The sequence below is a fragment of the Gallinula chloropus genome, assembly GCF_964237585.1.
Source record: "Gallinula chloropus genome assembly, chromosome: 13".
Lineage (NCBI taxonomy): Eukaryota > Metazoa > Chordata > Aves > Gruiformes > Rallidae > Gallinula > Gallinula chloropus.
In genome coordinates, this window is record NC_140098.1 from 20,125,841 (window position 1) to 20,269,073 (window position 143,233).

The window sequence follows — 143,233 nt, forward strand, 5'->3', positions numbered from 1 at the left end:
TAACATATCCTTTAGTTAGGACAACCAGGGGACTGGGACCAAAATGCCTCTGCTGGCAGCAGAGCTTCAGTCCACAGGAACGTGCCAGAACCAGGACTGCAGGCTGCTCCCTGGAGTGCCCTGGCTGGGCGTCTTTAGGCTTTGCCAGCGTGGCTGGGCAGTCAGAGGCACAAGGATGAACCTCTTTGCTTTGTAGTCTCTCTGGTCTATAAAATGAATGGACTCAGCAGAAAGCGAAAGCGGAGCTTTGTGAGCTGCAGAGTCTTTGGGACTCCACCTCCCACTGTGCTGTGCTTTACAGAGCCACAGTAAGCGCTGCAAAGGCTACACTTGCTTTAACAGCATCACCACCTCCTCTAGGAAATTGGGGTAAATCCCCACGATCCCATCATGCTTCTTAGAGTTTGCCATCGGCACTCACCCGGCATCAGGCCATTGTCCCTATGGTGTCTCAGCTCACCTCATCTCTGTGATTTCGTAGGGTGCTGAAGATGGCAGGCAGCTCGGCTCCTTGGATCGGCAGCGCTTATCTCTTCCTCCAGTCTACCTGCAAGACCATCGTTCTGCCGTCTCTCTATGAAAGCTCCCAGAAGAAACCCTGTGTGTTCAAGGCGCTGAAGCTGGCGTTAGAAGGTACCCATCCTCGCTGATGTCTTGACACACTGTCTCACCTCTTCATGCAGTGCCATGCCTGCTCTTAATCTCACACTCCGGCGTGAGGGAAGCTGGTCCTCACCGTGCTTAGGAAAGAGAAGTGGAGAAAGCTCAGCAGAGGTTCCACCAAGATGGCTGGGGGCTGAAGCTCTCATCCTGTGGGAAGAGGCTGTGGGGGTTGGACCCATTTGGCCTAGGGAGGAGAAGGCTTTGAGAGACCTGCCAACAGCCTGCCAGGACCTACGGGGAGGGAGCTCTTCACGGTGGTGTACAGGGAAATGCGAGGCAGCAGGCGGAAATGAGAGGTAGAGACCAGATTTAAGGGTGGGTATTTTCCCCATGAGGACAGTCAAGCAGTTGCCCAAAGTGATGGTGTATTCTCCATCCTTGGGGGTCTTCACAATGGGACTGGATAAAGCCCTGAGCAACTTAGTCTGACCTCAGAGCTGAGACTGCTTTGCATGGGAGGTTGGGCTAGAAACTTCCTGGGCTTCTTTCCAACTTCAACTATCCTACAAGTTATCCTACTTTATGGATGTTTGTTTAAACCCATTCATGTAGGAGGAGGAAAGATTGCCGTTGCTATGAAAGATGATTTAATTTCTGTCTTTACACCACCACGGAAACATCATTTCTGCCTGGAGAAGCCAGTTTTTAGAGGTTGTGATCACCAGCAGAAGTTCTTCTCTGATACAAACAGGCACAATTACATTTGCTCTGACTCTGTGTAATCCTACTTACATCAAAAAAAGGATGAGAGATGCAAATGGCCATAAAACAATCTCTCCCCACCAGTCACCAAGCTGACTGCAGAATAATAGTAATGTGAAGGGTTTATTGTACTTACCAAGGTGTTCCTGACCTGTTGTACAGCCGAGCCAATACTGTTTAATCAGGCTTGTTGTCATTTCTTAATGGGCAGTCGTGAGCCCGGCCACGACAGGTAGCTTATCCAGCACAGGCCTGCTCATCATGCAGCTCAATCCAAAGAGGTGGAGCAGCAGGAAACCCGACACAGTTGCCCAGTTAGGCTGGATTTATGACCGCTCCGTGTCGGTGGAATGTGAGTCCACGCACACATTTAAAGGCAAGCCCTCAGCACTGCTAAATCCTCCCGTGCTTATTCAGGCCTAAAAAGGACATGGAATCCAAAGCTGTCTGAAGTTTCGCAGAGAAATGAGGGCAAAGTCCTCTCTTTTGAGGCAGCTTTGCTGCTGCCTTGTCCACCATTGGTAAGGTTTCCATGTCTGCGCAGCGCTTCCCTCCCCAGCCCTCCTGTCCCATTACAAAAGCTGCTGTTTAATCAGCACCCACGAAAAAAAAAGCACAAAGGAAGCGAGAAAGAGACGTTTCTGGTCAGCACACCTCTCCTAGGTGCCCAGCCCCACATCCCAGTTACACATCTGGCCCAAACTGGAATGACACAACTGGGACTCGGCAGAGCCTGTGAGGCCACTGTTAGGTCATATACTTTTAAACGCTGAGTCACTTGTCCTGCCTAGCATGGAGGACACAAAGTTGGCTTTGCCTTGGGGTTGTCCATGGCTAAATAACGCCCCAGCACATGGTTTAGAAATGCCAGATGTAGTGGCAGTCTGAGCTGGTCCCTCTGTATGGCCCTGTGCAGCGAGGGGCCAGGAGGTTAATTTGGGTCTGGAAGCACCACAGGACTCTGTTGCGAGAGGAGAAACACCCACCTTAAACTCTTATCACCCATATAGAAACTCCCCAGGGAGACAAGGTCATGTGCATAGCTAACCAAACTCAAGTTTTGCTGGGAGAAAGATGAATGGAAACCTGGACAATTTCTGTTGTCCAGATCACTCCCATGCAACCCCTGCGCTAATGTCAGAGGGCACATCCCAGATTCTCTTAGCTTCAGTTTCACCATGGATTAACAAGAGAGCTTAACAAGTCAAGGCCTGATCTCAAGCAGCCCAATTCCTGTGGCTGGATCAATCATTTGCTGTTTGTGAGGTGTGTTGAAGGCTCAGAGCCAGCCAAAATTTACCTCTGGGCACAGGGTGGAGAGAAAAAGCTGGGTCTTTTTCCAGAACCTTCAGCACTTCATAAAACTCTGGTCACAGAGGACTGAAGACTGACCGAGCACCGAGCTGAACTTGGCTCTTTCTTCTATACAGCTTTCCCGTGCTACCAGTTCAGCACAACCATTTTTGTCCTGGAGATGGAACCTCAGGCTTAAAACCTCCCCTGAGGTGGTTACCTGGGCTGTAGTACAGTATGGCCTCAATTGAATACCATACTTCACGGGGGTTGCTGGCAGCAGGGTACCAAATACTTACTCTTTTCCTCTTGGTTTTGTGTACAGCTTTTTCATCCCAGAGAGAATTCAAAAGCTGCTCCATTGCAGGCTTGCTGAGGGGGTGAGAGAGGGACTGGGTGGTCTGTCTCATACCTGGAAGAGATAGTGACTCTGCTTGCTTCTCCCTGCCAGAATCCACCGGCAGCAGGAACAGCGTGGACATACTCAAAGTGCACTGCAGCCACCCACACCTCATCATCCAGCTCAAGTTCTGCAAGCAGGAGAGCTGCCGCCGGTTCCTGCAGAGCTACCGGGAAGGTGGGCTCCAGGAGTCCCTCCAGAAGCACCTCAAGTTCTCCTTGGCCGTGACCACGGTGCCTCTTGAAATGGAGCTGAAGGCTGGCAACGAGCACCTCGACAACATGCTGAAGGACGAGGATCGCTGCTTGGAGTGCATCTACAGAGAAAAGGTGAATGGGAGAGGGAGGGAGGCCAGGCAGCAGCGAGGAGTGCAGGACAGGGGAAGGTGGGTGCAAAACTTGCTCTGCTGCAGCCTGCTGGGCTGCTGACTTCTCCATCCTTCAGTTCTCAGCTCTGATATGGAGAAAGCGCTCTGCCCTTCCTTAGAAAAGAGCTGTGCATGAGTTACCTAAAACAGCCTGCGGAGGTTCTGCTGAATCACTGCGCTTTCTGCCTGTTACAATTAGTACGGCTGCTGTAACCCATTAAGGAATGGGGAATTAACAGTTGGGAGCACAAGTGTGCCTCGGTACGCCTGGGCAGAGGGGACAGAGAGGACTGCAGTCCTGTGCGCAGCCCTTGCCACTCAGCACTTTCCTCCCCATCTCACACAGCTCACTACTGACAGCAGCAGCAGCAGCTGCACCTAGAAGGCAGCGTGAGTGCGAACGCTCTGCACGTTGTACCAGCAGCTTGCGACAGAGCGCGGGGACAGCGCCTGCTGCCCTTCGGAAGGCAAAGCCTCCCTCTCAGGAGCGATATCTGACGTCCAGCTCATCACATGCTTTGGTGCTGACACTTCAGCCCTGCCAGCAAGAACAGGGAGATCTTGTCATCTTGCCCCTAAGCCAAGGCACTCTTAGATGATTACATTCCTTGACTTTCTCCTCTCCTTTTCTTCCACCTGGAACTTAGCGATACCACGTAGCTCTGGTCCTCTCGAGATGGTCCTGAGGAGCAAGTAGTGGTCACCATCCACTTGGGAAGGTTAGGGACAAGAGCACATTTTGCCAGGTTGCTTTTCTGCAGGCACAGAGAATGAAGTGCAGACCTTTCAGCCCTGGGCTGAACAACATGTGGCAGCCCACACCCTGTCAGCTTCTGCTTCCTGCTCTGCTGAACTTGCTGACTGGACAAAAGAGTTCCCCCAAACTGACCACAGTCTGATCTCTGTCTAACAGTGCAAGGAGTTGGAAAGATGGCACCATGGCCCAGCCGGTGCTGCTGAGGGCAGTGCTGGTACCAGCCTGCTGTACGTGAGCTTAACACTGTGCTGAGTCGGAGCACTCACAAGGTTTCACTCTTCCCATGTGCTTTGCCTTCTCCTCTTCTTTTCTCATTGCTTGCCTTTTGGAGGTCAGACTGGTTTTCTCTTGGTTAGCAAGAAGAACAGGCTCAGAGAGGATCCAGGAACAGGAAAACATGGGTAGTACAGTGGCAGAGGGAGAGAACGGGGGTAGCAGGCCTGCTTTGGTGGCCATGAGCTGTTGGATCAGGTCACCCTGTTCCGTAGGTCTGCCTCACACACAGAGTAAGTCAGGGAAGCCACGCTGCCTGTGGTGCACCCTGATTCTTGCAGGGGCTGCCAAAAATGAACACAGACTGGCAGCAGTTTTGTGCAGCTTGTAAGCACTCCCTGCCACGTGTGAGAAACCCAGGAGGGGGTGATTGCCTGTTTCATACTGCATTAAAGGTTCAGATTCACAGATCTACAGCCAGAGCTCCGTCAGACTGCCTCTTTGCTCAGTAGCCATCTCACTGCTCCTCTCTTGACACCGGCACCTTAAGCTGCCCCTTCCCAGCTAAGCACCCACAGCTTTCCAAGATGGCGAACGCTGATGCTGTTTGCCTTACAGCCTGACCGCCTTCGGGATGATGAGATCACAGAGCTGGAGGCATGCCTCGAGGGCCTGATCATTCACAAGAGCATCAGCAACAGCATGGCTGTAAAGGACTGCGCGTCTCTCAACTCCCCATCTCTGCCTTACCCTTCTCGAGGCAGCTCCCTCTCCCCACCAGTCGCCTTCATCTTTCAGGGACAACAGTTCGGTGAGTAGCTAGAGTGGACCAAGAGTGCCCTTGGTCTTCCTCACCTCAAAGCCTGCAAGGGAGGATTGCTGTGACTGCGTAGTGGGGTCTGCCTCCAGTAAAGGGGGGACTGCCCAGCCTCCTGCAAGAAAGGAGTTATGGTAGCCCTGAGGTATCACCTCAGGTTGGGCCCCAGCCTGTTTTCATTCTGGGGTGGCACAGAGTGCTTCCCAGTCTGCATCCCTTCCAGGTTCCTCACGTTTCAAAAGCTCCTTTAATACCGAAGAGTGCAGAACAGTTCTCTTCCTCCACGTCGTTTGGTGGAGATGAGTTAGTAGCATAGGTTGGATCAGACTGGGAAGGTGACTGTGGATGCCATCAGCCCTCACTTGTCCCCTGCAGCAGACAGGCTTTCTTCCCTGCAGAGAGCTTGCAGGTGGCCCCTGTAGTGACTTCAGCTTGTGATCAGCTAGATCGTTTCTGAGCGCATATAGAATCTCCATCACTAAGCAGCCAAGGCACTGCCAGGCTCACAGGGCAGGGGCAAGCCCTCCAGTGCTGTGGAAGGGTTTTGATGAGGGAGGAGTCCCAGCAAGGCAGGGAGCTCAGATGTGCCAGGGCACACTGCTGTGCGCAGGTAAGCGTGTCACCACATGCCACCCAAGGCACCAGCACTGCCCTGGGCAATGGCAGACCTAGGGGAGAGCAGACATGTCCAGCTTGTACACAGAGAGCAGGGACACCCTAAAGGGTCAGGCTTACCCCAGCCAATCTTCCCATCCTAGCAGAGAGGGAACAGGGGTTCCCATTGCTCTTGTGCTGCTGCAGCAAACCCTCAGTGTTAAAACACCAGAGGAGAGGACAAGCAGAGCAGCTCCATGGCACTGTAATAACACGCTGTGGACACCCAACAGATTTCCTGCTCCGCAGGATATTGAGCAAACCTCAGACTGGCCCAGGCTGCGCGACATCAGCCCCGAGCCCCCGCGATTTACCTGTCCTCTGTCCCTTTCAGCCAACAGGACACTCACACCAGATGACCACCAGAAATTTGCCAAGCTTGTCTCCAAGAAATGGAAGCAAGTGGGTCGCTCTTTGCAGAAGAACTGCCGGGCCCTGCGCGATCCTGTCATCGATAACCTGGCCCTCGAGTATGACCGAGAGGGACTGTACGAACAAGCCTATCAGCTGCTCCTCAGGTTTATCCAGTCAGAGGGAAAGAAGGCCACTATAGCACGGCTGATCGCAGCCCTGGAAGAAAACGGTCTCATCAGCTTGGCCGAGGAGCTCCTGGGCCTCCATTCCAACGAGGACTGCTCCTAGAGCCCGAAGGATAGTGGCACTGCTGAGGGCTTTCTTGCTTTAGCTATCGTATGAGACTGCTGCCAGTGTCTGGCAATGCAAAGGCCTGAAAATCACTGCAGGTTTCCTTCCACGTAGATGGGAATTCCCAGGGGAGAGGTCGTGTGCTTCACAGAAGCCAACATGGATCTCTGATGTTCCTAATTTCACTGTTTCCAGAAGTCAGCCTTACCTTCCTGTGAGCTGGTGAGAGAGGCTTTCAGCCTGCCTCCCTTCTGGGCTGACATGTCCAAGGAAAGCAGCCAGGCAGGTGGAGAGCCCTAGGGGAGGGTGGGGAGAGGCTCAAAACAAGGAAGGCACCTCAGATAATTTCCCTGGGAAGCCAAACAACACCACTGCTTTCAGGCTGTGGCCCAGGGCCATCACCTGGAGGGCTGTAGATACAAGACATTTATTTTGTTAGATATAAGACATTTATGCCCTCAGACATGGCACCAAGCAAAGCAGAGGGGAAGCCAGGGAAAAAATCAATTTTACATTCTTTTCCTTCTTTGTTCTTCAAACAAGGAACATCTGTGGCAAGCACATCTGTCCTGCCCTGCCCCAGTATAGCTCCTGCCCTGCCCCAGCATGGCTCCTTCCCACCTGAAGGTTTTCTTTCAATCTGGGACAGTCACCATCTTCCATAGCACACAAGCCTGCTGCCATAGAACAAGTTCAGGCAGTGAACAAGCAATCCTGGGGCAAACACAAATTCAGAGAATGATTCCCAACTCTTCCTGGAGCACGATGGGCAGAAACATTACTGACTGCATCACGCTTAGCTCTTTCCCACCCACACCTGCACAAAGCACAATGTGGTGCTGGAAGGAAAATAGTCCTTTGGCCAGCACATTACCTGCAGAGCAGGATTTGCACAGAGCCTCTCGCTGGCAGCATTGGCACTATGTGATGACTGGGGGTTAGCTGCTGTGTCCTGATTTACCTGCCCTGAGTCTGAGGGCTGAAAATGGCTTGGGGGACGAAGCACCCAAACCCCATGGGTGGTGTAGGCTGCCACAGAGCAGACTTTACACCTTTCCCATAACGAAGCACAGAGCCACAAGTATCTAGCATCACACGGGTCCCATGAAGCACAACTGCTGCTCAATTGCCTTGACATACTCCCCATGCTGATATGGTTTTACTTACCCTTTCCCATTAATTCCGTCCCCCTGCTTCATCCTTCCTTCCCCATGGGAACAGGCAGCAGAAGTTATTTTAGATCCGGAGGGCAGCTCTGCCAGCACACACAAAGCCCCTGTGCATAAGGGAATATCAGGCAGTCAGGGTAGGACCAGCTTTCAGACAGGCAAACCCTGATGGTCTTTGAAACCACAGCTCTCCTTTTAACCCTTCTCTGGCATCAGAGCTGTCACTCAGGAGAGAGAAGCACAGCTGTGGAATTAGGGGTGGGCTCCGGTCCAGGCTCCTGGGGCTGGTGCCACTCCCTTAGCTGAATTTTGAGGTGAAGACAACCTGGATGAGCAGTGTTTAGATGGCCAGCTTCTACCCAGGTGGGGTCCACATGCCTCAGATAAGCTGAGTGTCATGTTCCTCCCTGTAAGCCTGAGGAACCTGGCTTTTCTCTGGAGAGTTTGAACCCCAAAGCTACGTGCACAGTGAAGGAAGGAAACAGAGGGGGTTAAAGACAGGGAGAATGTTTTCAGGGTGCAAGTGACTCTGTTTCCATCTTACCCTTGGCCTCAAGGGAAGCACAACTTCATGCAGGCACCATCTCTACATGGGTGGAGGCATTTCATCAAGCCACTCTACACCGGTGCTGTTGCAGGCTCATCTTCCCCGTTCCTGCTCCGTGTTCAACCCTCTCCCTTCCCACTGCTCATCCCAAAAGGAAGCAATTACCTCTCTGACTGTTTTGCTTTTGTGACCAGCACAGCGATGCTGATGGAGTTTTAGGCTGCTGTAGAACTGTTACCTCAAAGCATTTCACTTTCCTGCCGGCTCCCAGCCGGGGAACTCTGCTTGGCAACAACCCACCCGGCAAACGGTGTTTAAAAGAGACAACGGAACCATCAGAAACTTGAAAGTGCCTTTAACAGCAAGAGGGTTTTCTCTTTGTTTTGCAAAACTGATTCTATTTTTTTTTTAAGAAAGCACTGTGCATGGCCTGCTGGCTCGTTTGCAGCGGACAGTTCTAAGCTCTTCATGTGCAGAACGTCCCTGTACGGTTCCGAGGCAGCCGCTCGGGAGACCTGCAAGCTCTTACAGCCTCTGTGAACGCTCCACATCACAAAGACTTACTATTCAGCATCTACTTCAAGTCCAAAAACCTCCTTTGCTGCTATTACTGTATTTCAGAGAACTAAGCATGGGGTTTTGGGTTTGTTTTCTTTTCCCTTAATGCAAGCCTTGTGCGTTTCATTCCTCTGCCAGCAGTTGGCATGTGTGTTTCCTCTTACTCACAGATTCCCTCTCCAAAGTGCTATTAAGTGCTGGAGTTCCTGGCAACCTTTCTGGAATATCATCATCCTTAACAGCATTCACAGGTGCCTTCACTGACTCAAAGGAAAAGGGTTTTCCAATGATATTCCACGGTGGGATTGTCTTGGGCACCTGGCATGGTCTGTGACCATAGCAGCAGCTGTTTTGTACCTTCTTTTCCATGTTCAGTCATCATCATCATCATCATCATCATCATCATCATCATCATCATCATCATCATCAGACACAACAGAAACTCAACGCTGGTCTCAAGCATCTACCTTCCTGCTAAGAGAGATGGGGGCTGGGTTACCTGGCCCAACCACGGGGACAGTTTGCATGGGAGCCTTAGAATGAAGTGAATCTGTTGGATTGTGAGCACGTGATGCCATTTGCATTGATTTCACGTTCATCTGGGGCTTGACTCTACAAACTTACTTCTGGTTTTCCCAGAGTTTATGGAGGCTTCTCACCAGAACACAAAGACACGGGAACTCATGTCACACAGGGAAGGAAGGAACCCTCGCAAAGGGGAAAAACACAGCCCCAAGCCATTAGCAGAGATTTGTTGTCCTTACCTCAGGTAGTAATGCAACGGGTAGAACTGAAGGCAGGATACTCACTGATGCACCAGGAACTCAGCACTGGATGCTCGACCAAGGGCTGTGAGCACCAGCCCCGTGGCTGTTGGGAGGGCTGGGCTTTCCAGCCCTGCTTCCTTCCTCCTCTGCAAAGGTGGTTGCACAAACCCTGCACCTGCTCAGACACCAGGAGTGTGGGCAACACTCCCTTACTGCTACTTACCCCGATTAGTTAGGGTCTAGCCTGTGAGATAAGGCTCAGGTGAGTTTGGCCTTACCCCGCAGCCGCTTTCCTCTGTGCAGTGAGGTACACCTGGGGGAAAAACCAAAATGTTTTCAGGGAGGGGGTGATAATTCGGAATCAAATACGCAGCAAACTGGCACACGGTATCCAAAGCAAAGAGGAGATGCTAATCAGATGCGTATAAGGAAACTGAATAGACCAAAGCATGAAGCAGGCAGCAGAAACCAGGCCAATATGCACTTACTGGAAGGGATCCAGAGGGCTTTTTGTGTGGGACAGATCGCTTTGCAGTTTTAGCAGCGGTCAGGATTTGAAGGAGGCTCCTTTCGGTCTGCCAGAAGGAAGAAGAGACTCATCCAAAGGAGAAGCAGAATGATTTGTTTTGGCAAAGCTGAGCCACGGTGTTCAAACAGATACTAACAAAGGGGAGAGCAAAAGACAGGAGGCATCTGAGGGACGTCAACCTGAGTGTGTACCCCAATAGAAAATCATAACGAAGGAAAACATGCAGCTGTCCCAGAGGGCAGAGTCAGCAACAGGCCCACATTAACCCTCTGGGATGCTTGTTAAAAAGACACCATAAGGTTAATTAATCTGCTGATAAAGGTGCTCTCTTCCAGCAGCTCTGGTTCTCAGGTGCCACGCAGCTGGTTATGGTGGACTGGTTTGTCAGCAAGGAAAGGGTTTGGAGCCCTGGCGATCGGAAGCGCTTAACGATCACGAGCCAGACCAGAAAGAAATCGCACATTTTTCTGCCAGATTTTCACAGCAAGTCCAATTACAGCCTAATGTCGAGCAACCGCTCACAGCAGCGCTTCCCAGGTCTCCATTTTCAGCCCCTACCATAGAAGAGATGGATATCTGGATTATTTTTAATGCAAGGCAGGGTACTAAGGTCACACAGCCCTGCAGGTTACAGCGTTCGGGGAAAAAACAGAGCCTCCAGGTAAAGTGGTTTGCTGGAGTTTTATAGCTGGCAGGCTTCAGGACTGCATCCATTTCAAAATCTGGGGGAAGCTGGGGCAGAAAACAGGATATAGACCACACCACTGACAAGACAGGAAAACATAAGGCCAAAAAATGTGTAGGTTTAGGGGAAAATCCTTGATCAGAGAAGGTGTGGGTGCTCGGTGCTGACACTGCTCTAGCAAGGGTCTTTTCCCAGTGTGAGGAAACCGTGGGGATTTTCCTTACCTGTTGATGTTGCCTTTTGTTTCAGAATTGGCTTTGGTGGTGTGTATGTGAAATTGGTGAGGTACACTGCTTCACACCGAGCAGGGGTCTGGCCTTCTGTCCTTTGTACAGAGACGGGCTCAAACAGTGAGGCAGTTTAAGACCTAGAGTCAAAAATCTTATATATATATATAAGATAATATATATAATCCATATATATGAATTTGGCCACACATCTCTAACTGAGATCCATAGGAGGTGTGTGGTTAAGTCCATTGGTCATCAGTGGAAAAAGCCCTTGCTGACCACCTAATTTCAAACTTGGGTGATACATCAGCCACCACCAGCTATGGACTGCAGCCATGGATACTCAGGTCTAGGACATTCAAGCTCCGAGGAATTATCTTTTACAGAAAAAACAACCCCACTTTGATCTATTTTTTCCTCCATTCTTTTTTATAAATAAACACATACTTTTGATGAAAAGCGCCTCAGAGACTTTGGTTAAGCCCATAACACAGTAGTAAGAATGGGGTTCACTGAAGCTCTGGCTGCATTGCCCATCACTGACGCGCAGAGGAGCATCCTGCCAAGGCCTCCAGATGTACAGGAGGGTGCTGCCCGAGGTCCTCTGTCTCTACTGACACATGCAAGGCAGTGACGGTGCTGATTTCAAGTCAAAGCTGAGCCCAACCACTGCCTTTGTTCAGTGGCCAGTTGCTGCTCAGGTGAGCTTTTCTGGGCAAAGATGGCTCGACAAGGAGGTTTGTCCCAAACATGGCACCTGGCAGAGCACTCCATGTTTCTTCCAGTGCCATTACATCACTGGGACTCCTCCGAGGCTGCAGCGTCGCTGCCATCCCAGAGCACCTCACCATTAGGGAGCTTTCCAACAAGGCTGCCTGCTCTGTAGGTGGGGAGCCAAGGAGCTTGGGCACGAACCCCCCTCTAGCAGCTTCACACAGGAAGCCACTGGCTGACCCAACAGCTGAACCCAGGGAAATTCCTTTTTGCTGTGAACTCGAGCGGAGCAGTGTTTCACCCTGAGTCACTGAAATCTCAGACAGTGCTTGAGGAAACTGCAAGATCAGCCCTTCTGTGCTTACCACAAAGCTGCATTCCCAACCACAGGGCTCGGGGCCTGCGGGAACGCGGTGACGGGGAGCAGGGCTCTGCCCTGCAGCAGGCAGAGGGGCACTGGGCACGTGGCTTGTGTAAAGCCGTGTGCCAGCACACTGACCCGCGGTCAGCAGGGTTGGCCTACTGAGGGGGGTCAAAAAGCTCACCAACCCACTCTCACAAGACAGAGTGACATGCCACGAGGCAGCCTCACAGAGCAAGAGCACCTTTGCTAGCAGTGAGAGGTACGAATTTGCCATGCGCTGGTTGCCTGGGAACGATGTACTAGTGAGACAACCACCAAGTGAAGTACCCATGGAGTAGACCCCTCCACTTTCCAAGCTCCCTGTGTGAGTCCCCAAGCCGTGGCAGCCCCAAAAGGCACCGTACCGCAGTGAAAGCCTCTCTGTTCTCTGTCACCCCATAGGAGCAAGCAAAAAAGGTAGCAGGGGCCAAGTCCTGGGTGGGGGGAACGCAGTGAAAATACCTGCTGTGAGTTCCCTGATTGTTTTGGGGGGGTGGTCCCCCCTAACTCCCCAGCCAGCCCCTCTCAGTAAAGGTGGACACCAGGCTGCTCGTCATCTCTCTGACCATCATCTGCTTCCTTAGGGAGGAGGGATGAAAACCAGCCTGGGGCTGCTGCTGTGGGGAAGGATAAAAGTACCTTAGGATGGCCCGGGGAAGGCGTGACGCTGAGTTACATCTGTGGTGGAGGTTTCTGACCGGCTGCACTACTGAGCGAGGAACCACTACGGTTCAGAGCTGCAGATCCTGAGGAAAGGGATTTCCCAGCCTGAAGCCCCTGGCTGCAGGGCCTGGGGGATGCTCGTCAGGAACCTGGCTGCAGATCGGCTTTTCACGGTGGTGTCGGCTCAACGAAGCAAAACCTTTGAGCTGAAATGAAAAGCACATCCAAAACCAGCACAGACAGTTATTAGAAAAGCCTTGTTATGGTCTGTTTAAAAACCCAACCCAGTCGGGTGTTTGTAAAACCAACATTGAGAGATCACAGCCTGGTGTCAGCCCAGTTTCACCATGAACCAAACACTCTGTGTGCTGAAGGGACAGTGGTCTGGGCACTCTCCAGACCCTCAGCCTCCGTGACAGGAATAAGTGGCTGTGTTTCCATCCCAGAGGGAAAGAAAAGGAGGCACAGAGATAGCAATGGCTGCAGTCAGCTGGCAGGTGGGTAGCGATGGCACTTCAGCTTTGGCTCCAAATAAAAAAATGCTTTGTTTTGAAATAATTAAATGGGGTGGGGAACAATAACAGGTGGGGTTTGGGGGGTTTTTGTTCATTGTTTTGTGAGGGACCTTGGCATCTGTCTTCAGCCCCCACGCTGCTCAGCTCCCTCCTCCCATCACCCCATCGCTTCCCTTCCAGAGAATTAACAAAACAAGAAGAAACCAACTCCCAAGTGGGTTTTCCTCCTGAGCCAAGCCCAATCTTGGTTTCTAATTCTGAACTTTAGCAGAGGCAAAGTGAAAAATCTTAAGGGAATTAAAAAAAAGCCAGTTGGGGGTGGGGTGTCAGAAAAGAGACAGAAAAATTTTCACATGACCTATTGAAATGAATTATATTTAAAAAAAAATCACAGCAGCCTTTTGTCAGCTGTTGCTCTTAACTGGTAAAGCCACGGAACTGATGGAAGTGCCCAATGTGCCCCATCCCCAAGTTCAGTCCCTCGATACCCCCACCGCTCTCTCTGGAGCGGCCTGGGGAGCGGCGGGGCTCTGGGGGCTGGAGGCCATCTGCGCGCCCCAGCCCGCCGATCACGTGTCAGGCGTTTGGAAGCGGCCTCAGATCCTTCCCCCAGCGCGATTGCTCCTTCCACCGCGCCACAGCAAGCGAGGGGGGGGTGTGTGTGGGGGGGTGGGGTGGGGAGGGGGGGGGCAGCATTTCATCTCAGCCCCATTGGCACATGCAACCCCCTAACTTTGCAGGCCAAAAAAGGGCCTGGAGTGCGGGGGAGGTGGGGGGGGGTGTGGGTTGGACACGACACGACACGGAACAGTGCTGTGCTGAGCGAGGATTTCCTCGGTTTCGCTGGGAGGCTGAGGAATGTCTGTGGCTAACTGCATCCAGATGTGCCTGCTTGGCAGCCCGCTGCCCGGACATCGCTGAGGGGATGCGGGACCGGCGCTGGCACATGGGGTGTAAGTACAGATTATGTATGTCTGATCAGCGCGGGTGGGGAGAGCCGCGCAGCGCGAACTGGGTGCTGTCCTCCCTGCTTCTTCTCCCTCCAGCCCGCGGCTTTCCTCTCTGCCTGGTCTCTCTCCCAGCAACGCGAACCGTGGTGGTGGTGAAGGCTCAGGGGGGGTCGGCTGCAGGCTCTGTAACAAGCAGCCTCCAGACCCACTCTGTCAGCTTCACACGCCCCAGAATTTCTTTGCGAGTTTTAGGTTGTTTTTAGGAGAGGAACGCTCAGGGTTTGACTTTGGGGAATGACTCCCACACGCCAGGCAGGGCTTCTTCCCAAATGCTACCTTTATGAGCCATTCCTTGTCAGTAAAAGGGCAGAAATCTCCCCCCTGAGCTATGCTTTCAGCAAAACCTGGGGATTGAAGCTCTCCAGGGTTGCAGAGAAAGGGAGGAAAAAAAGCTCAGTTCCAGCAAAAACGATGGTGTTTTTTCACAGCCCTGGGCGTCATCTTGAAATTAGGGGGCAAGACAGCACATACCTCCCCTCCTGCCTGCACCCGGGTACAACAGTAAGGCCCTGCTGGCTTTGGGGACACAGAAGACATGGTGGTCAGCGATCGGCACTGGGGAGGCTGGGAAAGGGCAGCAGTTGGTTTGGTGAGGCCGTTCTTTGCCCCGTCAGGAGCTGGCAAGTGTTGGCTCTCCTACCGGGGCTGGGGAAAAGCGTGTTGGCAGGAGGGGCCCGTCTCCCTGCAGCACTCAGGGAGGGAGCTGAGCTGCAGGGCTCTCTGCAGTTCCCAAAGTCGGGCCAGCTACACCCACCCTGCGTCCAGGTGTAGGAGAGCGTGGACAAGGCCATGACCCCGTGGGAGGTAACTGCACCTTACCTTCTCCTACCTTGTGGGCAGCAGTGCCGGTAGAGACCTTGTGTTGTTCTCAGGAGGAGCTGGAGTTGGCCCTGTTTGCCAGGGCCCATCCTGGCACAGGGCAATCCTACTCCAGCACTGTCCCTGTGGCACGTCCTGCCCCTGTGGCATACCCTGCCCTGACAGAGCCCAGAGAACATCCTGTGCCACCTAAAGGCAGTGGAGCTGCAGTCCCCAAATGGTGCCACGTGTACACAAGCGGCTCACCACCGCGTTAGCGGGAGCGGTGCAGGCAGCCAGCCTTTCCCAGAGCGGATGAGGACGGTCATGCAGGTGGCCAGCACTGCCCAGGGTCATTGGTGCATCCCACAAGCTCCTCTCTGGGACCCCTGTGAATCGGAGCGGACACCTTGACATCCACCACCAGCCACCACACACAGCAGCTCTGCACCGTCTCTGTGTTTCAGTTTGCTCACTTCACACAAGCTTCACCCACTGGGCTGGAAGCTCGGAGGAGGCAGCAGCCGTTTGCAAGCAGATGTCTGATGCGTGACCGGCATTGCAACGGAGAGGCTGGAGTAAAATGGGACCAGCCAGCTGGGACGCTGGTGAAGCCACATATTTCGGGACTGGAGCGAGCAGGGAGATAACTCCTGCTAATATTCGTTTACACTGGCCCGAAAAGCGGCTCTGCAGGGAAGCTGGAAAAGGTCTCTGCGTTTTTGTTACCTGCTTGTGCGAGCATTTCCACCGATGGCTCTTTTACCTCCGGGTGCTGCAACACAATTAACAGCAGCAGTGATGCTGCACTGGTAACGCCGTGCACGGGGCCCACATCACCAGCCAGCAGCATCCGAGCAGCCCCGTGGGGCTGCCCATTCATCCAGCTCCAGCTCATGATCCCAAGCCCAGGAAATCTCTGATTAAGACATTCAGCTAATAAAGTCCTAGAGCCTGCTCTCAGTTTGTTTAGAAACTTCTAAGTGGGTAAATGCGATGGGCTCTTTTCTTTCCCCTGGGAAGGCAGCGTAGCGATTGTTTTGGCTACTTCATCTTTCTAGGGCTTTGCTCTAAGCGACAGCCTGCCCTGTCTTCTACTCTGGAAGATCAAACGGTTCAGCATCCCTTTGTAATCCTAGAACCCCAAACGAGAGCTCCAAACAAACACCCTGTCATACAGAGGGAGGACTCATATGGCACCAAAGCCACTTGAAGCATCAACTTGGACATGGTTATTGACTTTCTCTAGGGAAAAACTAAACCAATCCAAAAAGAAACCACACAGGAATAAAACTTGCTCTGTGACACCCACACACAGAAACGAAAGAGGGCTTCTTCCCCCAGCCCAACCCACAGAGCTATTTTCCCCCTTTAAACACACCAAATCCAGCTCAAATGGTTAAAGCCAAGTTGTTTTGCACACAGGTTCATACATGGGGCAGGACTAACCCTGTGCTGGAAGCTGACTGACTTCCTGGTGAGACCAGAGACCCTGTTTGCCTGCACAAGATCCAAACTGAGATAACTTAGCTGAGAGCTTGAAACCTTTCCCTCAGTGCTTCACTCCAGGTTTCAGGAGAAGCATGGCAGAACAAGCCACCCCCACCCAAAACAGGGTGCTGCTCATGTCTGTGCATCCAGCTGGTGTGGGCACAGAGGTCCCAACACGCTCTCAACTCTCAGATGCTCAGGGGATGGGACCAACAACAGTTGGAAGGAAGGTGCAGGCTTCTTGCTGGGCTGGTGGGATAAAGCTGATTTTCCACAGCCCCAGGGAAAACCACTGGAGGCAGTGGGGGCATGGATGCAGACTTCCATGCCACAAGCCAGAGCCTGGGTCTCCACTTCCAGCGCTGGGTCTTGCAACACAACATCATTCTCATGAAACGTGTTCAACCAACACAGAGTGAAAACAAATGCCCACGACATCAAGTGCCGCTCCAAAGCGCCCTCAGCACCCAGAATTTTCCAAGGTCCCCTGAGGATTGCAAACGCCCCACCAAGCCCACCAGTGCTGGATCCCCAAGGCTTTCTTTTGCTCATTTTACAGGGAAACAGATACAGCATCTCCACAGCCCCACACGACATACGCAGCCCCTCCATTGCCCAACCCCAACCAACCAGTGGCAGCTTCAGCTCCAGGAGCAGGGAAGGGAGCTGGAAATGCTCCCCCTGTGCAGTGGTGGCGAGTTGCTCTGGGGACAAACCACAGCCACACTTGGTGGGGATGGATGCTGCCATGAGCCGGGCTGGGATGGGCGCACAGCAGAGCTCATCGCTGTGTTGTGTACCCCCGTGCTCAGCACACCATGTTTTCAGCTATCCCAGCTGCTTTTCCCGAGGCTGGGTGGGTTGAATAATGTCTCCTTCAGGGCACAAAGAAACATGCCAGAGGCACCAAGGCTTTTTGGCTGAATTTGCAGACAGGACCTGGAGGCTTTTCCCTACCTGAGCCCAAGTGATGGAGACGTGATGGCTGCTGTAAAAGGAGGAAGCTTCCAGGATGAGCCCACAGCATCACACCTCGTTCAATGGGGAACGAAGGACCAGCAACTTCAGAAAAGAAAGAAAACCAGCATTTAACTGCTTTGATTGCAGCACTCCTTGGCCTTGCTTCAGAATCCTCCTCTCAACCAGACGAAAGCCAGGCAAAGCACTGGGCTCTCTGCCCAAGCGTGCAACAGCGCAGGTCAGATTCCCTGCCTGGATGCTCCCCAGGGCATGGTGCCTGCTCCAACTGCTTCCAGCGTTTCACTGCCCCTCGGGCCATGCAGGCTGCGACCCCCGTGGTCCTTCCAGTGCGGACGGGTTCCCCACATCGATGCCTCGTGGATATGGGACCTCTCAGCCTCTTCTTAGAGCCCAGCTCAGCCCTCAGCATCGCTGCTGCTCGCAGCACAGCACCCAGCACCCCTGGCCTTCCCAGGACCTCCTTGTCCCCACCCCTGGGGCAAGCTGCACAGTCCCATTCTGACCTGCTCTGGTGGGATTCAAGCTCACTACTGCAGCCATCAGTACATCCCTGGCAGCCACCACAAGAAGAGGCCCAGCTGCCCCTTCCCTAAGCCCACATTCACCCAGCAACATGGCACTTCTATAACCCCAGCTCTGTCACACAGGTCAGATAGGGATCCCCCACAGCGGCATGCTAAGCCTTGGATGTGGCCGCGCGGCAAGATGCCGTGAGGAGAAACGCTCTGCTGCACTCACATCCCTTGCTTGGCATCCAGCACTTTCTGCTTGCTTTGATAGCCCTGTCATTATTGCAGCCTGGTGCCGAGGTGGATGAACAGCCTCTCTGGCTTTAGGACATACCTACACGTCATCCAGAGTCTCCATTCCCTCTGAATTCAAGAGCAGGACAGCTTTTCCCACACCGATGGCCGTGGATGGAGCTCACACCCACGCAACGATCGAGGGCATCCTCTGAAAGAAGGAAATGCCTGACAAAGCCTGGAAAATCCGTCTGAGCCGACGAAGGGCTTCAAGGGCTGGCAACTTCTTGTGAAAACGAGATGTCTGTATTCAGCACCGAGCTGGTTTATTTCAGCACAGAAATGGCTATTTGAGATCCTTTGCTTCCAATAAATGAAAACACAGAAGAAAATTTGGGCTATCAGCCCAGGCCTGCAACAGTCCAGCAGGTTTGGGGTGGGTTTTTTTGGCTTTTCCAAGAGTGCTCAGTGCCAGATCCCGAGATGCTGGCAGGATAAATCTGTAAGTCATGGAAATTACAAGTTTCACGACACACACGTTTTAATCCAAGCCCTTGCTGACGAAGTTAAACACAGGAGCGAGCCAGGACTCTATCCAGCTCCATAATTACCATCTGGAGCCTGGCAGCAGAAGTAAGATCAAGCTTTTGCATAGAAAAGGGTGGTGCTGGTGGGGGAGGAACCCCCAAAAAATTGCTATTACAGTGGGGAAAGAGATGAGAGTTGATGAAGAGCTTAAGCAGAGATGCCCAAACATCCCAGCACTGTTGGGGATCCACCCTATCAGGGACTCTGCATCTCCTGCTTGCTGAGTCACACTCAGCAGACATGAAATGCAACCTACCATCCTAAGGGGGCTAGGGAGAGGCTGTTTCAAGGAGGTTGAAGAGAATCGTGAGCAAAGATACGTGGCAGAAAACGCTGAAACAGAAACCAGCTTCCAATTATTACAACCGCAAGAGAGCACAGGAAATTCTACACTGCTGCTGTTAAGAGCAAAGCTACACCAGTTAAACCATCAGCCCCCACCTAGGAGACAAGGGAAAGGTGCAGTAAAATGAGCCAGCAGATGGAGCAGACCCCAGCAGTCTTTGCTAGAGGCCAGAAAAGGGTAGGAGAGGCAGGAAGTCGCTTTGAATCCACGGGGAAGGCGGAGAGCCTTCTCCAGGCGCTTGCTAAAATAAAGCCTTCAGTAACACCACGGACCAAGCAGATGAGGTCACGTAAATCTTTCCCAGCACTCAGGAAAGAGATAGCTGATAGTGCATGGCGATGAGATACTCTGTGTTTCCAGAGTCACTTGGAGAGGCAGCTAAACAGTAATGAAAAAGCAAAATATCCTGAAATTTTGAGGTCCAAGTAACACGTATCTAGGAGTTTTTTAAGAGGCTGGCCAAAAACTACAATAAAAAACAACTGTTTCTTTAATTTTGCTTTTTCATTGGTTTTGAAACATCCCCTCGCTCCCATATCTGGGGGGAACGCTCTGCCAGTATTTTAATACTTCATAACTGCAGAGCCATTGGTCTAATTTGGAGCTGTGAAAAGATGATGCTGTGGCTGATACGGAACCTGACAGTTAATGAACAATTAGCAGGGGGTAAAATCCATGAGAGCAAAAGAGGATTTGCTGGAAACTGAGCTAAAGGAGGTCCTGGATTAAGCCACACTCACAGTGAGCAACAACGTCCTTGCTAATCACGTAGCTGCCTGTTTGGTGTTTGGGTGGGTCAGTGGTGATGGGGCTCAACAGGAGACTGAGCATCCATCCCCACACTCCATAGGCTACATCCACAGGCAGCTTCTGCTGCTACGGCACAGGCAGGACAGAGCCCTGCACAGCCAACAAGCGTAAGGGATTACGTGAGTGATGAGAATACTTGTGTGCACTGGTGGGAAAGCGTTTGGGTAATGTGAAGTCTTGAGGTGCGTGTTCCCCAGAGGGATTGTGACAGGCACCTGCCTTCTCGGGGACCCGGGTCCCCTCACTTCCACTCAGTTGTCAGTCGCTGTAGGCGGACAGCGCGGCTGCACGTGGGGCAGTGATGCCTTCTTACTCCTTTTTTGTTGCTGTTTGCAGTTGAAGGACTGACTGGATGAGACAGGAGAGCACCAGGAAAAGCGTAAGTGAACCAAACCTTGCGTTTCGAAAGGCAGCTTCATCTCCCACACGCAAACAAACCGTTCCTAACGCCTGGCTCTGCTTTGCTTCTGTGGCTGGGGATTTGTTTGCTCACCTCCTGCTTACCAGCCAGGGCAATCTGGCAGAGGGAAAACACCCCACACCCCTTCTAACCTCATTGACAGAAGTTAGTCATAATAGTTCAATAATTTATAAAGATTACTGGCAGTGAAACAACCCTAAGTGCATTCAAGCGTGTGCCTGGCATCCATTCTGACAGCACAAATCAGAGCTGGGTTCTAAGAGCCAGCTCTGCCACTGAAATCTGCCCTCCACCAGTCAGCTCCGTGTCGTGTCCCTCCCCACCCCCCCTTTCGACTCAAAAAGGGTGAGAGCAGCGAGAAAGAGTCACCAAGTAAGGAAAAAAATAACTAAGCCTAATGCTTTATGGAAGAATAGCATCGCTCATCGTTTCCCACCTTGTTTGTCCCAGAGCAGCGAAATCTCTGCCATGGCAAAACATGCTTGGCAGGGGGGGATGTGGGAGGACGGGTTGATCCTCACCAGGCTGAGGCAGTGGTGCTTGGGATGACAGATGACACCTTGGTGACTTACCCAAGTCCCAGAGCCAGGCTTGCAACCCGCTTGCGTGGTCCTTAGCATCCGCCAGTGCTTGTAGGAGTTTGTGGCTACTTTAGCTTATCAGTGCTCTGGTGAGTGCCCCTGTGTGCTTCAGCGCTGCCGAGTCCTCCCTGCTGACGCACCCTACGCTTCCTTACAGATGGACATTGGTGCCGGGCAGCTCAAACATCGATTTTAGCTGCCCCAGAAAGACATTGGAGACCATGAGAGTTCGTCTCAAAGGGGACGCGATCTGCACCCTCTTCCTGCTGGTTACGCTTTGCTCTTTGCTCTACTCCCAACTGGGATATTTACTCCCAGTAGGAAACAAGGAGCCAGCACCAAAAAAGCCTTTGGTAACACCAAAAACACCCTCTGACCCCAGAACACCCTGGAGACCGATGCCAGCAGAGGCAACTGTACCCAGACCGCGAGGAACTCCTACTGTGAGGCGAACAGAGGTGGCCAACAAGAGGGTCCCAACTACAACGCCGGCTCCGTTGACTGACTCTGCCTTCAAGCACTATCTCCTCAACAAGGACAACAGGAACTTCAACCTCCTCATTAACCAGCCCAAGAAATGCAGAAAGACACCAGGAAGTCCCTTTCTGCTCATTGCCATCAAGTCAGTAGTCGAAGACTTCGACAGACGTGAAATTGTCCGGAAAACTTGGGGCAGGGAGGGTTTGGTGAACGGGGAGCAGGTCCAGCGAGTGTTCCTTCTGGGAACACCAAAGAATAGGACAGTGCTGGCGACATGGGAGACCCTGATCCACCAGGAGAGTCAGACCTACCGGGATATTTTACTCTGGGACTTCATGGACACTTTCTTCAACCTGACCCTGAAGGAGATCCACTTCCTGAACTGGGCTGCTGAATTCTGTCACGACGTGAAATTTATCTTTAAAGGTGACGCGGACGTTTTTGTCAACGTTGAGAACATCATTGACTTCCTTGAGAGACACGACCCCACTGAGGACCTCTTTGTTGGGGACATCATCTACAATGCCCGCCCTATCCGTGTCCGGAAGAGCAAATACTACATCCCAGAGACCATGTACGGGCTAAACATCTACCCAGCCTACGCCGGGGGAGGAGGGTTTTTGCTGTCGAGCCGCACCATGAGGAAGCTCTCCAGAGCTTGCAGAGAGGTGGAACTCTTCCCCATCGATGACGTCTTTTTGGGCATGTGCTTACAGAGAATCAACCTGAAACCCATTTTGCATGAAGGATTCAAGACCTTTGGCATTGTCAAGCCTTCTGCTGCCCCCCACCTACAGACATTTGACCCCTGTTTTTACAAAGATCTCATGGTAGTTCATAGCCTGAAAGTTGCTGAGATCTGGTTAATGTGGAATCTGCTCCACAGCCCACGTCTTTCCTGTACTCAGAAGAAGCAAGTGAAGAAGCCATTCCAATGGAAAAAGAAAGCTCAGATGACAACACAGTCATCACACCTCAGATAATGCAGACTGCAGCAGAAACATGTAGAAAACCAGCGGAGAAAGGGGACCTGGAACCGCCGCAACCAAACAAACTGACTTTAGAAGCAGAGCATCTTAGCCCACCTTATCTAAACAGTTAAGAGAAGATGACAAGACTATTGCAGGAATTTGCCCAAATTCCACATTAGCACACATACAGCATGTAGATCCTTGTCCATTAACTAATCCCAGTAATCCTAACGGGATCTTTAATTTATTATTATTTATTAGAACTATAGCAGTGCTTAGCAGGCCAGAGTGTAAAAGCACATTGCAAAATGCAATCTGTGGTGATTTTTCAGCCAGTTTCAAAACATGAGAAGTGAAAGAAGATGGAGGATGAGAGTTGACACCAAGGAGCCCAGGGATAACTGCCAACTTGTTACCTTGACTCAGGCCCTTTGGGAAATGACCGAACTACACAGCGACTACAGTAAAGGAAATCAAGTCACCTTGGCATCCAGTCAGATCAAATCACCACTGCTGGGTGGGCTTTCTGTGGGCCTTGTAAGAAGAGGAGAAGAACAGAGCAACTAAGAGCTATTGAAATGGGCTCCCATACATTGCAGATAGGCTGGTTGGGAAGAAAACAAACTGGAGTTGGCAGCTGGTGTGTAGACAGGCAAGAGGATAACTGGGAAGAAGCAGACTTCCAAAGGGCCTTTAAAGAAAGGATGAGAGGATCTTTGGCTTGACCCCTTGGAGTCTCGATTTTGTCACGATTTGTTCTCATTTTCACTATTATCAGCACCTCTGTTCAAGCTTCTGCTCCACTTCCACAAGCTCAGGCTCTGTGCTGACCGGCGCTCAGCAAACGCTCATCCCGCAGCATCCGATCCCTCTCACCATCCAACACAGACCTTCAGAAGATTCCTTCAGCCCTCACTTGTGAGGGTAAAGCCACGCAAAGCCGCTGCTTGCCTCACATTTGGGAGCTTCTTCAAACAGAAAGGAAGACTTGTGAGCGGACTGGGGTGGTTTCCATAGACCGCAGCGCTCTTGCCTGGCACGCAGTCAGCTGCAAAGAGCAGCCACGTCTCTTCATGTTGCTGCGGGGGTCACGTGAGGGGGGACAGCAGTTTTCAGGCAAAAGAGCTTCAGAATAAAAGCCTTTGTAAACCAACTGCAAAATCACACAGTGGTGTCTCTGTTGGGCTTTCCAAGTTTCAGTCAGTCTGTGACTTCACAAGTATTTTAAGCGTTGGACAGAGCACCAGGCTGCTTCATTTGTCAAAGAATAGTCGCTACGCTGGAGCATTTTGGGTTTTTCCAGCAGCCAATTACCTTAGAGGAACATCCTTTTCTTGGACATCAAAGAGGAAGTAAATTCCTCCACATCAGGGTTAAAAGAGCTCTGGAATTCACAGGGCAAAGAGCCAGAATTCACCTCTGGCGCTGTGTGTGTTAATTCTTTTGCAAATCTTTTCTCCCCCTTCAGCAAAACTCCTGCCCATCAGAGAACCCCAACATCACCCTCTCCAGAAGGGCAGAGCTTCAAAGGAAACTGCCCTCAGTCACTGATGCCCAGAAGCTGCCTTCCCTCAGACAGAGCCTGTGGGGCAGCTGCGCTTCACATCTGGAAATAGCCTTCCTCCCACCCAGCACCAGTATTAACCATGCATGACACAGAGGAAAGCAAGCTGGTGGTACCTATTGGTACATTAACAACAGTCCTACGTGTTACCACAAGAGTTTAAGCCTCACAGCACAGTGTTTCTGAGGGAAGGTCAGCCTGCTAACGCACGCGGTGCTGATGTAGCTATGAGCACACACCAAAATGTATTACCTGGGAGCAGCTTCCAGTTTGGGAAGCTAGCGATGCTGTAATTAAAAGCCAGCATGCAGACGTGGCTCTGGTTGTTGGAGTGAGTCTGTCAGGTACACCTGCACACATATTGTAAGGCTAATGCCCCAGGTGTTACCTGTGAGGGCAGCAACGTGAGGAACACACTATTCGTTGGTTTAGGTAACTCAGTGAGTCTTCCCTCCTGCTGGGCTCACGCTGATGGTAATGACAGGAAAAATAACCACAAGTTACCTTCTGACCTCCTACCAGGTGTTGGTCAGGTTCAGCAGTGCCTATGAAAGAGATGAGCAGCAGTAGGCTCTTCCCTCTCTGGTATCTTCAGAGCTTCAGCCTGCCCCCAGCACAGGCTCGTGAGCACGTTTTGGCACAGATCAAAGCTGTTGGTCAGCACCCACCATGATGCCCTCCAGAAACACACCTAGAACAAACTGCTTCCCCCTTATCTTCTTCCTTTCCTTTATCCAAGGAATACTCTATCCAATGTCTATTAATTAAAGGTACATCTGCTTTCATTCATCAGCCTCTCTGCTTCCCCTGGGTTTTAAAGTTCCCACCCATTTACTGCTGCAGTTGAACTGGAAGTTCAGAGAGCTGTGGGTGAGCTGGGGAAGTGCTGCAGGGCAGCACCACACCCCCAGCACTTCATTAGATTCCACTTACTGCTACAGCAGGCAGAAAGCCTTTGAATTCACCCAAGCTGAAGGCTGCTCCCAAGAAGACGAGCGTCTTCTCAGAAAATCCCAAACCCCAAGGTGTGTATGAGGTCGGCAGAGGCCCCTTCCTGCTGGTTCTTTCTGATGAGTCTCAAAACCCCCCAAAATACCAATTTCAGCATGAAATTCTTGGCTAATTCAAAGCCACCAGGCAGGGTTTTGCTGCAAACCTTGCCTGGCAGTTTCTCCCATGACTAACCCATGATGAAAACCAGGAAACATAAGCACATCCTAAGTGAGGTCCCCCAGTAGCAAGGAAAGCAAGCAGACATCCTCGAGACAGACATAAACATCTGAAGCTAATCCAGTGCAGTTGGTTTTATGGAGTCCCAGGGATCTACACACAGTCAGATTTTGTTCTTACTGTACATAAGTAGCCAGATTTGGTCACTCTTAACGAGCAGAGCTGGCTCAAACCTCACATTCAGCACCTCTGAAGGCATCTCTGAACACACACACACACACACACACTGGTAGCGAGTGCCAAGATGCATCATTCGGTCAGGCTGTGGCCGAGTCAGACACCAGAACAGAGCAAGCCAAGAGACAGCTCTGGAGAAATGAGCTTTAAAATATTGTGCTTCCTGGCTGCTCTTTAATTATTCATCTTCCTACAGCAGGTTCTCGGAAACAAACCCCAACTGCAAAATCAAGCAGCACAAAATAAATGCCAGCACTGAGAAGGTTCCCCAGAGAGGGCTGAAAGAGTATCCCATGGGGGAAAGGCCAGTCCCAAAGCCCAGTCTGAAGAACCACTGAGCCCCTGGGTTGGAAAAACTGAAATAGATGAGCTCACTGCATTGCCCTAACGATGCTACTCGCTCTACCAGCAATGGTCAAAAGGAGTACAACTCTAATATCCAACTTCTCCTGATGTTCTAGGGTTGTGGTCAGTAAGAATATTTTCCTTAAGTTCTAGGTTTGTGGCTGGTAAGGAAAAGCAAGCTGAGAAATGGGAGAGGAAACAGAAGCCCAGAGGACAAGTGCATTTGAGCCCACGCCGAACATGCAGCAAACTGCTCCCCAACCAGTTCCAGCCAGTCCAGTGCTCTCTTCCCAGTTCATCCAAACCCAGCTCAGGCATCTTTCTCTCTCTCCCTGTGTTTCCCAGCACTGCCCCTTGGGAAGCCCAGGGCTGAAACCAGGCTTAAAACAAACCAACACAGGTCAGCAGTGCCTGCCTTGTCCCGGGGGGGCTGACTGAGCCCGGTGGGAATAAAGGCATCATATTAACACAAACGTTCTCAACAACCATAGAACTGGGAGAAAAAGAGCAAAATTCTGTTTGCAGCCTCTGTTCTCAGGGATACAACAAAGCTGACCAGTGAGGAACACACCAAACCCAGGATTTCAGGGGTCACACCTTCAAGAGATACCAGTGGAGGGGGAATGCAGTGATTCAGGCTGGTTCGATTACTTAGTTGGCTGCATCACCAGAGAAGGTTTTTGTGGCTGGTATTTAAACTAAGCCTGTCTCTGGAGGATATTAAGGCTGGAATGAAGCTTATGCAGCAAGGGGAGCACGCAGCGTAGGTGGGAAGCATTAGGGCACTTAGAACCAGCTTCTGGAATGAAAAGGCACAGGACTCCAAAACAGCCTAAGGCCTCGTGTTTAAAGGAGAATTAATTAGGGTATGAAAGAAAAAAGGTTATGTTGAATCACCATAAGAACAAGAGCTCCTGTTATACCCATACTTTACACCATAGTAAGTGACCTACTCTGCAAACTCCAGCTTACCTTTCCCACTGCTGTGTCCCCAGATCATGAAAAGGAATGATTTTGCCTGCTGGAAAAATACACACACACGCTCACACAGACACCCCTCCCCAGACAAAAACCAAGCCTTGGATATAAGGTTTGGCAGATAAAAAAAAAGAACATTTAAACAGCAACTAGATTAGTTCCAGCTAAAGCTCACAGAGGTGGAGAATGAAGAGGGTTCTGGTGGACCCTAAAATCAAGTACCACACATCCTCCCTGCAACAACAAACCCCTTGGTAGTGGATTTACCCAGCAGAGCTGCTAAGTGCCAGCCCCACGTAACAAGTCAAGGGGAAGTGGGCACCAAGACCCCTCCATTTTCCTTTGGAAAATGCCAGCTGGAATGTGCCCTCCAGCCAGCCCCATAACCATCAGTCACCATCGTGCTGTAATGCGAAGCTGTAGGGAAGATTTTGATTTAAAAGGCTCCTGGCAACAGAGAACCAGGTTTTCTTTGGGGGAACAGAAGGTTCTGGCATTATGCAGCAGTGCTGCTCTCCACAGCACTGCCTGCAATACTCACAGAAACCCAAGGACTACTCATGGGCTAAAGGGATACAGGAAGGACCATCAGCTTCACCACCAAAAAGAGGGGCACACCACTTGGCTTTATTGGGGGCAAAGAAATGAAATACCATGGGAAATGCCACGATACTCCAGTTTAGCACACACACACACACACACACACACACAAAACCTCTTCATTTCTGCACAAGAGGCACACAAGAAAACAGGATCAAAGTGGGATCCTATACACAAGGGGTGTTTTTAATAACACAACTGCACGTAACAGCCTGTCAAATGTCTCTCACACACAAAACCAAACCCATGGACCAACACACAGGATCTGTATTGAACCAACAAAGGTACGTGCTGAGGTGGGATCTGTCTGGGCTCTTTCAGGAGGGAAGGTGACACACCCTGATCAGCTGGGCTGGCAGGGCACGGACTGGCACCGTGACACCCTGATGAAGGGACTGACCAAGAGAAGGATCCGGGCTGTTAAGAGCACCCATTTCATTACCTACATTGTTTTACTCCCTTGGACTCATCAGAGTTCTACAAGGGAACGTTGGAGTCACTGAAGTTGCACAGTACCTCTGGTTAGCTGCCAGCAGCCTGTCCTAAGTCTTGAGGTGCATGCTATATAGCAGCAGTCCTGACCTCACACTCCTGAAGGACTTCAGCTGAATATGCTCAGGAGCAGGAGAGCAGTAACCATTACTCAAATTGTCCCTTCAAGAATTCATCTCCTCCTGCAGCTCACACAGAGCCTTTACTAGGAAAGGATTAGAATTAATTGAGATTATTAGCAGGGCTGCTGTCATATTTTGGTAACAAGTGTAAGCACGCACACCCATCTCAGTCTGAGATTGGCAGCTCCTCCAGGAGCACATGGGGCTGAGCACCAAACACAAGGCCTTTTTCTATTCCCAAAACCAAAGGATGCTACAACAGGAGGGCGAGTTCAGAGCTCTGCCCTGCGTTGTGCAGCCAGCACAGGAGAAACGAGAACGGAGAGAGGAGTCCCACTCCCTACACCCAGTATGACCCTCTAAGCCAGGGAGAACTTCAGTGCTTTTCTACTGAAGCACCTGAGGGGACAAGAGTGGTAGGATTCACATTTGCTCCTCATTTGCAGACACTTCTTTTCTTCTGTCCTGCAATATTCAAACTCTTTGAAGCTTGATGGGTTTTAACGACCCCTGAAGGCTGATGCGAGTGTAACTGCCACGTTTTTGAGTGCAATACAGAAGCCACGGTCTTCTTCACTATCCTTTAAAGACCTTCCTTCACTTCAGGGCAGCAATTTATCATATGCTTTCATGTATCTACTAGGAAACAGACTGCAAATCACATTAGCTTTTGTACTGCTTCTCCAGAGACCACAATGTACCAGCTGTAAAGGAGGAACACCAGTCAGGTACTTCAAACACAACCTCTGAAGGACAGCAAAATAAAAGGACTAATCTCTAAGGAACAAAATAAAGCAAAAGCATCCATGATTTTATTACAAAAACACCCAGCAACTGTATTTTAACACAAAAACAGTAACTGAGAGTCTCATTTTATTTTTCTTTCAGTGTACATGCTCATTATTATTCCATTTAATTTACAGAAGGGCTATGGAAAATGAAATTAAAACTAGAGAGGAAACAAAAGGAAGTTTGAGGCATAGAATTTTCTTAGCAAGCAATGATCACAGGAGACAGCACAGATTGAACAGGGATTCAACAGGAGTGACACCTAGGGATAAAGGTAAACAGTAACTTTTTCCTTTCTCCGTGGGGCTTTTTTTGTTTGTTTTAGCAAAACAGTTTAGAGTATCACAGTATACAGGAAGACTAAATGGCAAAGAACGTCTCACACACGCACACACACACACACCCACGCACCCCCCACATTTATCCCTGCTACTGGTCCAGGATCCAAAACTTGAGTTAACATTTGATTTCCTACCTCTCATTCATTGATAAACTATACAGGGTTACACTGTACATGGAGTTAAAATTACAAAAATGTCGTATTTACAAAATCTGTACACACATAGTAAAACTCACAAAATCGTCATCTATGTATCACAAGTTGCTACACCAAAATATTAAAAATGGGATAAAATTATACATTTCTCTTGTCCGTTTTTTAAAAAGGGTTCAATATTTCAAAGACAGACCACCTATTTTCCCCCAAATAAGACTGGTAAGAGAACTAGAAACCTAAAGTATCCTCCTGGGATAAAAATGTCGCGAGCAGCATCTCCCAACTAGAAAGAAGCCTATAGCCTGTCTGCTGGGGTGGGGTGTGCAGTTAGCCGGGGTGTACAGGAACGGTGAACCTACGCTAAGGATGTCTTTGGCTAAACCTTTGGCATAAATTAAAATCATACATCAAAAAGTGACAGAAAAAGGTGTTCTCGGTGATGGCAGAGCTCGGGGGGGGGGTTTCTTTCTGAGATACCGTTATATACAGCTTGTCTTTCTCTGAGGAGAGGGGAGGAGGGATAAAGGGTTGTGGAACAGAGGCAAGTGAGGCAATGCTATTTTCTTCGTTAAGTTTTTTTCCATAGTATGAAAAATCGTATCAAACCTTTTCACTAAAACACAACTCGAGCATAGAAACAACCTCTTCCAGAATTAATTCTCTCTTTTTTTTTTTTGAAACTGCCTATGAAAAACAAAATCATTAGTAAACCAGCCACGGCAGAAAACAATTGTTCAGCGTATCAAGTACATATTAGTGCAGGAAGGTGGATAAATTTGATCCACTGTATAAATAAGCTTTATGCGCAGCGTACATTAAATAACCATCACACCCCACTCACACCCAGTACACAGATGCTCCTCAGTGAAGATAAAGGTTTATCAAGTAATTAAAGTGTATGTAGTGCAAATGTTACAACCAAGTTTTATGCACATGCTACTTGCTTGGTTTAAAGTTACACAAAGATGTGGTGCCTGAAATTATGGACATATATACATCCTTGTCACACTTGGTACAATGTCCTAAGCCACAGAAATACCGATGTGTTTATATCTATATATATACACACACACGTTTTTCTTAAAAATGTGACCACCACATCAATACAGTAACACAAACAGACAAATCAATACCTGCTTCCAGATGCTCCAAGGCTCAGAAAGTTTGTGCTTCTAACTCTTGCAGTCATTTCGTGCCCCTCTTCCATTTCCCCCCATTCTGCCAGCTGAGAAGTGGGGGGGGACAGTCTCTTCGGGTCTGTGCTGCATAGGATGAGGGCAACGGAGAGGAATAAACGACGGCACAGGCACCTAAGCTGCTTTCCTCCATCAACAGTTCCATGCTCCATGATGAAGGGTTGAGATAATATCCCCCTCCACACCGTTCCTGGGTGGAAAGGCTTATTGAAGAAAAAAAATAATAAATCATAACGTGCTTTCCGTATTATAAGTGGCAGCAAATCAAGGCACGCTGTACTAATTTTCGTAGCATTGAGATTAGCTGACTTTGCAGGGGATGCTCACTGGGGAAGGTCCGACGTTCTCAGCTGGCTGCTGGGCCGCGTTGGGCCATACAGAGTGACAGAAGCTATGTGATTATTCTGCATCACCTGCAAAAGGACAGCAGGGGAAAAGGAGGGTTAAAAGAACTGTACACCGAACAGGAACTCAGAAGAGCGAAAGTGGGGAGTATGGAACCAATCTGCCTGAAAAAGGGAAATCTCTACAACAAACACAAGCTGCAAGCTCTTGGCTAGTTCCTAAAAGCCATCCCAGGATTTCCAGGACACATTTAACCACCAGCATGCTCCAACACTACACAGAGCTCATTGCACACATAGGAGTTCTAGGGGACAAGCATAACGTCCCAGCTTTAATATGCAAAGGTACAGCCTCGGAGAGGAGTCAGAGAGTTGTCTGTTTCTGCCAGTGAGCTCTAGAAATACAGCCACTCCCAAGAGTTGGCTTCTTGTGAAATGGGAAGTAAGAAGCCAGGAGTAATAAGAGCAAACTCCTCATCTTCTCTCACTCAAACACAAAAGCTTTTCTCCTAACCTCAAAGATCATTCGTTGCAGTCCAAAGCAGAAGGTTGACCCAAACGGGTTAGTGTTGTTCGGAGATGACGACCTGAACAGGAGAAAGGGGAAGAACAAGAAAAAACCCAAAGATTACATGTGAGGATCTGGAACTTCTCCAGGAAGAATAAGCATTCAGTACACTGTGGCATCTTTATCACAGCTTTCATCACAAGAAAGTACAGCTAGGTTATGTGCCACCCCTGCTTCACGTCACAGAGCTGCTGCTAATGCTCAGGGAGAAAGTAATCAAAGAGTTGCTAACGACCTCTACAGGAAAACTGCCTCTCACTGCACATGAAGAGGAAGAGCCCTGAAAATTAGCAGATACACAGGAAGCGAGAAGCACCATGGAATTCACTGCAAATTGTTTGTGTGCAAGATCCTTTCCCACTCCTCAGTGTACTTCTCAGCCTTTACCAAACGTATTTGCAATATGCTGCCTGTTAATTTACTGGTTTTATCACGTTAAAAAGTTACCCTGCAAGATGCTGAGATAGAACAATCCAAATATGATTAAACATTTCTTTTCAGAATGATCGTATCCCTTGTCCTTTGGCTGTGTCTAGTATTTCTGCATCACATCTGTGAGACAACAGCAGGCTCCTGCTGGCTGCAATGGCTTTTACATTACAGCCACCCCCCCTGAAATCATTCACTTTTTGGCCTTTCTTGTCACTGGCCAGTGTCTCAAACTGCATGTCTGAGACATCCAAGATGGGCTCAGGAAAGCAAAGCATGCTTGAGCTACTCTCTACAACACAGATGAGAAATAAAAGGGCTCTAGGGAATCAGAGTTTCAGCCCAGCTTAACTTCACATGGCTTCTGCTCCATCGATCTCACCGGAACAAAGCAGGAATAAGGGGGAGCAGAGGGCACAACAATGTTGGGGCAGGGAACTTCAAAAATCCTACAAAAGCCTGCTGAAAACACCTTGTTAGGCATAGCTGACAGTGCTGCAGCATGCTTATGGTAGCCGTGACTTATGCTTGTTCCCGGATAAGCCACGGACTCGTGACAGCACGACAGCACCGTAAGCAGGCAATGCCTATTCAACCCAACACCCAGCAAGCATAAGCATGCTGTTCTGTCTTCAGCCAGCCTAAAGCAACCATGGAACAACGATGTGTGTTCATAAAAGCAAGGCTCCTCCAGACTGATTGCTATCATATGCTACACACTGTGCTACACGATGTCACACTGTTGAAATGCATGTGAGTAGCATTAATAAAACCTCTACACTATTTATTACACATGATGCTTCCTGCATTCACTGCTCTGCTCTTCTCTGGATTTTACAATCCAAGGAACTTTGGAAATTTCATTCCAATGTTTTCCAAGTTTCCATTCTGCATGTGAGCAGCTCTCTGGTCTTGTTAGTCACCAAGGAGTCTGATACTCTATCAGCCTAGAAGTAACTAGTGCAATAAACACTCTTCCTCTGCCTAAAGTCATCCTCTGCTCAACCCCTGCAAGGAAAACAGAGAAAGATCTTTACCTGTGAAGTACCACTGGCTTTTCTACAGGATGCCCCAGAAGATCCTGAATACTGTCCCACTGTAAATACAGCAAAGGCTTTGTGTTAAAATGAGGCACAGAAGAGTCACATACGTGTTTCTTGGTGACATAATCATTGCCAAATAGCACAGAGGTTGTGTTTACAGAGGTGTTTTGTGACCAAAGCCATACTCAGCAATGGAAACTATCCATTCAGGGTTTATTCTCATTTTTGTCTCAAAATAGCTTTGAATTAGGAGTTATTAATATAAATCAATTCTATGAGTCTTATGGGTAAAACATATCTGGGAAGTCTTGGAGAATTTCAGAGACATCTCAAAAAGCAGCTGCAGGAAACCTGAGCAAACTATCCCCTTATACCTTTGCCAAGGGAAAACCAGCATCGCTGCTACCTCCCCCAAAAGCCTTTCCTTGATTTAAGTAACTAGTTTGAAAAAGGAGAGGAAAGTTGTCCTGCTTAATGAGTGGGAACATCCTGCAGCTTTCATCACTCTAAGCAGACTTAGTAAGAAGCTGCAGATACACACACAAGACTGAAATAAGACAAAGCAGTGGAGCACGTAACTCATTCAAACCAAAACCCAAAGAATGGCAGGTTCCATTTGGCAACTCCAATTTTTGTCCCCAGCACAGTACCCAAGATTCACCAAGAAAAGTCTTTTGCTTGGCACCCCAGGAACAGCACCAACGCTGGCTGAACATTGCTGTAGAGACACTGCCAAATATAATTTGTAACACCTGTTTCAACTTAATGTGGCTCTTAAACACACAACAACTGCCTGGTTGGGAGTGTCATTTAGGTGGTAAAGCTGTACAGTCTCCAAGAAGCCCACTGCCATCAGAGGCTGTCACACTAGCAGGGACATTTTGGCAAGGCCTTCAGAACAAAGTGGAAGGGCACTGGACCCTCCTGGTTACGTGTCTTCAGCAGCCACATGAAGTGGAAAAGCTCTGGAAGTTTTGTTTAGAAGTATCTCTCCCAGCTCAGAGGCAGCCACCACTGCTACTGCTTTCCACATCACTTACTTGTCTGTCCCATTTCCACCTGCAGGTATCTTAAAATACAAAGCATGCAATAATGCAGTAATTTAGCTTACTCCAAGTGTGCTATTACAAATGCCTTTAACCCCTAACACAACCAAACCTTTGAACTACCAAACACACATGAGCTTTTGGCATCCAGCTTTTCTATTGTTTTAAAACAACACGATGGGACTGTTACTATTTCTTCACAGCATGCTGGGAGTTCCACATAGGTCACCAAGAGGGTTTAAGAACAGGAGGAGAGCATTCAGTTCTGCACAGACATACCTTGCTGTATGTTGTACATGTTTCAGTCTGTGAATCAGCACTGTCTGTGAAAGAAAAACAGGAAAGCCTTTGTAATTTATGTTTGAACAGTCTGCTATATAAGCCTTTATTTTGGGAGGCAAGCTCAGATAGCTGGAGATATATGAGCATTAGATCAGTTCATACACAAATCCAGCACTTACAAGAAACCAGAATCAGCAGCAACATTTATTACATACAAGTTAAAGGGGATTATGCAAATCTGCCTATTTACATAGAGTTCCAACTCCTAATGCTACATAGTTTAAGCCATAACCTTAGATAGAAGAACTCCATCACCTTAGATAGAACAACTCTGGTGTAAAACAATCCCTACAGCTCTTTGTGCCACATTAGGATGCCTGGCACAGCCACATGCTGAGATAACACCCTGTGCCACTCCGAGTCCAAAGGCTCTTGGAAAGGAAGCTGGCTAAAGGTGACAGCTTGAGCTTCAGGCAGCCTGAAGCCAACAACAACGCTACTCTTTCAAAGCCAAGGAGAGCACAGAGCTTGGGAACTGCAGGATGGCTGTAAAATAAAGCAGCTGCAGGCGAGGATGGTGTTGCATTAAAGAGAAGCCATTTGCCAGTGGTTGCCAGCACGGTTTCATGGATACATTTGGGGGCTCCTGAATACCAAAAGCACCTTCCCAAAGCAGTGGCAACAGCCCATGATGCTAAACAAGTCTAACATAGCAAAAGGTCTCTAACTGGATTGAGAAGTCCCTCTGTATTTTCCACCTGCTAAATAAACACGCTCTCTTTGTGTTCCAAGAGTTCACTTGAACTCCAGCTGTCAATCCATTGCCTGAGTTGAATTACAGAAGGGAGCTATAGCTGCACCAGGCACTGCCTGGCACTGATGGAGGAAGGTGGGCTCTTGATAAAGTGTGTCATGTTTGTTTGCAACTTGTGATGTGTCCTGATATAAGCTAGAGACCAGAAAAGTGGTTTTGAAAAAAAATAAAAAAAGAGTTAAAAAAAATACCTTTCAAGTATTGCACATTAACCTATGGAAACAGAATTGTACAAGTGAGAGCTTTCATGCTTCCTCTCTTGCCCAGAGTACAGATCAGCTTTCTTATGTGCTCGCAGGTACAGACATTGTTCTGCCAGGGTTTTACACCTCTTTGAGCACAAACTGCTGACACAGCCACCAGAGAACTGCACTTCACACAGAGAAGTGCTTTCAGCAAAAAGCAACCAAAAACCAGAAAGCCCCCATGGCCAGCACCTCTGCCAGCATCCAGCACTCCCTGGGGAATCTAAACATGCTTTCCCAGTACACCTGACAACTCTTATGTAAAACAAATCTACCTCAGCCACCAAGATCTTCAATCAATCAAGGTTCCCCATGCTTTGCTGAGATTACTTATGTGCACAGAGCTGGGCACATCTGACTCTCGCAGAATTCAGATGGTTATATTATTTCCCCCACCCTCCCCCCAAGTAGAGATTTTCAAATAAACACAACAGACACACTTTGCTTCTAGCCCACAGAACAACATAGCCTGGATGTTTATTCTCACAGCTAAGCCAGTTCATCTTAAGTGTCATGAATGAGCCTTTCAAGAGCAGGTTCAAGATTCAAAATTTCAACAGGGGGTCAGACAGACCAGCTCAGACTAACACTGTCTTACAGATCATGAGCCTCCAGGTACAAGGGAAGTGATCTTAGCAGAGCAGCAGCATTACAGAAAATGAGTGATGTTGCCACTAAATATTCACATGACCCAAGTACGTAAACAAGGTGGCAGTGTAATTAAAGACAACTGCTAATTTGTCCTGAAGTATCTCTTTCACTTAAAGAGAAACCTCACCCCAAAATTTCTCCTCCCAGTAAGTTTCACTGTTAGCATCCTCTGACAAGGAAGGACCCAAACTGACTGCACCTCCTCCCCTCCAAGCATTTTGTGGTACATGCCCCCTGAAGCAGGGAAAAGGATGAACTACTCACCTCGCTTAATAACTAGTGGAATCTTGAATTCACAGCGATGGTAACTACAAAGAGGAAATTGTAAAGCTATTATAAAACATAAGACTCAACATAAACCGTGCAGCACAAACTCAGGGCTCCTAATAACCAGTTTAATGTAAAGTCACATGAATAATAAAATGAGTCTTGATGCTAACAGATGAAAAGTTCTCTTTTTTTTATGTAGAAAATAGAACAGCAGCAGCCTGGCAACATCCTAACATAATTTTCTAAAGGACACAAAAGGTCTTTCAGCACGAATTACTCTGCTGTTACACAGAGTGGACAGAGAAACATTCAGCTCAGAAACAGTACCACTATAGATCTCTGTCACCACCACCCAGAAAACATGTTCACTTCAATCAGACATCCAATCCCTTAGCCCTTACCTCGTATTCCTCTCCTAAAGAGTTAACAGCTCAAATGTATTGAAAGTGTGTTTAGAAGCAGAGGTGGGTTTTTTTTAATCACTAACTGAAATAATGTCAGGAAAAAGCCAGCAGCCTGCCTCTCAGTAAATGGATGCTCTTGCTAATACAAAGTCTGCTTCTAGCAAGAGAGCTGGCCCATTATAGCTGGACTAAGAATTGCATCAACTCATTTACTGCTTTAAGACATACTTGACAATATACAGGCATTTAAAAGTAAAAAGAAACTATTTTTAGGTGCTAACAATGATAGCTGAAACCCCCTGGGGTTACCAGATACACCAAAGACACTCAAGAAAAACTGCTTGAATTTTATACGAGGGGAACATAAGATTTCCTTTTCAGCTGTTTTAAAATGCTCTTTAACAGATCAGTTCTTTAGACTCACATGTTAAAGTTGTAATGACCAGGATAATTCGTATGCAGGACAAATTTCTTCACCTTGTGTGTGTTTGCATCAAACAGAATATCCTATTGAAGGCAAAAAAAGAGACAGGCAGACATGAAGCAATGTGGACAGAGGCAGGTGGCTTTCCCCAAACTAACCCGAGATCAGTTACACTAGTACCTGTGCATACTGACATGTATCTATCCCACTGGAACCAAATGAAGCCATGAAAAGTAGCATGTGAAAACAAGACTATTGGCAAACTCAAGTAAATGCACGCTTTGCTCAGTGCTCAATCACATCTGCAGTCTCATTTGCTAATGATGGCAAGTTTTCTGAGGAGGCCCTTGCTTTTTCCATGTATTATTTACAGTAACGTAAACTAAAGCACCAGTGCTGTGAGGAGGGAGGTGGAGGTTGAACTACATCCCACAGCTCAGCACACACACACCTATCTTGGTTCTGCAGGACAGGAGCATGGATTTCAGGAACAGGAACTAGTGTACCTAGGCATCAGGCATGGCAGAGGGAGAAACCCCTCAATTCAAAAGCACAGAGAGCCCTCCACGCACTGGTGGAGCTGATAAAGCATTACCCACTGCACGTGCAAGCACTAGAGAAAAGTCAGTGCCGTTCTTCACATCCAGAGATCCCCACAGCAGCGACTGAGAGTTCTGCAGTCTCTCGTTTCCCACAGGCTTCAGCCTTCTGAAAGGAAGGACTCCAAAGGAGTTCTGTGCAACTCAATCAAAGCTTTACAGGTGTTTGTGATGGAATCTTGCCACTCACCACTCCAAGCGTGAAATAATTGAAGAAGTAGTCATTGCACTTTGATGGGACCTGCTTATGGGGCGAGGGCGAATGGATTTTCATCTGCAAGAAGCACATTTTTCAGATGTAATTAGTAAAGACGAGCACTGTTAACAACATCGCTACATTCAAAGGCACTTCCATCATCTCATTTGAAGTCCGTGTTCAAACACTGCGCTTCACAACAGGACTGGCAGCACAACGACCCATCAATGTCTTCGCTTTTTCAGTTGTCTTAAGTAAACGTTTTACCTATATGCTGCTGTGTGTACAAGCATCAAAGTTATTTCACATAAAATATAATTAAAAGCAGTAAGCAGACACTTGCTAAGGCTCATTTGGTTTCAAAAGCACTCCTGTTTTATCAATTTTTAATCCAGTGATTAATGATGCCTTTTTTTTTCCCAAAAAAATTTGAACAGATTTGCATCTGTTTAGCTTAAAAAAGCTTTTTCAAATCAAGTTATATAACAGTTCATCCTGCTGCATTAAATATCAAGCAAAGCATTCATTATCTATGCTACGCTACGTTTAAACTTCACTGGCCTTGCTGAACACAGGCCCTGTGATTAAACAGAGACAGCACCGAACAGGGACAAAAGCCCTGTGGCAAAATTGATTCTCTCACCTTATCCTCGGACTTGTAGAAGACTTTGTGCGGAGACCCCAGGGTGCTCAGCACATCCTGGCACGAATCACCGAAGTACACGCACCGCTCAAATACCCGCATCTTGGCATCGGCTAAAACACCCGGGCCACAACCTGAGGAACAGAAAACAACTCAAAATCCATCCTTCCCAAACACAGAATCCATCAGCAAACCAAGACCAGCAGCCTAGCATTCCTCTATCACAACCCAGCTGCGTTCTTTAGCTAATGCTGCCAAACTAAGTTTAACCCTTTATTGTGCACCAGTTTAAGTACTTCTTAGCGAAGTGATGTGAGTGCTGACTGCAGCACAGATCCCCACCTTAACCTCCAACTTCAGCAATGCTCTGTCCTCAGTGCCTTGCCATTCAAAGGAACAGGAGTCATTTTCCTAGCGAGTCTCAATTCAATCAGCTGGTTAGCAGCAGCAAGTACCAGGAATGATTTCTGTCCTTAACATATTCTACTTCAGCAGTTAGAGATCTACCTCTAAGGTAAGAAAAGTCTGTGAAATTAAACCCGTTGTCTGCATTAACTGTATCAGAAAACATACATTCTTTATTTGAGATTCTCATAGCTTACTAAATCCATGGAACGTAAGTTCCTATGCAAACAATACCAGACTGGGTCTTACCGAATGGCCAGCACGTAGATGAATGCCTGGCAAACGTTACTGGATGTTAAGACATGGAAAGATCTTGTAGTGTGTGACCCATCTGCCCTCAGGAACACAGCACCTTACATTTACGAGAATGCACATATACACATGCAGCAGTTACTGCAAGACAGGATGTGCTCTACATATGCACTTGGCTTTTCCTCACTCTGCATTATTTATGTAGCCAGTTGCCCAATAAAATAAATCTGATGGAATCGTCTTTGATTTCTTAAGCAAGAGTTACTTCAGGCTGACACACCTGCAGAGAAGCCTGTGCTAGGACGGTGTGCAATACACACCACAGAGCTTCTGCAATCTTTGGGAAGACTAGAAGAGCACACATCCAGGCTGCCTCTCTGCAAGTTTTAGCCTGAACATTAGTGATATATTTTAATAACTATTTTATTCATTGACAGCATGCTGTATATATATAGTTTTAACTAAACTTGGCACTCTACCTTAGAGGTGTCCCATTTTTCCAAATCATTTACATTATCACGATGCTATAGCTAACTCCTTCCCTAGCACACGAGGATACAAGCACCCTGTCCTAGGCAGCTCTCTGTTATCTTCCTCTGTAAAGAGAGAAGCAATGTAATTTGAAAACATCTGCCCTGTTTATATGAATAACTTTTTATTCTTCATCTTAAATTTTATTATTTTTTTAACTTATGCATATTAGGAATATATTCCAAGTGTTTCCCCAACATACACATAGCTTGTAACCAGAAGAGGTCACAAGCCAAGCCTGATAATGAAAATTGTTAAAGATCTCTATTTTTTCTTAAAAGCATGGTTAAGTCTCAAGTTACGGGGACTGAACAAGGCTCCTTTGCATTTATCACATCTTCCCTGATTTCTAAGCCTCTGAAAGCACACATAAGGAGCAGGTATTCACCAGCCCTGGCACTTTCACTGCTGCCTCCTACAGCAAATAAAAAAGGAACAGAATTCAATGTGGCTGCAGCACTGACAGAGTCTCTTGGTGGCAGTTTAAAAAGCTTTCCAGAATGAATCACAAAAAATATCAACCCTATACAACTCGCTGGACTCTCAGGAGAACCATGTGCACAGAAGGTTTCTTGAGGGCTCTATTTTTATTTCTTCTCTGAGGTACTTGCATTAGTTTATTCTACACACACACCCCTGCAATTCCATTTCTGTGAACAGACTCTAAGGACCTGGAACTACAGAGGACAGGGCTACAGTCCTCTGCGATGTCTCCAGGCCAGGGAAACGCAGCTGCAGGCAGATTCACCTTCACTGGGTTTTTATTGGGTTTTGTTTTCAGCAGTTCAAAATAACATTTATAAACCACTTTGAAATCAGCTGTAAAACCATCACAAACAACCTGTGCTTCATGTACAGAGGCTTATCCCTCACCTCCTGAGGGAAGCAACCAGTGCCATGCTCTGAGCGCCGCCAATACCTGCAGTGAGTAGGCGAAGCCGTAAACCTGAGGGTCCAGTTCCATCTCGCAGAACATCGACGTTCTCAGCGTACACGTTGCCAAGGAAACAGCTGAGGGGCATCAAGGGAGCCCTGAAACGGATCACACAACATGCAGGGGATTAACCTTCAAATGTTCCCTCAACAAGCTGGTACCAGTTCACTGGGACAGAGCACGTGGATTTTGGCCAAGCTGTGTTTTAACTAAAAGTTGTATGAAACACAAGGATCAGAAAGCCTGGGGAAAAGGGAAGTGGAACACCAAGGCAGCACTCAAACACAGGAGCTTTACTGTTAATGAAACAAACAGCAAGTTTCAAAGACTCCAGCAATAACAGAAACTGCATCTAGCCTCTGTGTACCTCCTATGAGGATGTATCACCTCAGCAATCACTCAGGGAAAGCTGAAGCTGTTTGGTTTTTAAAGATACCCCTACCCCCTGGACTAGGCATATCACCCAAATGCTGCAGAAAAGCTGGCTCTGCAATACCCTCTCTGTTTTTAGGATGGTACTCCTAGCCCAGAATGTGAATTCAGCCTGTGCAGGTGGACCACAAACACTTGTTCTGCTTTACTGGGACAGTTCTCATTTTAATTCCATTACAGTAACATTGGAGAAAATTACAGCAGCCCCAAGAAAAGTATTTTCAATGGCAGGGGGTGGGGTTGTTAGTTAGCTCTGTAAAATTAACTTCTCTTAGGTGAATTTCTCCTCTGTGTGATTTGAGCTGAGAGTCAGGTTTGGAGCTCCATGCAGCAATTAGTACTCTCATTAAGGACCCCCACGCCACTGATGGGCACAGGAAACACTACTTTCCTCAAGTGCACTTAATTCTAATTAGGAGACAATGTCTGCACAAACAAAGGTCTCCCCCCTTCTGAGCAGTAATCCACATGCCTTGATCTTCTCCTGGCACGAACACACAACTGCCTCTGTAAGAGCTACCACCTTATCAGGTTGGGTATTTATAAGATAAAAGGACAACTTTACAGAAGTCCTTTCAATTTTTCCTCGATTAAGGTACCCCAGGAACATCACTTTCAGAGAAAGCAAAACACCAGATGGTTTACAATAAATTACTGGTTAATAGAAGACAGAATGAGATACCACAGAAAACCCAAACCTTATCAAAATACACCTATTCCATTAGCAGTCAGGCATGAAGATTAGTTTCCTCAGAACAGTAAAATAGGTTTGGTGAGGCAGTTACAAATGTATTGAATGTGTGACAGATCACACACATGGCTTTAGCTTCAATACAAGTGTTGCTACTTTTGTATAGTGCCAGAGTTGAAGACCCTTGGTAGAACCCTGCCATGACATCTGCAATACCAATACACTACAAAACAACTCCCTATACCAAGCTGGAGCTGCCTAGGGAGAGGTCATTAGCACACAAACGAGAGAGGGACAATACCCTAACTGCATCTCTTACTAGATTCGCTGTGTTTCCACTTTACTTATTAATTCATTTTCAGGTCAACTGAATTAGCCTACTTCAGCTGAGCCAAGCTGATTTTATAGCAATATTAGGCAAGCCAAAGTTTGATTGCAAGGTCTGAGAATGATGGCAATGTGAGAGGTTGGTCTCCAAAGGTGAGCTGCACAATAACAAATTCACAAAAGAACCGAACTGAAGTTAAAAAAAAAGTATACAATTATATTCAGCATTCACAAAGCCCTAAATAAATGAGGAAGAAGTAGTGTATTCTAAAATGATCACAGAGCACAGGCAGCTGTACGTACTTGGTATCCTGCAGACTGTTCCCGTTGTAGATGTACATACGTTTCACAGTCGCACCATGTGGAATTTGCAGAGAGGCCAGACCATGGGCAAAGTTAGGCTGCAGATACACAAAGTTATCCTTGTTACATGACACAGCAGATACTTCAGGTCCAAGTTAAAGATTACATCAGAAATACAATACACAGTTACCAATTCAGGGAAGTCTCTAGCCAAAGACATGGCGGGGGGTGAGAGGGATGACACCACCACCAAGAACAAAACCCCCTTCTAGAAGGTGTTCCTTTACATCCCATCTCTCCCAGATTCCCTAGCTGGAGTGAAAAGCTCCGTGTGTTTATCCACCAAAAGGTAGCACTACTCTGACAATTAATCCTAGGCATGCTGAGAATTCCAGTTTTATTGGGTTGATCACTAGCAATTGGGAATATAAAGGTATTTGTATCGATACGCTGTACTTAAGCTTAACAAATGGGCTATCTTAAGTGTAGAAATTCTTTTTCTCCCCTCCCACTGCATTAATTTCCACTTGTTAATGTTTTTGCTGGCTGGTAAAACACTTTTATCTGATGGAAACTCATTCACTAAATTTTCTGCTCTCCTTATCGCTGCATTCTTACACATACTGTTTTGGTGAGGGTTTTGGGTGTTCTCATCAAACAGAATGTGTGCTAAGGAAGTCTGAGTCTTTCTTTCATTGTGGTAAGAGCACACCTCTTTCAACTTTGAAGATGACAAGACCTTTCTTCAGCACTGTCAATCCACTTCCCTGGCATTAAAAGAATCACAGAATGACTAGGCTGGAAAAGACCTTTAAGATCACTGAGTTCAACCGTTACTGGCCTCTACTAACCCACATCTCTAAGTACCTCATCTACCCATCTTTTAAACACCTCCAGGGATGGTGACTCAACCTCCTCCCTGGGCAGCCTGTTCCACATCCCAGCAACTCTTTCCATTAAGAAATTTTTCCTAATATCTAATCTGAACCTGTTCTGGTGCAGATTAAGGCCATTTCCCCTTGTCCTATGTCCTGTCACTTGGCTGAAGAGACCGTCACCCACTGCTCTACAACTTCCTTCCAGGCAATTACAGGCAGTGATAAGGTCTCCCCTCAGCCACCTCTTTTCAAGGCTAAACATCCCCAGCTCCCTCAGCTGGTCCTCATAAGATTTGCCCTCCAGCCCCTTCCCCACCTTCTCTGAACACGCTCAAGGACCTTTATGTCCTTCTTGTAGTGAGGGACCCAGAACTGGATACAGCACTTGAGGTGCAGCCAAAAATCAGGACCTCTGGCAAGGCCCTGATTTCCATCCTCCTTCTGGATTGTGCCTGGAACACAACTACCTCTAAACACAGCCTGAAGCAGTGAGGCTTCAGACTGCTTTCTAACATAGAAGCCTGCTCTAGCACTATGGAAGCACCTGTGCCATACACACCTCTCTCCTTCACAGAAACGGTGTTCATGGGGTTTCACACACCCCTCACCAACACTTTGTTACCAGTTTTATATTCTAACCTATCTATTTCTACCTATTTACAACCCTAGGGAGAATGTTGCCTTTCACCCCGTGCAAAGGCTTTACTAACATGATCTGAACAACTGGCCAAAACACTGGGAATGCAAAATCCTTTCCCCACTGTTCTGGGAGCTGTGAAGGACTGAGTCACCCTCAAGAACCACACGATGCCTCGCTCAAAGCACATCTGCACCACCCCATCTGTAACTATCCCTACTCATGTTTTTAGTTAACAAAAACACACCAAAACAAGATGCAGAGATGCAATGGCTAAAACTGATTCTAGACATTTTATTTTAACATCTTTTAACGTCCCTGGGGGGTGTTCAAGGCCAGGTTGGATGGGGCCCTGGGCAACCTTATGTAGCTCCAGGACTGGAGGTTGGTGGCCCTGCCTGTGGCAGGGGGTTGGAGCTCTCTGATCCTTGGGGTCCCTACCAACCCAGACCATTCTACGATTCTATGGTTTTTCAGATCTTCAGTGTAACAACTGACTCTTAGCAGCTTGGCTATCATTCATAAACACCCTGCAAACTCTCGCATGAGAAGCAACTCCTCTTTGTTGGGACATTCCTTCTGTTTGGCTTATTAGGTTTCTATTTACCTTCCAGTATTTCTGAAGCCCAACTGACCTCCACTACCCCCAAGCAGCAACTTCCTCAGCTACCCCTGTTGCCTCCAATGTCAAAACACAAGTACCAGGCTGTGGCATAAAGGAGGGTTGCCACGTTGGTTCATTTCTCCCCCTTTCTTTTGCCTCTTTATATGCTCCTTTTTATTTTAGTATCATATAGCATGCAGGCCTTTTAACTGATATGCCTCGATAATCCAACTGAGAGTGTTTCCATCCTGACACAAAGCAAGTTACATGTACATTTTTGTTAGCCTAAATGGAAATCCTGCTCTTGTTTCCAGTATAGACAGCGATCTCCAAAGATTTCAGAGAGCAGAGAGATACCTTCAATTATTCATCTCAATATCTGGTGAATATGCAAACAGGCATCACGCATAAAGCTCAATCAATTGGCTTCCTAAAAGCACTCATACTGAAGGACACTTAAGATGAAAACATATTTTATGAACTCTACCCTAGTTTAGTTGCATAATCGCTTTGATGAGATTCAAAAATATCTGATAAAAGATCAGCCTTCCAGCAGATTGCTTAATATTTACGTATTTGCATAGAGAGCGCTCATATTTTTAGAAGACTCCTTCCACAGGAGAATTGCTAGTCCCAGCTCATGATGCAAGTAAAACCTGTAAGCATACACCTTTTGCTAAAAGGAAGAACATTTTTGAACTTTGAAACGATTACATAGCAAGAGTCAGAGGACAACCAAGGAGTTAAATTCCTTCCAAATGACTGGTTTCTTTTGCTTGCAGGCAAGACATGCTGTAGGTGATATTTTGCAAGTACTGTGGAGGCAAAAAGCCTACCCATTAACTGAGAGGGATTTGCTGACCTCGTACTTCGGGGTTTCAGTCCAGGAGTCTAACTGAAAAGAAAACGACAGTCCTCGGAAATTGAGGTGAAAGAGTTGCTCAGCTGAATTATACACTAAAAGGGAAAAGAAAGTAAAAACAGAGTTACCAAAATAAACCAAGAATGCTCCGGTTCACATCGCACAGCACTTTTGTCAGCTCAGTGTATTTACTACATCTCAGGATGCAGGAGGAACTCACACAGGACTGTAATAGTTTTCCTTTTAATTCATTGCAGTTGAAGCACAGCAATAAGAGAAACCTTGGATTCATTAGAGTCAGAGTTGCCTGTGTAAGCCTGCAAGCACTAACCTATCCCTAATGATACAATTATACAATATGACACAATCAATTACACCTTAATATCCCTAAAGTAGTTTAAACAGCTACTATTAGCACAAAACAATTACATTTATTGTCCCTGTTACAAGTGCTTTGCGTATTAACCAGAAAGTCTTGGAGATAAAGGTGCCCTGAACGTGGATAAATTCTGTATTTCACACCAGCAGGAAGCACAATCCCGATGGGAGCTCACAGGTACGTCCCTGCCACTTCCACCTCTCCTTCCCGAGAGGAGTATCCACTTGCACACCCATTACAGCTACTGGTGTTCCTGAGTAATACTGCAGGAGAAGGAAATACTTCAGCCACACACAGGTCCTAGGTCATTTGCAACAGTAATTAAAAATATTATCACAAAGACCACTGAAAGTAGCTTCTACAGAGAGCAACGATAAATTACAGCACGCAGAGACTTCCAGCTGTCATCACATCGTGGGATGTCCCAATTTATTGCAATGAACTGCACAACATCAGCTATAAACAGCAATAAAAGCCACCCCAGTACTTAATCCTAGCAAGACAGACTGTTTTGTGAGGCTGTGGAAAGTTTAAAAGCAATCCCAGGAGGCTGGAAGCTTGGGATTGATGCTACCAAACTTCAACCTGCGCCTGGGAGCTGCTGCAGGGGGAACAGAGTGTTCTTCTGACACACAGAATCTGGTTCATTCGCAAAACAGCTTGAAAGCAGCAGAGGCAAAAACCAACAAAGAAACACTCCTAAGAGAGAAGCTGCTTTCTTCCACTTTACCAAAGAAAAGCAGTTCAATGTTCCCTTGTTTTCTTGCAGTTTTATACTTAAAATGACATAGCACCGAGAGAAAATGCATATAAATACATATTTTGTTTTTCTTTTCCTCCCCACAAAGTGCCTTTTCAAAGGTTCAACTTGAGAGACATGTCACAAGATACGTGGACAATGCCAGACCGCCCAGGATAGAAAAATAATAGTTGAGCAATAAGCATTAAGCTTTCAAAAGTCATCATTTGCCTTTTCTGCAGAACGTGCTGGTTAAGAGCATTTTCCCTGCTTGTCACTCAAAGGAATACGTGTGGGGAGAGGGAAATGTTTTGATCTGCAGGAAAATTACACAAATCTCTCTCATGTGATCAACTATGAAGCATCTTTTCCAAAGCCCACAGCCAGCTGGAGAAGCATTTTTCCCCTAGTCATGCCAAGTGTGGTATCTGATTATACAAATCGCATCAGTTCCCATCCCCTGCAATGTTTGTTGATGCTTAGGCTTAAAGGGCAAGGAATGTTTTTATCCATAGGAAGCTCCCTCCTGTCTCCTACAAGACTGTATGTCACAACCACATGACTGAACAAGGCAAACATTTATACCCTTTTTTAATTTACTACATGGGTACCCTGCAGAATAATGCTGTTCAAAGATCGCTGATGGAAGCAGAAAGACTGCTGAGCTCTGGGTGAGGGGAAGGGAGAGATTTTGCCTTCCAGGAAAGCAGAGTATGACCAGCTGGGAAATGCTTCTGTAGAGCAGGGTGGGACAGAGCCAGTGCCACCAGCAAGGCTGCAGAGACACCATCCTGAGGCAGATCCAAAAGTCAAGTCTTCCTGGTACCAAGCACAAGACTTTCCTGGCGCCTCTGGGGAGCTTAGGCAACCTCTGAAGTCCCTGGGAGTTACTGAGCTAGAAGATGGGATTCCCCTGTCCCTGCAAGGTCTCTGTTGCAGGAGAGAAGGAGTTTCAGTGTTCTGCACCTTCTGACTTCGGTTCAGTCCCCCAGCCCTTACCCACGCTGAACGCCTTCGGCAAACAGCCCCATCCAGGAGGACTCAGAACAGGATGTGATTTCAACAGAACCACTGGCAAGAACAAGGGCTTCCCAGCAGGAGGTCAGGTCAAAGAATCATGGAAATGTGGGCTAAAATCTTGGTTTGGATGAAGCCATTACCTCCACAGGGCTCATATTTCCATCAGCCCCATGACAAAGATGCTACGAGGTTTCAAACAAGCACTAGCCAAAAAGTAACGAAGCTGGTTGCAATTTTCCTGATGACTCTTCATTTTTAAAACCACAGCTCTGGCAAAACCAAAACTGCTCACTGCAGGTCGGTTTCGACACAAACCCATTGCTAACCTTTTGAAATGTGTTTTGAAACTATCACTGTGTCCTGCTGCAGGAAAATTCCTCTGCAATCACCTTGGTTTTAACTGATAGATGACATTTTCTTTGAACAGCTGGTGGAGGTAAGGCACAGAGATAAAAGCCTTCTGTTGTTTAAAGGGCTTGCAGTGGGGGGTTGGAGGAGCATTGGTACAGAGAAGGAAAGGGGTGGTTATGTCACACTTTCATTCATGAAAGCTGGCATTCGGTACTTCTGTCACATGAAGGAGGAGGACTCGCTTTCCACCCCAGCTAGCTCAAATTTCTGATGGCAGCGAAAACACCATCATCATCCCCTCCCACAGGCTGAAAACTAGTCTGGTTTTTTGCCTTTTCTGCTTCAGAAAACACAAAGAAGAGTTACCTAATGCTCGCATCGCATGGTGTTCAAAACGTTTATGACAGGCAGCTTAATATAGAGCCTTTCCTTCTGCTCAAGAGGCTGTTAATGGAAGATACTGAATTTCCAGCAAGGAAACCGAATAAAAGCAAATGCAGTAGTGAAATGGTAGTCACAGCCAACACTTCAATGCATTTCCTTATCTATGTGTCACTGGATGAAAGGACGTTATGAAAAACTATCATCAGATGAAGCAAGTGTGCAAGGCTGCTTAACTGAACAAGCTCGATGCATGAGATCTGGCAAACTCAGCACACAGATGTGCCGTGCCAAGCTATGTACTTTAGTGCCTGCAGACAGTTTTAGGTAGCAAAGCAGCACACTGTTCTTATCATAGCCCACAGCTGGGTGTACATTTTTGTGTTTCATAATACCCCAGTTTTGCAAGCACCTCACCTCTCAGAGTCTGCAAATAAACCACTGTCACAGAACAAGTAAAAATGATGAACTGCCAAGGATCTGGGACCCCTTTCACTCCTCCTGAATTCACCTAAGCTCTTGAACATACTATTTCCATAACAGGTCTAACCATAGATCTCTCAGAGTTTCTGCCTGGAGGAAATGTTAAGATCATGACCAAAGCGAAGTTTAAAAAAGCTGATTCTGGTCCCTGGGGCTAAAAATCCTCCGAGCTTCATTTATCTCAATCTGATATTCATCCACTACAAGAATCCACACAGCGGTACAGCTCCAGCCACACAACACTCCACAGTTAATAAATCCTGCTCTGTAATGCACAGGAGATTGTCTGCAGAGAACAGGGACAGAGACTGGATAAGCAATCACCATCAATCACCAAGAACACCAGCCTGCTTGGGATCAGCCTGACTCCTGCAAACAGACTGGGTTAAACTAAAAATAGAAAGTGATGCTCTAAAAAGGGTATCTTGCCTACATGGAGTTAATCCTCGTCCTTGTTACTCCAGTTTGTGGCTCCGTTTCTTGAAGGTTCCATTTCTTGAAGGTTCCTGAGCAGTTTAATTATAAAGATCCTCTTCAAAGTCTCGCCACTGGTTTATTTCCATCACCTAACAAACCCCTGAAATAACCTCTCCATTTTCATATGTAAACAAGGAGCTTAAGGGTAGTATTTTTCCTGCTAGAGAGGTGTTGAACAGACATGGAACTGTGCAAGAGTCAAAGTGGGCTCAGCCTGGTTAATTCAACTTACTCTGGCCACACCGCACATAGGCTGGCTTCACACCACCCCAGTCCTCCCAGCAACAGGAAGGAGATGCAGGGAGGTGCACGTCAGCTCAGACTCCATCCTGTCCTAGCAGGTGTGTAACCACGTTCTCTGAGCACAGAGCCTGAGCACACTGGCTGACTCTGCACAGAGATCTGAGCTGACCTCTGGATGCTCATGAGATACTTAATCCCTGAGGACACTCAAGAGCTGACCACACATAAGAACCGTGTAAAAACAACAGCATCAAAGCAGCAGCTCGTGATTTTCTGGTACTGGCAGCTCAAACCAGACCATTAATGCTGCCTGCACACACCATTCTGTGCCAATGAGACTCCTCCTCACTATTTCACTCAGAGAAAGTCACAACTGACCTTACAGTACATTTTATGGGATGTCCCAGCCATAAGAAACACAACCACCTGGAATACAGCTTCAGATCATTTGGCAACAGAAATGCCTACACATTTCACAGACAGATGTACAGGAGAGACTTCCTAGAATGAAGTCTGTCAATCTAGGGATGCGTCTGATTCTCAGAAATGCTTTGGCTTACCTCCTGGATGTGTTGCTCCAAAGGACTGATCAATTTGTTCTATGGTTGGAGCAATTGCCTGAGAGTTAAAATGGACACCACTGAAAAAGAAAACAGAATTACTCTGCCTTAGAAATACTGAACAGATGACAGGCACATTTAGTAATGGCAATACCACATTTAAATTGGAAGAAAACTCGAAGACTGAAGGAAAGAGTAAACTGGCAATTTAACCAGGTCCTATAGTCAAGAAAGGACAATTAGCTATGTTCTTTTTGGACAGTTAACTTGTGGCTTTTTTCCCAACAAATGAGAAACAAGTTGCTGTAAGCAAGAAATCATGAGAAGTCTGAAATCACTTACCAATATTTTAATTTCACCTTTGTCAAGTCATAAACTTCAATCACCTGAAACACAGGAAACACACATTACCACACTTAAAGCATTTGTGAATCATTACAGAGGCAGATTCTCATCAAAAGTCAAGACCAGCTAGTGCTGCTCACTACCCTCCCCAACGGGCCTCTGCCAGGACGTCACATCAACAGAACCGAAGCTCCAACAGCCGACCAAGCAACTGCATGTCTGAAACAAGCACTGAAGAACCACCATGGCTTTGGTCCCCTTTAAATCAGCACTGACCTGCAGAAAGTAATCTCTTCACTAATACATCAGCATCTTGACTTCTGCAAAGATTAAACTCTTAAACAAGTCCAAGAACAAGCAACAGCAAAGGCTAGTCTTGAGGCTAGACCTGGCTTCAAGCAGACCATTTTTTTTTTTGCAAGTAACTGTGGTCAAACACAACCTTCTTCCACCCTGCATAGGTGTTCCTGTGTCAGCAGGAAAAGGAAAATAGGTAGACCACATGGTAACCGGTGTAAAGAAAAGGTAAATCACTTTTTATTGCTTTCACTAATCCTCCAACAAGTCACTGGCAGGCTTAGAAAGGACTTACTATTCAGTTAGAGAATAAAGCAGAGTTCCCCTGGGAGCTTGCTGCCAAATGTGGCTTTAAAGCTTAAAAATGTCACCAGCTAAGAAGGAAGTCTTGGTTTTGGGAGATGCCCGGGCAAATAACCCTAAATAAAGCAAATGGCAATACTTAAACCACTTTATAAAAATAAAATTCAAAGAAAAAAAAAATCAAGACTAAATGGTACACTGCTGACTCCAAAGTTGGAGGAGTTCTCTGAAGCACTCTGCTTGCTCGGGAAGCCCACATATTCCAGGATACGAGTACTGCACAAAGCAAGTAACAAAGATCATCCTGGCTGAACCAACAGAGAGCAACAAACAAGTTTTTCTTTAAAAATATACTTCTCATTGCTGGGAAAAACCCAGTTATCCACTATTTTAATTGAAAGGCAGACTGACGGTCTCCTTGTTAAAAACAGAGGCTGTTGTTAGGAAAAGCTAGGAATGATTTCCCATTTTTTTTAGTGACACTACACATCATCTCTTCCATCCTTCCAGAACACGTTTCTGAAAAAGAGAAAGCTGCCCCATGCACAGATCTAGTTTTGAAGCAACTACCAGAGAGCATCGGGCCCTTTCCTGGAGTTTTGCTGAAGCACAAGACAAAAGGAAGAGTCAAACGAAAAACGAGCAGCAGGTAACAGCACCTTGCATGAACCTGGAAGACAGACACCCTGACAGCAGCCAAAAGGCCCCGATTTGCCATCAGCCCCCTCCCCAGGATTCACACAGATCTGTTCACATCACCATTTCTTTTCTAACAGCAGAGGAAGAAACAAGCGCAATTTACCAGAACTTGAAGGTAGACAAGAGATCTCAGAGAAGTCAGGAAGGACAACCTATCTCAGAAACCCTGCAGCAGCCCACAGCACTAGGAAAGGATGTCTTTTTCCAACTGCCAAAGCGATGCTGACAGGAGGGTGAGCGGGATTCTTTCCATGTGCAGAGGAACAAAACCAAGATGACCAAGGACTGTTCAGCAATGGGTTTACTATGCAGCCAGAAGGCAGTTGGCTCAAATGAGTAACACCTGATCTTCTGTCATACTCACTGTTTTGACAGTTACTACTGAGTTAACCTCATAGAAGCAGCCTGTTATCTGCCAGCCAGCAATAACAGACCAGCGCCGTGAAATCTCCTTCCCCACCTCAGGAGGAGCATGTGGCAGAGACCCTGTTGCTAAATTCAGGGCAGGGTTTTCAGAACCTGCTCAAATCTACCCTTTCACACTAGCAACGTCTCCTGAAGTGCTTCAGCTACTGAAAGAGAATAGAAACCACACACAGACCTTTCCCTCCCTGGAAAAAGAGAGGGAGGCTTTTTTTAGGAATATTGCTATAGCTTTATTCCTGCACCAGCTTCTTTGGGTGTGTCAAGACTTTCCACGTCAGTAGCCTGTGTTTCAATCTCTTTTCCACAACAAAATCTCGTAGTGAGTATGTATTAAAGACAAGCACACAAAGAGGGGAAAAAAAAAAAAGCATCCTGACTTTTCCAGGTTTGCTGCTGAGCAACACTGAAAACACAGTCACACCATCTTAAAAACAGGCGCTGCTTATCCTACACCTACACTGTTCTTGAAGAGATCCCGTTGCTCACTTCTGAGCTGGTCCCACAGAATTTCTTCTAGAAAGCTTTCTCAACAGTTAAAGAAGATTTCACAGCACTGTATGCATTTACACAACTTGACTCTTCATAGTCAAAACAAACTACAGCACTGAACCACAACATAGCAGAAGGGTTTGTTTCTTCTATTAAAAAAAAAAAACCCAAACAAACACAAAACACCCAAACTCTTCTGATAAGTGTTTTTAGGGTGGGGTTTTCTTTTTTTTATACAAACCTAAAAACACTTACTAGAAGAGTTTGGGTTTTCTATCCTTCCTTTAAAAAAAAATTTTAAAACACATTCTGGAAGAGGGTGAGAAGAAAAGCTCTTGTGTAGTTTTTTGTCACCTCAACACCTGTTGTTCTATGCCAGTTCCTCAAAAAACAGAGGCAAAGAGACATGGGAGACCCCAGTTACAGCACTTCAAAACACTAAGCAAGCAATGCACTTGACACAGTTTTGAGTTCAGTCTCCTCAAGAACTAAATATATTTAGGAAACATTCCATACAGCAGGGGCAGCTTACACTGGTAAAGATCCCTCTGAAAGACATTTTTCAAGACAGTCTCTTAAAAACTGTAAATACACGCATGCAAACTGAGTAATTAAGTTCTAAATCTTGACAAAAATAACAACCCCATAATTGCAGAATGACTTCACAAACAGAAACTACCATAATGCAATTACAAACTGAAGTCTGGCTAAAGCACGCTCACTTGCCCCTCATGTGAGCTCAATTTGAACTAAAAACTGCTCTTCAAAACGCGTATTTCTGTAGTTAATAGATGGTGGAAAAAGCCAAGAGATTTTAAGAGAGAAGAATACCAGTGTACATGCTGTTACACATTACTACTAGAGAAATAAGTACTTGCAAGGACTACTAACTTGGGTTGCTATTCAAAGCAAATTATAATTTATATACATATAAATTTAAAGTATATGAGGAGCTTGAGTTTCAGCTGCTGGCTCACTGCTACGCTCTGACAGTCACTTTTGGGATCAAGCATGAAGCTGACGTCTCTCAGAGCGCTGCTCTGCCACTGGCTTTATTGGAGACATGAGCGAGGGGAACTTCCCACTGTTCCAACCCTTGGAAGTGTGGATGGAGCTTCCCCAGACTTGCCTAAAGGGTCAGCAGTCCATTTTTTAGCATCACATTTAACTCCACTCATAGCAAGGCAGTTAGAGCTGTACGCTCTCACCCAGGTAGCCTAATCAACACTGAGGTCACAGAGGAATTTAAGTCCCCAGGTGAGAACCACAGTGACAAATTGTTCAGCCCAGCTGGTCCTGCCAAAAGAGCTCCCCTAAGTATCTCACATCACAGAATTGTCTTGGTTCTAAGGGACTCTTTAGATTATCAAGTCAGACCATCACCATAACCTGACATCCACTACTAAACCACATCCCTTGACACGACATCTAACTCTGTGCTAGATACCTCCAGGGATGGAGACTCCACCACCTCCCTGGGCAGCCCATTCCAATCCAACAGCCCAAACTTTGCAAATTTCAAACCTCTGTACTGATCCAGTCCCATCTCTACAGTCCCAGTGTCACCCATCTGTAGGGATCAAACACACCACTTCTCTAACAGGCTTTTTTACAATCGGAAATGCCACAGGAGGTGAGTGACCAGCCTGACCTTCGTTTTGCATCTTAACCACACTCATCATCCTAGCGACAGAGGCAGATCAACACTCGGTCACCCAACAGCACCAAAGTACAACCGCTGGGCTGGGAACTTTGATCACAACAATAAAATCTCATCCAGAACAAACTGAGGTCAGTGCAGGAGACAGCTGCTCCCAACAGGCCTGAATGTGGTTTTTGGAGAGAAAATCACACACTCACAGCCACACAAGTACTCGGTGAACCGAACTCTACCGAAAACTAAGAATAGGAGGAGGGAAGTTTACTCTCAAAAATATAATGACAGCACAAATAAGAGAACAACCTGGGCAGAAACCAACACTGTCTGGTTTGCATTAACTGATGAGCCGATTTCAAATCCAAGGCTTAGCTTCAGTAACAGCCTCTTGCAGCTTCTGCCACGACTTGAGACCAGAGGGGCACGTGAGCCCACACCGGGCCACCACACTCATGTGGCGCTCTGACAGTCCCCAGTACAATGTTCAAGTGTCTCAGTCCTATAAACAATGACTTAGGAAGACCTCTAAACCAAAGAAACGCAGTTCATTATCACAAAGGAGCACTACACAGACCAAGTTCAATGTCCAAAAGACCACCATGTACTTATGCACTGTTAATTGCTGATACATCACGAAGCTTTGTCTGTGGGAAGGGTGTTTGATTACCTTAAGTCTCTGATTGAAAGCATCAAACAGCAGTTTGATTCCATCCTGAGTCAGGTTAAGGATGAGGTCATGGCTAAGAGGTGACTGCAAAACAAAAACAAAACCAAGCTGTTAAGACTTTTAATTGCAAAGCTTCATTGTTCAGATATAGATCGTTGTATAAATCAGCTACTCTGGCAAAACAAAACTGTCTCAGAAAACAAGCAAATAAGCCTAACGAACCCACATCTGGACAGACCTCTTAACCCCTTCAGTTTCCTCATGGAAAGCAATGGAAGAGCCTGTGTGAGATCTGCACCCACAAGAACTCCCAAAGGGTTAGCTGTCCGTTACACTTGATAGTGGGGGGAGAAAAGAAAAAACCAACCCAACCCAACATCCCCTTGAAAATTAACATTCTGAGTTTATCAGCAGAGACATCACATGGGGACAGTCTGTCCCACCCATGGTGCACAAAAATAACAGCCCATTGCACCAAGTCTCCCACCAGAAACAAGTGTATGCTTGACGAGATGGCAAGAGGGCTTTCCACTTCAGGAATCAGAGTGTGTCACAGTCTTTTTCAGGCCTCAAAGGGAAGGCTTGAGGCTTGTACGTTGTGAGTTTAGGTTTCCTTAGTTACTGTGAATCATAACAACTAAAGGCTTAATTTGCAGTCTGCTGGAGTCAACAGGAGACATTCCACCGGCTTCACCGGTGTCGGTACAGGCTGCACGCCATGTCAGCCTGCCCTGGAAGCTGCTCGCTCCTGGATGGGAACAATCCACACACACACAGTCCACTGGCCTTTTGATCACATACCAACTAAAGCACACGTGCTTCAAAAAGCTCTACCCTCCCCAACTGCCTCCTCAGAGGAGAAGAAAAGGCTGAATGACACACAGACAGTGTTATTCATGCCCTAGGAGCACCCTAAGCAGGCATCTAGCAAAAGACAGAATGGGGATGGGACATCTGGGGCACATATAGGCTTCCAATGTGGGCAGCCACACCACATAGCCCTTTCTATGCCTTAAGCATATGCTGTCTTAAAAACTGTTACTCTCCCCTTTGCTCCAGCTGGAGGTGGTCTGTGTTTTGACTGACTAAAGTCTTAATTTTCATCCTAAATCTACTCACCTCTTCATTCTCCGGTCAGCACTGCCTTCCAGCCTGGATTCTTTCTGTGTATTCTCACCTGCATCTCCCACCCCTTCCCAAACCCCACATTTAAGTGATCAGATTGTAGAATTCATATTGTCAGGTCAAAAAAACCCATGTGGTGTTCAATCCCTGTTTCCCGGTTCCCCGTGACTACTCAGGCAGCTTTTCCAGAAGCAGGTTCAGTTTGAGTTCATCCTTCTTGAAGACCAGTGAAGATCTGGCACATGAGCTGTCCCCTAAATGAAACCTTCACAGCACCTGCACCACAGCATCAATACTTCACTGGCAAACTTGGGTCTTTTTACATCCCTTACAAAGGTAGCTTAGAAAGGCTACAGATAGCACAAAAAACCCCACGTGTCATCTTGTATTTCAATATGCCAGAGTTGGTCTGATATGGGATGTGCTCTGCAATTCCCTGGCTTCTAAGCAGAATTTTTTTTAAGGTTATTCCAAAATTAATGACAGCCTTCCAAGTACTTCTGAGTGGGTGGAAAATAAAAAACAACAAACACTTAAGGAGAAGCTTGATAATTAGCATAGCAGAGAGCTTCAGCTCTGATGGCATATCTTCCCATAGAAGAAGAGATTCAAGGGCACAGATTTAGTTCACATGACTTCTAATGCACAAAGTAGAACCTCAAGTAAGAAAGATGATGCCACGCAGCAACAGGAGAGTCCTTCCTGAAGGAAGTGACCCAGATGTGCAGTGACACTGCTAACCTACAGAAAGCTGCAGGATAAAAGTCACCAAACAATCCCACAGAAACAAATACAGAGGGAGAGGCGTAGGCAAACACACAAAGGCGATTAAGCACCCCACTTACACTGACCAAAAAGGAGTTGTGACTCTGTAGTCAGAGAGGAAGGCTCATCAAGCCTTCCTGGCACAGTTTGGGTGTCCTATTTATGTGCAGTTAAAAAGGGTGCCGTGGGCAGATCTAATCACATTTAATAGCCATATAAATTTTTGAAAGGAAATACTCACTGCTGGAGTTCCAGGCTCAGAAATTCAGTGGTTTAGATTCAACAACTTTAAATGATATTCGATCACTATGCTCAAAGGCATTCTTTTGGAAAGCCAAGAGGAAAGACACAAAGGCTGTTCAAATATAATCTAACTAGATAAAAAGTCGTGCGTGGCAAAGTTTATTTAAAGCTTTGCATCTTTCAAGAACTGCAGGAGCAGCTCTTTGTGCTCAGCTGCTGCTGAAGTGTGTGATGCTCCGTGCGAGGGTGAGGATACAGCCAGACAGTCACATGGAAACAAACATCCCACTGATATCAGGCACTGAATCAGAATAACATACAGGAAAAAAAAAAGTATCAGCACGACTATTCTAGAAAGTTGAGAACTACTAGTCTGTTGGACTATGCAAGTGTTAAAAGTGTATCTACATTTGTTACAGTTTGGGGAGAAAAACCCTAACCACTCCCATACACAGGTAGAATGAAAGTTCAGTGGGCATAGTTATCCCAACACAGCTTTCAAGAGGTGCAGAGAGGCAAGCAGCAGGGTACCTGCTTCCTAGCACTGGACACCTAATCCTTCTGTGATTCCACAGCCTGTGAGGAATGGGAATCTCAACAAACCTAGAAATAATTCTGGAATGCACCGTAGTAGAAAAAAAATCCCTAAAGCTCCAAAGCATCTAAAAGCCAGGAAACACACTCACTGCCCGATGGATGCTCCCATGCACCAAGTACAAGGAGCTAGATCTTAAATCTGCACCTCAGCCATCCTAAACCCCATAAACCTACATAACGTGAAGCAAAAATGATAATTCATTTAATTAGGTGAAGTAAATATCCCACAGTAAAGGCTAGAGCCAAGCTTGAGTCTCAGCCACTCAGCGTTCACTGCGAAGGCGCGAGGCCTCGATCAGCGTTCTGATACACACTGACACTCTAGCAGGCTTTTTCCTGATCTGTAATCTACAACACAGGAATATCATCTTCCTACTAACACGCACTTCACATTCAGAGAGTCACAGTCCTCCTCTGCCCTGTCTCCTCTTCCACTTCCTTCAAAGTACAGGTGGGCATATAATGCATTTTACTTGATCTGCAAGAAACATTTCACTTCTGCTCCCCTTTCTGTCTGTATCGGGAACTACAAGCTCAGTTAAGAAGAACTATTAAAACATCTATGGGTGGTTGAAATTGCTGCATCCCCTTTCCACATGACAAAACTGTGGCACCAGAGAGAGCGTGCAGGAGCCTTTTTGGGGGGTTCACCACCACTGAACCAAAACACGAAAGCAGAAAGTAATGAGCAACTGAGTACTTGATAAACACTGCAATGCTTGACAACAACCACAGAAAAAGACTAGAATTAAATTATGCAGCTGATTACAGAACATTTCACTGTCAAAGGAAAAACAATACTACCCCACCACTGCACACAAAGCTGCTACCTGTTAAATTGCTGCACTGAGGATTATTACACTTGAGGTGAAACTGTTAGATCAGCTAACACCTCTGATGCGGTGGCAGTAATTGGGCGTAACTCAGTTTCAAGCAGCTCTGTGATTCACACAACACATCCATCCTTCAGGACACAGTACTGTTAAAGCCCTTAACATCTCAATTTGGAGACACCACAAGGTGAATGGCCTGGCCAGACCAGGCACTACTCACCTGCTCACTGTAGAGAACCTGGACGTTTTTGATAATGCGACAGTGCTTCTGAAGAATCGCTACAGCCTGAGCCAACGGCATTCCTGTGAAGAGAAACAGGTATTCAGTTTGGAGACAGGCTAACAGAGGTTTGTAAGAGAAGAGCTGCAGGTGAGGCAACAGAGCCATCGTCAGCAAACAGTGCGTCCCAGCAGGTATGTGATCAGCAAACAAGCCTGCCCCACTCACAGTGTCAGCACGGCCCTGGCTGGTGGGGCTTTTATGAAATGGAAGAGCCCGTGTTTGCCTACCGGTTTGTTAGGCATGTAAGAAAGAAAAAGTGTCTCTAGCCACAAACTTAAACCACAAAGTTCAGGTAGAAAAAGCACAGCTCTGTCTACAACCAACGCACAAAGTTTTCTGCCTTTTGGGGCCAACAATCTGGTAACTGATGAAACAGTCCATACCAACTCTGCTAGAGCAGCCCAGAGCCCTTCTACCCACACACGATGGGTTCCTGGACCGCGTTTTATGGCACACCCTTCATCAAGCTTCACAAAGTACCCATTAGTTGGACAAGACAGACATGGATACCAAAACGGAGCACTGGATACCAAAACAGAGCACCAATTCTCCTTTGATCCAAGAGGCCACGTTTGTGTCAAGGAGGGACCTTTTATCTTCTCCGTTTACAGACAAGACAAACACACTGAACAATCTGGTACCACTAAGTAATACACTCAATAGTCACTCGCCCTCTAATGCAATTTCAAAGTGGGAGGGGTTATTTTATGTGCTAGGCTGTGGGTTTTCATTTTCTGTTCAGTGCATATCTTATCTTTGCAGCTATAAATTTTTCAGAGTGGAATGAAACAGCTGATCCCGCAGAAAGAGCGGCACCACACCATTTCATCCTTTATCACACTTCAAACCTTTGTTGCCTTTCCAAATGAAAGGCGATCGTGCTCCTGGATTCAAAGCAGGCATTTATGAAGGGAGGTTATGAGCTCATAATTATGAAGTTTTATTTCCTTACTAATTGCTGCAAGTCAATTTAGATTAGTTATCTGACACTTTACATCGCTTGCCCCGTTCATCTTCTAGTCCATAAACATCAAGAAAGTTGCCTTGATTAGGGAAAACTCACTGCAGGACTTTTATTTAGGGAACAGCTCAGGCATTCAGCTATGCCTCTCAAACTCAGAGCTTGCATCCCATTCCACAGCATGTACACCATCCCCCACCACAGGTACTGCCCTCACATAATGCTACTGTAACGCTAAAAATTACTATTTTCCCTTAATGACATGCTCATCACACCCTTACATTAAGACTCCTCCACATTGCAAGTCAAGTTTTGGCACAACAGGCTTATAGACCAGAACCACAGTGATTCCATTTGTAAACACCATGAACGGTGTCACAGAAACAGCCACTGCATTTGGAAGCAATTTCTGGTTTGGTGTTTTTTTTCAGCTAGACATTATACACCAGAAGATGATATGAGATCAAAAAGAACAGTTATTATTTTAATAACGGTAATAAAATTAAAACGCAGAGCCACACAATAAAGCAGCACCATTTCCTATTATCTAGGAAATAGCAGTTGCCTTGTAGCCTAAAGCAGCTGAGTTTTAGAGAGACAGTTATTATGTATTAGATAACATTTTCAAAATAGAACAGGATCACGAAGAGCAAGAAGCTAAGACCAAAGACACTGCTCTAAGAGTTTCACATTCATTAACCTAGTAAAAGCTGGAGTCAGAAAACCCAGTGTAAGTGTGATTAAAAAGTATAAAACCCATTTGCAAGGTCAGTATTTCTAGGAGGCTTGCAAGACCATGAAAAAAACCCCTCAAACAAGTGGCAAAGGCTCAGGCAAAGCCAGCAAACGGGCTGGCAGAATCTATACGCTGACACTCCGTGTCAGAAGCCGGCAAGGTCTCAGTAACAAAGCACGCAGTTAAAAAAAATGCCTGTAAACACCAAGTTCAGTTTGTAGTCCGATGTAAACTGATGCAATCTCGGGCCGGTAAGTGAGCAAACAGATGGTGCATGTGACTCTCTTACTCAGAGCTTTCTCAAGCTGCGAGCAAATGGACAGGGACTGACTCCGTTTGGTTTTCAGCTACCGAGAAGCAAGCTGATTTCACCACGCAACTGCCTGGCGAGACGGTGATGGGCAAGGGAAGTTCTCCTAGAGCAGCTTACAGAACGCATGGAGGAGCTGGGGTCCTGCCTTTGCCCCCCCATCAGCCGAGCACCACAGGAGAAGTAAAGGAGCTGGTTCGCCTTCTCAGGCACACACACACAAACCCACTCCCCTCCCCATCACCACTCATCAGCCTTCACAGTCAGTGCGGAAAACAACGAATTAACTTTTTATCCTGCTCACCAGTCAGGGGAATGGGAAGCAGACATGGTTCCCAACACAGCAGACTGTCAACTGAAAAGAGCCACAGCAAAGAAACGCCCGCAGAGATCAACGCTGGGACCCCCTACCACAGAATATTCCCCTCTGCTAAACGCTGGAGTGGAACAAGCGGCACAAGACACCCCTCTCACACAGGCTGGTCAAGAGCACCACGACTTGAAGAGCTCGCCTATGCTAAGGCTCTGTGTCTTAAAGGGGAGGGCGGGTAGAGAAACAAAGAAAGATTAAGAATACAAGAAAAACCCAAGAGAAGGCAAATCATAACACATTAACTAAAGAGAAGTGAAACTCAGTAGGCAAGGAAAGCATAAAAAGCAAGAGAAACGCAAGCATGCCTTAGAAGTGATCTCTCTCAAACACTAGTAATACAGCTACGGGCACTGCAGAATAAGCATCTAATCGTCCTCCTGGAAGACAGCAGGAATGCAGCCCAAGAAGAGCAGCGCCACAGGTATCTAATTGGAGACAAAACTCAGGCTCAGTGAAATTTTTTATGTTCTGGTCACACCGTGAGTCAACGCTGGAGCCAGAAACAGAATCCAAAAAAACTCATGTAAGAAATTTTCCTGGCATTTCCCCTCAGTCATCCCCACTGTGGGCACAAGACTGGAAGCCAGAGTCAGCAGCAGTTCAGGAATACTGCCATTAGTTCTGCGAAGAGAGGATCTAAACAAACCACGAGTAGAAGCTCGTTGGCAGCCAGAGCCCCATTTACACCACCACTTCCAACCTCGCTGCTGAACCAGCTTTTATCAGCAGGGACAATTTTCAGACAAGCCGTAGGTCAAAGTTAAGTATCTTAATACCTAGTCAGCCTCCTGCTCTACCCCAGCAGGTCGTGCTAATTATATATTAGACACATCACGTGGTGGCTATGTTTACTCCAAGAATTACAGCCCAGTTTCCTCCCTCTCACATCCACGCGCGTGTGTCTGTGTACACACAGACAGGGGCACGGCGCTATCGCTTTAACCATGAGATCGCATTAACGAGCTTCTGCAGGGGCTCTGGGGAAAGTTAAAACACTTTTCTCTCTTCTTCCCCTCCCTGCTTTTTTTTTTTTCTCTCCTCTTTTCATAAGGACAGGGGAAGCCAGTACTACTGATTTATGAAGGTTGTCAGGGCATATCGTTCAAGAGTGAATTTCTTTCCGTGACCCTCTAGCGCCTGTATCACCTGAAAGGTCACACAGAGCTGCCAGCACACAGTAACAAGTTAGCGGTACAAGATCACCCAGATTTCCAAGGGTGGGACCCGAGCTACTATAATTAGCCTCCAAAAGCCACCCTAACGCTCCCTTGTAACCATTGAACTGCACTCGACCGTGAAGTCGCAGCAGCATGAACAGCCCTTTGTGTTTGATGGGTTTCACATAAACAACTCCACGTCACGGCACCACTCCTTTGGCGCGACCCAAGTTCACGGCAGCTGCGTAACAATGTTTGTAAGGAACAGCCTGTCCCCTCGCCCTCACAGGTGACAACAGCAGCGTAACTCCAGTTCTGGCTGCCCCACAGAGCCCTGTTTACATTAGCCAAAATACTGCCCCCGCCCCCACTAACCGTGCTTCAGACAGAGCAACGGCAAAGGTAGAGAGCTCTGAGAGGAGGTGGCCAATGCTGGTATCTCAAACAATCACTAGGAAAACGCAACAGCTACAGGATTTTCTGAGTGTCTGAAGGGCTACCAACATCTGCCTGAGAAGACAGGTCATCTGAAGAATCCATACCATCTGAGTTTCAACCCTACGTTTAAGTGCCCTGGGCTGAGCACCAGCCAAATTCCCATCAGCTGGGGAAAGAGCTCTTTCTCCATCACAGCAAATGGAGCAGTGGTGGGTAAGGAAGGGCAGCTGAGAGAGATGGAAGACTAAGACTCACCACGGGCAGGGGGAAGGGAATATTTGTTACCTAACCCTTAGAAAAGCTTCTCAGAAAGTTTACTGCCTCCACCATAATGTCACAACCCAGCCACGACACAAAGAAATTGTGAAACTCGCCTCATGTTTACAAAGGGCTTGTACAGAGGAGCACAGTGTTTGTGGGAAGTAGCAGCACGCAGCTGGGGATGCTGCTATCACCTGACACACCTTCAGGTGACAATCAGTACATCCACAGCTCCTTTACAGCAGTTGCTTAAAGAGATCTCGTTAGCCTAAGACAGCAAAGGAAAGAAGTGGAAGCAAGCACGCAGGCTGGTAAACTGAGCGCACCCCTGAACACAAAAGCCGACGATGAGACTACGTGCTGCAAGGGAATCCTCAGGACCGGCCCATTAGCATTCACAGCAACAGAGAAAGAGGAGCTTCGACTCTCCCCCCTTCCCTCCCACAACTCCCCAAAAGCGCCGGGTAGAAGCCCTAAGGGCGCCGAGTCCCGAACCACCCCGGGGCGCCCGGGCGAGCTCCGTGGGGGGCCCCACGCACACTTACCCAAGGTGAACTCCCATTGCTCGTTCCCCAGAGACCGCTCGGGCACCACCTCCAGATCTAGCATTGGCTCAGGTAGCGCGGAGGCCGCGGGCTGGCACGGCAGGTCACCGGGTCGCTGCGCCGGACCTCTGAGGGAAGCGGGAGGGAAGCTCGCAGCCTGCGCCCCCGGCCCCCCCGCCCCCTACCCCCGCCCCGTCAGGGGACTCACCGCCCCCGGGGGACAGCTCCGGGCCTTAGTGGAGCCCCCCCCCCACCCCGAAACCGGACTGGGACGGGGCGGGGGGGACTCGGACGCCGCCGCCACAGCGACCGGCTCCCCCCTCACCGCCTCACGGCCCCGCTGTCCGCGCCCCCGCCCTGCCCGGGCCGGCCACCGAGCGCGGGCAGCCGCCCTGCCGGGAGGAAGGGGAGCGACCGCCCGCCTCGCCGCCCGGTCCGGCCGTACCGACAGCGGCCCCAGCCCGCCGAGAGAGGGGGAGCAGGGGAGGGGAGGAAGGGGGGGGGGGCTGCAACCCCCTCCCCCCGCGCTGCGGGGCTGCGACTCACCTCACTTGCGGCTGCTGAAAAAGTGCTTTGCAGCTGTCGTCAGGCGAGCCCGCGCGCGGGGGCGGGGCGGAGGGCAGGGGCGGGGCCAGGAGAGACTCGCCCCGCCCACAGACCGTGAGGGAGAGGGGAAGGCGTCGGGCTAGCGAGGAGGAGGTCGCGGGTTCGAGTCCCGCCTCGGGAGCCTGAGGGTTGCCCTGGCGATGGAGAAGGGGGTACAGCCCCATTCCCTTCCGCTACCCCCCCGTGTCTCCAGGCAGGGGGGAAGGGGTCAGAACTCCCACACGAGCTCTAATTACACGGTGCCACAGCTCGTACAGCAAGCTGAGGATTAAAAAACAAGACAACAAACCCAAACCAACCCAGTCGCATCCAGTTTTTCCAGTTGAAAGGCCAGGGTGGGGGACAAAGGCGTGAGGGAAGGAGTTAAGGAGACATGAGTCAGCAGCAGGAGCAAAATTACCAGAACAAGCTCCGGAATGACTCAGTGAGGAAGAAAATCGGTTGTAATGAGGTCACTGGTGTTAAAGTGTTACTTGAAGACACGGGGATTGCCACCCAAGGGCTCTGCTAGCCAAATCCTGGGCTAGGACATCCAACCTTTCCCCTGGGGTGGCGGCACCATGCATGATCATCCCTTGCTTGGACCCAGCAGACCCCATCTGCAAGTGGTTTCCATCCACAGCCCGAAGTAGAATAACAGAGCTCCCCTGAGGTGCCACCACTGCCACCACCTCTGGCACCCCACCTCAGACCACCACCCCTTGTTACAGCAGAAATCTGACCCAAGATGAACGGCACCAGGTCAAGTGTTACCCAACATAAGCCGGGAATGACAAATATGAGGAAACCCAAGAGCACCGACCCACACCGGTCTCTCATGTCCAGTGGCCTGTCTGCTGGAATAGGGCTGCACAAGCCATGGAAAAGGGTCCAGAGGGTCTGGAAGTGGCTGCAACTCCTTCTGCTGGCAGGTCAGAGCTCGGGAGGCAGTGGGAGATGCAATTTTCCATGCCTAGTTAAGGCTGGTAGCAGAAAAGCCTTTTCTTGGGCAAGTGATTTGCTATTTTGGGGGGGCTGGGGGGGTTATTTTTGCTTTTACACAGCAAAGCATCGCGCCTTGGCCCCTCAAACCTGAAGTGTGAGCGACTCTTGTCACAGCACCTGTATCTTAATACCGACTGGCGCTGACACACCTCCCCTTCCACGGGCAGACTGGGATGGTGCTGCCGGGGTGGGGTGCGGTGGTGAGGGGGGGGTTTGGGGAGGAATCAAAGCATTCACAACTGAAATCCCGCTCACATTTGGGAGCAAGACCTCGCCCGGGCTCCACTTGAAACACTGCTGCATCTCTCAGCATCTGCCTTCAGGTCCCAGAGTTGTCAAACGAGGCCTGGTTTCCGTGCATACAGCATGGAGCAGGCCCCAGGGAAATCAGTTTGCCCTGGCAGCCAGCTGCACGCAGCTCTGGTTGTTATTCCTGCCTTGCTTGCTTTGTTTTGACATCTCAACACGCTGAAAAGCACAGAGGTGCTGCCATTTCCCCCCCTTCCTTACTCACCAGTCTTTGTTGGATCCAAAAAAAAAGAGAGAGAAATTAGCTTTTCATCTCCCAGGAGCACGGGCTGACCCTTTATCACGAGCCACCTGCTGTGCCTCAACTCACCAGGTATATTTACAACATATATACACGGAATCACAGAACTGTAGGGGTTGGAAGGGACCTCCAGAGATCACTGAGTCCAACCCCCCTGCCAAAGCAGGGTCCCTAGGACAGGTCCCACAGGTCGGCATCCAGATGGGGCTGGAATATCTCCAGAGAAGAAGACTCCACATCCCCTGGGCAGCCTGTCCCAGGGCTTCCTCACCCTCACTGGGAAGAAGTTCTTCCCCATATTCATGCAGAACTCCCTGTGCTCCAACTTGAGGCCATTGCCTCTTGTCCTGTCCCCACAGACACTGAGAAGAGGCTGCCCATTTCCCCCTGTGTCCCACACTTCAGATATTGATAACCATTGATCAGATCCCCTCTCAGGCTTCTTTTCTCCAGGCTGAACAGCCCCAGGTCACTCAGCCTTTCCTAGCAGGGGAGATGCTCCAGGCCTTTAATCACCTTCATAGCCTCCACTGGACTCTCTCCAGGAGATCCCTGTCATTTTGTACCATGGAACCCAGAACTGGACACAATACTCCAGGTGGGGCCTGACCAGGGCAGAGCAGAGGGGGAGATGTATACACATATACATACATATAGATAGACATGGTACCATCCATACAGGATATACTTGTGAGAAGAAATACCTGTCTAGAAGCCTCACTGTACCCCACTTGTTTAAGGGGACATGAAGGAGACCCCAGTACCTGCATGGACGGGTCCCAGGGCACACAGGCTCCTTGGGCAGGGATGTGGGGTTGGAAAGCAGGAGGAAAACAGATCAGCCAGGCCTGGCAGAAGCTCATCTCCAACTCACCCCTGTGCTGGGCGATGAACTGCCCGGCACTGCAATTGGGGCAAGGCAACAGGCTGGGCTCCCTTTTAAACAAAGAAATTAATTAATTAAACCAGTACGCTGGGAAAATAATATTGAAAGGATGAGCTGAGCTCCTTGTGTCAGGGCAGAGATTAGAAAAAGGCAGAAAATGGGCAAATATAATGGGGGGTGTGTGGTGTAAATCCTGAGCTAACTGTTTTTCAGAGGGTCTCTGTTTAAAATACATCTCTTACATAACCAGGAGGGCAGAGCAAACTGCAGGGTGGGGGGGGCAGACACCCACCTGGGTGCTTCCCAGGCAGGCTGTGTGGCTGGCACAGAGCAGTGGTAAATCCCTGCAGCATCCCGAAGGAGAGCAGGCACAGCTGGAGACGGAGCACCTCCTCGTGTCCGCACCCACCAGCTGCAAGAAAACACCCCCATGCACCCAGGGCAGCCAGCCCCAATTCCCAGAGGGGCTGGGTTTCGGTCAGACCGCAGCTCTCCATCGACCAGCCAAGATGAGTCCAGAAAAAGAGAAATCCCAAGGCACTAGAAGGCAGAAAACCCAACCAAGGCTTCGCTTGCGTAGAGGGTGGGTGCACCGCCAAAGGCCAGCAGCTGAAGGGTGATTTCAAGCCACTGGCAGCAGGAGGGATGGATTTGCACATGGGACCAGCAGCTTGGAAACCTGCCAGGGTCACCTCCATCTCCCCTGCATACTCTGCACCCCATCACTGCCAGGGCAGCACAGATCCTGGCCCTCCCCAGGGGAGACCCCAGCTCCGGTTTTCCCTTGCTCCCCTCCTCTCCTGCGCTAAGAACACCTCGCTGGGAGGCTTTCCATCACCCAGAAACCCACTGGTGTGGTGGCACAGGCTCTGGGGTGCGAGGAGCTGCCCTGCTGCGCTGCCTGCAGATGCTGCGGCCCTGGGTGGGGGGGGAGAGGGGCAGAAAGTGCTTTTATTTAATGGGCAGGTTACTGAAACCACCTGGGGGGCTTTGCTCAGACTGGCTGTGGCCACATCACTGTCCCACCTGCAGCTTTCCATGGCTGCGGGACCAGCCAACTGCCCCGCAGCCCTTCAGGGAGCCGGGAGGAGCATGAGCATCCACAGGGACTTAGTCCTGCAGATCCTGCATTGCCGGCCCAGCGAGAAAGGGCCTCACACCCGAAGGATGGGTTCTGCACCCCGGCAAACTTCTGTGCTTGCTGCCGCTTCCTAGTGGTGCCCAGCCCACACAGCAGAAAGCTGCCAGACACAAGAAATCCCCTTTGCAGGGAGCTGAGCTGACCCCGGCTGCAGGAGCAGAGGGTCAGGTGCTGAGAGGGTCTGAAGGCACCTCCGTGGGGCTGGTGGTTTTGCAGAGTCACGCTCCCCGAGAGCCCACAGACACCAGGTCCCGGCCCTCATACACCAGACGTGCTCTGCAGAGTAGAACTGAAAGCAGAACCAAAAAGAGGATCTGTCCTCTCCTCTGTGTGGGAGCGTCCGTCCCATGGCTCCGGCCGGGGCTGGGGCTGCCAGGAGGGGGGTCAGGGGGCTTCTCAGCAGAAGGTGAGCGCTGGGCAGTTCAGGAGTGGTCTGTGCACGCAGCAGCAAGCCAGGCAGTGTCTTGGGTGGGCAGGGGCAAACTGCCCTCCAGCTCCCAAAGGTTTTCCTGATTCCAAACTAACCTGTACCCTGCTATGATGTGGGGGGGGGGGGAGTGGGGGAGGGGGGAGGGGTAGAGAGGATAGCAAGGTAGGACGTGTTTTTCCTGTGAAAGACAAGTGAACCACAGCTTGTGGAAGGAGAGAGGATGGAGCACTGGGAAATTCTCTGAGACACCATTGTGGAGTGTAACACGCTGTTGCTTTGGCCCAAGAGCTGCGAGGAGCAGCTAAGCCTTCACTCAGGCCCCCCCAGCTGTGGCTGGGAGCACACAGCCGGGCAAGAACATCCCTGCTCTGCACCCAGTCCCCTCCCACAGGCACTCCAGTGGCTGCACCCGGTTCTGCCACGGCTGCAGCTGTCCCCCTCCGCTTCACTCCCCAGCTTTAAGAAGCGAGCCCGAGGTGATGTTGGAAATTCACTTATCCCAGCCTGCAATGGAGAAAGCCAGTTAATTAAGGGATTTAAGCCCAGTGCGGCTCCAGTGGTGCAGCAGCTGATGAACACGTGTGTCCCAGGGTTTACGTTTTGGGGCGGCGAAGGCAGGACATCAGGCAAATGAGTTCTGAGAAGCGCTGCCCATGCAAATGTTCCCTCTGCCCTCACTTCTCGCTGCGCTTCTCCTCCTCGAAGCCGTTTGTGTCAGTCACTTATTTGCATTGGAAACCGAGTGACAAGGTAACGTGACTTCACACAGCCAGGCACATCTTCCATGCAGACAGGAGTGACCTGACCTCACCTGCTCCGGCCAGGCTCCGGGCACCCGTCTCCATCACTGAGTCACAGAATCATAGGGGTTGGAAGGGGCCTCCAGAGATCGAGTCCAACCCCTGTCCAATTCCAGTAAGCTCCAGTGTTCCCAGCGGTCTTTCACTCCCAAATCAAACAGGGCCAGTGCTAAGCTGAAGGAAAAGCATGGCTGTGTTTCCAAAAAAAACTTCCCAACTTCTTCTGCCACAGGTGCCCCACACAGGAAGGTTTTGGGATTCCCTCTGCTATTCCCACACCCCAGAGACACGCTCAGTGCAAGAGGAGTCAGGGGACACAGCATCTGTCTGCGAGGGAAGGATTTACAGGCAAGGTGCTTGTCCCCTGGGGCAGAAAACACGCATCATTCCAGGAACTGGTGGGAAAAGGGAGGAGTCGCTGCCAGGGGCTTGTGGGGGCAGCCTGTGCCATTGCTGTTCTCCCCAGCCCATGTCCCCATCCCCAGCATCTCACTGAGCGAGGTGCAACAGCTGCTGCCAGCCCCCATGCACCAACAACCCTTTTCTCCACACACACACACACCTCGCAACCCGAGCAGATATGGCTGCAGATAAGCTTCTCAGAACTTATTTGCCTGACATCCCATCTTCACCACCTTCAAATGTAAATCCTGGGACTTGGGTATTTTACTGCATCCAGCTTTGGAGCTCTCAGCACAAGGAGGACATGGACCTCTTGGAGTGGGTCTGGAAGAGGCTGGGGCACCTCTCCTGTGAAGCCAGGCTGAGAGTGTTGGTCTGGTGCAGCCTGGAGAAGAGAAGGCTCTGGGGGACCCTCTGTAGCAGCCTTCCAGTGCCTGAAAGGTGCCTATAGGAAAGCTGGGAAGAACTGTTCCTGACGGCACAGAGCAATAGGACAAGGGGTGATGGGTTTAAACTAGAAAAGGGGAGATTTAGATTGGATAACGGGAAAAAGCTCTACACACTGAGGGTGGTGGATCAGCGACCCAGCTTGCCCAGAGGTGGTGGAGGCCTGAACCTGGAGACATTCAACGTCAGGCTTGATGGGGCTCTGAGGGACCTGAGCTAGTGAAGATATCCCTGCTCACTGCAGGGAGTGGGACCAGATGGCCTCTAAAGGTCCCTTCCGACCTTACACATTCTGTGATCCTAAACCCTCTCTGGGTTACTGGCGCCAATGGATGGCATCAGAAGCAGCAGCGCACACGGGTTCAAGAGCAGCAAAATTGAAATTTCCCCCCCTTTCTCTTAAAGGTTTCGAAGGCAGCAGGACACCCCCAGGCTAGTCCCACAACCTGGGTGAGGTGACCACTGGATGTCACTAGTGCTTTAGCCAGGGACACCAAGGCAGTCGGTTAAAACATCAGCCCGTCAGCGAGCACCAGCGCGGCCAGCGGGACGCCAGAGACACACGCACAGCCGCTCGTGTTCACTACACAGAAGTTTATTATGAAAGTTTAAACATACAACACAAAAAGTAGCAAAAGCAATCCTGTAGCTTAAGGCAACTCTTACAGGAGATGAATTCCAGAAAGATGATGCAACTTCAGTTTAAATAGAAATTATGAAAAATATCAAATTGCATCAATAACTTAAAATGCACTTTAAAAAGTCTGCGCTAGCCAGGGGAGGGGAAGGGCTTGTGATCTTAATGCCAGCATTAAGATATGGAAAGCAGCAGGATGCTAAATGATGATAGGGAAAGTTCGGTATTTACACAAAGATAGCAACTTTAATATCTGATAGCATCATTTCCTGTGTACTCATGGTTTAAAACCGCTGTCTGAAACGTTAGGAAAAGCTTTTGAAATAAAAGTTCATGTTATTCCATCAAAAATACACAGAGGGCAGAGAAGATCCACAGCTAGGGATGTGTGTGGGTGTCCCTTGAACGACTCACTGCAGAAAGGCTTCTCGAGAAATGGTTTCTTTGGGGGAAGAAGAGCAAGCAGAGCAATGTGGCCAAAGAGTGGGAAAAGGTTCTTTCAGGTGAATCACACTGAAAATGAAGTATCAAAATATTCCTAGTGGGTGGCACTCTCACAGTTTACAGGTACCGATGTCTTAAGTGAATGTTTAGGTATTTATACCTCTAACACACAGAGATTCCCCTTCACATTGACACCTGCTCACGTTTTTGCAAGACCTCTTTTGCATCGATTGCTTTGCTGTTAACGAGGAATGTAACTGTCTCAAGCAGAGGGTTCAGAGATTTAACTGGGTTCAAGCTGTACAGAGTTTCTACCTTCAAAACCACTCTCAGAAACCTGAGGCCAGAGCCCCTGTTTTAAAGAGGCACTGAAAGGACAGTCCGATCCATCGTTGCAGACAGGAAGCCCCCCATGTTAACAAAGCCAAATGACATCACATCTCTAATCTGTTTTCTTCAACTATTGGGACCCAATGAAAAAATTCAGGTACAAGGCCACTCCCTACCACCCCAAAAAACACCCCCCAAGATAACCCACACCAATTAACTCATCCCAAATCGAACTCTGTTAGAAGACACCATGGTAACACCGCACTGTAGTTTTAATTTGCCCGGGAGATAGGGGAAGTGTCCCTGTGCACAGCATGAAGAATTTCTGTGCACCACCTTGCCTGGACTTCACAACACTCTGCATCACTTCACCAACAGCCCAAGATACACAACAGAGTGACAGTGGCTGTCTGGAACAGGGTTGATACGAGCGCCTCCGGTCCCAGTTTAACGCACTGTTGGATCTGATTGTAGAGTTGCAGTATCCCTTTTAAGAACCATTTAAAAAAATCCCTGAATAAAACAGAAGCCAGCCTGTGACTTCCTATGAGTTTCAGCAAAGTACCATATATACAGGGGGATAAGAACCGCCCAAAATCACTCAATGCAGAATAAAATCAGAGACAGATACCAGGGCACAATGCATGGATGCGTGAAAATACACATTTTATAAGGTTTTATCATTTAAAAAAGTGGAACCAATGAATTCTTGGCAGTGAAAAGAATACTGCAACTTCAACGTTTACAAACCCACAAAGTCTGAAAACCGATCCCAACAGCTCTGATTCACCGGGTTTTAGCTTGGAAATAACGCAAAATAACGTCAGCAGTTTGAAGAAGGTCTTGCAAATTTAGGGGGAAAAAAGCAAACTGAAGGGTGAGAATGCGTATCTAAAATAAAGCAGGAGCACAATAAGGACAATCAAAACTCCAAAAGCCCATATTAAAAAAAAATTAAAGCTTGGAATGCATTGGCTTCCAGCAGTTTACAAAAAAACCCAAAAAAAAAACCCCAAACCAAAACCAACCCCAAACAAGAAAACACCACCCCCAAAACAGAAGTTTTAAATCTGCAATATCTTGACCTATTTTTAAGTGACAAATTTTATTACAGTTGAGAAGGAAAAAAAAAAAAGGTTTTATAGCTGCAAAAGTTTCCATTTCACTAAAATAGTGCGAACAAAAATAAGTTTGCATAGAAAAACAAAATTTCCAATTGCCACTGGCTACATGCTGAAAATGGGAAATGCAGGTATCGTAACATAAACATAGTGCAAACCATGGCAGTGCGTGGCGATTTCGACTGCCGCAGGTCAGGAAACAGACCATAGTATACCCAGTTATCACAGTTTCTGGTCTTTTATTAAATCCTTTGCCAAGTAGAAGCAATGCACGTGTGCAGCCCCGTGGTATGCCTGCTGCTGTTGATTTAACGTAGTTTGAGATCGTCGCCACTTCCTAGGTTAGATCCAGGACTAGGGTCTTGCTGTCTTCTTGCCTGCAGTAATAAACAGGTGTTTAGGATCGAAGAGAAAGGTTTAGAAGTCATCAGCTTATCTTCAGTGCATTAACACGATTAAGACCATGACCAATTCTAAAGGTACAACTTTGCATTTCAAGCAGTAGACCATGCGCTCATTTTTAACATCACTCCTTCCCCCACCATTCAGTTATCCCCCAGAAGAGGGAATAGAATCTTGGAGGGTGGCAGCAGTCCCGGCAGCCGGGCATTGTCCCCCTAGCTGGAAGGACAGGGAACTCTGGCTCTGCCTCCCCATCCAGCCCCAGAGGGAGGCACAGCTGGCACTCTGGGGAGCAATTGTGCAAACACGTATGTCTGCGCTCAGAGGCACTTCCACAGCCAGCAAAAGACTCCCAGAACAGTTAAGCAACAACTTTGTCTCTCTTCCGAAAGACTTGCTCTTCCCCGTGAAATTCCCTTCTGTTGACCTGTTCAGGATCAAGATTTTGGGGATGCGAGGTGGCAGAACATGTTGCATCATTCCCAAAACCAGATTTCCCCTCAGTACACGCACGTGGCAAACACTTTCACTTTTTCTGGAATACAGAGACTTACCCCACAGTAACACACCAGCAGTTTAACCTGCAGACTGACCCCATTTTAACCCTTCTCAAGCTGGGGTTTTACCACACCATATGGGTTTTTTCCTTTGGTGCGCTCATACAGTGAACGGTAACACAAAGCTGAGAACTCTGGTTCTTGTGATTGTGCCCCTGTATTAAAAAAAGTAACCTAAATTCTTTTTAAAATGAACTGCTTCCCTCCCTCAAAGGGCTGTTGCTTTGTTGACAGGCAGACCCAGGCTGAAGGCAGGCAGTTGTACCCCTGAACTACACGGTTTACACCATCACACCAGGAGATAAGAGAACTTCAGTGCAGCATTAGGTGTTCCCTGGGCTCGTCTGAGTCACGTTTCCTGACAGAGAGGAAGCCTTCCCACCAGCGCATGGCAGTTACCAAACTCACAGTGCGCTGCCTCCTTGCTCCCATATCCACGGTACGTGGGGCACCTGGCTGCTCCCAAACCCTCTGGCACACACCACCCCACCACCATCCTTGTCTCTCATTAGGACTTTTTCTTGCTGTCATCAATTCTCCCTCCCATACCTGCCCGATTTTATGTTCCCAGGACAAGTGGGTAGCCTCACCCAAACAAAGGAGCCCTGTACTGAATGGGTATTTCACTACCCATTTGAAGTCCTGTTTTCCTTGTGCACCAGAACGGGATCACTGCACATGCACCCAGTTCATTCCATAAATCCCTCTGGGAATCAGCGCTTTGCCAGAGGAGACAATTCCCTCCTGTCCCTCCTGTAGCAGATGCGCCTCTGTGACTGTTTTAAATCCCACACCTGCTGCCTGCCACGCTGCTGTATCCAGCACCCCTTCCCTGGTACTCAGGGGTTCGTGAGATCTACCTAGGGGTCAGTGAGATCTTCCCTTCACTCGGGTCTGGCCACGCTGCCCATACCCTGACCAAAGGAAACAATCTGCTTCTCCTACACACAGAAGAGCTCTGACACGGCAACTGACAGTGCTGCTGGTGCATAAACCCACAGATTTCTCAGTAATCTTTCTGAGGAATCGCCTTCAGACAAGCGGCTGCAATCACACACAGCTTTAAGTGCTAAAGGGCGTATTCCTTCTCAACCCCTGAAGCAGTTGCTGCAAACCACCTTCTCTGTAGGGATGCATGATACCAGAAGACGGCTTTTAAATGGGATTTTCACATTTATTTCCCAAATCATTCAGCTTTAGTGGGGAAGTTCACAAGGGAAAGCCTGCACTGTTTTATTTCTTCAACAGAAGGTGGCAAAGATTTTCCTTCATACAAAACAGGTGGTTAACAAGTCCAAACAGCTACACCTACATGAATTTAAGAGGTGTGCTGAGATGGACGAAGGGTAACAGTTCCACCTTGCGTACTCTGCTGCTATTGAGCAGGCTGTAACAACACTTCTTCTGGTTTTAAGTGCTGCCTCTCTCTCCTGAAGGGGAACAGAGGCACGTGCTGTCTTGAAGAATTACCAGAATCTTACTTCTAACAGTCTGGCTACCAACTTTGTACTTAAAACATTTTTACACCGATGACATAGAAAAGCCCAGCACGTTAACTGCAGCTAAACTACTGCTCTGAAAGCAACAGTTTCTTCTTCAGAAAAGAAAGCAGACAGATGGCGATTTTATTGTCAAATTTCAGTGAGGACCCCAAGGTAGGGGCATGTGGTTGCATTTACACTCTGCCTAAAAGCGGCCTTTTCTTCCCCAACACATGAAAGAATTCACATGACTCATGACCTCATTGCTACTTGTAGAGTCTGCAGAAGCCGCTACTCAACAGCTACCAGATTTGCCCTTTCAAGTGACATGCAGAAGGCATGAGAAATTACCCTCCAGCATCCAGAAAGCCGTCATTACAGTATCTTGCACTCATACGTGTGGATAAAAGTGTAACTTTGCATTTCAGTAAGTGGGGATTTAGACAAGCAACTGCAAAGTGTTGGAATGACAGCTCGTCTCACCCAGCTGCTTTCCTTTACTTGTGCTTCACCACAATGCAAGAACACACACGTGTGAAACAAGCTTATTCTATCGGTCACCGTGCCGCCAAGGCACACATGTGTGTAACAACTGTGCTTTACATGCTGAAAAACCCACCTAAAAGCACCATACAGGTATTAAAAAAATCCAAAAGCACTTGTCAAAGGCAGACGTTGCCTTGTACATAGGCAGGAAGCACATCAAGATCCTTAACGCTCACTTGCAGGACCGTGACTACCAGCATGGTAGTATCTGGTAGTTCTCCCCAGGCTGTCACAGGAAGCTGAAAGTTCCTTTTTATAGATGTAAAATGGCAATTTCCAGAATTGTCTCAATACGGGGTCTCCACGTAGCTAACCCACCCTCTGAACCGCAGCGTCTGCTGTAACTTTTGGAACACGTGCCTTGCGATGCCACGCAGACGCATCAGAGGTACTCTGGGTGAATTAGGAGCTCAGCTTCTCCAAGATTAAGGAGACTCCTTCAATTAAGACAGACACATCTGTCTCTGGCACTGGGAAATGGAATACTCAGCTGCGAGTCACGCACGACGAGTCATGGGGGAACAGCGGTTACTCCTCTTATCTCAGCGCATTTCATTTCTCAGTCAAACGCCGATTTGAAGTTTGAAGGAGCACTGCTCCAACTGTCATTCATCTGTTGTTTAGGGACAGGGTAACAAATATTTACTGACGAGGGCAAAAACTTTGTAAATGTTACACAGATGCCACCAGAGTTTTAATTTTACCAAAAAACTAATGTATTTTAACCAACACTGCCAGTTTCCTTCCGAAGACCCCAAAATGGAGTAGTCAGTGCCATGGACGCACGGGGAGTTTCGATACCCAGAAATACTTCATGCTCAGCTTTCAGCACATGAAGCCATGCAAATCTTCTGCAATAGGGAAGGAATTAAAACTGGCCACGAGCCATTCAAAACCCACGAGCCATTCAAAACCCTGCAGGAACACGTCTGGCAGAAAAGCAGCATTTCAAAGCCTCCTGTAACATGCTACTTGAGACGTATTCGCGCAGAACTCATCACCTCAGTAACGCAGGGGTAATGACAGACTAACAGACAAGCAGAAAAGTTACTAACAAAATCAGAACAACAGTGACTTAGGAAGGCAGCACATGAGCAGCTCCTCCCACAGCTAGGACAGTGGGACACCATCCTCCTCATCCTCCTCTAGCTGCTCAATCCTGATGGGTCCTGCAGTTGATTGTGCTTTCAGAAGTGACAATAAAGCTCCTTAACCTGAGCTTGAGAAACATCTGCCACCACCCACTTCCTGCATACATTCAGGGGCCTCCAACACACCTAAGGAAACCAACTCCTTTCGCCACAAGTTCATCGGGGAAAGATAACGCCGTCCCACCGCATGGTTTACACGACAGCTCAGAGAAAGCAGAACTGGGAAAGCTAGAGGTAAATTTAGTACGGTTTAGGACAGGGTTGCCATGAAGACAGCCCTCTCTATTGATGAATCACAAACCCACAAAAGCAAGTATGGGACCTCTGAATATTAGGCAGGAAAGTCGCAAGTGCAATGGTACGCGCTGCATATATAACTTGGGCCACTGGTGATGAGGAGTGAGGGAGGAGGGAGATAATTTGAAGAAGGGCTGTCACAAGGAGTAGCCAAAATAAAGTCTCTCCATGGACAACTCCACTGCAATTCTTTAATTGCGTTCTGGCAGCTCCATCCTGCTGAAACAGACAGAGCAGATGCATTATGTGCCTTGGCATCTGTCATCTATAATTTACTAAATAAGTGAAAAATCAGGCTATGTTATGAAAAACTAAACAGTGAACATTTGGATTCTCTTAGAAGGACTGTCAGCCTCCTGAAAGGGATTAAAAACCCAAAACCCTGAGAACGCATTGCAGATGCTTTTCTAAAAAGCATACAACCGCAGGAGGGGAAAAAAGCAGCCCCCAACAACCTAAACAAAACCCAAAACCTGAAATAACCAGAGCAATACTCAGAAAAACGACCGGTTACAATCAAGCACACCTCTGCGTCAGTCCTGCTAACTGAGGCAGACCCACATCAAGAAAAGCACCGCTCAGAAAGCCCTTCCCTGTGCTGCTGGTGAGGAACAGCCTCTCCTGCAAAGATCAGAGCACGGTTAAAATGCTGGCCAGGCCTCTGCTTCAATTACTCTCACTCAAGGGAAGAGTAAGGGTGGGGAAACTGAGAACTCAAGTCAGCAATGCCAGGCCACTGCAACCCAGTAAGAATGACGGCTCCTATATAACAGAGTTTTTATTTGGTGACAGGAATAGCCTGATGAAGCACCCCGTATGCTTTCAGGTCTCTGTGGAGCTTGGAAAGACTCTCCCCACCCAACCATCACTTCTTGAGCAACTTCAGCCACAGCAGCAAAGGGACCATGCCATTGCTCCCTGCTGTGCCTACAAGCCACTGAGAGTCAGTCTGGGATACGATGCAAGAGATGTTGTAGCCTAGAGCCAGCCTCTGGAGCTGCTTTATTTGCTGGCTGTAACAGCCATTCTGCAACCACCTCTCTCATTTCACTTGAGCCTGGGAAGAAGTAGCCCCGACCTTTCTTAATGTCAAGCACCACTTAAGTTATGCAAATAATGGAAAACAGTCTCTGAAATTTGGTAACAGACCCAGGCAGCAGGCTAAAGCACTTGTAGAACGATTGGTGTTATGAACTCCACACCTGATGCTCCTTTTCATTCCTGCATCCATTTTCATTGCTTTTTAACCTCAAAGTCAAAATAAACCATTTTCTTGACAACAGCTCCAGCTAAAAATCATTCAGCACCTACCTCCATCCAGATTTCACTTCAAGCTTCCTTCCAACAGGCTACTACCTTGAAATAAGGCAATCTTCACTAAAAACATCCATCAGTTGAGATAGATGCCAGGTCTGCTCTCCCATCACCAGCCACTTGAGAGCTACAGAGCACGACCAGGCTAATCGGCATCATTTGCTTCCCAGTTCTGACACACTCTCTTGGTCCAAAATCTTTGCACCTTTGTTTAAAGAACTACAGTGAAGCTGCTGATTCTGGTAACCAGACTACAGTAACAGCAAGGTGAGGAAGGAACAAGGTAACAGAGCAAGGTCTGAAGAGCACCAAGTACAGACTAAAAAAACTTTACTTTTTTAATGAAAATTTCCTTTCTAAGGGGAAGCAGCTCGAAATGCTGCCTTTTAGAAAGTATTGTTTGAAGGCTGGTACAAAGGTTATAAATTTATAATTAATATTGATTGCCTCCAGACAGTATTCCTCTGTTGCTCAGCCCCTTTCTAACCTTCATTGACTGAAAGAAGACGCTTATATTACAGCATTCCCCGATTTGCAAGATTGATCTCCTCTGCACTGCCGTCAGCATTGATCCTGTGCAGCACAAATTGTTTTTCTGATATATGCATTCCATAGCACTTTCACACAAGTACCAGCTCAAGCTCTTGTCAAGCAGCTGAGTCGGGATGTTACGGGCTTACTTGCACTGTACTCGTGTTGTAGAACCAACCGTTCGAGGGGAGGTGTGTTCACACATGTACTTACTGCTTTTTTCTAAATGAAACTCTATTCATCCCAAACACAAACAAGTCATATCTATATATGTGCTCATATACACACACACAAGCATATACCAAGGCCATACTGCCCACTGCATATGAAGAATTAACAGTTTGGGTTACTCTCACATCCAAAAAGCTGTGTTAAAGGTTATACTAGTCCTCTGTAATTGCAAGTTAGGAAAGTATATACTACTAATAATAATTATATTAATTCCACATTAATTTTTGAGGGGAAAAACCACCTTAAAAGTCAGAGAAGTTGATGAGAAGTAACATTCCAATAAGTGGTTTCTCTTTTCTCCTGAAGTTAGTTATACTTAACAAAAAATTTCTTCCTAATACCCAATCTAAATCTACCCCCTTCCAATTTAAAACCATTCCTCCTTGTCCTATCACTCCATGTTTTAAATAGTCCCTCCACAGCTTCCTTGTAGGCCCCTTCAGGTACTGGAAGGCCTCTATAACATCTCCCCAGAGCCTCCTCTTCTCCAGGCTGAGGAAGCCCAGTTCTCCCAGTTTGTCTCTTGTCTAGAACCTCAGAAGAATAGGAAAGTCAGTCCTACTCCTTGATTTTGTTTCACTTCTGAAGTGTTTACATTTCTAAAACACCCCCAGGATTTTGCTACACAGTTCTCAACTTCAGCACCATGAAATGAGACAAATCTCTCCCATTTCAACTCAAAATTCCCAGCAGACAGTGAAAATGTGTAGAAACCTAGGCTAGGACCAAGTGTTTAAAATCTAGGTAAATTCTTATTCCAGCCAGTTTTCCAAGGGTGGGATTTTCTAGTCCTTTTGTATTGAGAGGGATTTCTCGTGGAAGGAACAAGAGTTGCAAAACATGGTCTTTGGTTTTCTTTTCAGAAGAAATGATGGTTTTTAAAACGAGAATTTCATGCAGTTTCCTAAAATGGCTCTGCTTAGCCATTAATGTAATTTATATTTAGCACAAGACCACAAACAGACAGATTGCTAGACTAGACTGTTTCAGGGAAGAGCAAACCACTCTGCCTCTTTACTCACGGTGCTGCTAAAACAATGAGCATGGCAGTATAATGTGGGGAATGAACACAAAAGAGAAGAACATGGTATTTAAAAAATGCCAGTTGAACCACTGAAAAACTTTGATGAGATCTGACCCACCCCCCCAAGGTAAAGCCACCCATAGAACATCTTTAGCTAAGTTCAAAGATAACATAGTTGGTCCAACTACGTACTTAAATAGATCACTTCAGTGCAGGATTTATGGTACCTGCTGTGGCTGAGCTCTAAAAGTTTATAGAAAAACCCAAAAGGATTTTGTATCCAAAACTGAAGCCATGTTAAAACATAACAGAGTGCAGCATTTCAATTCAGAAACGCTTAAAAACTTCAATGAAAATTCCCAAGTCCACTCACACCCTATTTACATTCAGGGAATGCTGCTGCTGCACAAAAATATGATGACTTCAGGAAATTCAAGTACACCCTAGCAAGCACTACTCATTCTGCCCACAGATGGAGAGAATATGCTCACTGAAATATAGGTGTGCCAGTGAGGTCATCAATGGAAGGGATACTATGTGAGGACAGAAAGGCAAAGCAGACCTGGCAGCACTCTGAGGGGTTTTTCCCCAATGTTATGTTTTTGGGGGCTTCTGGTTTTATTTTTTTTAAAGGATACTTTAAAATGAAAATTAATGTAAAGTATTAGTCCTAAACAGCTACTGCACTTGCTAATTGCTCCCCCCCCCCCTTCAAAGTATCACTGTTCTAATATTTAACTGTTTTTAACAACCTTTGCTGATCACTCCTAGGCAGGGACATTCCACTTTGTTTTAAAAGTCTACAGAGGGACTTGGAGTAAGGAATCTTTTCAACACAAAAAGCTGTGTAAATAAAGAACTGAATCTGATCATTTTCATATGCTGCCAGGCTTTTGGTGGATAAATGTTTCCAAAGAGTGGCGCCTCTGTTTTGGGTAGGATTGGGTGGAATAGCGCAGGATTCCCCTTCCCTCCCTCCCTGAAGCAGAATCTGGTCTCTATTACAGGCATTTCAGCTGCAGTTCTACTGTCTGAAATATCTCGATTTTATACAGTGTTGCAATTCCCCAAACAATCATTAGCACTGATGAGATCCTGTTCCAGGTCTGGCAATTCCAAGTTTTAGTCTCCATGCCAAGCTTAGCAGGAAAGCAAAAATTTTGAATAGTGATGAAAGGGGAGAGGCTCTTCATCTGCACGTAGGGCAACCTACAGAAAAACTCACATGGCATGCTCAGACCCCCACCTCTTCTGGCTGCCCCATTAAAAACCTTCGAGTACCATCTCTGCAGTGCAACCAAGATCCTGTCCAGCCTACAGACATCACCCTGACAGTACACAAGGCATATAGCTCGGAGTAATGTTTTTATAGCTGTCAGCATGTAATCATCTGAGGGGTACAAACTGCGTTTCCCAGCTGATCTGAGCGTGTGAGCACTGGGAAGTCTGGAACAGGCCATAAACTCCACAGACCTGGGAATGTGTGTTCATGCATTACTTTCCACTGAGAAATCGGACTGGTGATCAGGACCGCTTTACAGAAGTGCTTACTGACTAAAGTTAACTTGATTCTGCCCAAATGCTGTATTAGAATACAACTGGAGTGAGAGTCAGGGGAAACAATGAACAGGCAGAAACCCAACTGGCTCCTTAGCAAAGCACTGTAAGTCTGCCTCCGCTCCCTCCCCTGCCCCCAAAAATCCTGGGTTTTATGCAGTCCTAAGAACCAGAGCGCAAGAATTAATTTGTAAACATTCCAGATACACAGCCAGGACTTCTTCCCCCAAACACACAACTGAAAAAACTGAAGCATAAAAGCCAATGCTGGAACTGCAAGTAACAGAGGCAAAGCTCTCTGCATTATACATATTAAACATGAACAGTAGAACAACAAATAAAGCATGCATAACAAAACAGACTGCAATGATTTACAACGTGGATTTGATCACACATAAATTTCAAGTACCTTTTGACAATGTTTTTCATTCTGCTTAAATGCATTTCAAGTCAGTAATTTTTTCCCCTTTTCTTCCTTTCTGTAGGTGATCTGTATCTGTGCTTTCGAGCTGGGACAACGCCTATTGGTGTTTTAAGAGAAAAGGGGTACCAGCAGCTAATAAAGGACATTGTTCAGTAACAACTGCCTGCTGCCTTATTAAAAGCAAGAGTCTTTTCTGAAGGTCTTGAATCCAGCTCCTGCAGCTGGCCAGGGATGATGCTTTTTGTGTCTCAGTGTCACAAGTTTTGATGTCTGTCATGAAGCCCCAGATGCTCGATATCACTTCAATCTTGCTATTAATTGAAAGAGCTTTTGCACATGCTAGCTGCAAATAAGTGTTTCCTGCACTTGGAGGGTAAGTCTCACAGAGCTATGAGAAGTTATTTCAAGAAGCCTCGTTCTTTCTTAACCTTACACACTCAGTAAGCACACAGCTCCTCTGTAGTAATGGGAGTGGGGAAGAAGGGCACAGTAAAGGAAAATAAATCAAGAAAAGCTTGAAGTAAATTGAGGTCAAGGACACAAGGCTGGGCTTAGAAGTTCCTTCTGCATCGTTAAAATTAAGGTTGGCTGCCACCAAATTTAATCCTACCTTCTTTTTGGACTGAACTTCGAAGCAGGTTCCAACTATGCTGTGAGAGAGTCACTCAGGAAACAGAGCTGTTGCTCCAAGGACCCAGTGGCAGTAAGGCCTCCAAGGCAAGGATCTTGCCTTTGCCACAGCCGATGTCTGACCTGGCTTCAGTGTTTGCAGGGAGATGCACACCAGCCATCCCCCATGGTGAGAGATCCTATTCTCCACATCTGCCTTTTCCCTCTCATTCCTATGCTCAGCATGTCTTCCGTTTGTACTTGGAAGGGAAGAATGTCTGCCTAATCACCTCAATTATCAGTGAGGACACCAGGACAAATGCAGCTTAGCAGTAATAATAATAATAAAGTTCTCCAAAAACCTGGGAAGCAGCAGATTGATCACATTTGATTATAGGAGTCAGGCTGTACTGATGAAGCAGGAAACAGCAAGGGAAAGAAATTCATAGTGTTTCTGTTTTCTCCCTATTCTCTGGCTGACCTACACTGGGGCCTTAACTTGCCACCTCTCCTTATGCATTACTCGTCCTCTTACAGCTCTTGCTTTCCTGACATCTCACAACAGCTGGTTTCCATTCCCTTCCCCGGCTCCTCTTTTCTTGATCCCAGCAATTTCTGCTCTCATCAAGAATGAACAAGATTCAGGACTGTGGGGCCCTAAAGAAGCCAAGAACAAGGCAGGCTGGATTACACCAGGGAGTAAGACTCTCCACCAGTAAGAAAAAGGCGAGAAGAAAATAAGAGGAGCTCGTGCAAGAAAGCAGACTGTGGCATCTGATTCAATCCCCTGGTAACGTGTCCCACAACGTGGGATAGTGAGCTACAACATTCAGTGCCTGCAGCTCTCAAAGCCCTTCCTGGGTCAAAAGATCCCTCTCTCTGCTACTGAAGTATCTTTTGGGAGAGATGTCAGCTCTGTGAACAAGTGTTTCCTCACAGCTTAAGTACCCACAGAAAAGGCCATCTACAGAAAGGAAAAAAAAAAGGATAGATCCAGAGAATTCTTATCAGAACCTCAAAATATTAACATACATTTTACATGAGTTAAAAAAAAAATCAATATATTATGCAATTTTTACATGACAAGCAAACAAAAAAAACACACAACATTGTAAAAACAGACAAATAAATAGAAACAATCTAAAGTTTTGGGAAAGTACTAACCAGTTACTGACAGCAGCTGTGAAACCCTCACCTCCATTTCCTCCCGATGAGACCTGTCTCTATCCTCAAATTCACGAGTTCTTCGACGAGCTTCTTCAAAGGCTTGTTGTGCCAATGCATCCTCCTGCTACCAAACCAGAGGACACAGTGTGACACAAAGGACTACCCTCTTTCCACCAGATCACATTTCCTTTGAATACCAGGGATCACTTGGCAGCAAAGACAAGCATGTCCTAGAGAAACTGCTGGAACATGGATGACCTCCAGCAAACGCCAATAGAGGTTAATGAAACAATACTCACCTTCATCTCTGCAGTAGAGAGAACTGGAGCTCCTACTAAAATACATTTTCAAAGGAGAACTGCTTTTCAAAAGAAGTTTAAAATGCTGCTGCTTTTTTAGGAGCTAGGAATCCTGAAAAGTTATATGAAAGAGGCAATCCATTTTGTTCTCCTTAAAGTCACTTTGAAGTCAGCATTCACAGGCATATCTAAGTAAGAGTTCACTAGCATCACTGAAATAATCATCATTTAACCCTCTGTCATTTAAAGAAGGTTATTATCTAAACTACATGCTAAATAAAAATCCACCATTTTATCAAAAGCTGCTGAAGGGGCACCAGTATGAACACACCACTGAAATTATTTACATTTAGATGCATACTCAGAAGAATCCTGCAGGATTTCAACAGCCTTGTTGTTTATGTCCAACACAGTGGCTTATGCACAGGAGTAAATTTAATTAACGCTCAGAAAAAAAAAATAATCCTTTGAATCTTGTTTTCTGTTAGAAAAGGCTTTAAATTGAGTGTTATTAATACCTAAGCTGTTATTAATTGGGCTACAAATTATTTCTCTTAGAGAGACCTTTTAGCACACGCTTTGCTCAGAATGAAAACAGATAGCTCTGTTCCCCACCAGCCTCTGAGAGCATTCACAATGGAGGAGTCAAGTCTAGAGGTCCCACAAATCAGAAAGGGATAAACTGCATGGCTTCTCCCTCCTCCTAACTCCTCAGCTCTAATTACTACTAACTCTGATTCCCACACCCCCACAAACGTTATTTTCAAGTCGATAGATTTAAATTATGGAGAAAAAAAAAAATCATCCTAACCTTGACTGTTAAGAGGACAAAAGCATGTTGAGAACCCAACTAAATTTGAATCCACTGAGGGATTAAGCACATGCATTTTTTAATTGAAGATAAAGCATCTCTAGTCTGGGAGAATGTTAAATTGCTCTTTTTGCCGCCGGCGCAATCGCGTCCCCGAAGCTGCGGCGGGAGGTGATGTGGACGGGTGCCCCTCGTGGCCCAGCACAGTTAAATACAAACATCTGCCCATCATAACGCCGCGCAGGCAGCTCCCCAGGCAGCGCCGCTGAAGGGCAATGTTTAAAGCTGCCAATAAGATCATGTTTTAACACTACCTACTACTTTTAAAAGAAGAATTTGGGCCCTCATAGCTATCTTCATGTTCACGCAGTGCATAGCAACCAAGGTCAGACAGTGGAAAGTAAGTTTGCTCTTCATAATGCAGGAGGATAGAGATAAAATAGGTAAGCTTTTCTCCCAGATGACTACAGAAAAGCTGCCTTATTTCTCATTTTAATAACCCATACATGTCATTATTACCTTTTTTTCCAAAAAGGGTTTAACTGAAAGCAGGTTTTTTTATAAACTATTTCTGCATTTCAACGTATTTTAAAGTGGTCATGAAATAAATGGCCAACGTATTTACTCAGCCAGGGTATTTTAAAGAAATGGGCATAACTAAAAGAAACTGAATCCACAGGAAAAGAATCAGTATGCTGACATCCAGAAGGAACACATGCTGGCAGCTGAAACACAGGTTGACTAACATCAGAGAAAGGGGAGGGGGGAAGCATCAGAACACATTAAGTTTAAAAAAAATTCAGCTCCTGGTGATGTGTTATAATGGAAATTAACAAGTCTCAGGATCTCCTTACAACAGCAGTTTAACAAACTCTTTTCTAAATGTCATTCAAACCTTGTAATTACAGCTTAGCTAATTTGGCTGTATGAAGCCAAATCATTTCTCTATCTTAGTTTCAATCAATAAAAACCCTCCTGGTACAAACCTACTACACAAAAAAGAATAAGCAAAGCACGAGCCATATCAACATGAGAACAAAACTAAACAAAGCCCCCAACTCAGGAAAAACAAACAAAAAGAGACACAAGCATAACCAGCTTAATTAAACACACCCGCACTCATAGACATCCCCCCTCCCCACAGCAGCCTGGCAGGAAAAGACTCAGCAAGAACAACCATTTGGAACTGATGAATCTAGGGAGTGAGAAAGCTCTATTACAGGAGAGATGCCCCAGTGCTAAAGACAGTGTCTTTTAACAGCATTCCAAATAAACACCAAATCCAGAGAAACTGCAGCCTCAAGTGGGGAAGATATTCAAGCTCGCAGGCAGAGCAGCTGAACCTGGGCCTCTGATAACAATGTTAAGGCTGCTCAGCAGTGAACATTAAGATGCTCTGAAGGAAAGAGAACACTAGTTTACACATTGCAATTCAAGTACTTTAGTGGTGTGCATGTGATTTTTTCTCCTACCATGTGTTTTTTGACCCAGTGAAGGGTAGTATTACTTCCAGAGCACGGCAGAGAAAAGCTTTCTCTCATCCCAGCATTAGTTAGCAAGAAGCAGCAAGAGACAGGGCAACACAAAAACCTCACATCTGTAGGAGGCAAGCTTTCCAGAACCTGGGAGTAAGGCAGGGCTGTGAATCCCAGAGAGATGACTTCTTAAGGAAAGACAGTGGGTACCACAGGCGCTGCACCGCAGCACTTACACCCGCTCTGACATCAGCGCTGCTTGGGGATCAAAGTCGGCAGTTCGGTCAATTGCCACTGGCAACATCAGAACAGTTTTTAGAAAGGAAGCAGACAGAGACAGGAAAAAGGAAACTGAAGAAGACAGAAGACTGCCCAAAGGTTTACACCACTAACAAATACATACATAAAACCGCAATGCAACATCAAGGGCGCATCTACTGCTCTGTCTGCGTAGTACCTTACCACACCGGTAACTCGTAGGTACTACTAGTAGTGTAGGAAACAAGACTACCAATGACCTCCTGGAAACAAACTGCACACCTATAACAGTGCAAAGACACCTCTGTAGATCCACGCTGTGCAATGCTTCCAGCTCAGCACCCTGTACTCAAAAGTCAAGGAAGCACCAACACCTGGGAGCATGCATACAGCCCCTCACAGGTAAGAATAAATCACATGCTCAGTGCACAAACACTCCCTGAAGACAGCAGAAATGGATGCTTGTATGTAGGTAGGACAGCACGTACACACTGGGGAGCTAAAATAATCCAAGAGCATGCAGAAACATACATGGGGAAATTCAAAAGAGAAAAATTGAAGCCATGGGTCACCTGCCCACCCTCTTTGTGGAAGGGCGGCACTTTCTTCAGGAACTACCTGATTTTGGAAGAAGAGCGACACTGTCTCCTTCTGAGTGCATGTTCCAATAGTCTCAGTTCAAAGGGCATGGGTCTTAGCATTCAGTATCTAACTTAACTGTCATGGATCAAGAATCTTGGGATTTATCTGGCACAATCCTCAGGGATTTGACCTTGCTGCTTTGTAAGCCATAACAGCCCAAAGGCCTTCTCATCAACCCATCCTTCAGCAGTTACTGTCTTCCCAAAGAAATGACTGCTGCTACAGGAACTGAGCCAGCCCAAACCCTGACACCCAGCTTCAGAAGGAGCAAACACCACCATGAGTAGTGGCATTCAAGTAAAAACCTGGTTCTGTGGCTTTTCTGATGGATTAAACCCAAAGGTGTCAGGACAATTCTCAGAAGAGCCTACCCTCTCTTCCCAGGCATCCTGAACAAAGCACGCAGGGCTGGAACTTTCAAATGCACCATTTTGGCACAAAGAACTTCTATTTAACCCAGAACATAATAATCAAGTGCAAACTGGTTTCTTAAGTTAGGAAGAGACAAGGCACCACAAAGCTTGCAACTATACCCATCACCACATAAAATGTGATTTGAATATTCCCAGCTCTTGAACAAAAACAAATTAATCAATATTTGGGCCCCTCACTACCAGAAAAACATTGAGGGTCTGGAGTGTGTCCAGAGCAAGGCCACAAAGCTGGGGCTGGAACACAAGTCGTATGAGGGGCAGCTGAAGGGCCTGGGACTGTTTAGCCTGGAGAAGAGGTGGCTCGGAGGACATGTTACTGTACTCTCTCCAGCTCCCTGAAAGGAGGTTGTGGTGAGCTGGGCTCAGCCTCTTCTCACAGATAAGTAGTGACAGGACCAGAGGGAATGGCTGCAGGTTGTGCCAGGGGAGGTTCAGGTTAGAAATGAGGAGACGTTTCTTCTCCAAAAGAGTGTTTGGGCACTGGAACAGGCTGCCCAGGGACATGGTGGAATCACTGTCCCTCAGGGTGTTCAAGGAAAGGTTGGATGAGATACTTAAGGGACATGGGTTAGTGAGTAATAGAGGTGGTACGGGGATGGTTGGACTAGATGACCTTGGAGGTATTTTGCAACCTTAATGATTCCATGATGTGGCCTCCAGTTCTGCATGTCTAGAGTTGAGTGTTCTCCGTATTTCAGTGGAATCGAAGGGTTCCCACTTGTTTAGGGATGATCAACTGTGGCTACAGAACAACTGAAAGGCAAACTGCAAGGAAGGGAGGGCTTAGAACGAGCAGCACAGAGTGGAAACAGAAAACACATCCCAATTTAAGTCAGCTCCAGTGCACAACTGCCAGAGGCGATCCCCTGGGGGAGGCGAGCCACAGAGTGAAAGTAAAGGTAATATGGAAAACAAACAGTTTGTGTGAGTAGAAGTTTTTGCAAGGATCACCCACACACATAAAGTAGAGATGTTAATGGAGAGACACAAAGGAAATCACCAGTCTCCCACAGATCAGCTCATTTAAGATAAGTGAGCCGTTTTGGGACCCTGAGTTTAAGGGAACAAAAGAGGAAGGAGATAAAGAAAGCTCCATTTTTATTATGCTATCAAGGTGAAAAAGACAGTTTCTTTTTAAGAGATATTAAACAATGGTTCAAAGTGAATTATTTAAGTTTCCAGAAAACATTGAGGAAGTCATGATGGTCTTGGGTGAAAGGAGAAGTCTTCAGAGAGAAGTTAAAAGAAAATGGCTACGTACAGGTACAGAGTAAATCATTACGAATCATTCGCTGGAGCACCAATACAGAACTTGGAGAGGAAAAAAATAGAAGGCTGCAGGAAATTGCTCACCCTTCTTCTTTTCTCTGCATGCTTAATAAACCCTGTTTTCAGAACACTTCGAACCATACCTTCACACAGTTCTGTTTCTAAATTATCAGGCTACAGAAATGAACTGCTGAGCACACTGTAAAATAGAGATTGTTCGGATGCAACTCTGGTGATTTACTGTCTGCTGCAGAGACAGATCTGTGTGGAAACCCACACAAACAAAAACGCTTTGTTACCAAGCTACATCTCAAAAGCAAAGCATCTGACTAAATTAAGGAACCCTACAGCTGCGTAAGTGAAACTTATATACATGGTCTGCACTTAAAAAGTCATTTCCTCTGTGTTTATTCTGTTCTCGTGTGTGTCCAAAGATTCAGCTGCTAGACAGTCACTTTGGTGGAAGGAAGTAGGTAGGTAAGAAGTACATCTCTCAAAAAAAGTGGCCATACCTTAACAGAGCACTGTCTACCACTGTTGTGAAAACAAGCAGAAAAACCCTATCCATGACCCCTCCACTATGTAATAGAACAAAAAAATACTGACAAAATAACACCTTAAAATAAGCAGTAAGAACCGACTTGACAGTTAAATTGTTTCGAGTCACAGACAAAGCTTTTCAGTACTTTAAGTTTTACTACTCTGTAGCAGGGTAATTGTGCTAAGTCACCCACAAAGTTGTAAACTACAGATGATTCCTGCCCCTAATCTTTTGGTCTAATTCAAACACTAGCTTAGCTACAACCACATCATTTCTGAACTTCTATACACTGTAAGTTTCCCTTGTAATTTGTACTCAGAAAGCCAAGACAAAAAGCAAGCAAATTACAAGGTGTGATCGCTACCAGCATGTTTCCTTCCAGAAGAACAAATACATGTCCAAGGCACAGTAGCCATGGGCAGACCGTCTTACCTGGGCTCTCTCTTCATCAAATTCCAGACAGCCCATACCATCCAGCCTCTGTAGATCTATCCAGCCTTTCCAGATTACACAGACACCATTGAGAATCATAGGTGCCTTCAAGTACACCTGAAATAAAACAGAACACATGCTATGAATTTGAAAGCACTTCCACGCACGCCTGTACAATGAAAACGCTGATGTGGGAAGCTTCTCTATGTATTCTTAGAAGAACATCCAAACCAGCTGGTAACACGAGACTCCACATAACAGCTTCTCCTGCCTCCTTTCCAAGAACTCATTTCAATCAAGTGAGTGCTCTAGCTTGTGCCTACTGTACTGCATGGAATAAATTTAAACCGTGTTCTCGTTTTATAAAAGCCGTCACACACCAGGATTTAGTTAGAACCCTGTTACTGCTTCCAGTTAAAGCAACTGTTTTTCTTGTCAGCTTAACTTCCTTCATGCCACAAAGAGGGTGGCATGCTGCCAGAGAAGATGCTTTAACACACGTTTAAACGGTTACACACATGCATGATGTCTCAGTCCCCAGCAGCACATGAGCTCTTTCAACATAGAAGCACCACCAGCTTCAGCCCTCCTCAAAACTGGCTGGTTTGGTAAAACACACTACACACACCACGCTAAAAATAAGAAAGCCTTCCTGTGTCTGTTCTAGCATTTGAGAGTGGCTTTTCAAGAGATGCAAGACCAGACGGTCAAAACCCATCTGCAGCATCACTGTGCATAGTGCCTTGAGCTGCAGCAGAGAATAATGCATGAGCTTAAGGCCCCATACATCTAGATGATGGTGCTACAGTGATTTAAAGCAGAAGTGCTTCCCCTTCTAAAGATCAGAGATCAATCTCCACACAGGAAATTTAAAAAGAAGCAAATACAACACTAAATGAGTTTGACACCCTGTATTTAATGACAGCCTTAAAAAGGGGGAAAAAAAATGAAAGTGAACCAACCAAAACCAGCCAGCAAAATTACCTAAGTTGTGAAGAAAACCAACTTCCAGTGGTTATTTCAGCCTACTTGGCAAGTCAAGCCCCTGGTGGAACAGAAGTTTATCTCTGTTGAATTGCCAGAGAAACAAACCACGTACACAGGCCTGCACCCACTTCACATTTAATCAAAAATCCTGTTGAGCCTTTTAGGCCTTCGGGGTGGCCCAGCTAAGTAGGGGAATTCTCACACAGTGCCTCCTTTAATAGCTCTAACTGCATCCACCCCCTGGCAAATCCTCAAAGTATAATTGGTATTTAGCCCTGCAACACATTTCAAAGCACCCTGACCCTGCCTACCTGCCCAGTGCCACACTTACCAGCCAGGGCCACTCAAGCAGAAAAAGGAATGGCAAAGGGAAGGGGAGGGGGTGTGGGGAAGAACAGGAAACCTTCCTCAGGTAAAGGCTGTCAAATTAAGCACTGAACTACCTCAAAGGTAGGGAATTCCTGAATGCAAGGGAGGCAACAAATAACGTGACACCAACTGACAAACACCTGGTGTTATCTGCCAAAGGAAATGCACATTTGATCTCCCAGCTTGATTTTCACACCTCGGCACACTTCAGCATGAAGTGACATACTCCAAAAGTTTTACTTAGTGCGACACACCGCAGCTCAACAGCAAAGAAGTAAAAGTTTATCCAAGCAGATCTCCTATGCATCCACTTTCCTATAGCAGGGTCTCCTCTAAGAGCAGCAGAGACTGGTTTTCTGTCCTTGCATTCACAGGCCAGCTAAGCAAGTCATCACACCTATGCCTTCCGTGAGGACAGCCACGCAGGCTGCAGGTCTACTGGCCACCAGCCTCTGCGAGCCCAGGCATCAGAACCAGCGTGAGTAAGATGTGGACTACCAGGAAACCACCTCCCAGGGCCCCCATTTCAAGATTAATCATTTCGAACACACGAAATACAACACTACTCCCTTTCAGCAGTCTTCACTCATTCATCTCACAAGATACACACCAAGTACGTGCACTCAATTTAATAGATGAGTTTAGGTTAGAAGTGAAAGACAGTTAGAGAGGCTATTAGAATCAGAAGTCCTTGTCTTCAAAGAGGAATGCAGAATAATTTTAAAGGGGGAAAAAAACCCCCAGCATAACCCAACCACGGGCCTGTAAAGATGAAACAGTCTGTACTCTAGTGCTAGTTACTTTTTGCAGAAGCAAACAAGCATTTTGCTGATTTTCGCTTAGAGCTTACATTTCACCTTGCCTCCCCTTTTCCTTCTGGCCCACAGCAGCAGCCTGGGAAATGACAAGCTACACAGGACATCCCATAGAGAACAAAATCTGGCTTTCTAAGTTCAAAGAACGAGAGCACTTTTGTTTCTTCGTTTCTTTGAGTGGGAAGATTACAGTGCCACAAACTGCCCCATTTCACGGGCTGTTCAATCACCTTGGTCACCGCAGCTGCCAGCACATCCTGTCCAAGTTCCGTAGCTCAATGCCAAGGGTGAGGAGGTCTCTGGGATGCAGCTGCCAAGGGCTCGGTACTTCAAACACGATGCCTGACCTGTCACCTGGAAGCCTGAGCAGTGCTGGGAATTCCGTGAAAGTCTTCAGAAAGTAAGTCGACAGAGCTGATGTGATTACTGACTGCTCCTATCTGCCCCAAGCACACTGGCCATCAGCTGAGCTGCTGACAAAGCACGCAGCCGGACCTTGCCAGATAAAGTGCTCCTGAATCAGTGCCCTTAAAGCCTTACACCACTGGATTCAGGAGGTCTTCAAATCCACCAATGTCAAAACACGGATAATGAACATTTTTTTTCTTCACCTCTGAAAGGTTGAATCTTGTAGCAAGATATTTGAGTTTTGAAGTTACTGTATGATATTAAAATTTAATATCATTCATATTGAAACCACATGCGCTTATGCAAGACCTCTTCTCCCATTAAAACACACAACAAAGCATACTGGTGCTTCTTCCTTTATTTGAGAGACACAGGAATTTGGATTCCACACCCCCCACCCCCCCATCTCCTCTTTCTGGAGAATGGAAAACACCTAAGAGTGTAGCCAAAACCGTTTAACCACATATTTCCTTCTTTTCAGATAAAGCCACACTGCTTCCCTTTCAATTCCCGAGCGTAACAGAATCATTAATAAATTACCGCGCCTGTCTACAGGCACATCATCTGTTAGAGCATCCCAAAACGCAGGACAAAGCTGTCTTTTAATTTAAAACTTTCAGAATTGTCTATTCCCAAAGTTGCCTTCAGACAGTCACAGTAAAAAGCAAAGGCAAAAGCCACAGTATTTCTTTGAAGACCCCAACTTCCGCCCTTAATATTACAGAACTACACACTCTGATGGAAAGAGGCTGAAAGGATGCCTTTGTTAGAATAACTATTCTGAGGTTTTGTTGCTAACCCCAGATTAATGACATTTCTATAATTTCCTAAGTCCTGTGTGCATTCCTGGCTGCTTTTCATGTCAGTACCTGAGGTCAGTCTTATAAAACTCTGAGGTGAAAAGCACTGGACAGTGGTAGGAAGAAGGGGTTGAACATCAGGCAATGACCCATCGACACATTCAGGAACGTCCCAATGGAAAAGGTATGTTATGCAGCTGTCTCCTTTCAGAGTATGGCCCACGCTGTGAACCACACCAAGTAAGGTTTTTTTGACAGTAGATGGCTGTGTAGCACATGGGAGGTAGAGAATAAGTTCTCCCTCATTTATCACCCGTTTCCTGCACTCTGGCACAGTCAAAACCAGTTGTTTCTTTAGATTTTGAGACCCAGGTAAACTGTCACATGCTAAAAACTGCAATTTTTATTATCTTAAACCAGCTGGATTTTTGTTCAGGTTGATAATGCAAAAGTTCCATTTCAAACTCCTATTACAAGTCAAAGTAGCATTAGTAGTTTTTTAAACCAAGAAAAGTAAACACATTACTTTTCCATCGCAAACAGGCTTTTAGCATAGAACAAATATTCTGCTTAACAACCAGCAAGGGTAAACACTCTTATCTCCTAGCAGATTATCAGGACTGAGGATGAGCAGCACCATAAACACACATAAACTTGAGAAGGTGTTGCACAGATACTTTAGGCTCCAAGTTGCTGAGCTGCGTTCGTGCTTTCTCAGCCTGCAATGTACTGTGTCTCTCCCCTTCCTTCCCGTACTTTTAACTAACCTGTTACTTCTCTTCATCTGCATCTAAAGGAACAACCCCCTCCTCCAACTCCAACTGACTGGAAGTCCGATTAGTTGTTAAAAATAAGCAGGAACTTGGCTCCTGTGACACTGTTCAGGCGTATTTTTAAAAACTCAATTTGAATATAGTAAAGCAGACAGAGGGCAATTCTCAATGACTTTATAAAAAAGCAGCTTTACTTGAGCACAAGACACAAAACCTCAGTTTCACATCCTATTTTAGTCCTCTAGTAAATCCTTATCTGACAACACCAGGGTATTTAACTGATGTGCTGCAGATACGCTATCTGCACGCTCCATCCACACATCCTGCAGTTACAGAAAACACTCCTTCTCCCTAAAGCAACCCAGCCATTTCCTCCCCCAGAGACTGCACGGGGTTCTCACCACCCGCTAATGAATCAGCAGGCTCCCAACAGCCCCTGCCGCCACCCCCACCCGCCGGGACCAACGGCACCCCCCAGGAAACACCAGTCCCTAGCGCAGCAGCGGTGCAGTCCCCTCTGTCTGTCTGTTTTCATGTTCCCAGCACGCTGGAGCAGAGCGCATTCTTTCACAAGAGGCTCAGTTCTGACTCACCCGCTGCCTCATCGCGCACACATCTGCCCATTCATAACTGCTCGCAGGCCGCCGCGCTCTCAGTCCAGCCAAGTCCGTCCGTCCCTGTTTTGATCCCACCTTCCCCTGAATCATACCCCACTTCAAATATTTAAACAGCAGTCTCCCCAGTGACTTCACACGTGAAACACTGGCGACTAAGAAAGAAAGGGCTGTAAACATTTACTCCAAGTGAGAATGATGTTAGCCTCAGCAGATTTAACACCGTTTCAGCTTCTGTATACATAAAAGGAGACTACCTATTCAAAATGTTCCAACAGCAAATTACATATTCATCTATTTCCTTTAACGAAAGTCCTAACGGAGCACATGCAGGTTTTCATAAGTAAGATGCTGTGGTCTTGCCATTTGGCATGACTGTTATGAAGCACTCAGCTGAGTCAGTCCTCCATCCCAAACAGCAGAGCTCTCAGAGGCGTATCGTAATCAGAGAGGGGATCCTAGCCTGGGTTTCAAAAAGGAGGCAGGGCATAAGAGGAAGCAAACTACGAAAGGGAAAGAGAAGTTTTCTAAAACTTTGCAACAGAATTTACACGCAGAAATCTTCAACTATTCGGGGAGCAAAAGAGAACAGCATCTTCATCAGTGTAACTGAAGTTACTGCACAAGCTGACAGCCCTGTGCAAGGTTTCAGACTACACTTTCTTTTAAATCGTAAGAGGTGAGCATCTGAAAGCAATGAAAAATAACCAAGCCTGGGCCAGAATTACAGCTCTTGTCAGACTCCACCAGTTCTGAAACAAAACCTCTGTAACACAGTTCGAGCTGGGAATTAAACAGTGAACAGAAAGAGACAAAAAGACTCCTATTTAGAAAGTCCAGGATGAGCTAAATAGACTTTACAGTGTCTTCGCTCTTCAAACAATAGACACATCATTACAAAGCAAAAGAGCTCAAAAAATCCAACATTTCGATCAATCCTTCTGCCTCAAAGCGTTATTCTCCTCTTGAAAGCAAAAAAAACCCAAAAAAGTTTAAAGTTATTTTGAAAGCAACATCTTGAAACAGCTCCCACTACACAGAAACAAGGTTGCGTTAAGATTTCTTTCTGGCCCTACTTTGTAAGAACACAAAGGAAGCGATACCTCCTGACAAAACAAGCCTTTCCTAAGCAGCTGTACACGGATGACTGAACTGTGGCTTTCAGAATGAACACAGCTCTAAGATTCTCAGGGGTGGCACCTGTGTTGCGACAGCATCATGCTAGTCCAGGAGCTGCTGCCAGCACCTGTACCTTCAGACTACGTAAACAATTTGGTACAACTGGAAATAATCCTGGTAAGATCAGGATGTGAAATATTCTTTGGAAAAAAAGATCTTTGCAACTTTTTTAGTTTTCTGACACCCACTCAAAACACACATGCAAATAAACCAGAAAAAATAAAAATCCCAACAACCCAGGCATTAGGGTGGTGAGTTGTTTGGTTTTTTTTTTTAATAACCACAAGAAGAATTTCTGAAAAGAAAAAGTTTAACACGCAAAGTGAAATAAGGTTACTGTATTTCATCAGCTACGACAAAGGTCAATTCCTCAAGCAAACCCAGAAATATTAAAAAAAAAAGAAGCTTGCTATGAGTCTCAATCTAGACTCTTTTATGCCTTGGGAAAAAAAAACCCCAGAAAATAAAAGTTGTAAATGCAGTCTTTCAGACAGCAATGTTTTAGGATTGCAAAAAGCGGTGGAAATACAGACTCACCAACTGCAAGGAAAAAAATATCCTGAGGAATTTGCTGAAATACAAAATATCCCATGAATCGCTAACAGCCTGTGCTTGAATTTTATTAGCTGCAAGTAAAAATAGCTGAGCACAGGGCAAACAAATTTAACTATTATTTGCGGGGGGGCTGCTGTATTTAAGTGGTTAAAACTGTTGTTAAATTTTGACACCCCTGTATTTCCCCCCCGTTAGAACAGCATGTTCCTGGTTTCTTCTGCTTCTGCATACTGGTATGTATGAAGGCAAATCTAAAGCCTAAAGCATAGTAGGAAAGTTGCAGCTATGATTTAATTTCTCAAAGATTTTCAGTTTAGCCTGACCTTTATCAAAACACTGTACTTTCCAGATTCAAGAGTCAGGAATACAGGTTTTAGATGCTTAAATGCATTTCCCTACTGCTCTACAGAAGCCTATGAATTTCTACATGCCTATAATACACGTACACTTGACCGAAGACACCAGAAGACCCCTGAATACGAAAGCCAGAAATAGGTGGCTTCTTGTTTTGCAGTATCACTACATAAAGGTCTGATGCCTCCCAAGATGAAATACATCTCGTGCCCAGACTCACTCTGTTTGCCTTCAAAAAGACAAAACCAACCACACAGCTGGAACTGAGAATCGACAAAGGAGCAACGCGCAGTGTAGAAGGATAATCTGAAAGGCAAATACATGGCCGGGGTTTTCCCCTGTGAAACTTCACTGAGTCTTTTATCAGTTGATCTTTACCACGAGATTCTACATGAGAAAGATGCTGGATTTCTAATCTACCCTCCTGAAGCAGCACGCACTAAAGAGCCCCCATCGAACATTCCACAGCTGCTTTCTTCCCTGGATTTCTGACCTTAAAAATATCTGAAATATCCAATGCCTAACACACTGTCCTCGGTGACTGTATTTCAATAGAAAATAAAAGTGTAATCACCCTTACTGTAAAAATTATGCCAGGTTTAAGAACTCTTTCCGCCACCTTCCACTGGTTTCACCTTTGGTATTTATACTAAAATGAACAGATAAACCATACCCAAAGTCCCACAACCTGGAGCTGCCACTTGCAACTGTTTCAGCCATGTATCTTAAATACAGAAAGGCAGCAGAAGCTCAGCACCAATTCGGGGCTCACATACAAGTAACAGAAAACATACAGACTTTCTGCTTAGACAAAGGGTCTGCAGCATCAGCTATTCCCTAAAAAGCGATCCTTCCATTAGCGCTCATGTTCTTGGAATAGCAGTCTTGTGCAAGAGTCCTCATTCTTTTTTCCATATTATTGTCACAGTAGGTATTTCACCAGGCCAACTTGTTAAGCATCAAATAGGCAATTACGCAAGCTAATTAGTTTATTTGTACTTTGGACAATAAACATTGAAGAAACATTTCAGTAGCTTTCAGAAAAATGACAGTTTCTTGCAGCAAGTGTTTCATCATCTAATGCATTTTTTTTTAAATATGAAGTATTAAGTGATTTTTCACATCCTCCAACAGCAATGCTCTTGCTTTTCTCATTCATTTGTATGAAGAGCAAAGCAGTATAATGTTAGCAACTTTCCTTAGAAAGTGGAGGCCGATATGCAAGCAAGAGGATTCAACAATGCAAATCTCTGGATTTCTTCCAGTGTCTATGCTGCAAGGATCCCAAGTACTGCTTTTATCCACAGAGCACTTGTGTGTCCTCATATATAGCTGGCTCCCAAATGTAAAATTTAGCTCACTATGACTCTGTTCCTCTTCTGGGAAACTTTAGGACGATGGTCTCAGTAGCGTTGTATAGGCAAGACGGCAAATTTAATGGGTGCAGTTAGACCGCTGGAAAAGGTTCAAGGTAACATAAACAATGTGACCAAGTAACAGCTTCTACAACACATAATAAAAGGTAATCAAAAGCAGGTTTACTGATGGCAGATATTAAGCGCGAAATGGGTTGACAGGCAGGCACCACCACAGCACAACCGTGCTCCAGACATCGATCCGAAGCGGCACCGTCACTGCCTGCACCGTAACACCCGGCCAAGGCTGCGTGCAGAGACAAAAGTATCTGGAAGATGGGGGGAGTGAAACTACCTCTGGGAAACAGCCAGCGGGTACTTGTCACATGAGATGCCTGGGGGTGACTCACGCTGCAGTGGCGGAGGGCACCCTTTGATAAATCACTCTTCAGGAACAACTGTCCAAATCTCAGCCAGCGGCTGCATGCCAGCGCGGGACAACTTGTGCCTCAAGCTACGAGCTCTACAGACTTCTCTTCCCAAAGCCCAAGTGCCTAACTGCTAATGGCTGCACATAAAGGCATTGCCCAACGCAGAGGGAAAGCAAGTAAGCAGAGGTACAGTGTGACTGCTTGGCTTCAAATGAAGTCTCAATCAAACAGCTCTCCTCTAGGCAAGAGGAGGTCGTAACAAGAAACACCTCCAAGTATCCAGGCAAAACAAGGAAAAGCCTCGAAAGACATAAGTTACTGGGGAGGGGCACTGAGCAGTCTCTTCCAAATTAAAAACTCTTAAGCACAAATGTAGCAATAAAACATAGAGTCACAAGATTTTATAGAAAATTAGTATGTGACCCCAGCCATACAGGTGATCCTCGATGAAAACTGATCAAGAGGACTATCTGGGAAAGTGGATTCTTCTCATCCCCTAAGCCTTTGCAGGGCTCCCACCATGCAAGACCAGGTAAAAAAAAAATGGTGCTGTTTAGCTGGGGTGGGCACAAACCAGAGACCTGATCAACTCCACTTATCTGCTGTCAGAATAACCACACATCAGTATTCTTGTTCCAAGCTTACAGACATAGCCTGAGGAAGCTGAAAAGGAATGACAGTGCTGCAGGCTTCATCAGGGCAACACCACTTCCCTTGGCTGAGGCACCTCAGAGGGTCGGAGCAGACACAGGTCAGCAGCTGCCGTGCTATCACTGACCACCAGCTGCTCTTCACAGGGGAATCTTGCCCAGTTATCACATCCTGGGGCTGTGGGGACTAGTCTAGAAACCAGTCAAGGACTGTACAAAGCTATGCAATGAACCACAGCTCAGACCTGGAAGCAACAAGACTGTTCTGCAAGAGAAAGTGTTTAGGAGCAGGACAGGTCCTGGTAGACAATATGCCCTCACATATTAAGAGATGATCCACATGGAACACACATGGTACCACCTGAAGGCTGACATTCGCCCCAGTTACATCTTACATGCCCATATGCCTCTGTCACACAGAAACAGTTCTGAGAAATTTTGTCAGGCGGTGCCCAACTCCTCAGGTCACAGCACTGTCTCTTGACATGCTTTCAACAGAGATCTTCACAATAATTTGAAGGAGTGCTAAATTACTACAGACAAATACAAGGGTGAAATCTTGATAACTTAAGACCACATGCATCTCATGGCTGAGATACTATGCCCTGTATGGCAGCACACCACAGTATGATGCTTGATTAACATTATGGCTCCAGCATCCCTTCCCCCCAACCCCCCAACATCAGATATCCTTTACCACTGATCTGGAAAAAATTAAATACTTGTTGTGTAGAGACTCTGTGGATTGCAGGGGACATGGAGCTGCAAACTGTGGGAACATTTTAGATGGTAAGAATACAAAAACCCCAAATATCGCTGAATTGAAAATACGGAAGCTTAAGGAACATGGCTTGTTAGCACTACAGTGAGGATAAAAGAGGTGAAACTCCAGTTGCCCAGACACCCTTAATTTTTTAAAAGGATGCATACCTGAATGTAACCATGACACTAAAGCAAAGGAGAGAGAAAGCTGCTACTCGATTTTTATCCCAGTGACTTAAATGCTTCATCTCAGTTCTTCAGAAAGCGGTGGGGACTGAAGAAAGTAAAGCTCCTGATTCAATTAGCACCAATATTCAGATGTTTCTCCTAAATTAAGCCTTCACCTTCCAAGCAAATTCCAATGGGTAGATTGTGATGTGATGCTTGACTGGAAATTACATTTGCTCAGCAAACAGAGCAGCCAATACACCACCCCAATAACCTACAGAATTTTACCGCTCAAGACAGAAAAGGAGAAGTTGATATGGGGATGAGTCCCACCCATGGAGCCTCTAGCAAGAGCACAGGACACAAGTGGAAGTCTGGTGCTGTTGGCTGCCATTTACATGTAGTTTTTATTCAAGCATGGAAATGTAATGACAAAGAAAGGTGCTGTAATGTCTGCAGCACAACAGAGACTCCCAAGGTTTTCAGATTCTGCCAAGCACCTGACATCAACTTGCAGACAAGTAAAATTTCCCAGTTAGAACACAAAAACCCACAGGTGACTAGAAACTCAGCATCTTCAGGGAGAAAACACAAGTCCAGCAATATTTATGCATGGCTATAACAAAGTTCTGGCAAGTCTAGCAAGCAGAAATCCTAGCTACATCACATGTGTGGCATACCAGGGGCTTGGAAGCAATTTAAATTGCATCTGATGCGCTTTCCTCCAGAGCTGTGGAGTTGGTAGCACATTGCACTGAAATGAGCCTGTGTTGAAGGTTCTGGTTTATGAGTAGCTGCTGCCGAACAGCAGACAGGAAGTTAAACTGCACTAGAAAGGAGATGGAGAATAGTATTATAAAGGGGAGGGGAAATAACACAACCTCACACACTTCATCACTGTAGGGACAGGTATTTATACAATAAAAAAAAAAAAGAGTATCTGAGAACTGATGTTCTTGTAGGTAAATGAGAGAGACCAGAGCTATATAAACATCTCTAACAACAAATAAAAGCTGAGAGCTTTTTATCCTACTGGAAGGATACAAATGCAAAATAAACGATGCAAAGAAAGTTAATAGCACAGTTCTTAAAACAAGGGGACTCTCAAGAAAACTGTATTTTAAGTAGCACTGTAGTCCACACACACAGTTCAGCCTCAAGTTCAGATGATATTAATATAAAACTGAAGGAACAATTACAGAACTTAATGAAGTTCTTTAAACTAGCCTGAGTAGTTAACGATAACTAGAGCATCAACGTGAAAGTAAAGCTCTCTGTTTCATTCCTGGATTCCATTACATAAGGCAATACTTTACTGCACCATCTGCCTCTGGATACCTTAAAACAGTATCTATTCATTCATTCTTAAAACAACACCCAAAACCTGGACGTTAGCTGCCAACACATGGGATCAGAAAGCCTTGGTATGGTTTGGACACCCAGAAACAAGGCATACACTGAGCCTGATGCACCAGCAGCCCCACCACTGCAGTCACAGCAAAATACAATGTTCTCTGATTTTTACAATCTAGGGATCTATTTTTAGAGCTACTTTTTCTTTGGCTATGACAAACCTGAAAAATTGCTCGAATACACAATTAAATTTGCTACAGGTCAAAGACAGCACAGAATGTTAAAAAACTCTCTCTCAAAAAATGTTAAGCTTAATGTTTCTCCTCATTTTAAACTCGAGTGAATAGTTAGCTAACCAATTCTTGAATTAGCAGAGACAGGGCATCAACTAGAGGCCTACCCACCCATTGTGAGCATCAGATGCATCAAATTAAGAAGCAAATTAAGCTTAGGAAAAACCCCTCGGTTAAGAAGTAACAGAATGAAAAACCTCAAGCCTACAAAGTCAGTATTCACAGAATCCCAACTTCCACATGACCTCACAGGGACGTTGCTCTTTTGAAAATTAAATCATTTACAAAGCAATTCCAGCAGACACTGCATCAGTAGCTTTGTCAGCCTGGGCACACAACTGCTTAGGCACCATAGTGAAATACTTCAACTCTGGATAAACTATTCAGGGCCATCATTTGCTTAGTCAAACACTGAAGCAGAATTCCAGAATAAAAATATTCTAGCACTGGTAAGTTTATCTACATTCTAGATCTCGACCTAATGCCTAAAATAATAATTAGCTGACAGCTTCCCCCATAGCCTTTTTTTATTCATATAATTAAAAACATGCCTTGCTGGCTTAAACCCAGCGATGAACAAACACACACTATGCACTGCCTCAAGAATCAAAGCTCATAAAACAATGTTGCACAGAGCTACCAACAAAAAAAATAATACATATATATATATATAAAAGAAAATCACGTCACATGGTGTTAAGAGACTGCTGAAGCCTGCGAGAGAAATTCTTAATAAAAACCAAGTGGCAGAGAATCTACAGAGGATGAAATCGCAGATGATTCATGTGAAAGGCTTGACTGCTGCTGTTGGTAACGTAAGGAACTCCCCCACTCTGCTTATTCCTCTCCTGAAGTTACAGGAGCCGCCTGCTGCCGGGCAAGTTTCCCTCCGCGCAGCGCCAGCCCGCGTGCGGGATTTACGCCGGCGAAGTCCGACGGCAAGGCTGAGTCTGCGATCTGTTTGTACCACAGCACAACACTATTCCCATTTATTAGCTTGTCCGCCTCCCGCCCCATCCAGATGGGTTCTTCTGAACTCTTCACAGCGCAGCACTCTCCAATTTACCGTAAACACACATAAAACAGGGAGTGGCATTCATTAGCCAGGCTCACGTTCCATTTTAATACACAGAGCATCTACCGCGCTCTTACATGATTAAGACAACCCAAGAAAATGGATGAAGTAGTTCAGTACTTTAAGAACTCATTCAGAGAAAACAAAGTTAAAAAAATCATAGGAGTAAATAAAATTAGTTTTGAACTGGCAAGAAGAGAGACTTCAGTCTTCTTACACATTACAAGAAAAATTCCTCATTCAATTGTGAGCCAGAATCAATATTTTTCAATAAGAGCCAGATTCAATTCAGTTTCCTTAGCAAAGCAGTCAGTACCCAGCAAAGCCAACTTCACTCCTTCTTCCCCAATCCATCAGACTTCTGCAAGCCTCACAGGACTAAATGGAAAACATTTTTTTCCAAAAAAACTCATTAACTTGAATTCCAAATACCGTATCTGCCCTCAGGAATTTTTGTTTTCTTCCAATCAAGTTTTACCACTATAGGAAATATTTACCTTCCACCTAGCAGCATTTAAAAGACCCAATATGCCACTAAACCTGAATACACTTCAAGTATTTCCTCCAGCCTGGTAGGTTCAGTAGCATTAGCTGTTACTGGTTACAAGAGTGACTAAAAACTTTAAGGAAAAAGCAAGGATTTTCTAGGGTATAAAAAAAAAAGCATTACACAAAAATTAGCCTGACAGAAAGGCTGTGGGGGCTTAAGTGCTGGTTCAAACCTACCAAGGTCTGCACAAAGTCTCCTATTGCACTCAGTGATCTTTGGATCAGTCCCAAAGCATCTACAGTAGCACAGATAAGAGACAGCATCTACAGTTTAAAGGTATGTTTTTCCTGTAAAACAAAACCAGCTGTAAATGATTTCAGTAACTTTATTCCAGTGAGACTGAGCAAGGTTTCTGACTTTAAAATCTAATACAGCTTCGCAGTAGCCATGGCTGCTCTTTGGGAATTCTAGCTTTCTGTGTCAGTCTATGGGACAACCACCTCAGGAAAAAGAGAATTAGAAATCAATTTTGAAAGTGATGCATATTCCGTGTTAGTGCTCACAGTGAAAGTGAGAGAAAAGCTCCATCCCACTAAGCAGCACACTGAACACTCCGCTCCATCAACCAGCAACCTGAGACCCGATCCAGGAGCCTGTTCCAAGCACAATTTTCACTACTGTCTCCCACAAGCTGCTTTGGCCAAGGTCTAGTTTCCAAATCATTTTACAGGCACCTACTCAAGACTACATTTAGATTGCTCCCCAAAAACCTTATCATAGGATAACAGCAAAACTGAAGTTCTGCTCTTCAAAATAACTAAAAGCCACCAGTAGCACCCACGTGTTTCCCTCCAAAAAGTATTACCAGGCTCTAAAACAAAGCAACGCCAGCTTTCACCCCACCAGCGCTCAGCAGGACTTGTGCGACTACTGAGTTGCACTGAGATGTGGAATATCACTGATTTCCCACTCGTACACACAGCCTCTGCTAATAACTTGACAAGCACAACATAAAAATTCCTTTCAGTCCCAACAATTTCCTTCTTACCTTGCCTCCTTCTCTCTCAAAGTCGACATATTCCCGGGTCGGTGTCTGTCGCTGCTCCCCCTGCCAGCTGGCCGGAAAAAACTGGAGAGACAGATTGGTTCCTGTGGCCACAAAAGCCTTTTAGAAAAATCAATACAAACAGGATCAGGGAGCAAGACATTACATAAATTATGCAGGCAGTCATTTATTTTTACATCAGTTTATGTCTTAAGCCAGGCAGCACCGAGAATACTTAAAGTCAAAAACATGCACTCATCATTTTTCTTAAGTATTAAGTTACAAACATCTGATTCCATTTTGACAACATTTGCCATTGGCTGCTTGGGATATAAAATACAACATGGAATCAATACTTCTTTCAAATCAGTTTTGCTGACATTAGGATCTGTCCTTTCGGTTCTGTCTGGATACCCTGCACCAACTCGGTACCCGCAACATTAAAATCTGCCCATGCTTTTTGAGAGCTTGCATCTCTCTCCAAGAAGTACTGCTGAAGGAAAATCAACTCCCAAGACCTGTTCCTAGGGACAACTTTTTTGGGGAGAGAAAATGACTCATTTCCTTTCACAAGCTGCTCGCACCTAGGTAAACACTTATCTGAACTGAAATGTAAATATTCCTATTTTATCTTCTACAGGCAAACAGCATCAATACACAGCTCAGACTTCACGGGACAGAGACCCCTGGCCATATTAAAGCACCAGTGAAATCCCAATCAGCAGATTCTGTGTCAGTAAGAAGAGCAGACCATAGGAATTCTGCTCAGCTACTGCCCTTTGTATAATGGTTACAGGGAGCGACTTAACCACGTTAGAAAAAGTATACATTGCTTTCAAGTAAATAATTTTCCGTGGCTTCAAGTGAAAATAAGATTCAGTCTTCTTTATAAACTCTCTGTATTTATTTGAATATCTTACCAGCTCCAAGCCATGAAGATTATGTAAATTTTGAGATGTGAAATTTTAAAAAAATAAGATCTCTGCAAGTAGCAGTCAGATTCCCTGTATTTATACCCTTCTCCAATACACTTGAGTATGTCCTGTGAGCACGCAAATACCCAAACCTACTCCCAGAATATAACTCTATTCAAAATCCCAATGTCAAACAAAATTTGTTGCAATCCAATAACTGTATTGATTACCATGATCACTTAGATCTAAACGGTCATGAATCCGTTTTTCTTAATAGCTATACAAATACTAGTCTAATAGGTGGAATTCCTTCCAAGCAACCCAGAATTCAGCAACTTCATGGCATGACTGTACTGCTACCTATGACAACAGCTCTACATGTTGTTTAAGATGGATCCAGTCATGTACTGCAATGCTGCCTGTCACAGGATTAATACCTGCCATTCTGAAAGTAGAATTGCTTTGTCTTGACTTTTTCCCCTCTGCCAAGGGAGGCTAATACTCTGCAATAAAGTTCCATTCCACAATAGCCTTAAAAGCAGATTTTTCAGTTTTTCTTTTTTTAAATCTGTTAAGGATGCTGAGAAACGTGCTTAAAATCAACAGATCGGACCTGCTATAAGGGTGGGGGGATACTGTGCTGGTATAGTGATTTTTTGTTTGCCCTACAATATGCAAAGACAAACATTTCAACTAATATAATGGAAGCTTCATCAAGGATACACTTGCACAAATAGGAAGCATCAAAGCCACGAGGACTGCAGACCATCAGTATCAGGCTGACTGGCTTCTGCTAGCCCTTGGCTTTTCTAAGGGATTCTATTCACACATCAACAAGAGAAAAAAAAAATAAAAATCAACAAACCATCTCCAAATATTTTTGACCCCTAAGTCTGTTGAAGAACTACCTTCCTATCTCCAAGCATCATTTGCCAAGTCTGTGTTTTATACTCCTTAATTTATACAGTTCAAGCAGAATGCCAAGGAGGGCTTTGAGCATAAGCCAGCTGAGCGCTGCAGCCCTCCAGACCACTCCGAGTTCTGAAGGCCCCACAGACAGATACCAGGTGAGGAGTATTATACCTGCTCTGGGGGAAACCCCAGTGAGATGGTGAAGTGGCTGGTGAAGCGGCCGTGCCTCCCTGCTTCCACTCCCCAACCTGAGCTAGGGGGCCACGGGGAAAAAAAAAAAAAAAGCCCCATGGGAAAAATAGCAGAGAAAAAAAGAAAATGAAAGTACACGAATTCCCACATCCTCACGGAGTCGCGCAGGCAGCGCTGACACCACGGGCTGGTTCAGAAAGCTACACAGACATTTATTCTCGGGATTTTTGAAGCCTGTTCTCTCCATCTGACCAGAGAAACCAACCCAATGGAAACACACGCGTGCTTCTCAAAGCAAAATCAGAGAAAAATTCGAGAACAGTCTGGCTAGTGACCACACACAACTACGTCAAACCCCAACAATTTTCTTCTAGCAAGAAGCAATATTTAAAAAAAAAATAATAAAAGTCACACCACTAGCTTGGTCTTACACTTGCAATTAAAAAAATTGTAGTTTTCTATGCATAGTCTTTTAAAGCTCAGTCTGAAATGCTATCACGCCCATATGCCTCCAATTTTGCAAAAAGGCTTATCAGGCAGCACAAGGGTGAGCTGACCTAAGTGTAGACAATGCAAATCCAAGTACCTTCCAAACAAACGCATAGTTAGGAAGTCTCCCAAAACAAACTGAACTACTGAAGTCTTTTTCAAGTTATCAAAGCAACATCAGCAAATCTTATTTAATATTCCACAGTTACTATCTCAGCAATACCGATAATTATTTTCTTTATTTAACTGAGGGTATTTAACTGAGGGTACTTGACTGAGGTAACTAACCAACAAGCTGCCAGTCCTGCATTAAATCCCTAAGCTGTTCTCTGGGTTGGGTTGTTTTTTATTTTTGCCTGCTTAAAAATATGTAAGGTCACTTGCAAAGGATGCCTCTGGAGATAAAAGAATAAATCCCTAACGTCTGGAAAATCATTCAAGAGGGGGAAAAAAAAAAAAGCCTAGAAAAATTGCTAGCTCTTTTTAACATCAGTCATTACACACACTACATTTCTAAATAAACCTGACTACTTGTACCCCGTTTGCAAAACAAAACCAGATGTCTGAGATCAAGAAATTTAGAGGCTGTTTTATAATTAAGTAGAAATAAAAAACACGTAGAACAGGCATCACTGGTTGCTTCCAAGGGATGAAGTTCTGGCAGAGAAAGATAGTGGCAGGCCTAGAAGTACAAAGGTGAAACTACAGTGATTTCCCATTTGTATGAATAACCGCATCGGCCGCATTAGAAAGCCAGTTTAAGCACTATGCGTTGGTTGGGGGTTTTTTAGGGAAGGACTCAGGTATACTACACTCCTTCACCTGTTCTGGAACTCCAAACGCTAGCCAAGTATGTATTCCTTACCTGCCCACTGTTTCCCTGGTGACTATTTAAAGGAAGCAAACATGTGCCATGAAGGCCAGGGTTAAAATGAAGCAGTAAAATTAGGAGACTCACTCCAGGGGGCCACTCGCAAAAGCTATTACAGGTTCTAAGACCACAGACAAGCAGGGGCAAGATTCAGCTAAAGGAAAGTTACTCAGTGAAAGGTAACCGTGTCTGTGTGAGAGCTCACATCTTTTCACTCGCAAATGCAAGCGAATCTGAGCTGCAGTGACTGCTATTCAATTATACCTCTCCGGATGCCTGCAAGAACATGGTGTAAAGGAACAATTTCATTGTGAACCGACTAGTAATATCTATACCAGTGAAATTAAAGAATCGTGATCAAGCAAAGCTGGTGAAAGTACGGGTTATTTTCTACAGGAAGGGAATTTTTACCTCGCCTCTCATTATACATTGTAAATGAAGAAGATGTTACTTCTGCATTTTAAGAACGGCCAAGAGTTAAGAACTTAACAACAACGCCGTGAGACACCGATGCAGTGGAAGGAACACATAGCAGAAATCAAGCTAGGAAATAACCAGCCGGTTCTTGACTACTCCAAGCCATACTCATCTGGCTTCTCCGCTCAGAAGAGAGCAGCCGGCGACTAACCCTGATGAGTAAGGAAAAAAAAAAAAACCCGGGGCTGAAGTTCTGAGTTCCAAAGCCGAATTTTAAAAAGCACTCGGTTTGGCTCACAAACACAGCCAACAGCTCACTCAGACTTACTAGCTAGCATCTTCTGAAGGATTTTACTTCTCAAAGCTACTATTTCCGGGGAGGGGAGAAGAAAGAGAGAAAAAGAAAAAAAAAAAAGAACAAAAAATAGAAACCCCAACCCGAACTAAGCAGCTCACACACGTAACACGTGCCCAGCGATTTTCTGCCTCCATCCATCACCTCCCCTCAGCCCGCCGCTCCATCACCCGGGCCCGCACGGCTCCGGCCGAGGCAGGGCCGGCTCGCTGCTCTCAGCGAAGAAGCGCTCTGCTTCTCCAAGGGAAAGAAACGCTGCCGCCCGACGAGAACCCTCCTTACCCGGGAGCCTGAAAGGCGGCCTGATATATTTTGGGGCTTCCCCCGCCGGGAAACTTTCCAACACGGGCACCCGGACCCGACTCGCACCTCGCACCGCCCGGACACCGCCACACCCCGCGCTAAGCGTTTTAACCGGGGGCCTACGGAGCGCTGGTGTCCTCCCCCTCCTCTTCCCCTAAACTTTTTATTGAGAACAAGGGGGAAAAAGGGAGGCAAGGCGGCGAGAGGCCCGGCAGAGGCTGGCCGGCCCCGGGGGCGGCCGTTACCCCGCCCGCGGCTGACAGGCGCCGGCGGCCGCCCCGGCCCGGTCCCGGCGGGCCCCGAGGGGGACGCGGCGCCACTTACGATCTCGGAGCGGCCGTCGCGGCAGGCGTTCTGGAAGCGGGCCTGCCTCTCCTCGTGGGGCCGGTCCCTGAAGCCGGTGTATTTAATCTGCGGAGAACAGGGCGCGCAATCAGGAGGGGCCAATCCCGGCGATAAGGGGACAGCGGAGCGCACAGACTGCGCCTCCGGGCTCGGCTCCCCCGCCGCGGCTGAAGGGAGGCGAGGCGAGGCGCGGGGCTGCCCCCAGCCCCTCCGCGGCCCGCGGAAACTTTCCCCGCGGCGGGCGGGCGGGCGGAGGGGGAGAGAGAGAAGGGGCGGGAGGGGGGGGGGGTAGGTGGGGGGGAAGAACCTCAACGCCGCCGCCTCACCTCACACTCGCGGCTCAGCTTCCTGAAGAACTCCTCGTTCTCGAACTTGCTCCGCTGGTCGGGGACAACCCGCGGCATGGTGGTGGGGCCGCCGCCGGCTGCCCTCCTCCCTCCCTCCCGCCCGCCCGCCCCGCGCTGTCCCAGCCCCAGCGCTCGCCTCGCCCTTTGTTAGCCCCCGCCGGCGGCGGCGCCCCCCTCCCGCCTTCCCTCCCGCCTCCTCCTTCTCCCTCCTCCCCCCGGAGCTCGCGCTGCCACCGCTCCCGCCCCCCCCTCCGCCCCTCCGACTTCCTCCCCGGCTCGTAAACTCCGGCCGAACAGCCGCACCATTCACAACTCCGCCGCCGCCGCCAGCGCGCATGCGCCGCGGGGGCTCGCGCACCTCCCCCGGAGGCGGGAAGCGGGTTGAGGGGGGGGGGGGGGGGGGGGGAGTGAGGCAGAGCCCCCCCACCGCGGCCGGGCGGTGACTCACCCCGCGGGACCGAGGGGAGCGGGCTCGCTTCTTACCCCCTCCCTCCTTCCACCTCCCCTTTCGTTAACGCGGTTCGTCTCGATGGTTTCCGGCTTCCTGCTTCGAGGGGACCAGCCTGAGCCCCGCCGCGGGCGGGCAGCCTCAGCCCCAGCGGCTGTGGGGAGCTGTCCCCTCGGAGCGGGGACTCGGAGGGGTCTTACCGGGCCGCCTCCCTACACCTGCGCCGGCCGTCCCGCTGGGGCTGGGAGAAGGGGACGCATCGTGTGTGTTCCCGCCAGCCTCGGCTGGCAGAAGGGACGGTCGCGTCGCCGCCGCCTCCCCTCGCGGGCAGCGGGCCCCGACCCCGGCTCCGGGGTCGACGTAGGGGCCTGGCTTGGCCGCGAGGGACGGTGCCAGAGCCGTGCCCCACCGCCGCCCAATTGCTGCCAGCCCTCCTTGTCCGGCTGCCGTCCCAAACGGGGCTGTGGCGGGGAGCAGGCGCTGCCGGCGGCAGTGGCACACAGGCCGGGGGCCTGCTCCGAGGGGAGCAGAAGCACCCATCCCGCTTCAAAACCTCCAAAAGCGGGGCAGCTCCATGGCGTGGAAACCTCCTGTCAGCCTACAGTAAAAAAAAAGCCAACAGCCCACCCCCCAAACCCAAACCCCAGTGCTCGGGGAAGTTCACTTATCTGCTAAAAACCCAGTGCCAGGGCTGCAGCCTCAACCCTCAATTCTTCATCTTTGCAGACCGGCAGCTTAAAGGAGCTAATTCAATCACAAAGCACAGCCGGGTATACATCACCTGCCCCTAAATCCATTTTTTCATCTGTATCCTGACTATTTTTTTTCCCATTCCCCCCCACCACCAGGTTTGTAGCAGCTCTGGAGCGTTGCAAGGATAGCTGCAGATGCCAAACACACAGTTGGGTATTACGATACCTATTGCCAACATAAAAAATATTAGAGCGTATTAGATCTTTCGATAAAGAAATGAGGTTTTCTAATCTCTGGGTATTACAATCTTCACTTTACACGTACTCATGCAAATTGGAAGAGGGTAATGCTTAGATTAGCCAGAAGGCATGATTTGAATCAAGGACGAGCAAATTAATAAAAAAGATGAGGGAAGTGTCTGTATCCCTTAACTAATTGTGCATTGACTTATTTTTTTATAAAATAGGCTTTTTTTCCTAATGTAGAGAACCTAAGAGAAGTTTAAAACGTTTGTGAACTGCAGATTTAGGTGGTAACTCTCTACAGGTTTCAGCTGTATCTTCCCCGTTTTGGCACGTTGTGGTAATGCAGATTGGTGTGTAAATTCAGCAGTTAAAAGCACTGAGAGAACTCTTTTAAAAGCTTTCTTCATAGTAACCAAATCTGGGGGAGGAAAATCCCAACCCCAATATGGAGATTGAAAATGTGAAAGTGTCATATGTTATGTTGATTAATTTAAATTAATACCGACTCTTAAGCGAAATGCTCATGAATGTCAGGAGCATTTAAAGGTCCCAAAATAAGACATTTAAGAAAAAAAAATTAAAAATAAAAATCCATATGGCTATTCATCTTAGAAAGAGATCAATACCAGGAGCATAGACTTGCAGGAGACCTGCCAAGTTCATAAGGTAGAAATGTTCTCTCTTAACCTCCAATAATCTTCACTACTTGCTAGTACATCTCCGAGCTCCCACCATCTCACCCCTCCCCCCAAAAAAACCCCAGCTGTGCCTTCTTCCTAACAACAACTTAAAAAATAATGAAAAAAATTACCAAGGTCAAAAGCCAGATGAGTGGGTGTAAGGCCCTAAAATAAGAACCAGGAGACATAATCACCTAGCAAGTGTGGGTTTTTGACCTTGGCACGTATTTTTCAAGACTTGGGATAGAAACAACATCAAATTGGACTGCTTTCCTCCCGGCAGCACTTTGTTTGAGGTTTGCCATCCTGCAAGTTTTCATCTCCCCACTGCAAAAAGTTTTTGTTTTAAATACAGTGAGTCAGGGTTATCGGAAAGTCTGGGAGAGATCAGACGCTCTGTTTGTTGCCTCGGTTGGACTGGTGCAGGAGAGGAGGGATGGAAAACAGTGGTGTGGTATCCTGTTATTCGGAATTGATCCGGTTTCCCCACACTAAACTGAAATTAAAAGAAGGGGGTTAAAAAAAAGAGGTTTCCTCTGAAGAACACCTCCTTAGTGAAGGGAACTGATTCCTTTATATTGTGACAGATATAACTGGGGGAAAACAATCATTTTCATCCCGTGTTCTCATCGAGTGAAGCTTATAAACTTGTAAAACGTACAAAACTGGCCCGGCTCTTGCTCTCTCCACCCAACATTTACCAAGGCAGTTCAGGTCTTTGAGAAGCTCCTCTGTTTTTTGTCCCTAGCAGGGCAGAGGCAAGGCACATATATGTCTTTGCTGCAAGAAAGGCTGGAGCGTAATTTCCACAGTTACCTGCCCTGTCTGGCCAGAGTCGCTGGCCACTGGCCAGGCAGACAACACGGATGAGAAGGAGCCTCGCAGGTGGTAACTAGGGGGCACGAGGGGCAAAGCTGAGGTTATCGTGTTGGAGATGGGATCCAAACTCAGGAGAGTTCTGCAGCTCACCAAATGATTTATTTATATTTTTTTTTCCTTTTAGCACTGTATCATCAACACACCCAAACAAGCTAGAACCTTCTTCTGTCTGGCTCAGGCTGCTGAAATGTTAGCAGGCTCACCTTGGCCTGCTGATCTGCCAGTGCTTCGGCTGTTTGTGGGGTCGTTGTGTGAGTCACCATCAGAAAATGGAAATGGTCAGGCTCGTCGGCATGCTGCTTCCCGAGAGACTTCTCGGAACAGACCCCTGCCTGAAACAAGAGCTAATGTATTTACAGGGCATGGATACCACTGAAAGACACAGCACCATGGAAAGATTTACAGACAGCCTGCTTTTGAGAAAAGGCTCTTTCTTCAAGTGCCACGTCCTGCCCGTAATGTTCTTCCTATCACCCTTCCCTCCCACGCCTTTCAAACCTCTGCCTTCCCCTGGGCAGCAGTATTTGATGGCACTGACTGTTCTCTAGACTTCATGCATGTGAGACACTGATAAGCAAGGCTCCTGCCTGTGTATCCATTGATCTACAGCAGCTGCACCATAATCAGACACCAGCGTTATGTACATAGAAGCTACTCTATCATTATAGGCCCATTAATAAACTGTTTGCAAGATATAATTATGCACATTAGATGTGAAATGCAATCCACTTACGCAAGGTCTCTGCTTATGGGCTCCACAAAACTCAGGGAGAAGGGGAAGAAATGAAATTGAGTGGATGAATTGACTTCTTTTCCCCAAGACTAATTTTTATCCCCTTGCTACCGACGCTCCCAACCAGCATATCCTCACTGAAGTCATTCCACCAGTGACACAGGATACTGCTGATGGGCTCGCAGACCCACAACCGAATGCAGAAGCCATCCTGAAATGCTCTACCTCTTCTCCAGAGCAGCCTTTCATGCCTAGCCTGCATACATCAGCATAGAGAGCAGCCCTGACGAGGGGTACAGGCAATGCAGAGGGCAGTGAGCAGACAAAGTCGGTTCATGGCTGTGGAAGCTCTTTATGCAGAGGTGGATGTAGGAGCTTCAGACACAACAACCCACAGCTTTCAGGAGTTGGCTAAGTCCAAAGTTGATACCTAAACATCTTACATAGCACTCGGAGAGAGATAAGAGCTATACCACAACAAAATGGTCTGATTTTGCATTCCGAGTGGGAAGCTGCCTACAGGTTAAAAAATGCTAAGCACGGCAGGTATGAGGGAGGAAGCAGCACCTGATGTCTCTCTTCTCTAAACCAGGTTGCAAGACAGATGCATCTGTTCAGTCCAGATACCAGAGCTGGAACCTTTTTCCTAAGATGCCTGCAGCTGCTACTTGCAGGAACTGAGCAGCACTCTTCCTTACTAGAACGTGACTCCAGCCTGCCGCTGCTGTTCCAAGCGTTCGTAGTACTTGGCCAGGCCATGGGAGACCCTTCATAGAATCATAGATTCATAGAATGGCCAGGGCTGGAAGGGACCTTAAAGATCATCAAGTCCCAACCCCCTGCCATGGGCTGGGACACCTCTCACTAGACCAGGCTGCTCAAGGGCCCATCCAACCCAGCCTTCATCCTTCCCGCCCTGAAGCTCTTGAAGCCCAAATCCACAGCCTCCCTGGCAAGCACACTAGCCACGACAACTCTGTCACTGGAGTAGCTGCATTTGCACCTCTGCTCCAACCCAGGTTACTGCCACAGCACAACAAAAGCCCTAAGTCTCCATGGGCAGGCCTAAAGGACAAGCCACCATCCTTTCCCAGCCAGGGAATTTGGACTCCTTGGGCTTTTTCAGGTTCTGAGCACTGGCAGCTTAACAGCGTGCTCCACAAAGAAACAGCCTTTGCTTCAGTAATGTGTGTTACAAAAGCATGGCCTGTACAGCCTGGGGCATCCATCCAAATATGCTCAATATGAATGTCAATAACTAGTCATAAAAAGATCAGGGACGTGCAACTATGGAAGTCCAGGGGTGATACCAGGTACAGGAGTCTGATGTAGGGAAGATGACCTCAGATTATTGGGGTTGGCACCACCTCAGGATAACACATCATAACGAATTGAAAAATCTGCATCCATTCTTTCAATTCACCAGGGGGATACAAACGTTTTTCTGGAAGCCAACATGAAACCAAACTCGAGAATGTCAGAACCAATTATTCCTCTGCTGGTACAGCACAAGCTGAACTACACAATTAGAGAACTAAACCAGATTATCCCAGAAAGCCACTTGACTCTCATTCTGGTTATTTGGAACAGTGACCAAAGCAGGTACACGGGTCTGTGGCTCTGTGCCACCTGAACATGTTTTGGCAATGGAGCTATGCAGCTTTTATATTAAAAACCTCTTTTTTTCATTGTAGCACGAACTGCAGAATGAAATATTATCTGGACTGAGAGTCTCCATTCTCTGGCGAGCAGAGGGCAGGACTGGTGCCTCTTCCTGCCTTGCCTGTGGCCTGCTAAATGATTCTGGGCATATCGCTTCACCTCTCGTGCCTCAGTTCCCCCACCTACCAAATGACTTGAGATCTCCAGATGGAGATCTCAAGGTCTCCAGATGAAGATCTCAGGATCTCCAGGTAAGGAGCCAGGCACTGTCATTATCCCTGATGTTGAGCAATCAGGAGAAAGTTGAACTGAGCACAAGGCATGACTCGCCCCTGCCTGTGTACGCCAAGGAAAACGTTTTAAAACTGCCTTTGTGAAATTAGTTCTGAAGATGCCGTTATCAGCGTGTGGACAGTGCCCATGGCACTCAGCTGGGTGTTGTTCAGGCACAGCTTTTTTTGGCGTATTATCCACTGTGCTGCTATCAGCCACACCATCGTATTACATTGCATTTCTTAATCCATAAAAAACTTCCTCAAAAGTACGTGCATGGTTTTTTGGGGGTGGCACCCTACGGTAGAGAGCTGTTTATGCATTTTATAAACCATGAAGCACAAGGAGACATAAAAAGGGCTGGGCAAGATCTGTAATCTTGCAGCCGTTCTGGAAGTCCCTGAAGATTTTTAGATCTGAAAGGCTTCCAGGAAGCAACGTGAGAACGGACGATGCAGACAGTTTCAGTTCCTCAGACCCGGCACAAGCCAGCTGTAGTACTCTGGCAGGACATCTGAGGCTTTCTTCCACGTGGAGGAACCGGGGTGATTCCAGCTCACAAGCAGAGAGCCCATCTAAGAAATGGCCAAAACATGCATGCGCTCTAGTAGCCTCCACCAGCCAAATCTCTGCCTGATAAGCTAAATGCAGCAGCATCTCTCTGCATTCATTGTATTTGCTCCTCCTCTGTTTTCCAGTCTTCAGAGGTTTTTGGTTTGGGTCCCCCCTCTCACCTCCTTTACACAGTATGATAAGAAATTGGCACAAACTAAGTCAGCAGCTGATGGGAGAGAGGAGCTCACATGCAGGACAGCACAGGCACCTGGTCCTGCAGCCATCCCTTCTTCTTCCTGCACGAGCAGGACAGGCTAGGTCCAAATCCAAAGTGTGGAAGCCAAATGCTTGTTCGTGGGTTGATTTTGAGATGATGGGGGGAGAAAGCTAAACCAAGGGTAAGAAAGCCCTGTTCTGCTTCGCACATGAACGTTTCTCACTGTTGGCATTTTGATTACACTCAGCATGGCTGTGAGAGGCGATTCAGTCTTGGTATAGATAATGTCCAAGTGAGTCTTCAGATTCAAAAGATATTATTCTTGTAAGCATTGAGCTATAATTCTTTCTTCTGCTACATCCAGTGGTGGAAGGCAACAGCATTTATGAAGCTTTTTTACCTTCTCTGCGTTCAAAGCAGAAATGAGCTTACAGCTGTAATCGAGGATTTTAAGACTTTTCCCAACCAAAATACAAATATCAATAAACTTCACAGGAGGGGAGATGTGCCACGGGTGCATCTCAGCTGAAAGTGTTTTGCTGGAAAGAAGTTTATGCATGGAGAGTTCTCTCCTTCCAAAGTTCCCTATTTGTTTTGAAGAGTCAGACAACTCCCAAGGATTTATCAGCACAACTTGCATTAACCTCAGTGAGAATTTTATTGAAATCCCCTTCTCTGTTTCTGAGAAGTCTTCCTGAAGGTACAATAAGTTAAAGTTTTTTCCTGCCATTCAGTCCTCTTAGTTGCTCACACTCCGCCTTCACAACACACGCCCAGCTTTAAACTTGCCTCATAAAAGGCAGGAGAATGTTGACTTTCAAACCACCAGATTATTCTAAAAATCTTACTTAAAGCAGCAATTTTATTTCCAAGGGGAATGCTGTTATTTCAGAAGGGAGCAGAGTTCTGCACTCTTGCTCCACGCCAAGAACCTTACGTTTTCCATCCACCTAACACACCGGGCTGCCATGTCGTACCGCAGCGAACGGATTGTCAGCTGGTTTATTGTGACTTTAGACAAATCAGCACCCTACAGAGACTGGGGAGACAGGGACGTGAAGCAGGTTGTCTGAGCAGGCATTCCAGGCTAAGAAGAGCTGCCAACATTTACAGATGGATCATGAAGGTGAAATCTTTTGCTGAGGCCGATACTGGAAATTAGCAATATTTAAATTTGTGTCTCAAACCAAGTCCACAAGGAAATATTCCTCTTTATCAGCACATTCCATCGTGGGCGGGTTTGCAGCTCTCTGGCACAGGGGGTGCTGACCACTGCTTTCATTATGGAGCTTTAAAAAAAATAAATAAAATAAAATAAATACCTGGCTGCTGCTTTGGGACACTACCAAACTCCTCCTGCCTCATGTCAGCTCTGAGAAAGCAAAGGTGAGCCCACTGCTTGGGTGTGCCTTTTCACCTTCTTTTGGTACAGGGCTGTGACTGGGTTTGTTCGCATTGATCTTATCCTTTGAGAATTTGGAAGGGATTTCAAAGAGGCAGGGTGTTGATGGTAACTTTGTTTTCATGCTTCTCCTCTGTTGCTAGAGCTGTTTGTTTTTACTGACGAGGAATTGGGATGGCCCTGATCCTCCACCTCCATCCAAACCGGCACACCCTGGGTCAGAATGAAGTCTCACAGACTTGCCCTTGACTTCAGAAGAGCACAAGAATTTCTGACTGCACGTTCCAGGTTGAAGGGTGTATTTACAGCAGCCCCTTTTCCCTTCTTTATGTCCCGAGACAGATTCCTCAGCACACCCCACCACAGGGTCTTCCAGTTAGATGTGGATCTCCCTCTCCTTGACTCTTCAGTGTTGTAATTTGCTGTGGTTTTGTGCTTTGCTCCCCCTGCCCAGATCTGTGCTTGCCAACAGCAAGGAGGCCAGCAGGACATCTACAAGCCAACGCCACAGCAGCAGCAACAGGAGCAGCAGTGATTGCTCTTCACCTCTCGGTCACCTCTGTGGTCTCCGTTAGCAGCTGCAGCCTCTGTAGATGTCCAGTTAAGCTGGGCACTGACCCACAGAACAAGGAGAAACAAAGGTCACTTCCAGTTTCACCAGAAAGAAATTCCAGTGGCTACTCCAACCCCATAATCCAGCCATGATTGATGTGTATCGAAGGCAGATCTGGTTTCATCAGAGACCCTACACTCTGAACAGTCTGAAGTGTTAGGGGACGTTGGGGGTACAGCTCTGTCACAGGGATTTAACAAACCACCATGTTCCACACAAACACAGGCTGCTCCAGGGAGCACTGAAACAAAGGCTGGCTGGTTTCCTCAGGATTTGCACCTCCAAGCTCCCCTTTCACCCATCCTTCCCAATTTAAAGGCATTTCTGAAACCCGCTTTCCCTCCCACTCGCAAATTTGCTTGAATTTGACCTGCGGACTCAGCAATTTGTGGTGTAGGAGAACAGAAAGGAAGAAAAGGGCACACAGGTGTAGCAAGCTCCCACCCCTTGCTTTACTGGGAGCCAAGTGTCAAACCAAGTTTGTGTGGGGACAAAAAGTCCTTTCAGGACAAGGAGGGGGAGTCCTGAGCCTCTCTCAGGAAACATCTCGGCATCAACTGAGATTCCCAGGCTGGAGCCAGACCCACCAGCCTTTGTCCATTCATGGAGAGCTATCATTTTGGGAGAGGGTTAAGCCCCTAGAAGATCTTCAACTCACAGCCCTGCTCCCAGATTTCAGATCGGAGCGCTCAAGGCTTCCAAAAATAGTCCCATCACTGAAGTTCTCCCATTCAGTGGTATCATCCCCTCATTCTCAGAAACAGCTGAGATTTTTGGCTGCATTTTAAAACAAAAACGCAAAGAGAAGGGTGGCGGGGGGGAAAGAAGGGGATGGAAAACAGCTTGAGGGAAACGCCTGGCATGGAAAAGCTGTAGCCTAGATAGCTGAGCTTTGGCAGAGCTGTAAGCAGTCAGACCTCTTCCCACAATGAAAACCAGCCGGCACACTTGATCGTGCAAACCCACTCACAAAAACGCAGATACACCTCTTGTAGCTACAAAGCCCTGTGCTCCGCAGCAGTTAGGGTGAGTGGTAATGAATGGGTTCAAGTGGCAGCAGCAAGATCAAGATTAGGTAATAGGAGAGCATTTAACTGTGAAGATAACTCGAGCCCTGGGATAGATTTCCCAGGAGAAGGGAGTTTCCATCCCGGGAGGCTGTGAGAAGCAGATGGAGTGCAACCATCCCTGCCGTGGCAAAGAACAGCTAAGTGAACCAGGTGACACATGGAGACTCCTCAGTATTTACACACTCATGTATGGATGTTAACAATGAGCAGTAGTGCTCATCCCCTAGGAAATGGATTTTATAGCTGTTGAAGCGACATCTTGCTCACATCCCTGCTTTGATCAGGGCGGTATCTCTGCCCCCATCCATGAGAAGTGATGAAGCAGAGACACGTGGGGGTTGTTTGACTCGACCGTGCTCACAGAAACTAGTTTGAGTAGGGGTGACGACACGGGTGTTTAGGGTTCTGCATTCATCACTTCTCAGCCCAAACCACTCTTCTCCCTGGGAATTTCAGAGAGGTTCACACACACATTTTCATGGCCACTGCTTGATGGAGTTCCTTTTTTTTTGGCTGCTGCTTCTTCTGCTCTAGGGTTTACTTCAGCCCAGTACCCTAGGATCTCCTTACAGCTACCTCATCCTCTCTTTCTTCTTTTCTCCAGCCAGGGGATTTCCTCTGTTGTCAGATCCAAGGTTGAATACATCCCTTTTATCTAGCAGTGGGGCTTTGTCTTTCTGCGGAAAGATCCTGGATGGGAGCTTTTCCTCCCTGTTTTCATCATCCTCTTTTCAACTCCTTCCCTTTTCTTCCAACCTGTCAGGTCTTTACTGTACGTCTAACTGCTTCATGGAATGTGGATTCCTGCTTATTTGCTTATTTTGCTGTTCCATTTTAACTGTATAAACCCAAAGAGGAATCCTTTAGGAATGAGAGGAAACCGCTTGAGAGTGTCAGAAGATTAAACAGAGAGCATCCTACTGCTGCCTGGCCAAGGATGTCTGCTGGGCAGCTCGTGACCCTGGGAACAGCTTGTTTCCTCACCACTTCTCCTTTGCTCTTACCAGCAGCTTCCTCGATGTTATCATGTACTGACAAATCTACGAGTATTGGCTTTGAGCTTCATGGATTTTGGAGACCCAGAGGTTTTTGGTTCTTTCCACCCCATTGTCTTCTAGACTTGATTTTCACGTCCTTCATATTTACAGTCATTTATTCAGTAGCACCAAATTGTTCACCTGTTTTTCTTTGGTTTGCCTCTAGATGGGAAACAGCTACAATTAACTAGGGATCTGCTCTTGTTTTGCACGCTGCAGAGTGCATTGGATCCTGGCCTCTATCACACCTGCTCTCACTCAGTTCAGCAGTGCACTCGTTTTCCAGCATGGAATCTTAATGGCTCTTTCCTGCTCTCCTACGGAGTCTCCTGTGATTTCAGAGTTCTGTCCCTTAGTACATCTTTGTCTTTGGCAGGGACCTGTAGCAACATTTGCTTCCGAACAGGAAAGCCAGGTACATGCCTCATGCTACTGGGTTAGGGCATCTTTGGCCACCCAGTTTAGGTTCCTGCCTCCAGTAAAAGCCAAGTACAGATTCAGGGGGTTCCCACTTTTGCCAGTAGCCCAGCTGGATGACAGCGTGCCCAGAACAACCTGCAATGGCACTCAAGGATTACCTTCCCGACAGATCTGCCTGCAAGCAGCACAGTCCTTCATCCCCTCACAGGTAAAGCTCGCAGACTATTATGAAGGGGAAAACAAGCCTAACGAAACGTTGCCTTGCAGCTCCTTCCCAGTTAGTAAGTCCTCAGGGCAGACCTGTTTCTTTCTGCCATGGGGAGCCACAGCCTGGACACCGCTTGCTTGGTGGAGAGGGGATGAGACAACAGCCTGAGACATTGCTCTTAGCAGGACAGATTTATCCAGCCACTTTTAACTTTTCATGCAGGAGCTGCCCCAAAAACAGTTCAGAGCGAAGCTCTCCATGTGCCACCCACCGCGTTGTACGTCTTGGCTGCAGAAGGCTGAATTTCAGTGCTTTTTCCCCCCTGGCTGGAGTTTTATCTCCTGTAGAAGGGGCCATAGATTCCTGAAAATGTCGCCAGGAAGCAAATTCCCCCTGAGAACCATGTAGCTGGGAAAAGCCTCCACTTTCTGTCCGCCAAAGAAAAGAACAAGAAAAAAATCCCTTGTCATTTTAAACTCAATTAGTCACAGTCCCTGAATTACCTTTCAGCATGATGAAATTAAAGCTGGTTGAATCAGTCTGGTCTTTAGGTAACCAGAGCTCGATGTCAAAGCCACACACCACGACCATCCCCACCCAGGCACGGGAGTACAGAAAGTCCTGCTGTGCTCTCCCGTGGGTCCCTTTCCCAGCATTTATCACCAAGGCTACATTTAGAAATAATGCCATTGTCAGCAAACATCTAACAAAAGCCCAGGAGCACCCAGCAGCGATTGAATTTACTCTGGCGGCTCCTGCCCGCACGCCAACTTTCGCACGGCTTCGTGGGAAGAGCACACAGAGTGCTTTGAACCTCAGGTCTGCACGTTTTGCTCTGAAGCTGCCTGTAATCCACCTTTTTTTTTTTTTTTTTTTTTTTTTTTTTCCACAGAATAACAGAGGTCAGGGCTTGGGAGGGACCTCAAAAGACCATTGGGTCCAACCCCCTGCCAAAACAGGGTCCCTAGGACAGGTTGCACAGATCAGCATCCAGACAGGTCTGGAATATCACCAGAGAAGGAGACTCCACACACACACACACACCCCGAGCAGGCTGTCCAAGGGCTCTGTCAACCTTACAGTGAAAAAGTTTTTCCACATATTGGTGCAGAACTCCCTGTGCTCCAGCTCGAGGCCATCGCCCCTTGTCCTCTCCCCACAGACCACTGAGAAGAGACTGGCCATTTCCCCCTGTGTCCCACACTTCAGATATTTATAAACATTGATAAGATCCCCCCTTAGCTTTCTTTTCCCAAGGCTGAACAGCCCCGGTTCACTCAGCCTTTCCTCGTAGGGGAGATGCTCCAGTCCTTTAATCATCTTCATAGCCCTCCACTGGACTCTCTCCAGGAAATCCCTGTCTTTTTTACACCAGGGAGCCTTTTTTTTTCTGCTTATGTAGGCAAACCTGAGTACCTCGGCTGACTAGCTGCAGTCCCAAGCACGGAGGCAAGCTGCTAAACACACTGCAGCCTTTGGTTTTGAAAAGAGCCATCCTCCTCCTCCTCCTCCACTTTGTTTCTCAAAGCCTGGTGTTTAACACCATCAAAATGCAGCAGTGAGAGAACCAGCTGGTGAGCCCCAAGTTACGCAGGGCAAGAAGCTGCATTTGGAGTAGAGTCAAAGCAGAGGTGTGCATGAATATGGACATAAAGCTGGGTCTCCCCGTCTCCATTCCTCTGCACAGCCTTTGAACTGAAGAGGAAGTGCTCGTGGCAATGCAGGATGCAAAGCTGATTCTGCTTTGCTCTGTAAGAAAACATATGTAGCCAGGGAACACATGACTGCCGAAAGATTAAAAGGAGATGAAAATGCAGCACTTGGTCTCCGTTAGGAGTTCTGTAAAGCGCTCGCTGTTTTTCATCTTGCTTTCTCTTCAAAGACTTCAGCAAACATGTTAGAGACGGCTAGAAAGTACCCAAACCCTGAGAGCAGAGGTAGGGAAACTGAGGTGGAGTTTGTGTTCCTGCTTAGCTGCATGAAGTGGGCTAGAGAGGAGCAGCTGCAAGTCAGAGACCTCCCCTCACAGCCCCCATCGCCTGCACCCACAAGTTTACTTCCTACTAAGGATGTGCTTATGGGTCTGTGAAAGCTGCTCAGCAGGGAGCCCTCCTAAGGCATCCTTGCCCTGCCCTCTCCTTGCTTCACCGAGCTCCTCAGAAATTCAGCCCCTTTCAGAGATACAGTCCCTCTCTTGCTTTCCTGCATTTGCCATTCATCTACTCAGCAACTGCTTAAATACCTTCATCATCTTCTTTTTCTATTCCCCAGTTTTCATTTGAAGGGCATGAGCCCTTTGCTGCGAGGAGTGGTCCCTGTGGTACACCCGTTTCTTGCCGGTGAGCCTCTACCTTAAATACAGAGGCGAGTGCTTGTGTGAGGTGCATATTCAGAGGGGGGGACTCTAGTTTCTTGGTGTTTGGGGCCAGCAGCAGCTATTAAACTAGTCCTCTGGGGCTGAAGACAGGACCACTTCTCCATTTCTGGCACTCCTGGTGCAAGCAAGGCGCACATACCTAGCACATAGCTCAGAGGCACTGTAACAGCAGCAAAATGTAAGCTCCAGCCTAATTTCTCTTCCAAAGCATCACAACTCTCCTGGGAGTAACTGACAAAACGCGCTGTCCCAGCCCCGAAGGGTTGGCTTGTCAAGTACAGCTTCATCCCGGCTCGCAAAGGCAGGAAGACAGGATGAAGAGCAGCTGCTTCCTCTACACGGCCAGGGTGTTCCCAGGATGATGGCTCGTGCTGTGCGCAGGGCTCCGGCCCCGGCTCAGGAAGACGCTTATTCCGCACATGCCTGAAAGCTCCAAAAGAAGGAGACTCCAGCTTCTGCTTGTTCTGAACCAAGGCCTGGAAGTCAGGATATTTTTCTCCCTGCTCGTTTAAACACTGAAACCTAAGACTTGACCAGAGCGTACCCAAACGTCCCTTCCACCAGCTCATGAACCCTTGGGAGAGGCCATCAGTTACAGGTTGCCACAACTGCAGTAACAACCGAACCTTACATTTCTCTTTCCCCAGCACACGTCAGTGGATAAGATGTGTGAGGTTTTCTTGCCATCGGATTTAGAAAAGTTCTGGAAGCTTGTGGCATATGATGGACTCTTTCAAATGTTTTCTTTGGACTGCATATCAGGTTGCATTTTGATTAGGAGAAATACGTACCGGAGGAAGGCAGGCAGTGATGGATTAACAATTTCCTATCGCTTTCTTAGGCTTACTGTTCATTTTTAGGTGGAACAAATTTGTGTCAATTGAATAATTCCATAGAGGAATTGATTTCTTTGGAATGTAAAGGTAAAGAAAACACTCGGAGTCTTAATCACAGAGAATATAGTTTCGATTAACTCCAGGATGTTTAAAAAAGGACCAATTACTTTCCAAGCAGTGGCAGTTTCCACAAAGCTTTCTCTTTGCATCAACAGCTTGGGTTGAGGCACGTTGTTTCTAAACAAACCAGAACGGCACTTTTTGGGGTTTCTGCCATGTGGCGCTAGCACCAAACGTGGCTCATGTTCTGCTGCCATTTGCCTGTGGGTGTTTCCGATTCAAATAATCAAATAGGGACAACACTGAACCTGCACACCCCCTCCCAAAGCGTGGGAGCTTGAGACAGGCGCAGAGTTCCCCCCTGGAACAAGCGCTCGCTTCCCTGATAGCTGTTACCCTCTTGAGAAGGTTTTGGAAGAATGCAGCTTGCAATAAAATTCTCCATCATTCTGAGGGAGAAACACTTGGTCTGTATTTAGGACAAAATACAATTAAGCAGTAGTAAGACCGGTGAATTATAAGCAAGCCGACAGCTGTGCTCAGAGGAACACGGCCAGCTCATGAGGATGTCCCCAAGCCATCCTCAAGTCATTTGGGCCAAGGCTATAGTTGGACTAATGTATGTATCCCTGTGTGCTGGAAACTAGATATGCAAGAACACATGCATTTAAATGAGGAGAAGGGCTGTGAATCTTTAAGATTTAAAGAAGAATTGGCTCGTGTGCAATAATTACAGCCCTTGCAGGCAGCAAAAGCTTCAGTCCAGTTCACTCTCCTCTAATTAAAAGGGCTACATCTCCTTCCGTGTTAAATATCCTCATCTAAATAATAAACTTTCAATACCTGCCACCCAATAAATACTGCCTCTGGGTTGCATATTTAGTACCTCCAGTAAATAAGGCTGGAATTTCGGCGACAGACTCGTTATGAACAGCGGTTCAGAGTAACAGAGCAACCCTTCGAATGCAAAGCTAACATGGCATTTCCAGTTCTAAAATCATTTGAAATTATTACTAACAGGAGCCATTCTCCCCAGGCCAGCAGCCTGTAGTCACAGGGCTGGATACCCCAGGGACTCCTACCTTTGTCAAGCCAGGCTCAACTTGGCCTTTGGGCTCAAGCTAATCGGGGAAGGCGAGGACCAGCGGAGCACGACCTTCTGGGCTTTGTTTACAGAGGAAGATCTGCTCATTAGATAGCTGGACAGGGCTGCGCATTGCTGGGAGACAAATGTATGGACTTTCACATGCAGGTCAGCGGTTCAGATCTGATGGGGATGAGTAATGAGAAGCTAATTGATCTCAGATGGCCGTTTGGTGGTCTCTGCGAAACGAATTTGGTGGTCTGGGTTCACATCTCAGGGGGCAAGCATCCATATCATCGAAAAAACCCAGCACTGCGGAGCTCCTCTGCCGGGGGCTGAGGAAGCAGAGGTGGGAAACACCCTCTTTCCCTATTCCCAGAGGGGAGCCCAAAAGTTGGCTCTTGCTGAGAAACTTCTCCATGGCTCTGAAGAGATGGGCTGCGTCGTCTCAGCCCACCCCTCTGCTCCCAGCTGAGACGAAAAGCTTCACTAACAGCCCCTCTGCGTGCCGGGGAACGCGATGCCCACGCCTAATTGGAGAAACGCTGACGATGTTCTCTTCTAATCAGAAACTACTGTTTGCATTATGGCTCTCTAATAATATATCCCCTGTCCTTCCAGCGGATGAGGAAGAACCATGACCCTTTGCAACTCATCTGCCGGCTAAAATTAGTGATTTTTAGCGGTAATGCATTTCTTAAATTATGTCCAGCGGGGCAGAAAAGCCTCAAAAACTCCTTCTCTCAGGAGGGTCATTTATTCTGACAGAAATGCTAAAGCATATATCTTCCTGTCACGGCTCTGGCCCTCAGAAGATCTTCTAGATACAGTATTGCTTTTTTTTTTTTCTTTATTTCTTTCGTTTAAACATTATTAATTGCCTCCCCAGCGCTCTTTCGCTGAAAACAATTGTCTGGGGTCAGGCTCGAGGGCTGCTGCTTCCATCCCTGCTATGCACAAAGCGCTGCTTCATTACAGAGCCGCTCTGCAGACGGAGCGATCCCGCTCCCCCACCGCTGGAACCTGGACTCGCTCGCTGAATACCGAAGCTGCTCAGCAGGTTTGCTCCCCATTTGCAAGGATGGGCAAACCTCAGCCTCTCTGACAGGCTCCTTCTCAAGCCGGAGGTACCAAGGTTGAGGTGTGCCTCCTAAAAAGACGCCAGAGCCAGCGGTTGGGGGGGGTTGGTGCATCCACCGTTTTGTAGCTGGGCTCCTGAAAGGCACCAGGTAAAGGAGGAGGACACCTCTTCCCCAGCGCCCACGGCTGTTTCTGCTTGTTATCCCTGGGAAGCCGCCTTGGATAAATGCTAAATGCTCCAAGGAGGAAGTCTGCTCGGGTCGGCAGGGAGGCGAAGCGCCGACTTTGTTCTCGGTCCCAGACGCGGTGCGTTGGCCTCGGGCGAGCCCCAGGGTTCCCGGGTGGCCGCACGGGCAGGTGTGGGCAGCGGCTCTGCCCGCACCCGGCCCTGGCTGCCTGGCCGGGCAGACATGGGAACAGAGACTTGGGATGGAGTGAGCTGCCCTGCACCCCGCCGAGACCCTCTGCACCCCAAAACGTACGGAGTAGCGACCGGTTTGTTAGCGGTGGGGAGATAAACGGGAGAGCTCGGAGAGAAGCGCCGGAGAAGGTGCTGTATTTGCATGTATAATGGCCGCGCTTGCTGCTCCCTCCCCTGCTCCCCCTCACCTTCCCTTCCCCACTCCTGCTGCCGTAAATTAGGGAGCAGGCGGGAGGTGGTGCGCTCGGTGCTCATCTCCTGATGATTTGGTTGGGGCAGGGTGTAGCCTCAGCATGCAAATACGGCCCTGCTTCCTCTTCTGCCTCACACCCGCCGCCAGCGAGGCTGGGAGGGGGGTGCCCGGTGATGGACGCCGTCATCCCTCATGGCCAGACCCCCGGGTGGGGCAAAACCAGCTGAGGATGGTCCTCTGGTGACATCAGGCTAAGGAACCAGGTCCTTGCACCGCTGCCCTCCCAACAGCTCCTGCCCCTCCAGGAGGGCACCAGCAGGATTGCGCCATTTCCATAAATTTGGGCTGCTTTAAATTAGGGACAGAAGGGGATCCACAGCATGGGAACCAAGAGGCCATTCCTCCCAGCGCTTCCCAAGCCCCACCCCTCCCCCTGCTGTCAGGACATGCAGGAACACCCGGGACAGCACCCCACACTTGAGTCACGAGCTGCCCAGCTCTCAGCCCGCTTCCCCCAGGCAGTCAGGGCCGCTGCGCTCCTTCTGTGTGTGTCTGCTTCCCGTGCCAGCTCTTGCGCAGGATATACACTGGAGACAGCTGCTTCCGAGCTGGAAAGCCTTGTGCTTTCTAGGAGGGTGCCAGCACAGCTCTTGGCAGGGGGAGGACTAACCAAGCCTAGCTGGGACTAATCCCCCATCAGCACCTAGCCCAGTGGCTGTGTCTGGATGGGACCCTGACCCTTCCAGGGGTGCAGTGGGCTGTGAGGACTGTGCAGAGGAGACCCAGGCTCTTGTCAGACAGCCGGCACGGCAAGCAAAGCGGGTAGCAGCCATCTCACCTCAAGAGAATCTAGATGTGCTCCTTGCCTTCCTGCTGCTGCGGTTGTATTCAAATCAAGGCCCTGACAACAAAAATAGTCATGGCTAATGCCACGTGGTCCTTCTCAGCCCCATGGGGGGATTTATTTCAGCTAGCACCAACCACCGACCCCCAGATGCTCTGTGGGCTATGGTCCAAGTGAGGACCCTCTACCCAGCACTGCACCCTCTTCCCTGGGACATCATCCACACCAGGGCCAAGAAGAGCCTCAGCCTTTGCCCTTCCCTTCCCACACACAAAGGACGAGTTGCACTGACTCCCAAACAGCCTGGCAAGGGGAGTCTTCAATTTGTCCACCCTCACCTCCGTCAACAAATCCCCCTGTTGCAGGGGGTGCTCGGTGTCCCCGTCCCAAAGGCCCCAGCAGCACACAGAGGAGGACCATGTGCAGCACCTGCGATGGTTAGTCAGGGAGAGCGTAGCATGGGGACATACAGCATCTCCTGCCTTGCACACCACCTTCCTGCAGTGCTGCATTCGCCTCGCTCAGTGCTGCTGGTGAGCTTGTGCTGCAATGGCACATGCAGCTCACCACACGAAGAGGACCATAGGCACTGGCCCTCTTCCATGGCAGGAGGGGAGCTTGAAGAGGAGGTCCATAACCTACAGGGTTTGTGAGTCCCCAAACCCTCGCCATGTCTCAGCTGAGAGTCTGCCAGTGTGTTTGCTCCAGTGTCAGGTCTGAGACCAAAATCTTTTGCCCCATCACCTTCATGCAACATCCTGCGCTCTTCCCACCAAAGCTTCTCCCCGAGCTCCTGGTTCAGCACCCGGTGGCACCAGCCCGGGAAGAGCTGCCACAGCTTCAACACCTTCCTACACACACACACATTCTTGCCTCTGTGCCTCCAGACCCTCTCGCCCCTTCCATCAAACCACAGCAGGGTAGAGCCACGTTAGCTCCCAGCAAGGCCTTCCCACACAGGCCTGAGGGGAGCACTCTGGCACTACCTCCGGGCTTCTGGAGCAGAAAGAAAACCTTCCCCCTAACATCCATACATGATTCCTGCAGGCGCTGGGACCCCCAACTTCTTTTTTCCAGCAGACACTCCTGTTTCACCATCCCCCAGCTTCAACAGACATCCCCCATGCCACAGTCCACTGACAGGGCACACCCAGGAGAAGCTGCACTGCCTCACCGCTTCGTGTTTACCAGCTTGGCAGCTTTTCTGCCCTTCCTGCAGAGGCTCGAGCAGCTCCTCAGCCTAACATCAGGAGCATCTAGTCACAGAGTCAATCACAGAACATTGGGAGTTGGAAGTGACCTCAATAGATCATCTAGTCCAACCCCCCTGCCAGAGCAGGGTCACCCAGACTAAATCCCACAGGAACGCATCCAGGGGGTTTGAATGTCTCCAGAGGAGACTCCCCAACCTCTCTGGGCAGCACAAGCCCTTTCTCCAAACAGAAGCACCACAACCCTCTGTAAGCCCAACCTGAGGCTACCTGCAGCCTTTTATAGTCCCGTGAGCACCTGCCAGACCCTCCTCAGGTTGGGGCTCCTCAGGTGCCTGGGAGCAGCTCTTAGCCACGCCTGACCCTCTGAAACCAGACCCCCGGGCCACCCTCCCGCTGCCCACCTCCCAAAGCGACACTGCACCCAAACTGACTGCGCTGTCAGTTGGGACGGCAGGACCCCTGAGGAGATATCCTGGGGGATGCACATCCCACCCCCCCACTTGGGGGATGATTCAAGGGTTGATTTTCCCCTTGAACACGGGAAGCTCTGGGTTTGGTACAAGGGAGATGGGTGCTCACATGAGCAGGGTTAGAGCCCTGTGTTCGAAGGAAAGCCTCTGTCTGGAAAATAGATAGCATGGTTTAATGGGGTTTTTTTAATCTATGTTTTCTGTAAGACAAAGCTGGGTTCCCTGTTTCCCCTGGAGACCTGGATGTGAGGGAAGAGGGAAAAGGTTCCACGGGTCACTCCTGCCTGTGATGTTTCCCAAGTACTTTTCCTGCCTGACCAAATGAAAAGAGCTCATTTCTAATTGGTAACACGTGGCAAACGATCCCGACAAAAGATGGGAAGGGCCCAGCACAATTTTCCATGGGACACAAGCCTTCTCCGGGGGTTTCCCAGCGCTGGATAGATCACCCTCACATCAAAAAACAGAACGTGCAGCAGAACACAGCCCAATGGCTGATTTACATTGTGGAAAAGCCATGGGTGCTCATTGGAAGGCAAGCTTGGAAATACCAGTGTGGTCGATGTTCTCTGTCCACAGGTACACCTACTGTCTCTGCCTGGGTTTTAGCCCCAGATAAAGATCAGTTGCTATTTTACACCAGAAATGCTCATGGCTGCATCTCACTGCCTCCCCACAGGCGAGACAAGCTGTGCCTTAACCCTCCTCATGTGTGAAGGGACACATTGGCGCAGAGGGGGCAGAGGCCGAGGAGAGCGCGGGATGTGTCTGGGCACTGACACGTGTGGCCACAGTGCATCGGCTCCTTCGGGTGTTCAACCACAGCAGCACCATTCCCTTGGGGTGTGATGATGGCCGTGTGCTCGGGTGAGCATGGCAACTGCCTGGTGCTGTGTGGGAAAGGGACAGAACAAGGCAAGGAGTCATGTCAGGACGTTACATGCTCCAGGAAGTACCGGGCGGGAGGTCCCTGGAGAGTTTGGGGGTGCAGAGAGAGCAGCTTTGCCGGCAGAAGCAGCACAACAATCTGGCTGTGTGCCTTGGAAGAAGGGAGCCGGTTGCATCACACCCCAGCCCAGCTCTGTCTTGTGAAACCAAGCCACGATTAAAACAACAGACATGTTTTGGTTTGTCTTTTTTTTTTTTTTTTCCTTTCTTCCCAAAAGCTCTTTAGATCTCTCATTGAGGAAAGCTGGAAGATGACTCACCCTCAGGCTGCAGACCCAGGGGAAGGGAAAAAAGAAAAAAAAAAAAAAAAGAGAAAAAGAAAGAAAGAAAAAAGCAAAAAAAAAAGCCCAAACCAAAAAACCCAACCCAAAAAATACCCCAACCATTTTCTAACCAGACGTTTCAGCGTGTCTGTTTTCAGCGTGCCCATGGGCAGGCTGCGAGACCAGCCCTGCGCAGCCTGCCCGCCGCTGCCCGCAGCTCCACTCGGGTTTTGAGTAATCTGCACGGGCTGTTTGATGTGGTTGAGCCTGGCAAGGAGCGGGGTCGGTACAGGTGAACGTCTGCGCTCACTCTTCCTTCCCCATCTATGTGAACTTGCCACCGAGTGATGGGCTGGACCTTGGCATCCCGCTGCCACGGAGCTGGGGTAACGTGGCCATCCCTGCCACCAGGCTCAGGGAGGGCAGGATCAGCCCCGGGAGGTCTCTGCGGAAGAGACGTGGGTCTTGATGTTGTTTACTGGGAGCTCAGGGAGGCACCTTTGGCAAAGACATGAGTAAACATGTCTAATTGTTGGTTGCAAAGTCCCCCCAGCAGCATTTACGCTTAGGCAGCATGGACCCTGGGCTCCACCTCTGTGCAGGCATGATGGGCACGCCCCCACCTGCCCCCACCTGCCCCAGGCATGAGAATGGGGGGACACACACACAGGGTACCCCCAGAAAAGAGCACTCACGGACAGGCCACGCAGGAGTCAACGCAGAAAGGGGGACCAGAGGAAAGCAGAGATACTTCAAAAGCCTCCAGAAGGTGTCGGAACATCTCAGACCTGACCTCTAATAGAAGATTGTTGGGGTTACCTCCAGGAATGGCTTGATCTTGGCTCTGACATGGCTTTTAGCCCCAAGCTCCGTATTAAGTAGGCCAAAGCCCACAGAAGCACTCCTAATAGATTATTCCTTAATAAAGCAATAAAGCCACCCCATGTATTCTGTGTACAGATGCCGGTGTGCTCCTGCTCCGCTCCAGCCCGTGTTCCCAGGGAGGGCTGGGGTGCTGCAGTCCCTTCTGCGGTGGCCAGGAACCTGGTTCTGCGCTCAAACACCCCCCTGGCCACCCTGGAAGTTGGGGGATGCCCAAGTGGGTTGTACAAGGTGTGGGAAAAGGGGGGTCGGAAGGAAAACACAGTGCTGTAGGGTGCACACACACACACAGAGCTGTGTCTGGCACCAGGAGCGGTGTTTGACCCACCGCTGTTCATTAGAAAGTGACTTCTGTAAGAGAAAGGCAAGGGTGATGATCAAGGGTTGCTGAGGACTTGGGGCAGGGAGAAAAAATCATCTAATGAACCCTCCAAGCTGCCCCCCACAAGGGTTCTGCGGTGGGAGGGAGGAGGTGCTGCACAGGGCCAGACATTGGGGGGGAAGCAGGAACCCCAGCAAGCTGGCACACCCGGGAAACTGCCAGCAAGTGGGTGGGATGCTCCACAAACTGGAGTCATCTCTCTTTCTTTTCCAGACAGAAAAAAAACCACCAACCCCCTCAGATCAGCAGCTCTACCTGGCTTCACAGCCCGGTGCCATTGCATGCTGGATCTGTATCAGAAAGACACAGCATTCACCCAGGGGTTTTATTCAGCATCCTTGCCTTTGTGCCAGCAGACCTTGCATGGCAGGTTTAGTGACTTCCACGGGGCCTTAAGAATTCAATTTTGCTTTTAAATTTGCTGCCTCTAGGCAAGATGTAGCAAGTTTTTATGCGCATGGTGCCTCTTTGTCTGTGTGCTGGTCTCATGCACAAGGAGGAGCAGAAAAACAACAACAACAACAAGATCTATCTATATAAAGGATGCTATTGTGTGAAGTTATGAAGGGAACTGGGGTGCTCGGGGGCAGGGGAGGGGGGGATTTGCCTGCTGCCAGGGATTGGGCTGGCCTGAGTGGAGCTATGACGGGCTGCACCGTGAGCTTTAGCCCCCCCCCTTTTCTGTCGACACTGCTTGCCAGTTTATTTTGAGAGCAGAGAGGAGCAGGAACGCTGCTGCAGCCCCGCATCCAGCTCCCGGCAACATCCACCTTCCCCGCAGGGAGGTTTTGGCGTGAGCAGCCCGACTCGTTTCTCTCTACTGCTGCCAGAGACTCAACCAACGATAAACAGCAGCGGGTGCCTTTTAATTAACATCCTCGTTCAAGGCAACATGTTATTTTCATTAAAACCAATAAATAGTCCCTGCTTGGACTTTTCCGTATGCCTTACAGTCAAAGCAAACCAAACCCCACTCCTGGCATCTGGATCCCATACGTCCTCCACGGGATGTTCCACTGTGAGGCCGCACCTGACTGTCTCCCCTCATGAGACGGGGACTTTCTGCTAGGAGAGGCAGCGGTGGGTCGGATGCATTTGGGGATGTTTCTCCCTGGGTGAGGAGGTTCTTATTTCAGCTACAGCAGAGCGCAGAGCCAGTGAGCGATGGAGCACAGCACCCTGTCCCAGACCGCATCCTTTCCTGTCCTGCGTGGACCTGTGTGGACCTTCCCACCCAGGATGGATAGATCATGGCAGCTCTGGACTCGTACACATGGCAGCAAGTGGCTCTTTCCTTCTAAAACGGGTGCCATTAAGCGGGCTGAGGTGGATTGGCTGGACCAGATTAGGCCAGGCCTGGATGCGCAGCAGTTTGGGATCTGGGCTGAGTTTAAGCGGAAAATGACCCTGCAAAAAGCAAGGATGGGGTCATGGTGCTGGTGGGGCAGGGGGTTGCACGGGCAGGGGGTTGCACAGGGGTGCAGGTGTGCATGGGGGTGCAGGGGTGTGTGCACAGCTGGAGCTCTCCTTTGCAAAGCTGGAGCAGGGCTGCGCAGGGTTTTGTCCCACGCAAGCCGGCCTCACGATGTGTTCCCAGCACTACATCCCCAGTGCCATGAGGGCAGCCTCAGCCCCCTCCCTGTTTCCCACCAGCAGTTCTCCATTCCCCATCCTCGCCATGCCGAAGCCGGCTCCTGCACACAAAGCCTTGGCCTGTCCTCAAAGCTCACAGCGCGGAAGCACCACTGTCCTTTCCTACAGGCAAGGGGCCAAAGCGCCACGCAGAGACATTTCCCCCGTTGAGATCAGCGCCCTGTGAAGAGGTTTCCTGCAGCCACGCAGCAAACTAACCCCCACATCACTCCCATCTGCCCCCCCAGCTCAGCCCCGACCCCCGAGCTTGTCCTTGTGCTGGAGAGAGATGCCTTTGCTGCAGTGGCTTTGGCAGCGACTTTTATCCCAATGACTTTTCCAGGAGAGGTGGTGAATGGGATGTTTGTCTCCTGGTTCTTCACAGTTTATCCAGCCAGGTTTATTCTTGGGGAGCGGCTGGGGTTTGCGCTGCCCCAGCCCAGGAGCCAGCTCGAAGGGATCTCGTTCCCAGGGACAAAATGAATCCATTAGTGAACACGATGTGTGTGCAGCATGGCATCCTTGGCCTCTGCCCAGTGCAGAATTTTCCTCCAGTTTGGGGCTTTATTGCAAATCTCTGACAAAGCCCGGATTTGTTGGGCGATTAGTTTTCACTCCAATATCAAATAAATAATTAACCTCCCCACCTCAACCACAGAACCCACCCCCGAGCTGATCTACTGGGCGGGCTCAGAGCCCTGCCATGCCGGGGCAGATGTTGATTTACTGAGGGGGCTGCGGTGGTTTGGCGCCAGTTGCTTGGGCATTTTGTGGAGGGGGGTAAATAAATGCAGGGCACCTGTGGTCTGTCCCCAGGTGACCACTGCAGGACCTCTGGGAGAAGGCATGCTTCCAGACCTCCCAAAAGGCCTGTGGAGCTGCTCTAACGGCCAGTAAGTGTGAAAAGCTTCCCCCATGCCTTATTCCTTGCTGCTGGTGGGGACACATCCCTCTCGGCAGGCACGTTCCCGGCAGTGCCAATGTCCTCGCCTTACCCTCAACGGGTCTGATGGCTTTGAAAGTGAAGGTCTCCCAGAGCCTGCCTTGGGTCACAGCCCAAACCTGGGCACCTTGGAGCTTTTTCGACCTTGGTTTCATATCTAGACCCAACCAAAGTTTCAGAGCCCTCTGGATGCTGGTATCTGGAGATGCCAGCTCACTGTGATGCTCAAAAGCCCAGCTGGCCACCAAGCCTGGTGAGCTCCTGCCCCGCATCCAGGACTGCAGGCTGTTGTTGGCAGCAGCTGGGGGTTTGGGGGGAGAAATCTGGTTGTTTGTCACTGATCAGCTTAAAACCATGGATTTTTACAGGGTTCACCCACTCCACTTGAAGCCAATCAGCAGCTGGCTGCCCACCAGGGAGATGATGCGCTGTGATAATTATCCCCACGTTTTCTAGCTTGGATTTAATCCAAGCGATCATCTGCACATAGGAACACGCATCCCGGGGTAATCCGGTGCTAACATCAAAGCCCAGAAGAGCCCAGCAAGTGGGAGTGACCCACGGGGCAGCCACACATCCTGGCTGCAGCCATGCTGGAGGCTGCTGCCTGGGCCCCACCAGCCATTAAATATGCCTTGCCATTGGTTTCTTGGCCGTGTTTCCCCTGAGCGATGAGCACCTGAAGTGGGTTGCTCATGGTGCCATCGTCCCCTGAAACCCGCTGTCCAACCTTAGTCTGTGGATGCTGGCTTGCCAGTGTGGGCAGCCCGTGCCCCCGCAGGCAGGGATCCCAAAGCCCTGCCAGACCAGCCCTGCCTGCTTTACACGCTGCTTCCCACTCGGGGATGAGAGAGGAGGGAGGGAGAGGGATGTCTTCTGGAGCAGCAAACCGACATGTATCTGATGTTCAAAACAAAGTCTGGAGCTCATTAGCGCAGCAATCCGCAGATTGGGAATCGGGCACTTCTGAGGGATCGCACAAAGGCAGGCGCTGCGCAGGGTGTGAGCCGGCCCCGGCGCGTTTTCTTCACGGCCGGAATTATTAGAGGATCCAGATGTGCTCAAAGGCGCATCCGCAGCGCGCGTAAGGCCGCCGGCAGGCCAGGCGCCCGCAGAGCCTCCTGCTCCCTGGCACTGCCCCACCAATGCCGACCGCACAGCCTGGCGCCAGCACCCCCCTACCCATCCTGTCTGAGCCCCTGGGAGAAGCAACAGCATCCGAGTGCTTGTCACCCCGGGGAAAAAGGCCCCTTTGAGGGGTCGCAGCCTTCCAGCCAGGCCTGAAGCTAAGCCTGTGCTTGAATGCATTGTGGGCCCGCACTGGCCCTTAGCTGGTGGCCAATGGGCTGATCCATTGCCTGGCTGCACCCCTCTGCAGGGCTTGATTGAATATAATGTCCCTTGATAATTAAGGGACATTCCTTCTGGGCAATTTGAAGGTCAGTTCACACCTCTATCCCCCCCAGCAAAACCCCATTTTATGGGCCAGATGATGCACTTTGCAGAAGCACAGCCCGGTGTGAAACCTGGGGTCCCCTCCACAATAAAAGGAGCTGGGGGCACAGCTTCACCTCCAAAGCAGGGCTCTGCTTCTCCTCTCGCCCTCGGCAAAATTCCCCAACCACATCATCTGCTTTCCAGGCCGTGGGATCCTCAGGCACCTAATGATGCTTGTGTAACGAGGGCCGAACACGTCCCGTCCTTGTCAACAGGTTAAGCCCTGAGACATTTAGTGATGCTGGAAAAGAGCCGCTTGCGAACGGCGCCCCGTCGGATCAGTCCAAACAAAACACATGTGATGGATTAAAAATAAAAATGCTATTAAATTCTTTCAGGATGTGAAATTTAACAAAAGGCCTGTTGTGCACGGAACGGAGGGGAAACGCCGGCGTCGGGACCAGGAACTCGCTTAGCCAGGCAGTTTCGGGAGGGCCACCTTGGGTTTATTTTACCCCGCTAACCTTGGCAGGTTTTGCTAGTGGAGAGGTCTGTTAATTCCTCCACCTCTTCTTCCCGGGTTCCCGCTGCCCTCCTGCCTCCGCAGCGGGTGAGCCGAGGTGGCCGGGGTCCCAGCCGACAGGGCAGACTGGGAGCAGAGGGCTGTGTCGGAAAGCAGAGCCCTCCCTCCCTCCCTCCCTGCCCGGGAAGCCGTGACCTTTCCCAGCAAGCAGAAACAAAACCTGACAAATTCCAGAAAGTTTCAAAATCATGACAGCAAAACCCCAGCGCATCGCCTGGGAGCAGGAAAGCCCTTTTCACATCCACACTGAGAACTTTTCCGCTGTGATTCCTAAACGCTCTGGTCCAAAACTTCTCTTTATTTTTCCATCCCATCCTCCTGCCACCCCCCCACCCTTTCCCAGACCAGAGGAAAAAAACTGAACTCCACGGAAGCCGCGTGTCACGCGCCGGCTTTGCCAACTGCTGCGGCTTAGGAAGCAGGATGGAGATCAGCCATCGCTGCCCCGGCAATGGCTCCGCTCCCGTGTTTCCCGCTGCCCCCAGGGCTGCTTTCTGCTCCACACTGCTCCGTGCCCAGCTCACATAATCCATGCTTCTTCTGCCGGACGGCCGAGAGGAGCCTGCCAAGCTGGAGGAGGGCCCGGAGCCCCAGCCCACCGCAGCTAATGCAATATTTACTGCCGCAGAACGGCGCTGGAAGCTACCGAGAATGAGCTGCTTTGTGCAGGGCAGCTGTGGGAGGGTGGGGGTGCCCGGAGGGGCATGAGGGTCCCAGTCCCTCCCCCCCTCTCCACTGTCTGAGTTGCTCGTGGCATCTGGGGTGAAACCAGTCTTCCCAGGGCATAGGTGACCTCAGATGTGACCTGGGCAGGGTCAGATGTGCGTGTGAGAGCATTGGCATGTCCCAAAGGACCCTTCGCCATGCTCCAGGGCTGTGGTGGGGAACGCAGGGACAGTGCTCATGGCCCTCGCAGGGCAGCCTGGCTGCTGCTTCTGCTGGCCAGGAAGGCCAAGTCCTTCCTTTTCGGAAAGATGGCAACAAAAGGTGGTGGGGGGTGTGCCAAGGATCTCGATTTGCAGGAACCAGCAGCTGGAGAGGTTCCCTGCTGCAGGTGGGACTGCTGGGGCAGGAGTGGGGGTGTGGGATCCCCCAGCCACATGCCAAAAGCCCCGTGCCTGGGCTGTTGAGGTCAGCAAAGGGCAGGTTGTGGGCAGCCTCCTGCTTTTTCATTAAGAGGATGAGAAGCGCTTTCTGCTGGCAGTGGGCAGAGCTCTGCAGTCCCTACTTTGTCCGGGCAGATTTTTTTATATCGACCCATTTTACTGGGAGTTTACACATGGGACCACATCTGGAGGAGCTCCAATGGGCTCCATGGGAGCATCTCAACGATGCCTCTGGCCCTGAGAGTGAAAGCATTCCATTTTCATGAAGTATCCCTGCACCAGCATGCCATGGCACGGATGCATGGGTCAGGCCTTCCCTTACCCACCACTTAACCGGCTGGTTAGTGCTCACCAGTTAAACCTAGGTGAGGAATCGAGGCGCGTGGTATGGGCAGCCGAGTCTCCACCTGCACTCCTCTGTGGGCAGTGGCTGCTCCTTCCTGTACACCAGCCACGCCATACAACAGCCATCCCATACAAACAGGGCACCCTCGGGCATACGAGGGCAGTTAGGCAGGGTGCTCATTTGCAAGATGATTAACAATGCATTAATAACGCAATTCTGCCTCCCAGTCGAGTCGCAGCCGTGCTTGGGCTTGGGCTTGGGCTGGCTGACCATGTTCTCCTTTCCTGTTACTTCTGCCACAGGAGGAGGAGGAGGAGGAGGAAGAGGATGAGGAGGATGACTCCTCCGGAGCAAGTCCATTTGGTGTCAAAACAGGAAATCAGTTTTCTATCGATCGGCGTTTCTCTTAACGTGTTCTCGCAAGTGCTCATTAAATTTTCATTCAATTATCCCGTGCTGCCGTGTGTTGGGGGTTTTTTTTCTCTCCCCCATCCTTTCTCAGAGGCACTAGGCAATAATGGACGCATCCATCCCTCCCTCCCTCCCTCCCTCCTGCGGAAGCAAGGCGTTCAACGTGCAGCTAATTTAATTGAGGAGAGGCAAATCTTAATAAAGGAGGAGGGGAGAGCAGCGCTCGTACCAGGATGGCTGATGGTATAATGACCCGTCTTCTGAAGGAGCAGTGCAACCAGAGCTCTCCCGGTGCCATTAACGTTCGATATGTCAGTGCTGAAGGTACCAGCCAGAGGAAAACAACATCATTAAGCAGGACACTTTCATGCTGGAAGGGGAAGGCACATTTATATTCTGACAGGGGATTATCTAGGCAGCAATAATAATAGCAGGAGTAATAATAATAATAATAATAAATCATTATCACTTGGCATTCCTGGCTGTAGTGGGACCCAAGGGTGCAAAATGGCTCTGGTAGAGTTAAAAGGGCAAGCAGGAGGCATGAGCATCAGTGGGAAAGTATAGGGTCTGCAGGGTAGTCTGGGACAAGTGCCTGGCTGCTCCTGCCTCAGTTTCCCCAACTGCAAAGGTGGGCAGCGATACTGGGCCTGCAGTGAGAGCTGTGGCCACTGGGCTGGGTACCACTGTTTAACTGTAACGTGCTTGCCTCTGTCCTTCCCTGCCAGCACTAGAAGGTGCGTTGTGTGCCCAGCAGCACCATAGGTTTGGGGTGGACAGCTGTGGCCAGAGCTCGGGTCTCACTGTTGTGGCCACTCCCAAATACCGCAGCGTCTCCCATCTCCAAGCAGGGATATTAAGTCTGGATTTGCCTCTGCTCTGTGCGGAGGAGCATTTCCCAGTGGGAGCATCCCTCTCGGCACGGAGCCCCAAGGATGCAACGGGCCCTCGCTCAGCCCTTTAGACGGGAACAGGAGGGACGACGCCAAATCCTCATCGGAGCTTGAAGATGGGCTTGTTCTTGGATCCTTTGGAGATCTTCACATTCAGACTCACGCCAGCATTTGTCAGAAGGCTTGCAACAACAGCTCTTCCATCTGCCGCGCCGACAAGCCTGGCCACCAGCCAAAATGTATTCCAGATTCAGCTCCAAACACTGTGTGTATGACCAGTCTCTGAGGACCACACCTCTCAGCTGGACATGTTGCTTCTGCATCCAGCACACCACGGCGGGGGGAGGGCTAACGCCCGCGTGGTGCTCTTGTGTGTGTCATTTGCTGCTGCGCGAGCAAGTGTTCAGTCTCGGGGAGACACGCTCGCTGTCACCACCAGCTCAGGTAGGCAGGGCTGGGTGAGCAAGAGGAGAGCCAGGCTCTGGCTAATCTCTCCAGCACGTCTGCGTGGTTACGTGTGAGGCTGGGAGCCTCGCTGCCTGTGCCGCCCTTTATCTGCGTTTCGAGACAGCCCTTGATAAGAGAACCACGGGGCAGACGGCGGCGGCGGCTGAAAGGCATCGGGATCAAGGTAGCGAAGAAAGACCTGGCTCTGAATCAAAAGGATCCCAGCGGCTACGCCGAGGGGGCCAGCTCCCACTCAGGGTGGGATGGGGATGCTCCCTTCTCTTCAGAGGAGGGCAACGCACAGAGAGAAGGGGAATGAGGGCCTGTAATTTAAACCCAGTAGGCATAAGATGCTGCCCCAGTGCCTGTCCGGCATCCCTTTGCCGTCACCCTGCACTGTCCCAGACACTCTCTTGGCAAATGTGCCTTTGGAAGGAGATTAGGGATTCAGAAATTCAGGATGCATTCAAAGCAAGTGACTGTGTCAGCTGAAGCCAGGAGAGCTCTTTTCCTGCATGCTCGTGATGGGCTCCATCACTGCCGGCACACCGTGCGCCGGGGCTCCGTACCTCCGGTGCCGGGCAGTTGGGGTGAAGTTCTCCTTGATGCCAGTCTGGAGCTGTCTTATACTGCAATTCCTGCTCAGTGATCTTGAAACAGAATGTAATTAAGAAAGGAGGGGTGGTGGGAGGGTGGAGCTGTGATGCACAGGTCCTGCCAGTGCTGCGGGGAGGCTGGATGCAGCCCCTGGACGGGGCCGTGGGCCACAGGGCATCCTCTGTCTGCAGAGTCAGTTGAAGCCTTTACCTTCAAAATGAGGAGTAAAGAGGAAGACTGAGGGAGGAATGGGGTTTCTGTAGGGTTTCGGGGGGGCTGCGTGTCCCTGGGGATGGGTGCAGGGACCTCCCCCACCCTTTGTAGCTTTGGAGACCCACAGGCCACAGCTGGCTTTGCTCCACCCGACCCCAGACAGACACCCCCTGGACAGACACACCTCCACACCCTTCCCCCCCCCCCCGTCCCGTCCCGTCCCGGACAGAACATTGACCCATTTCTGGGAACTCTTAGCCATGGAAAAAAAATTCCCATCCCTCTGAATGACTCACAGGGGAGATAATTGAACACAAGGCTTATTTTAATCCCTCCTCTTGCCTAAAGAAACCATCGTCCCCAGCATCCGGCACCGGCACACCGCCACTTTCGCTGTTCCCCTTTGCTTTATTTCCCTTCGGGGGGGATGGGGGTTCCCTCACTGCCAGACCCCCCCCCCAGCAGAGCAGGGCTGGAGATGTGCTGGGTCCCTGGGGGAGCCACTCGCTGTAGGGATTCTCCGGTGTCTAGAAAGGGTTGTGCTTGCGGCACAAGTCCCCCCACTATGCCCCTGCCAGTGATTTTGTGAAACCCACAGGAGCACGATGGTCACCACTGGGCCTAATCCTGTACCCCACCAGACCGATACCCTGTGCAGAAGCTGGGGTGAGCCCCACAGACGCTGCACAACGTCCTCCCCCATGAAGGCACCAGCCTCATTTTCTGCAGGACGGAGGCTGGAGGAAAACAAACGAAGGGAAAAGGAAGGCTTTTCGGGGGGCTCACCTCCCAAAAAACTCCTGCACAGGGGCTCCCTTTGGAGAGCGTGGCCAGGGCAGGGTCTGTTGCACCCTGACAGCTCCCATGGCTCCACCACATGCCCCGCACCGTTATAAAAGCTTTGCTGAATCAGATCTAAACCAGGCCTGGAAATTCCTTTGGCATGAGCCAAGCTGGGGATTTCAAACCACATATAGCTTTTTCATTACAACAACTGGGCTTTTTTTTCCCCCCTCCTTCTCTTTTATATATATATATATATATATATTTATATATATATTTTGTTTTCCAGAGGGTGGGGGTGTTTGCTGCTTTCCCAGCCTGTGGGTTAGGTCGGGCCCCCATAACGATGCTGCTCAGCATCCCAGGGCCGCCCCACTCCCACGCTAAAAGCTTTTGCCTTCCGGCTGCTGGCTCATTAATACAGCTATATTAATGCTTACTCCCCTGCCCTCCAAAGGTGTTGGGTTTCCAGGCACTCCTTGCCAGGGCTCTGCTGTGAGCCCACTCCTACAGAGCCAGGCCATCACACTTCTTTGGGGTTAAAAGTGGGGGATTTATGGAGATTTTTCCACTTTCTGCCCCAAGGAGGGGGGAATTTATTGTGGGTCACTGGGGCAATACTGCAGAAGAGGAAGGAGAAGGGGAAATAGAGAAACTGCTTTGATTAGTGCACCAGAGAGCGTATTTAAAGGTAAAGCCTGGTTAAACAAACCCACTGACCCCGGGGCTCAGGGGCTCAGGCTTTCCTAGCCAAGGGAACAGTCCTAACCCTGTCCTATGGCGTTCTCCAGCTCTGCCAGCGTCCACATTAAAAAATGCTGAACGTTGAGCAATAGCTCCAACAATGAAGGGGCGAGGGTTGAACGATGTTCCTGGTCTGAAAACACCCAGCGAACCCCACAGGCAGCACCACTGACACAGGGACTCAGGGCTTTGTTAGCCAAAGAAACAGTCCTAACCCTATCCTATGGTGTTCTGTTCCCTCAGAAGCCTGAGAGGGGATCTGATCAATGGTTATCAATATCTGAATTGTGGGACACAGGGGGAAATGGCCAGCCTCTTCTCAGTGTCTGTGGGGACAGGACAAGGGGCAATGTCTGCAAGTTGGAGCACAGGGAGTTCTGCACCAATATGCGGAAGAACTTTTTCCTGGTGAGGGAGCCCTGGGACAGGCTGCCCAGGGGGTGTGGGGTCTCCTTCTCTGGAGATACTCCAGACCTGTCTGGACATTGACCTGTGTGACCTGTCCTAGGGACCCTGCTTTGGCAGGGGGGTTGGACCCGATGATCCCTGGAGGTCCCTTCCAACCCCTACAGTTCTGTGACTCTGTGATTTGCTTCACCAGCATGAGGGTTTCCTTGTTGTGGCAGGTTAGGGGCTGGAGAGGTAGTAGGGAAGAAGGATGGGTCTGGGTTCCCCCTGGTGATGCTGGGTGCTTTCCTCCAGCAGCCAGCAAGGTCCATGGGGACACCAGAGACACCAGGCAGGTCAGCAAGGGGCTGGTTGGAGGGAAAAGAGCCTTCAGTGGGATGTCTTTTGGAAAGGGGGCTATAATTACCTGTTTGTGGTTCTAACTAATTCCTACTATCCCTCATTCACAGCCCTGCCCCAGCCCGGCGCTAAGGAAAACCTCCCCCCTACCCACCCTCCCTGGACACACGGTATGAAGTGCCTGGAGGTCTCCATCCCAAATATTTAACATCCAGCCTGTGACCACTTTTCTGGTAGCAAATTCCTTTCCAAATCTCCCCTGCAATTTGTGGCAGGCAAACCTTGTTTGAGTTTGAGGATTTAGCACATTTTTGCCGCACCGTTTCTTCGCAGGGAGGGCTCGAGGCCGTCTGGGCTGCATTTTGTGTGGTCTGGCCACCCCCAAGCATGGCATCCTGCACCCCACCTCACCAGAGGCACCCCAGCACCCATCCTAGCCGGACCCCCACAGCACCGGCTTCCTCCACTGAGGGACAGACCGTGCTGCCACCCCCTCCACCCTGCTTCCCTGCACCCCTGGGGCTGCCACTGGTGCTCAAGGTCACCAGGCTTTTGTGTTCTTTCTTTTCCCATTTCATGTGGTTTGTGGGCACATAATGGAAGGTGGATTCTGGAGGGGTTTGCTCTCTTGCCAGCCTGAATTATTAATCAGTCCGGGCTTCTTTCTTTCAGTTTTTCCCTTTTTTTTTTCCTGTCTCCCCCTCGAATTTATTTTAGGCAACAGCAAAGTCACCGGCTGGCAGTGCTGGCACCAGGCTCGGGTCCCATCGCCTGCCCAAGCACGGCCACACTCTGCCCCGTGGCTCCAAGAAGCTGCCGCCCAGGTCGGCAAGGCCAGTGTGTGGGACCCTCGG

At 48.0% G+C, this 143,233-nt stretch overlaps 4 protein-coding genes across 6 annotated transcripts; 2 read left to right on the top strand and 2 right to left on the bottom strand.

The window, feature by feature from the left end:
• Positions 1-491: 491 nt before the first annotated feature.
• On the top strand, positions 492-6,508 carry TRADD (TNFRSF1A associated via death domain; the record flags this gene model as incomplete). Its single annotated transcript, XM_084269959.1, has 4 exons — positions 492-633; positions 3,110-3,387; positions 5,014-5,206; positions 6,201-6,508. 4 exons carry the CDS (start codon positions 492-494, stop codon positions 6,506-6,508), a joined length of 921 nt encoding a protein of 306 aa, XP_084126085.1.
• Positions 6,509-21,281: 14,773 nt separating this feature from the next.
• B3GNT9 (UDP-GlcNAc:betaGal beta-1,3-N-acetylglucosaminyltransferase 9) lies at positions 21,282-22,523 on the top strand (the record flags this gene model as incomplete). The annotated part of the gene is made up of 1 exon (XM_084270158.1): positions 21,282-22,523. One exon carries the CDS (start codon positions 21,282-21,284, stop codon positions 22,521-22,523), a length of 1,242 nt encoding a protein of 413 aa, XP_084126284.1.
• An 8,054-nt stretch (positions 22,524-30,577) lies between these two features.
• PHAF1 (phagophore assembly factor 1) lies at positions 30,578-63,616 on the bottom strand. Its single transcript, XM_084269876.1, has 16 exons — positions 63,458-63,616; positions 58,614-58,696; positions 54,831-54,914; positions 50,290-50,333; positions 49,948-50,027; positions 45,315-45,409; positions 42,334-42,431; positions 40,566-40,678; positions 38,459-38,592; positions 37,810-37,893; positions 37,021-37,103; positions 36,187-36,230; positions 34,210-34,253; positions 32,879-32,937; positions 31,359-31,431; positions 30,578-30,913 (listed from the first exon to the last, which is right to left on the bottom strand). Exons 1-16 carry the CDS (start codon positions 63,519-63,521, stop codon positions 30,824-30,826), a joined length of 1,272 nt encoding a protein of 423 aa, XP_084126002.1. The 5' UTR covers positions 63,522-63,616; the 3' UTR covers positions 30,578-30,823.
• An 8,640-nt stretch (positions 63,617-72,256) lies between these two features.
• Positions 72,257-109,383, bottom strand: CBFB (core-binding factor subunit beta). 3 transcript variants are annotated; one of them, XM_084270209.1, is made up of 6 exons: positions 109,288-109,383; positions 108,941-109,027; positions 104,167-104,247; positions 89,688-89,804; positions 83,555-83,650; positions 72,257-72,612 (listed from the first exon to the last, which is right to left on the bottom strand). In XM_084270209.1, the coding sequence occupies exons 1-6, from the start codon at positions 109,363-109,365 to the stop codon at positions 72,544-72,546; spliced, it is 528 nt and encodes a 175-aa protein (XP_084126335.1). In that variant the 5' UTR covers positions 109,366-109,383; the 3' UTR covers positions 72,257-72,543. The 3 variants fall into 3 exon arrangements, with proteins under 3 accessions (XP_084126335.1, XP_084126333.1, XP_084126334.1); XM_084270207.1 differs by having other exon boundaries at positions 104,167-104,283; XM_084270208.1 differs by having other exon boundaries at positions 83,524-83,650; positions 104,167-104,283.
• Positions 109,384-143,233: the final 33,850 nt, after the last annotated feature.

What these genes read in the sequence shown, in the direction of transcription:
- CBFB (XM_084270207.1), bottom strand. Translation starts at nt 109,365, where the DNA reads ATGCCGCGGGTTGTCCCCGACCAGCGGAGCAAGTTCGAGAACGAGGAG. An exon ending in GCGACGGCCGCTCCGAGATC is followed by an intron (nt 104,284 to 108,940) that starts GTAAGTGGCGCC and finishes TTTTTCTAAAAG; the next exon opens with GCTTTTGTGGCCACAGGAAC. An exon ending in CTCATCGGGAGGAAATGGAG is followed by an intron (nt 72,613 to 83,554) that starts GTGAGGGTTTCA and finishes TTATTACTGCAG; the next exon opens with GCAAGAAGACAGCAAGACCC.
- PHAF1 (XM_084269876.1), bottom strand. Translation starts at nt 63,521, where the DNA reads ATGCTAGATCTGGAGGTGGTGCCCGAGCGGTCTCTGGGGAACGAGCAA. An exon ending in AGGTTCTCTACAGTGAGCAG is followed by an intron (nt 54,915 to 58,613) that starts GTGAGTAGTGCC and finishes TTTGTTTTGCAG; the next exon opens with TCACCTCTTAGCCATGACCT. An exon ending in ATTATTTCACGCTTGGAGTG is followed by an intron (nt 37,104 to 37,809) that starts GTGAGTGGCAAG and finishes TGCCTTCAATAG; the next exon opens with GATATTCTGTTTGATGCAAA.